The following is a 136,927-nucleotide window of genomic DNA, read 5'->3' on the forward strand; positions in this document are numbered from 1 at the left end:
TTTTCACTGAAACTGTTTTATTTTTTATTTTATTTTGGCAAACGAAATTTTCACAATAAATACAATATAAAATACAATACATTTTTTTTCATTTTATTTCATTTGATGCTGCTGCTGTTGTTGGTGTTTTTTTAGATACCCAATCGCATGTTTCACCTTCTAGATTTTTCTTCATCATTAGAGATTACATCTACAACACAAGAAGAAACAACATTTTAACGCAAACACTTTGAGCGATATATAAAACATACCTTTTTTGTTTTCCATATTGTTTATAATTTAATAAAATTGTTTATAATTAATAAACTAACATTATACAAACAACGACACGAAACACGACGCGACCAAACACTTCAACAAAAAATAACAAAATGACGCTTTGGCTCTTGTTGGCCTTGTCTTTCTTTTCCTTTTCTCATTTTTCACCACGATTCTCGTTCGACTTTGTGTTCATACACAAAAAGTTGCAAGTGTGTGTGTGCAAGCCCGATTTTCGCGGTCTGAGGTCGGAGTTTCTTTGTTGAACACAGTTTTCTTGCTTGAAGGGAACCCTTCAAGCAAACAGGTCCGACCTCGGTCCGAATCCGCTCCGCCTCAGGCGGAGCTGAGTCCGACTTCGGATCAGAAACTGGTCCGAAGGCGGCTCAAATTAGTATGGAAATTATAATCACCGCGAAGTCGATTACATATGTATTGGTGTGGTGAAAATCTCCATTCCGAGAAAACGGAGCCGAAGTCGGACCCGAGTCGGAGCAGCGAAAAAATACCAGAAAGAGGAACAAAAAAGGGATGACGTTTCGCATTTGCGACCAAAAAAAGAACCAGATTTTTTTTTTTCACTGAAACTGTTATATTTTTTTTTCTTTTCTTTATTTTATTTTCACAAACACAATTTTAATAATTATTTTCTGGTGAACTCGATGGAGAACTCGATGTTATTCGAAAAATTGTGGATGTTGAATGTATGTGGGTGCTGGTGGCGTCAGGCTGCCGAAGAAGATTTCCTAAGAAAAACACAAAATGATTAGTATATTATTTAAAAAATCACTGCGCGAGCACACTCACCCATATTTTATGGATGAATTCTTTTTTTGGCTTAAAATGATCCACCGCCATCAACTTAGCAGCACTTAGTGGGGATTTTCAAAAATTTTTATGCAAATAATTAGGTGAAAATAAGGTGAAATTTAGTGAATCAATTTTACAATTTGGTGAATCATAGTTTAAAAGTTATTAACAAATTACGTAAGGCGTAAAGTTAGCAGCACTTGGTCATGAAATTCAAAAAAAATTTCTCCATAATTCAGTGTCAATTTAGTGAATCGTATTTGATCAGTTTCATAATTTGGTGAATCATAGTTTATTAAATAATAACTAAAATAGAAAAATTAACAAACGTGACGTGACGTAACGTAAAAAAAGCATTTGTTAATCATGGACACAAACCTCACGAATGAGAATGGCAGAGTTCAACACACCAAAACTGAACCTAAATTCAGATTTTTTCACATTGAACGCACTTAATATAAATGTATACCCTTCAAGCAAACAGGACCGACCTCGGTCCGAATCCGCTCCGCCTGAGGCGGAGCTGAGTCTGACTTCGGATCAGAAACTGGTCCGAAGGCGGCTCAAATTTGTATGGAAATTATAATCACCGCGAAGTCGATTGCATATGTATTGGTGTGGTGAAAATCTCCATTCCGAGAAAACGGAGCCGAAGGCGGACCTGAGTCGGAGCAGCGAAAACCTACCAGAAAGAGGAATAAAAAAGGGATGACGTTTCGCATTTGCGACCAAAAAAAGAACAAGATTTATTTTTTTTTCACTGAAACTGTTTTATTTTTTATTTAATTTTTTCAAACGAAATTTTCACAATATATACAATATAAAATACAATACATTTTTTTCATTTTATTTTATTTGTTGTTGCTGCTGTTGTTAATGTTTCTTTAGATGCCCAATTGCATGTTTCACCTTCTGCCTTTTTTTTCATCATTAGAGATTACATCTACAACACAAACAGAAACACATCACTTTAATCCAAACACTTTGAGCGATATATACAACATACCTTTTTTTGTTTCCATATTGTTAATAGTTTGATATAATTGTTTATAATTATACTTATATTTTATTAACAACGACACGAGACACGACGCGACTAAACAAAAAATAACAAAATGACGCTTTTGCTATTGTTGGCTATGTCTGTCTACTTTTTTTTCCTTTTCTCAGTTTTCACCACGATTCTCTTAGACTTTGTGTTCATACACAAAAAGTTGCAAGTGTGTGAGTGCAACCCCGCTTTTCTCGGTCGGAGGTCGGACTGTCTTTTCTGGACTCCGTTTTCTTGCTTGAAGGGTAACCCTTCAAGCAAACAGGTCCGACCTCGGTCCGAATCCGCTCCGCCTGAGGCGGAGCTGAGTCCGACTTCGGATCAGAAACTGGTCCGAAGGCGGCTCAAATTAGTATGGAAATTATAATCACCGCGAAGTCGATTGCATATGTATTGGTGTGGTGAAAATCTCCATTCCGAGAAAACGGAGCCGAAGGCGGACCTGAGCCGGAACAGCGAAAACCTACCAGAAAGAGGAATAAGAAAGGGATGACATTTCGCATTTGCGACCAAAAAAAGAACAAGATTTATTTTTTTTTTCACTGAAACTGTTTTATTTTTTATTTTATTTTGGCAAACGAAATTTTCACAATAAATACAATACATTTTTTTTCATTTTATTTCATTTGATGCTGCTGCTGTTGTTGGTGTTTTTTTAGATACCCAATCGCATGTTTCACCTTCTAGATTTTTCTTCATCATTAGAGATTACATCTACAACACAAGAAGAAACAACATTTTAACCCAAACACTTTGAGCGATATATACAACATACCTTTTTTTGTTTCCATATTGTTTATAATTTGATATTGTTTATAATTATACTAATATTATAATAACAACGACACGAGACACGACGCGACGCGACTATACACTTCAACGAAACATAACAAAATGACGCTTTTGCTCTTGTTGGCTATGTCTGTTTCACTTTTTTTTTCCATTTCTCACTTTCCACCACGATTCTCATTCGACTTTGTGTTCATACACAAAAAGTTGCAAGTGTGTGAGTGCAACCCCGCTTTTCTCGGTCGGAGGTCGGACTGTCTTTTCTGGACTCCGTTTTCTTGCTTGAAGGGAATATGACAAAGATATATCTAAATCTATTGTCGTTTTCCAAAATTATAGGAGTGAATCACTCCCATAAATAATATTCCTATATAAAATAATATAAATAATATTCCTTTTGAAAAAAGTGTTTGCTAACATCTCTCATGTCTTGCGTTAAAAAAAATGAGATGCATTATCTATAACCCTCTTCAGAAGTAAAAAGTGCAGTTTTTCCAAGTGCGTTCCAAGAGCGGGCAACAGTCATCAGTGGAGATACTGTGGAAATGTGCCTTGTGCCAATAAATGCATCTCATGTTTCATCCAAATGATTGAGTATTAAAAAGCAGCTTTTAGGTTATTTTTTTTTTTTAATCCAATTTCTTGGTAATTCTATTAGCTGCGTTCCTTTGTCTGCTTTTACATGAAGACGCAAGGCGCAGAAATTATCTTCGAATTTCCTTTTGATTTTCCCTTCGGTAAGTCGCGCGCTTTTACACGTAGTAATTTTTATAAGACGCAAATTTGACAGCTATTTTTTTTATTTTATCTTGTTCTTGTTTTCGTATCTATTTTTATTTAAAAAAAAGCACCAAAATATACAAAAAACAACATCAGGGGGCTCTATGTGCAACAAAAACATTTAAATAAATTAATAAAAGTTAGTATACACCCAAATAATATACATCCGACGAAGCGAACTCTGCCACCGACGAAATCAATTAAAGCAAAACAGCAAAAAAAAGAACAAGATCAAAGAGAGACGTCAAAATGAGTCTCAAAATTTTCGACCGGAGACTCACAGGGTAAAAAATCTTCCATCCCTCTTTTTCGAACTTTCTTTCTCCCTTACTCTTCATTGAATCTTGACTCTTGCGTCTTCATGTAAAAGCAGACTTTGGAAATATTTATCTACTTTTTAGTACTTAAAACTACTTTGTCTGCTTTTACATGAAGACGCAAGGCGCAGAAATTATCTTCGAATTTCCTTTTGATTTTCCCTTCGGTGCGTCGCGCGCTTCTACACGTAGTAATTTTTATAAGACGCAAATTTGACAGCTATTTTTTTTAATTTTATCTTGTTCTTGTTTTCGTATCTATTTTTATTTAAAAAAAAGCACCAAAATATACAAAAAACAACATCAGGGGGCTCTATGTGCAACGAAAACATTTAAATATATTAAAAAAAGTTAGTATACACCCAAAAAATATACATCCGACGAAGCGAACTCTGCCACTGACGAAATCAATTAAAGCAAAACAGCAAAAAAAAGAACAAGATCAAAGAGAGACGTCAAAATGAGTCTCAAAATTTTCGACCGGGGACTCACAGGGTAAAAAATCTTCCATCCCTCTTTTTCGAACTTTCTTTCTCCCTTACTCTTCATTGAATCTTGACTCTTGCGTCTTCATGTAAAAGCAGACTTTGATCTACTTTGCTATACTGAAAAAGTAGTTCAAAGCAGCTTTAAGTACTAAAAAGTAGATAAATATTTCCACAGGAACGCAGCTAATATCATTTCATTTTCTCATAGTTATTATGGGGCGGTCGACAGAACTATATTTGAAACAACCGTAATAACCGTAAATGTGGCCTCCTAATAAGGACTCTGGAATTCTTGAAAAAATTTGAACAATCGATTCTAACCTCCACGATAGTCATTATTTCGTTCATTTCTGCAGTGGGCCCCAACCCTCCTCGACAGAAGGCATCCTCCTGTTATGGGCAAGAGAAATTATGCCAATAAATCGGACAATTCGAAAAATTAAGTGTGACTTTCAGGGTGGCTATCATTAATCTCTGACTTTCTTCATCATCCTCTGCCTTCAAGGAACAGCAAGAAGGGATTCCATACTTTGAATTGTTTCGTGTTTTGTGATTAGGCTCTATCAAATTACAAAAATGCATTTTTGTTTAATATGGGTCGTCGGCATTATTAATGTTGAATGTAAATAAGTCTAGAAAATTCAATGCAAATAAATATTAATTTATGATTCTTGTTTAAATTGGAATGTGTAAATTCTTTTCGCCAAATTGTATGGGTAGCCCTGGAGAATCGAATAAAAAGGGAAGCTTTCTGCCGCTTTCTGATGACATTCCAGCGAGTCTCACATGCCAGGCGTATCTGCATTCTACAATAGGGTGAAGAAAATAATGTACGTGAGGAATCATGATCTCTTCGATCATGAAGTACGTATATGTAACCTCTAGGGACTGGACTGGTACCCCAATCGCGGGAAGTTGCCCACTGAAAATTTTTGAAATTAAGTCTCCGAAATACTTAACTCTAAAAAATGTTCATATTGAACGTGTAGAAGTATTCCTTCAAGTACAGCTCACCTTTATTGAATGATTTGTACTTTTTAAGTTTTTAAATACAATTTACTAAAAAAATACATTTTTGTATTAAAATCCTTCAAATCCACAGTTGGGTATAATGCCACAAATACCAAAAGCATCCAAGGTGCACTTTTATGTTCCAATGTCTGGTCTCTAGGTAATGAGTTCTCTATCCCTTCAACACAAAGATCGTTAATCCTCCGAATAAGGAAGAAAAAAAGGCTGGAAGCTGAATATTATTTATATAGGGTAGATATAGAGAAATTACAAACCTCAGAACTTCTTTGGGTTAATTCATTTGGTTAAATGGACCAGTTATTATAACGAAGTAAATATAGAGGCATTTCATACTTTAAGTCTTCTTTATTATTTTGAAAAAATTTGATTTTATTTTATTTTTAGTGTCAAACTAATTTTTTCAATCATTTCAAAGCGTTGACACTTGACAGTCGAAATGAGATAATTTGCAGTGAAAAAACTTTTTGTGTAATTTGCGAAATCATCTCATTTGGGCTGTAGTGAAAACAGGCTATTAAATAACACTGTGCAAGTTTTTTGAAAAAAATTTTTGAGACAGGTGCGCGATTAACTGTTTCGCCCTATTTCGGACCTGAGAAATCGATTGGTGTCATTAGTTTTTCGATTTGTCGGTACGACTTCGAACAAAATTTTTTTTGAAAATTTTTTCAATTATTTTGAGAATTTTCCACTGTTTTTAGTCATTTTTCAACCAAAAACAATTTTTATATTGCTAATTATTCTGCTCAAACGTTATTTGCTACCAGTAGAAAGACATTGTAAACAATTTTGAACAATTCCATCATCAGGATCACGTATCGTGATCTTGCTTTTCATCAGGATCACGAATCGCGATCTTGCAAGATCTCATGTAGTTGTTGTAATACATTTTAATTAATGATCTATATGGATCAAGTGATAATAAAAAACGGCTATTTTTTCTATAGAAGAAATGGAGTTGTTTACAACCAAAAGTACTTAGCAGTAGATACTTAAGGCCAAAGGAACACAGCTATTTGTATACCTTTGGACACATGTATCGTGTTCCAAGACAAAATCGCATGTAACTCTTGAATTAAGATTCACCAAATTAAGAATTATGTACCAAAATGCTTGTGGTCTTTTTCTGAATAAATGTTCCAAATTTCAGAATTTGGTGAATCATACTTTTGAAGTAATCATCTGCGGAAGTTCAAAAATGTTCCAAGACGCACGCGAAAAAAAGAAAATCGCATGTAACTCTTGAATTAAGATTCACCAAATTATGAATTATGTACCAAAATGCTTGTGGTCTTTTTCTGAATAAATGTTCCAAATTTCAGAATTTGGTGAATCATACTTTTGAAGTAATCATCTGCGGAAGTTCAAAAATGTTCCAAGACAGATCAGTGTCCAAGACTCATGCGAAAAAAAAAACAAAATCTTTCTTGTGAGTAACTTCCACTGAATGTTAGTTCTGGGCTAGTGAAGATGTAAACAAACTTTTTTTGTATTATAAAATAGCATTTTTGTTGTAACTCGCATTGGAAATTTTCAAATCAAAGTGTATCTTGTAAATGAAAAACGGGCTGACCATTTCTTTCCGTTTCTACTCGTGGGACCTTCTATGAACTCTTTAAACAAAAAAACAAAACAAACAAACAAACAAAACCAAAAAAACATGGCGGGAAGCAGGACTTGCCGGCCACTTGCTCTAAAATAGCGAGTGATGCGGCAGTCATGCCAACGTCTACTACTTGCAGGACGGAGTCAAATCCTAATGCTAGTAGTGTAAACAATCTTCCGGGAACGGCGCCTCTGCTGCCACCGGTTCGCGATGAGGAAGTGAAAAACAACCAAACCGTAAACCTAGGTGGCGGAATGTCTCTCCTGGAAAGAAACAAACTTCCGGAGTTGCCAACTCTGCTGCCACCGGCTAGCGGCGAGGTAGTCAAGAACGACCAAAACGCCAACCAAGGTGACGGAACGTCTCTCCCGGAAGGAAGTATGAAAATGTGTGGAAAGGGGACGGTGTCACTGCTGCCACCGGTCTGTATCACAGACCAAGGTGACGGGGCACCCAAACCAGGAAACAACAATGTCCAAGGGGGGGGGAGGCAGGGATGCTATTAGCAACTCTGTCTCTACCTCCAATGCCCGTAATACCAGTGAGACGGGGAAGAATATCGTGGCGGGAGGAGTTAGTGATACTAAAACCGCTGGCCACGATAAGTCATCCTCGAATCCAGCTGCTCCTTCCCTTGGTGGAGCTGCAGTTCTGAACAAGAACTCCAGCTCGGCCAAGGAAGGGGGCAAAACGAGATCCAGACCCGCTAATGAGCGTCGCCGAGCGATGAAGATCATCGAACTCGATGCTGAAAAAGCCCCGGGGGAGAGAAGTCGTTCTGAACTCGGCAAGCTCAAGTGGGCGAGGAAAGTGATGGAGAGGATCAGCAAAGACACTACGTCTAAGCGAGAAAGGTCCTTTGAGGAAGAAAATCCTCAACCCAAAAAAGCAAGGGTGTTGGATGGCGTACCACCGACACTTCGAATTGGGAATACCTTTAGTGACGTGGTCAAAGAAAAGGTTACTGTTGCGGTCATCGACAGAGGCAATTTAGATGGAAACATCTCGCCTGATCATTGGGCGGACGTCAGGGCTCACCTCGGGTTCAGGTTCATCCCTGTTCTCGAGGCGAACCCAGGCCCCCTTCCAAAGGTAAGCGACGGAGGATGGCACCAAAATAGGGTCAAACTCATCGTTTGCGATGATCAGAGATCGTTACATCTCTATAAGCTTGCTGTGGGTGATTTGGGTGAGATCTGGCCAGGTGCTAAGCTGGTGGTTGTGCCAAGGGAGGAAATCCCCTGCAGGCCAAGAGCTCGTATTCTGGTCCCGGCCTTACACACCTCACCAGAGATGGTTCTCCGACTGATTCAATTCAGTAACCCTTCGATGCCCACTCACGACTGGAAAGTCCCAATCATCGAAAAAGAGCCGGTGGGGCGCTATCGTTCGGCTCTTGTTATCATTAAAAAAGAATCACTGGATCCTCTGGCTGCAACCGGGGGAGTTATATAGTATGGATTTGATAGCCTTGTGCTAAAAATCTATAAAAAAGATGAGGAGATGGCAAGGCTTGCAGGCCATACGGCGCAGTCTGAAATGGAGGAATTGGGCATATGTAAAGCACTTTCAGCAATGGAAGTGGATGCATCATGCAGCTCTTCCATTCCAGATCAGCGGTCATCTTCGAAAGTTCCCGAAGAGAGAACAAAACAAACCCCAGTGTCAGTAAATGACACGAACCAAAACCCAGCGTCCGAAAAGGACGCGAAAACAATATCTTCCGTATTGGAAGATGATGAGATGGCTGGAAGTTTGTCCGACATGGACACTGTCAGCGTTGCGCAGGAGGATCTTCTATCTGAGGATGAGCTATTAAACTCTACCTCAGAAACGGAAGACCTAAATGTCACAGTGGTGGAGGTTGATCGTACTGGTTGAGCCATGCTGCAGGTGGTACAGATTAATCTCCAACACTCCATAAAGGCTTCGGCCGCCCTTCTTCTCCGACTAAGCAAGTCCGGAGAGGATATAGTCCTGATCCAGGAACCTTGGATTGTAAAATCCTTGGTGAGAGGCCTCGGGACGAAAGATTATTCTCTGCTGTATGTGACGGATAAAGGTGAGCCTAGATCCTGCATACTAGCAAAGAAAACACTAATAGTAGGTATTTTTACTTCCTAATTACAGCGATCGTGATATCACAACCGCTACACTGCAGACCTCCAAAGGAACATATTGGATTACGTCTGCTTACCTAGGCCATGATTGTGGGCCGCCTCCGGGGGAGACACTTGGGCGAATGATCGCAGCAGCAGCGAGCCAAAAAGTAGATCTCCTCATTGGCAGTGATGCTAATGCTCATCACACAGTGTGGGGGAGTACTGACGTAAATGAAAGAGGTGAGTCACTTTTTGATTTTATTCTAAGTACTAGTCTCCTTATTTGTAATATTGGTAATGAACCTACCTTTGTTACAAAGAACCGACAAGAGGTATTGGACATTACCCTTGTATCACAAACAATTCACCACAAGATAAGGAATTGGGCTGTATCTAATGATCACTCATTCTCAGATCATAGGTATATCCAATTTAGTCTCGAAGATGAATGCACAAAACCCACCGGTTTTCGTTATTATAGGAAAACGGATTGGGTGAAATATAGGGAAACTTTTACTACCTGCTACGATAATCAGGACAATATTTTCCCTTCTAATACAGATGATCTTGACTTAAAAGTCAACGATCTCACCAAAGCTCTAAACAATTCCATGGCTAACTCTTGTCCCCTTACCATAATAAGAGGAAAGAAAAAACCGCACTGGTGGAACAAAGAGCTAGAACCGCTCAGGAAAGACTGTAGAAAGGCTTTCAATAGGGCTAAACAAACAAGGAACCCATTAGACTGGGACCTGTATAAAGTTTCTCTAAAAAGTTACAAGAAACAACTACGGAAAAGTAAAAGATCCTCCTGGAGGAACTTCTGTAGTAAAATTGAAGATTCCTCTGAGGCATCTAGACTCAGAAAAATCCTTTCAACTAATCCAACCATGCCGAGCTCCCTAAAAGACTCAAATGGCGATTGGACTAGCTCCTATGAGGAATCGCTAAACTTGCTACTAGACACTCATTTCCCTGGTAGCTCGAACTCAATAAGTGACATTGGTCACCGACCCAACCAATTTTATCAAATTAGCAAAGATCTTATTTCCAAGGATAGACTAATATGGGCAATAAATAGCTTCCATCCATACAAATCACCTGGGCCAGATGGTATCATACCCGCTGAATTACAACACGTCTCAGATATCATACTACGAAAGTTGGAAATTATAATGATAAGCTGCATAAGCTTCTTGTATATTCCAAAGGCCTGGAGAGAAGCAAAGGTGGTTTTTATACCAAAGGCGGGAAAATGCTCTCATGTCACTCCAAAAGATTTAAGACCTATTAGTCTATCATCCTTTCTGCTTAAAACTCTAGAAAGAATGATAGATATCCATCTAAGACAGGAAATTGAACCATGTCTGATCTCTAAGGCACAACATGCCTACACTAAAGGGAAATCGGTGGAAACTGCTCTCCATTCTCTGGTAAGCACCATTGAATACTCTCTACACTACAAAGAGTACACTCTTGTCGCCTTTTTAGACATAGAGGGTGCTTTCAATAATGTCAGGAACTCAGCAATCATGAATGCTCTTGACAATCTCAAAATAGAAGACCCGCTTAAGAACATGATAGAAATCATGCTTAGTAGCAGGATTATCAGTTCAGAGTTGGGAAACTTCAAAACCCGTAGAGCAGCCAACAGAGGGACCCCTCAAGGAGGGGTCTTATCGCCTCTCCTATGGAACTTAGTAGTCAACAAACTGCTGCTAGACCTAGAGGGAGAAGGTTTTAAGGTTATCGCCTACGCGGATGATGTGGCAATTGCCGTATCGGGCAAATACCCACAGACACTTGCAGAACTTCTACAAACAGCTTTAAACAAGCTACTTCACTGGGCTAGAGGATGTGGATTGGATATTAATCCCCACAAAACGGATCTTGTCCTTTTCACGAGGAAATACAAGATTCCAGACTTCAAACTCCCTACAATTAAAGAGGTAACACTTACTATATCCGATCAAGCTAAATACCTAGGACTCATTTTTGATAAAAAACTGACCTGGAAGCTCAATATTGAAGAAAGAGTTAAAAAAGCCAATGTGGCACTCTTTTCATGCAAAAAAGCCATTGGTGGCAAATGGGGATTTTCTCCTAACATTGCACACTGGCTGTACACATCGGTCATAAGACCAATACTTACATATGGCATGGTAGTTTGGTGGACCGCACTGGACAAAACGATAAACTTAAACAAGCTTATCAAAGTCCAAAGGTCAGCAAGTATGTGCATAAGCGGTGCGCTGAGGTCAACCCCTTCTGACGCCCTAGACATACTTCTAAATCTCACACCCCTAGACATCTTCAGCAAACAAGTAGCAGCTAGCTCAGCTACTCGTCTAAAAGCAACCTCTCAGTGGACCAGTAATCATATTGGCCACACAAACATTCTAAACAACTTCGGATTCCTTCCGGATCGTCTAGACTATACCACACCTCAACTGGTGTTCGATAATAATTTCCAGAACTCCATTCCCTCCAGAACTGAATGGGAAAACCTTAGTACTCTGGATAATGACTCTTTACACTTCTATACTGATGGTTCAAAAACCAATGAAGGTGTAGGAAGTGGCATATTTTCGGAAAAACTGAATCTCAGTCTCTTCTTCCGCTTACAGTCAAGCAGCCATTAAATCTCTTGCCTCTGTCTCTACAAACTCAATCACGGTCCTCGACTGTCAAACATCTCTAAGGGGGATGTCTGAGCAGTTTAACATTCACCTCGTATGGGTGCCGGGACATAGAGACATCCCAGGCAACTGCAGGGCAGACGAACTTGCCAAACTAGGAACAATTACTCCTCTTCAACCAGAAAGGAACAATATAGGAACACCTATCGCTACATGCAAACTTATGCTAAAGCAGGACGCTTTAAAGAAAACCAACCTCAGATGGACTCAGAGTAATACTTGCCTAGCTACTAAACAAATATGGCCTTGTATAGACTTGAAACGTTCAAAGGGTTTGTTAAATTTTGTTAAATTTAAACAGAATGCATATTAGCTCCACCATAGGTGTTCTTACAGGACACTGTCTAATAGGTAGACACGCAAAAAGAATGGGCGTGTTCTCTAACGATTTCTGCAGAAGTTGCATGGATGAAGAAGAAGAGGAAACTGTTCAACATCTTCTGTGCACCTGCCCTGCTCTCTCTAATAGAAGAAAACTCTATCTAGGAGAATTCTTCTACGAATACACTAGTGATCTAGTGAAAACGGACGTTAAAAGTCTATCTTCATTCATAAGACAGCCACTACTACCTAACCTAACCTAGGTAGGTAGGTAGAGATGGCGGTCATAAGCAGCCTAGCTTGATGACCCAATTACCGCAAAATGCGCCGTTTTGATGCCAAAACTTGTGAAACCTATGAGTTATAAATGGGTTAATTGGAATAAAGTGATTTCAATACATACGAGTGTTTAGGCTAGCCTAAAACCACTTCGTTGCCTTGAGGAATGAGATCAAGTCTTTGATCTTTAATTCTGAGATGTTATTTATATCGTTGAAAAATTCACTGCCCAGAGAGAGCATTCTACTTCTAGCAAGGGCAGGACATTGGCATAGGAAGTGGAATACCGTTCCTTTTTCCTGCTGATTCAAACAACTGCGACAAAAGGTGTTGTAAGGAATACCTAGCTTTGCTGCGTGTTCTCCTATCGGCCAATGTCCCGTACATACCGCAACGATCCTGCTAATTTCTTTTCTGGGTCTAGAGATTAGGTCATATGTTTTGGATTTATTATAGGTGGGCCAGATTTTTCTGGATATGACGCAGCTAGTCAAGTTGTGCCACCTATTGTTGGCTTTTGTTAGGTATTTTATGAAGATATCGCCCTTCATGACTCCCATGGGGATGTTAACTATTTCTGCTAGAGACTCATGAAGGGCCGACCCTTGCCTGGCCAGTTCATCCGCCTTTTCATTGCCTTCAAAACCACTGTGACCTGGGATCCAGATGAGAGTGATTGTGAGGCTTCCACTCAGCAATGAGAGTTCCTCTCTGCACTGCTGAACTAATTTGGAGGATGTCGTGACCGAAGCAATTGCTTTTATAGCTGCCTGACTATCTGTTAGTATAGCTATGCTTTGATTTTGATTTGGATATAGGCTAAGTAATTTGCAAGCTTCTTTAATTGCCAGCAATTCCGCTTGGAATACACTGGCAAAGTTTGGTAGTCGAAAGGATTTTAAGATATTGAGGGATTCATAGTAGACACCCGCACCGACCCAACAATCCATTTTTGAGCCATCAGTGAAAATGCAGGTGTCGAAGTCTCTCGTCACAATGCCCTCTTCCCAGTCTGATCTAGACGGGAAGCTGACCTTGCAATTCATTACAGTATTCAAAATAGGAGTGTAGTAGTCCGTGTAGTCCGTGGGTGTCAGAAGTATATCCGATGTTATTAAATTTGCTGTGTCACTGTGACCAAAAGGTTTTGCCTTCCAACAGCCTGTTTCTTTTAGCCTTAAAACGCTACAAGAAACCTGGTATTTTATATGAAGGTCTATGGGTAAAAGGTGCAGGAGAACGTTTAGAGCCTCAGTAGGGCACGACCGGAGGGCTCCAGTCGTCCCTACGCTTGCTGTTCTTTGGATTTTCTTAAGTTTGTTGATGTTATATGCTTTATTTAGTGCAGGTTAAGATTAAGTGATAAGATTTGGCCGTTAAGCTGAGGTAGAGGGAAGACAGGGATTTTGGTTTTAGTTGTAAAAAGCATCAGTTCCGTTTTACTTTGATTAACTCCTAGGCCACAGCTTGTAGCCCGAATGCTAACTTTTCTCAAAGCCGTGTCAGTGATCTCGCTGATCACGGGTAAAAATTTTCCTGATACAAGATACAAATCATCCGCATATGCCACTGCCTTCACTCCACTTCTCTCAAGCTTCACGAGGATATTGTTCATAACAAGGAGCCATAAAAGGGGGGAGAGAACGCCACCCTGAGGCGTACCCCTGTTGACGCAATTAAAACAGTTTGAATTTCCTAAGCTTGCTTGAATTCTTCTCTCTTTTAGCATTGAAATAATCCAACTTCTGATGTAGTCTTCTACTTCAAAAGTCACTAGGGCCTCGAGAATAGATTCGGGTAGGACATTGTTAAAAGCTCCCTCTACATCTAAGAAGGTAGCTAGGGTATATTCTTTAAAGTGGATCGAGTTCTCAATTGTTCTAACAACTTCATGGAGGGCTGTTTCCGTAGATTTGCCTCTCATATAAGCGTGCTGCGAACTAGCTAAGGGACATCTTTTGAAAATGTCTCTAATATGAGTTTCCAAGATTCTTTCTAAGGTTTTAAGTAAGAAAGATGTTAAACTTATTGGCCGGAAATCCTTCGCGGATTCATGTCCTCTTTTGCTCACTTTGGGTATGAAAACTACGCTAACTTGTCTCCAAGACTTGGGCACATGATTAAGAAGAAGGCAGCCTTTAAAGATTTTTTCAAGCCATGGAACTGCTATCTCTTGCTGATTTTGCAGCATAATAGGCAGAATACCATCAGGGCCTGGGGATTTATACGGAGAGAAAGTATTAATAGCCCAAGCTTTATTTTCTCTTGTTATCAAGGAGTTTACTCGCTCTGTCGTAACTGATAGCAAGGTGGGATTTATGTTCACTTCAGAGGTGCTATCCGCACACCCCGGAAAGTGAGTAGTCATTAGTAGTTCCAAGGATTCAGCTGGAGATATTGTCCACGATCCCTCAGGCTTTTTAAGAAACGAGGGGTTAGAATGTTCTTTCGATAAAACCTTGCTTAACCTGGCGGAATCCTTAATATCTTCTATGGAATGACAGTATTCCTCCCAGCTTTCTTTTTTGGCTAAAGCTATATTACGCTTATAGACTTTTAAGCAATCTTTATAGGGTTGATAAAATTTGTATTTGTGGCAGATGTTGAAGATTGTTCTGGTCATCTTCCTCAGATTAGACAAGTCTTCATTCCACCAAGGAGGAAATGTTTTGCTGCTATGTCTCACCGGACACGAGACTTTAAAGGCAGTGATCATCGATCTTTCAAAGGTTATAACCTTTGATTCAAGATCTTCAACCGTATCTGTGCTCAGATTGGGTATACTGCGTATTTTTGCACTAAAAACTTGACCGAAATTCTTCCAGTCAATTCTTTTGGGATTTCTATAAGGGGGTGGGGTTTTAGTTTCAAACTGAGTTGGAAGAGAATCCAACTATGATCTGAAAAGGATTTTAAAGGGGATACTCTCCAGTTTTCTACCTGCAGATTGGAGTAGTTGTTTATAAAGGTAATGTCTAGTACATCCTCCCGTCCTTCATAAATTCCCGAACTCGGGAAAGTGAAGGTTGGAGTAGTACCTCTATTGCAGAGAGAAAGGTTATTTTCAATGATATAATCAAATAAAGACTCACCTCGTTCATTGATCTCAGAACTACCCCACAGAGTATGACGTGCATTTGCGTCACACCCGATGAGTAGGCTTGTCTTCATTGTACTGGCTTGTGTTGTCAGTCTGCGTACTTCCTCCGGCGGTGACTGCTGGTCGTGTGCCATGTACGCAGAGGCCAAGAGTAAACCCTCAGTATTTGAACCCTCCAATTTGACAACGGTCAAATCAGAGGTGCTAAGATAAGAACACAAAAAAGCTTTTAAGTGTTTTTTAGCTAAAATACAAGTTCTTGGCTTACCTTGGTTCTAACTGACGGGCTTGTAAAAAACGTCGTATTGGCTGTCTTGGAGGCCCCTTACTTGGAGGCCATTAACCCAGGGCTCTTGAATAATGCCCACATCAAAGTTTTCCTCCCTCAGGAAAACTCTCAGGTTATCTGAAGCACATTTAGGTCCATTTTCTTCACTCGGAGTTGAACAAAACTTGAGAATTTTTATATTAAAAATTCTCAAGTTATGTTCAACTCCGAGTGCTTCAGATTAACCTAAATGACGCGCAGCATGTTTTCAATTTGGAATAGATTCTACACAGTCAGTTACCAGCTCCTTGCCGGAGGACCCTGCCTTTTTGGGGACATCGTCATCCTCGACAGGCTCTTCAGCCTTAATGACTACTCAGTCATGCATAGGAATCAGCGGGTTTATATCTGGAGACTGCGGATCAACTCCGGTCGGCTTGGCTTGACGCTCATGAGGGGCAGCCAAATGCGAGCCAGCGGTTGTCTTGGAATTTCCTTAGCTGGGATAAGCTTGAGCTTCAAGCCATCCCATTTGTTGCTGACCTCAGCTACACTTTTACTAAGGAAATCCCTAGAGAACACATCCTCGCACTTGATTACCCTGTATCCCCTAAGCATCTCACCAGAGTCGAAACTTGGGTAGGGTCTCTCAATTGCAGATATGGTATATAGAAAGACCATCTCAAAAAGCTTAGCCTCGATGGAGTTCCACACCGACATCAGAGCTCTGTTGTCAGTGGAGAGCTCATCTACAACCGCCACTTGAAGATCGTCTCTGACAATCTCACTAAAAGTTCGCGATTGCGCCGCTCCCTGAGAAGGTGCTTTCTTGTTGGTGCCGTTTGCTTAAGACTTTTTCTGAGGAGGATTAGCTTCCTCAGGTGATCTAATTCTCTTAACGGACTTTTTTGGCTCAATGAGAAGATTGTTGTACTCCTCAACAATCTTCCCATATTTGATCTTATCAGCAGCATCGTTTTCGTGCGGAGTTCCAGCTTCCTCATTTAAAGCAATCTTACTTAGAATGAAGGATGCCCTATTGAAATCCGCTCTCCGATGCGAACTTGCTGATCTTCTCTTACGCCGGGTAGCATGGCTATGGCTGGCTCTGCTACCCGAAGGATTATACGATTTATTGTGGGTCGAAGTACAGGGGTACCGCTGGTACCGCCTGCACTTCCAGTTTTTGAAGGTTGCTCAGAGATGCTAGTGCCTCCAGCATCATCTGAACAGCCTCCGATTGTCTCCTGGCTCGAGGCCAGAAGCTCATCTTCCATCCCGGAAGTCGTACAGTCTGTCTTGTCTTTTTTGTCCATTTTTAGATTTGAAATTATAAATTGAAGTCCCACGAGTAGGTCGGAAAGGAAAGGTCAACCCCGGCAGAGCCGATTACCGGGGCAAGGCAAAAATTATGACGGATCCTGCCAAGGCATCCGAAAGAGCTCGTTCTCGACTGGCTTATCCCCCAGCCTTACATTTCTTCGGCACGGATTATGACAGCGCTCACCCCACCACTGAAAATTGGGAACATTGTATCGATGGTAAAATTGCATTTCTGGTTGTTTAACTATTGAGGAGTTAAGGAACAACACAGCTATGCAATCTGACCTTAGCTGATCCCCATCTTGCAAAAAACGCACAAGATAAAAACTGTGGTGATCATTACCGCCCGGCACCCACTAGGAGGGTTTGATACAAGGATTTTTGCCGAGCATATATGAAGCTGTACCCAGCACCTCCTCGCAGGAGTGACATTGTAACCTCATCGTTATCAACATTTAAGATGCAGCCGACGTAAAATTTTATTTTTTTCTTAACTGGAAACTTGACCAGAAAATAGTCACCAGCCTTTATGGACGAATATTCGCTGGCCATCATATCTTCGTCAATCATAATTTGTTGCTCTTGCCAAGAAGCGAGGTTAACACTGTCCGAGTCATCCAAAGACAAAGACTGGAGCGAGTTTAGAGTGGCGTTTATAGTTGAGGAGTCTGATGAAACGATGACCTTTTAACATACAAACCTAGTTAATTTATTTCATCAATTAAATAATACCTAATGAAATATATTCTTACCTTGTGGCGTCTTGGCTTCCGGCTGTGACTTATTTTTGAGGGGCCGGGCTGATCCGTGGACATTTCTTCAGTGTCATCATCGGGTGCATCTACATTGGGAGAATGTGTTAAAACGCTCGATGATAATGTGAAGTCCACCATAGTGATACTAGCACCTGGTTCTGTGTTAACTTTTTTCTTTATTGGCTTCCTGGTTGAGGTATCCGGGGTCCGAAGGCTCTTCATATAGTCCAATACTGAATCGCTAAGGCTCATCATGTTGCTGGAAGGAAGTATTATCTGTTCTTGATTCAGTTTTGTTGAGTTTACTTAAAACTTGTTGCCTATCGCATGGATAAATTCCAGTTGCCCGGAAGCCAGATATCAAATTTTCCCTTGCCTTGTCCTTCTCATGTAAGCTGTCCCAGACTTATTTTAGAAGCCTAAAAAACACATCTTTCGGCACCGTTTTGTTTTTCGAGTTTGCAATCTTATACTCTGTTATACTATGTTTCCACCTACGCTAAATCCAAGATTTAGCTAAGTAGATTTAGAATAAATCTCGAGATTTATTTTAAATCTACTTCGCTAAATCTCAGATTTGGGTTCAGCTACCCTAAATCTAAGATTTTCACCTACTTTCAATCCGAGATTTAGAATAAAACTCGAGATTTGTGCTAAATCAACTTAGCTAAATCTCGGATTTAGGGTAGGTGGAAACGTAGTATTAAGGTCTACCTCCATAATATTTTAGAGGTCGAAAGAAGGCTACGTCTAGTGGTTGAGCAATATGAGTGCAATTGGGGGGAAGGCAAATTATTTAATACTTTCCCATGTTTTTTTAGACCATAAGCTCATGAGGCTTGGTTTTTCTTAATCTCCGAACATGGTTTCTTGTATTCAAGACGGGCACCGTTTCAGAATTGGTATGACTTTGCAGTCTCTGATTATGCGATACAGCGTATTTTTTAACAACTTCTGCAACCGTTTCTATTTGTAAGTCACGATGTAGATCGCTATTTCTTATGTACCAACGTGCATTATTTTCTTCAGCTAGTTTGATAACATCTTCTGAAAAATGGCTCGCAAGATTGTCACCAATGATTGCCTTTGTACCAGTTAACCTCCGGGCGTAAGGGAGGTAGATAGTTTGAAACCAATTGGAAAATACCCTGTTATCAAACCAACCATGAGATGTAGCATTATATCGAGAGCCAGGTGGACCACCATCCATCCAGTTCTTGTAAACATTTTTGGCTTTATAAACAACGTAAACAGGCAACAACTGTCCTGTTGCTGTGCCACAAAACATGAACGAAATTGAGCTTTTGCGTCATAACTTGTTCTGGATACTTAAAGCCTCTGGAGAAAATGGTTTTCTTGGATCCTGGATCATCTGTAAAATTGGTTTCGTCATAGTTGCTGATGTTTTCAGGTGGTATACCTTCCAAACTGTTTTCCAAGTTGTTGAAGTAGCTAGACATTGTTGAGACTGATATGCCACATTCGAGGAGTTATTTGGTCTTTGTGCCTTTCCAGAAATAAATTTCCCTGGGAAATTGTTACTAAACTTGGAAACACGTTTGTCCTTTCTGTCGAGAAACCCTTTGGTGATGTGGCGAAGATCGAGGGTTGCAAGTGGAAATCCCCAGTTACTCGTTGTTAGAAGAATTTTTAGGATGCAGGCTTCTTCGTCTTCCAAAAGAGCGGTTGGCCCACCAACAGATTTTGTGTGATGCTTCTTAATTTTGTTTTGGAGCCTGGATCTTGAGATGTTGAACTCTTTTGCAGCCTAGTTTAATGACATTTCCCTTTTCGAACTTGTAATAAAGCGTCTTCCAATGTTTCAGGGGTATAGTTTTTATAAGGCTTTTCTTACCCCGTCCTTTTGATGTGTTCGGCATCTTAATTCTTCTCTAAAGTGTTCATATAAGCCCTGGAAACATTTTTGTGAATGTTCACTAAATGTCCAGTTTATGTGAAAAATATTTATTCGAAAAACATTCACTTTTCTGGATCAATTATGAATTTCTAAACAAAGGTTCAATTTTCCTTCACATAATGTGAATGCGCACAAGTTAATGAACTTCCTTTTATATGTTTATGCTGGTGGTTGTTATAGCCCAGCAAACATTTTCCATTTTCCAGCAAACATTTTCCAGAACTGAATTATAATTGGTTCACATAAGTAAACAAAAACCTTCATTTATGAATTCAATTTTGAAGCTTTTTGAGTCCTTTCTCCTGGGTAACCTGGCAACACATTCGAATCATTTGTATGGTTCATAAATGATCAGGGAATTCTCCACTTAAGTGAACATAAACAGGACGTGAACACACCCAAGATATAACTTTTTTGAGGTTTTACTTGTGCACATTCACATTATGTGAAGAAAAATTGAACCTTTGTTGAGAAATTCATATTTGATCCAGAAAAGTCAATGTTTTTCGAATAAATATTCTTCACATAAACTGGACGTTTAGTGAACATTCACAAAAATCTTTGCAGTGAGCAAGCATCAGGGTAGTGATTACATTTTAATTATGTATTGGTGCTACGAAACATTGCATATGTGTATTACATTTTAACTACAATTTTGTGCTGCCAAATGTTGATATGTATGATCTGATAACATTTTTTTATTATATTGCCAAATATCAGTTTTGTCAACATATACCAATATATAAAAACAAAGTCTAGTGCAAAAATTAAGAGGATGACTTTGGCCGGGTGGCCTGGACTCTACCATATGGCATTTTTTATAAACAATTTATAATTAATTTTTATGAAATAGTTACAAGGGTAGAATGAAAGTAATTCAACTTGCATAACAATACACATAACGGAGTTAAAGTCATTTTGCAAGTGCGCTGACCCGCCCAGCAATCAGTTATGCAGCAATGGCCCAAAAAGCACGAGAAGTTAAAGCTACGGCAGTAACAACAGCACCAAAACCAACAAGCACCAAGAGCCATACCCAGCAGCAGCCACAACAACAGCAAGTAAGGACCCCAGCTAAAACTATTCCTGTCAAGCCAGGGCCAACGAAGACAACAAGATCAGGATCAACCTCAACACCACCATCGATGAACCTCAACAACGAAGTAGAGCCCCTCTTCGGGGATAATCTCCTCACAGTGATGCAGAAAGCCCGGAGTGCCGTTCCACCCAATTATCGGCAACTAATTGAGGGAGATAAGTCCGCGGCCTTAGCCACCTTCATATTCACCTTATGCCACTAAAGAAGCTCCGCATACTGACGTACAATGTCAATTCATTGTACAGCCTGGAAAAGAGGACATCATTTAACTTGTTCATGAAGAACAACAATCCAGACATCGCCCTCATCAGCGAAACCAACGTGACAAGGAAGAACAACATCGATATCCGGTGATACAACACATATTGGCAGGATAAAACGGAGAACCGCACCAGTGAAACCATCATCACAGGACTCCTCACCAGTGAAGTCACAGCTATCAACTTAAACACAGGAAAGATGAATCATTGACGATTATCAGCGTTTACTTCAAGTGCAGTTCCAACGCCAGAGGCATCCATAAAGATCTATGGACTCATCGGCGGTGATTTTAACGCTAGACATCAACTCTGGATGGATACAACTGTTAGCGCTGGAGGCAAAGCGATAGCCGACTGGCTAGATATCAACAGTTCTCAACACTCCCTAGTTCCAGTTTCCCAACCGAAACCAACCTACCCCAGAACACCATCAACACTGGACCTTTAACTAACTTCACACCGAACCCTTCCGTAGTCCCGGTCTTCTTAGAGGAAGTCGAAGCATCCATCCAAAGGACCTTATTACCTAACAACGATAAAACAACATTCAGCGAATCAAATCCTGCAAGTGAACCAACTGACAGCCCAAACCTGAGTACCCCAGAAGAGATTGCCGAAATAATTAACCTATCCAAACCGAAAAAATCAGCTGGACCGGAAAGAATTTCCAACTTCATCATAAAGAGGCTCCCGCAAACAGTGATAATCTTCTTAGCAATCATCCTGAACAAGTGCATAAGCAACTGCTACTTCCCACAGAAATGGAAAACTGCAAGAATTGTGGCGATTCCTAAGAAAGGTGCTAGGAACATCATCTCCAATTACAGGCCAATCTCTCTTCTTAACAATCTTAGTAAGCTCTTGGAAGAGCTGACACTCAGGAAGCTGAAGAAGTTCTGCAGCGATAACAACATCATCCCAGACATGCAGTTTGGTTTTCGGGAGAAGCACTCCACACTGCATCCGCTCATGAAGTTCCACCAAGACATAACCTCAGCTTTAAACAACAATCAAGTTACCGTCGCATGCTTTTTGGATGTCGAAAAAGCCTTTGACAGCGTATGGATAGATGCTCTTATCCATAAACTTCATTTACTAGGCTTTCCTTTGGCACTAATTAAATTTTTTTTTTCTTTTCTCTCTTCCAGAAACTTTTTTGTGCAAGTGGAGGATCGGAAATCACCAATGAAAGTCATTAGAGCTGGAGTTGCTCAAGGATCCAAACTTGGCCCCTTCCTTTAAAGCATCCTGATGTCAGACCAACCACCTGCAAGTGAGTGCGAGAACTTGCTTTACGCGGACGATTCACTCACTTACTGCAAGTCCATCTCGCCAACAATAGCTGCCAGGAAAGTCGAAGCTCACATTCGGAAACCGTATGAGTTCTACAATAAATGGGGTATCCGAATAAACTCATCCAAGTCGGAACTATTGTGCCTTAGACGATCAGGAGGAAGAGGCAATCGATCAACTGGAAGCTGTAGAAGCATCATATTGACACCTCCAGATAGAACTAGATTGCCAGCCAAACACAACGCCAAGTACTTAGGAATCAACTTTAACGAGCTCCTCAGATTCAACAATCACTCCCGTTTGGTCCTCAAAAAAGCCAACTTTGCCTTTCATCGCCTTCACCCTCTGATGAAAAGAAGAACAGGATTAAGTCAACCAACGAAACTCTTGGTCTACAAGCAACTTCTGCGACCAATCATTGCCTACAGCTTTCCAGTATGGTACACCATCTCCAAGACAGCCATGAAGGAACTACAAATGTTCGAGAGAAAAATACTGAGGATGTGCACTGGGCTCATCTTTGACCGACAGCGGCAGAAATACTATAACAACAAGCGACTCTACGAGGAAGCAAAAATCATACCACTGGACAAGTATCTACTGCAATCGGCTATGATACTGGTAGGAAATATCGCCAACCATCCCAATCAACTGATGAGAAGAATGACAGCCCAAAAACGACATCCGGAACTTATGTACCTTTGCGCTTTGGATATACTGGCTGAGAACATAATTTCAATGGACAACGAAGAAGTTAACTTTTACGCCGACACCCAGTCGGCTTACTACCGTGGCTAACGCCAACCAAACCAACCCAACTCAATAAAAAAAATTTAGTATAAATGAATATCTAATTTTAATTAAATAAAGCTAGTATGATCACTTTTTAATTCATCAAAGGAACTTGGAAAAAATCAAATAAGTCCTTCATATATAAACAATTTTTTAAAAAAGTGTCCATGTCAAAGCCAAAGTCACCCGCAAGGCCAAAATCACCTTGTTCTACGGTAGGATGTAGTAGTAAAAAATGTAGTTTTGTTTTCTGTTGTAGGTACAATAACGGTATTTGTTGTTTTTTTTTTATTTGTATCGAGAAAACAATAAAGGGAAAGTGTGTATTTATTTTTCATTTGCATACATGATAGGGCAGCCAAAATGGGACCAAAACGTGGCGCTTAAAGCCTTAACTACATTGGCTCAAAAAGTGAAAAAGTACAAAAGTGAAAATTTTCAAACGCATTTTTGAATGGCTGTTCGGACTAGAAATTTAAAACAAATAATGCAGAATGCTTATTTTTTCATCCATAAATCAATTTGTAAACTCTTTTTTACAAAAAAATTCCGCTACCGAGAAAAAAAAAATATTTTCACTTTTGTACTTTTTCAAAAAGTGGTGTATGTAACTTAACTCATAATAGGGGTATTCACGATCCGGTGCAACGAAAAGGTGTAAAATTGCTAAATTTTACTATCTACTACTACAACTTCAGTTTTGTTTTCTGTTGTAGGTACAATAACGGTATTTGTTGTTTTTTTTTATTTGTATCGAGAAAACAATAAAGGGAAAGTGTGTATTTATTTTTCATTTGCATACATGATAGGGCAGCCAAAATGGGACCAAAACGTGGCGCTTAAAGCCTTAACTACATTGGCTCAAAAAGTGAAAAAGTACAAAAGTGAAAATTTGCAAACGCATTTTTGAATGGCTGTTCGGACTAGAAATTTAAAACAAATAATGCAGAATGCTTATTTTTTCATCCATAAATCAATTTGTAAACTCTTTTTTACAAAAAAATTCCGCTACCGAGAAAAAAAAAATATTTTCACTTTTGTACTTTTTCAAAAAGTGGTGTATGTAACTTAACTCATAATAGGGGTATTCACGATCCGGTGCAACGAAAAGGTGTAAAATTGCTAAATTTTACTATCTACTACTACAACTTCAACAAACAAATTTTGCACCATTGTGTTACGGACGCCTGGGAAATCTCTATAACCGATGCAAGCATGACCTAGAATGCGAAAAAGAATAAATGAAAGGACAATGGTAATTTTTGTATGGGAGCTGGCCCTGGGACTAATAACGATGAGTCATATGTCATTGGCAAGGTATTTTTGCGTAGATCAATTATTTATGTGGCGCCAAGACTCAATTCGCTGTGGGAAAAAAGTTATAGCCATAAATGCAGAACAGGGTTAAAATAGTTTAATAGACGGAGAGACGACCGTCGAGCGACTTAGCTCATATGGATAGAGGGTAAAATTGGTGTCAAATGAAAGATAAGTTGATAGAGAAATTGAAAAAATAGGGTTACCGTTTTTAAAATGGGAAATTCTATGTGGCAACCCTATTTTAAAAGAAAAAATGGTATATTACATATCTTTGTAGTAGAATCAAATAAGAACATTTTTGAAATGCCATATGAAAGCTAAAATAGTGAAAAAATTAATAAAATAATATAAGGCCTACAAATATGGCAACCCTATTAAAACTAGCGAAAAAAAAACACATCAAAAGAGCTTTTTTATTTAAAAGATTAGGTACAAACCTTTGGGATATTCTCTTCTATCTTAAACCTGTCGGGTGCCACCTTTTAAATATGATAATAAGTACTCGGCAACCCTACATGAATGCTAAGAAACACAGAAAAACTATTTTTTTTTACAAAAATGTATGGAATTTGATAGAGTTAAAGGTCAAAACATAACATATGATATTACACATTTTGGCCACTAAAAATAATATTTTTAGTATTTCTAAGCAATTGCGTAGGGTTGCCGAGTACTTGCCCGTATTTTTGACAGCAAAAGATGAGAGCAGAGTTTAGCTTTTTAGTCCATATAAAAATTGTACTCTGTTCTTCCAAAAAGATTATTTTATTTGTTTTTTTTTTCAATTCAAGTAGGGTTGCCATATTTGTGGGCCAACATTCCTTACTTTATATTTTTAATTTTTTCCTTATTAAGCTTTCATTTGGCATTTCAAAAATTGTCTTACTTGATCATACTACAAATATATGTAATAAACCATTTTTTTCTTTTAAAATAGGGTTGCCACATAGAAGTTCCCATTTTAAAAGTTTCAACCCTATTTCATTTTCTCCATCAACTTATCTTCCATTTGACACCTGTTTCACCCTCTATCCGTATAAGCTAAGTCGTTCGACGGTCGCCTATACGTCTTTTAAACTATTTTTACCCTGTTCTACATTTATAGCTATAACTTTTTTCCCACAGCGAATTGAGTCTTGGCGCCATATAAACAATTGATCTCGTTATTGGTCTTAGGGCCAAAATTACCATTGTCCTTTGCAAATGTAAAAATGTAAACAAACACAAACTTAATATTCTATAGCGAAATTCGTTGTGGAAAATTGCTCCATCCAATAGTTGGCCGGCTTTGAAATACAGAAATTAATTACTGGTAGGGTAGAGTTGCCGATTTTCGGCCGTTTCGAAAAATCGTTATAACAAGTGATTTCGAAGGGGTTTATTCCCAATTTTCACTCGTATGCTGTTCTAACAAATAAGAGAACAGTATAAGAGCAACATTTTGGAATAAACCCTATTGAATCTTTAGTTATAACAATTTTCGGAAAGGTGGCCGGAAACTGGAGACGGCCGAAAATAGGCAACTCTACCCTAGATTGAAATATTAATTTGGTAATATGGATAAAATTAAATAAATAAATTAAATATTGTTGACTTAGGTTGTGTTTAGAAATTATTATGAACGAATGACAGCCACTTCAAGCAAGAAAAATGAATTCAGAAAAGACATTCCGACCTCAAAACGAGAAAAACGGGGTTGCACTCACATCACACTTGCAACTTTCTGTGTATAAACACAAAGTCGAAGGAGAAATCGTGGTGAAAAAACCAATACGTATAAAATCGGCTCCGCGGTTATTATAATTTCCATACTAATTTGAGCCGCCATCGGACCCGTTTCGTAGTCGAAGTCGGACTCAGCTCCGCCTGAGGCGGAGCGGATTCGAACCGAGGTCAGACTCGTTTGCTTGAAGGGACTGATCTTCATTACCCTTCAAGCAAGAAAACGGAGTTCAGAAAAGACACTCCGACCGAGAAAAAAGGGGTTGCACTCACACACTTGCAACTTTTTGTGTATGAATACAAAGTCGAAGGAGAATCGTGGTGAAAAAGTGAGAAAAGGAAAACGAACGTAGGAAAGACAAAGACAACAAGACAAGGTATAATGCGTCATTTTGTTATAATTTGCAGTATCTCGTCGGTGGTCGGGTCGTGCGTCTTGCCTCGTTCTAAAACTAAATACATTGTTTTATTAATATAGAAAATTTTATTTCAAAAAAGGTATGAATTGCTTAACGTGCTTCTGCGATTTTATAATTGATAATTTATCATTTTGTTGTTTTTCAAGGAGTTCAATAATGAGACGCTAGCTGAGAATTTTCACCCTAACCTAAACTTCCCACAACGCACAACAGCTATGATGCAAATTCTCCAGCAGCTGTATCAACGAATACAATAAAATAAAATTTTGTGTTAAAAAAAAAACAATAAAAAAATTTAAGAAAAGGAAAATAATTCGTGTTTTGTTTGCAAATGCTTCCAAATATCAAGCGCCATTTTTTTTCCATTCCAATGCCGGACGTCATTCATTCCGACTTCGGCTTCGTTTTCTCGGAATGGAGATTTTCACCACACCAATACATATGCAATCGACTTCGCGGTGATTATAATTTCCATACTAATTTGAGCCATTTTCGGACCCGTTTCTGAGCCGAAGTCGGACTCAGCTCCGCCTGAGGCGGAGCGCATTTGGACCGAGGTCGGACTTGTTTGCTTGAAGGGTACTCATGTCCATTGTATATATAATCTAGATCTAGATTATATATACAATGCTCATGTCTATACTATATGCAGTTGCATTAAAGAATTGAGAGATCGAGTTCAAATAAATCCTGCCAACTCGGTCGAATCGGCTCCGAAGTTAGTCCAACCTCGTTTTTCTTCGTATTTCGCGTACTGAGGTCGGAGTGTCTTTACTGAGCTCGGTTTTCTTGCTTGAAGGGCAACCTTTGGAGAACTTCATCTGAACGTCAATTTTAGCTAGATCGGAGAAAAGTTATTTCTAGTAAGAAACAGAGATGAGAAATAGTGAGAGAGGAGATAAAAATGCAGATATGCAGAGATTCCCTTCAAGCAAGAAAACGGAGTTCAGAAAAGCCATACCGACCTCCGACCGAGAAAAACCGGTTTGCACTCACACACTTGCAACTTTTTGTGTATGAACACAAAGTCGAAGGAGAAGCGTGGTGAAAAAGAGTGAAAAGGAAAACAGAACGTAGGAAAGACAAGGGCAAAAATAAAACAGCGTCGTTTTGTTATTCCATTTGTGAAGTTTCTCGTGTCATGTCTTGTTTAGTTAATTGTTTTTAAAATATATTAAATAATAATAGAAAAATATGTAAAATTTAGTATGAAAAATGAAATATGAAAAATGTTGTGTTTGCAAGTCGCGATTTTCAATGTGCAACCGGGAAGTGGAAGTTCGAAAAATGAAAAAAAAAAAATATTTTGGCGTGAGACGCGAAAGAATTCTGCACAACACCAACAACCAGCAGCAACAACAAATGACGAGTGCGCTCGCAACCGCACTCGACGGATGAAAACTTATGGAAAACAACAACAATTGACAGTAGCTTCCGACTCCATCCGCCAATTATAGTTCTGGCTTTATATCTTGTCAAATCAAATACGGTCGTGGTTTCATACATTGCAGAAGAAAAATAGAAGTGCGTTTAATAACCGAGTTAAATTAAAAAATAGTGTTAAAAGTTAATTTTTTTTTTGAAATAGCTTCAAAGCACATGAAGGATTATATGGAATGTTCCAAGAAAATAACCAAATAATCGATAATAAGGAAAAACAAAATAATTAAATAATAAATACAAATTGATAGTGGTGAGTTTGTTTTAGAAATTGTTTATTAAGGGCCAATTTTTCAATAGTCAGTTAGACAGTCAGTTAGTACTTATTCCCCTGATAGAGAAAAAATCATTTTTTCAACAGGCAGATATAGCTTATTCCTAGGAATAAAACTATCTGCTTCTTTCAGAGACGAATAAAAACTATTCTAAGGAATAATTTAAACACAAATATTGTGTCAATTCACAAAGCTGCTGTGAAAGAATTTTGACAAAAATACACAGGAACACAAGAAAACAAAATCAATTATGGATAAAAATGACGTTTAATTTTGAATATTTTTGAATTTGACAATTTTTTTTTTGTTATTCTGTAGAATAAATTATTCTTGATTGAAAAATGAGCCTAATAACTTTATTCGTCGAACAGTTAACTGACTGTATATTAGAAGATTGAAAAATCGGCTCTAAAAGAAAAATCGTTATATCCAGTGATTCTTCATAGGTGAATTCCTGGCGGCCCAGATAACAGATCGTGTACTGGGCCCCCGTTATTATATTTTATTGATGCAGTTTTTTTTATAAATGCATTCCTGACTCACGGATTACCAGCATTTATCGAAGCCTTATGAATTTCCAGCCAACCCAAAGACCTACCTACACCTCCTCCGCTCCTCTTGCCTCGCAACAATTGTATTTTATTTTTGCAAAAGGGTTACAGCCCTATTTATAAACTCATCATAGAGAGTACATGTACTCTTTATAATGTATTTAAACAAAAAATTGTGATTTTTAATATTTATGCAATGTTTAATAAAGGTTGTATAAGCTTAACGCGTTTTTAAGCTGTTTAGAGCCTGTACATTTTTTATTCCATTGGAATTATTGGAAACTGTCAAAAAAAAAAGGGAAAATATTTGTACCTTTGGCCATCAAAGGTCATATAGACATAGTTTTACAATAAATATCCCAAGGCTCGGTAGTCCGAAGGTAGAGCAGTCGAATTTTTAACCGTGTACCGAGTTCAAGTCACAGTTGTGCATGTAAATTTTTCTTTTTTTTTCTTTAATATTATTTTTTTTTATTTTAAAAATTTAATACTATGTTTCCACCTACGCTAAATCCGAGATTTAGCTAAGTAGATTTAGCATAAATCTCGAGTTTTATTCCAAATCTCGGATTGAAAGTAGGTGAAAATCTTAGATTTAGGGTAGCTGAAACCAAACCTGAGATTTAGCGAAGTAGATTTAAAATAAATCTCGAGATTTATTCTAAATCTACTTAGCTAAATCTCGGATTTAGCGTAGGTGGAAACATAGTATAAGTGATACAAAATTTAATTACCGTGAACACTTTTTCAGAAGTAAAATCTCACATTTAATGCATGATTATCAATTTTTTTTTTAAATATCTTACTTTCTCGCATCCTTTTTGCTTGTGAGTAATTTTGGCAGTTCAATCGAGAAATTATCTCGATAATTTTCTGTCAAGCATTTTGATTCAGAAATGTTTCAATCCCTTCAAGCAAACAGGTCCGACCTCGGTCCGAATCCGCTCCGCCTGAGGCGGAGCTGAGTCCGACTTCGGATCAGAAACTGGTCCGAAGGCGGCTCAAATTAGTATGGAAATTATAATCACCGCGAAGTCGATTGCATATGTATTGGTGTGGTGAAAATCTCCATTCCGAGAAAACTGAGCCGAAGGCGGACCTGAGCCGGAGCAGCGAAAACCTACCAGAAAGAGGAATAAGAAAGGGATGACATTTCGCATTTGCGACCAAAAAAAGAACAAGATTTATTTTTTTTCACTGAAACTGTTTTATATTTTATTTTATTTTGGCAAACGAAATTTTCACAATAAATACAATATAAAATACAATATTTTTTTTTTGATTTTATTTCATTTGATGCTGCTGCTGTTGGTGTTTTTTTTTTTAGGTACCCAATCGCATGTTTCACCTTCTGGATTTTTCTTGAAGATTACATCTACAACACAAGCAGAAACAACACTTTAATCCAAACACTTTTAGCGATATATACAACATACCTTTTTTGTTTTCCATATTGTTTATAATTTAATATAATTGTTTATAGTTAATAATCTAACATTATACAAACAACGACACGAGACACGACGCGACCAAACACTTCAAAAAAAATAACAAAATGACGCTTTTGCTCTTGTTGGCTATGTCTGTCTACTTTTTTTTCTTTTTCTCAGTTTTCACCACGATTCTCTTAGGCTTTGTGTTCATACACAAAAAGTTGCAAGTGTGTGAGTGCAACCCCGCTTTTCGCGGTCGGAGGTCGGACTGTCTTTTCTGAACTCCGTTTTCTTGCTTGAAGGGAATGCGAGAAAATTTTGTTTATAGAAACAAACGAATGTGAGAAAATGATTTTTGTGTCGATTCACATTATTTTTGTTCCGATTTGCGTGTTTCATGCCAGAAATTTCTCGATGCGAGAGTTACAGAACGTAGGCACTGAATAAGAATTTATTTTGCTTAAATGTCATTTGAACTTCACATAATGATTTGTACCTATATTTATTTTTTTTTTCATTGAAGAATTTATTTTTGACAGTTTGAAATCAACTAAAAAATAAGAAATTTGGAGTTTTTTTCCTGATATAATTTCCTGATTTATATATATTATGACATTGAGAACTTTCACTCACGTTTTTGTATTTTTTGTTTATTTTCGAATCAGATGGAATTATTATCGATATGTAAGTATATAATTTTCGAGAACTGCACACCTATCTTAATATCTCACGCGACGCCAGCCGCCGCCGCTGGTTTGTCTTTGTACATCTAAGGCCGTGTCTGAATTGCGTTAAATAGTTAACACCGTGTAAAATTTTTGACACTATTAACCAAAAAATTTCAGCTGTATGGCTTATTTTTTTAATATTTTTCTCTGCCTCTTTTCTGACATGAAAATCCTTTTTAATAATAAAAAAAAACAAAACCATCTGCAAAAAAATTAAACCTTATTTTACCAGGTCCCAGAGCCCATTAAATTTTTAACAGGTGAACATTTTTTATTCACCTCAATAGTGTCAAAACTTTTACATGGTGTTAACTATTTAACGCAATTCACACACGGCCTAAGAATAAAGGCCCAACTATAATAGTCGGAAGAGTGCGTACGTTGACCTAAGAAAATTCCCAAATACATGCAAATCAGATGTCACAGCCCTAATAGCGAAATGCTCGGTTTCGTTGAGTTTTTTCGGACAATTTACGTCCGCAAATTTGACATTTCTTAAAAAGAAAAAACTTTTAATGAAAGTTAAGTGAATTCATTTTTGTGTAAACTCACTTTCCTTTCTCAATTTACGTCCGCAAATTTGACATTTCTTAAAAAGAAAAAACTTTTAATGAAAGTTAAGTAAACCCTTTTGCTTACAGTGTTATGTGCGAATATATGTGAAAGCTACCACGTTGGTAAATGAAGTTAACACGCAGACATTTATAGATTCACGGCATTCACCGCACATCGAACACGCACACAACGATAGATTCACGACATTCACCACACCTGGCATCTTGTAGGCAAACGTCAATTGACCGCTCAGTTTCCAATCTTAAGCTACTCCCAGATAGCCTTTTTAATTTAAAAAAATCGACTTTTTAATTTTTTTCATGCCAGTTTGTGATTCGTTTGCGACTGATTGTGACAGCAATAAAAAGTTTTGTGACTCGCTAGTTTTTTAGTTATTAACAAATTAAAAAAAAAAACTAACTGTTATCATTTTTTTTCAAAACTGAAATAGTATGGACTTTTTTATACTCATTCGATCAGAAATAGTTTGTGACTCCCGAATATATCAATAAAATCGTTTGTGACAACTTAGTTTTCGAGAAAAATAAAAACTAATTAAATTTCACCGTACTTTCATTTTGTTAATCAATATGGGTGGAGCTATGCATAGGATTCATGATTCTGAAGTGAGTTTTTATACTATAAGGTGGCCAACATGTTGCAAATGTATACAAGTATATAAGATTGATTGTAAGCATAAACTACGGTTGTTTCTACTTCGAAGATGGGAAATAGAGTTTGAATTTTCAATTTATAAATCAAAATAAGTCTTCGACTACCATCTTTCATCTAAACTCCTATGGGTGAACCTTATCTTATGTTTAAATTCATTCGATTGAAAATTGTTAACATATTTCGAATTTACTAACAAAATTGTTTGTGGTTTAACAAATTCTTTGTGATAGCCTATTTTCCAAAATCTTGTAATGGATGGTCTGAATTTTTCCTCATTCCATTCAAAATTGTTTAAACTAATAGAATTTATTAAACAAATCGTTTGTGACAACCTAGTTTGTTTGTGATAGCCTATTTTCCAAAATCTTATAATGGCTGGTCTGAATTTTTCCTCACTCCATTCAAATTGTTTAAACTATCAGAATTTACTAAAGAAATCGTTTCTGATAATCTAGTTTGTTTGTGATATCCTATTTTCCAAAATCTTGTAATGGCTGGTCTGAATTTTGCCCTATTCCATTCAAAATTGTTCAAACTATCAGAATTTACTAAAGAAATCGTGTGTGACACCTAGCTTGTTTGTGATAGCCTATTTTCTAAAATCTTGTAATGGCTGGTCTGAATTTTTCCTCATTCTATTCGAAATTGTTTGAATTATAAGAATTTATTAAAGAAATGGTTTGTGACAACCTAGTTTGTTTGTGATAGCTTATTTTCCAAAACTGATGTTTTGGATTCTCCTAATTATTATTTTCTTTTTGTTTCATCTAAAAACACTAATAAATGGTTAAGTTATTCTAAGAAGAGTGAGTAAAAAAAACATGAAATTACAACAAATTGACAAAGCTTTTTTTCTAATAAAAAAAAAAAAAATCTGTTACACCTACTGCATGAAAATACATTTGATCATTATAAAACAAAAACAGAAAAAATAAAAAGTTTATAAAAAACGGTGCCCCAACCAAAATTCTGATTCAATCTAAATTTGCAGGAAAAAAATCAATTTCGACTCTTATACAAATCGCAAAAGATATGTTTCTAAAATTTAAATAATGCAAAATGTGCATACGTTTATTGCCTTTTCAAAAAACTACGTTGCATAAGATTATCTTATAAACTGCAAAAGTTATACAACAATTAGTCAACCATCTTCCATTAAAATGCTATGGAAACCCCCCCTTAACCACGATTTCTCCTTCGACTTTGTGTTCATACACAAAAAGTTGTAAATGTGTGAGTAAAACGGCGTGTCCAAATGAAGAAATCAAGCAGAACTTCGTTTTCTTGCTTGAAGGGTATTTATTAGAAAAGAGTAGATATACTTTGTATACTATAGATACTTTGATTTCTTTTTTTCATACCCAACGACTGAAAAGGAGGTGCATATCTAAAAGCCTTCGAATGTTTTGATCTCATTTGGATTGTTTTAGCCAAACAGATCCTTAGTAAAAATAAAACTAGAAAAACAAACAAAATTCATAAGTTTCATGTAAGAAGGAGCTTTCTAGGTATATTGACTATAAATTAAAAAATAAGAAATAAAAAGAAATGCTTAAGTCTTTAAACAAAGAACTTGTAGCAAGTTCAGACAATGTGAATCGTTATTGCAATACCCACAGAGATATCTAAAAGAAAATGTTTACAAATTACCTGACACAAGTAAGAAAAATCGTATAGGTTTTTTTATCCTTAATGCTAACTGTTATATGTATTGTCTGCATTTACATATGAGCTAGGTACCTGCCTACCTATGTAAAAAAAAGCTTCTATTCACTACTAGGATTTCTCTGTTGTGATTATCTCTGCAATAATTTGAGGGTTGAAATTATTTTTCACGCGATTTTGTTCGAGAAAAATCGCATTTAAGCTTAAATTATATTTTTAGTGGCTATTTTTGTCGTTGTCAGTTTATATGAGGTCATAATTGAGAAAAAAAACATAAATCCTAGATATTCATTCACAGAAAATATATGTTTTTTTTTTCTTTTCCTTGTTGGTATTTGGATAATTCTATATCGTTCCTCGCAATTGTTGCCAACCCAAAGATCACATGTCATAGATTAACATAACTTTAGAATTCGTAACTCTAGTTTTTCGTAACTTCGGTTTCGCGTAACTTTGACGGCCGTAACTCTGTCGCGCGTAACTCTGTTATTCGTAACTCTGTTACCATTTCGTTTTCCTCAGTATGCGTTTGTTTTTCTCAGAATTGATTTGATTTGATTGGTTGGTTTTTTCTTGTTCTTCTTTAATAAACAGTTATGATAGAAAGAAAAAAGACAAAGACAAATTGCTTAAAAGCCCAATAAGCGTTCGTTGATAAGTCTTCTTCTACACAAAAGCGCAAGGCGCAGAAATCATCTTCAAATTTCCTTTTGATTTCCGTTCCGGTGCATCTAGCGCTTCTACACGTATTATTTTTTTGAAGACGCAAATTTGACAGTTATTTTCTTTGGTTTTATTTTGTTCTTGTTGTCGTATGACGACTTCTACAGGAAGACGTAGACGCACGAGATGCACATAAGAACAAGAGAGGGAGAAAGATCGATTTCTCTTTTGCTCTTATGTGCATCTTGTGCATCTACGTCTTCGTGTAGAAGCAGACTATGTATTTTAATGCCAAAAAAACACAAAAATATACAAAAACCAACTCCAGTGCCCTACTAACAATTTTGCTTCTATAATGCTTTACAGAAGAAACAATTGCATCTGTAAAGCTTTATAGAACCAAAATTGTTTGTCGGGTGGGGTCTATGTGCAACGAAAACTTTTGAATAAATTAAAAACGTTACTATACACGCAAATAATACACAACCGACGAAATAAAATAAAGCAGAACAGCAAAAAAAAAAGAACAAGATCAAAGGGAAACGTCAAAAAGAGTCACAAAATTCTATCAGACAATTTTGCTACATAAAACCTTGTAATTGTTAAAATATCTACATTTTGGTTGTTAGAACCTTGTTTTTTTGTGTTTTACGCTTTATAGGATAAATTATAATACATGCCCATATGCTCATTCGATAGCGCTTGAAAATACGAATCCAACGATACGCATAACTCATTTTTGTTAGAAATGGCACTTAGAACCTTGTAATTCTGGGCCGACGATTTGTTAAACCACAAACGATTTTGTTAGTAAATTCGAAATATGTTAACAATTTTCAATCGAATGAAGTTAAACATAAGGTAAGGTTTACCTATGAGAGTTTAACGGCCATATTATTCACTAGTTTAAAAAATACATCTGTAAGGAAATTGAAATGTCAAAAATAAATACAAATCCATTATAAAATAGTCATATTTATTTATTTAAGCTTAGTACAAGCTATGACTTAAAACTAATTAAAAACTAACTTAAACTACCTTAGACTAATTTAACATTTTTTTTTTTTTTTTTTTTTTTTTTTTTTTTGGTTCTTGTTTTGTGTTGTTTTTATTGTATTAAGACCGGGCCCTAAGGCCCACCTTAATGTTGTTTTATGGGAAACAACAAAAACGAAACAAAAACCAAAGACTTAAACATTAAACACCAGGCTTAAAAAATAAGGGGATTTGGACGGAGGTGTTCATATCGGGGGCATAAGATGGGAATGGTTAGTGCAGCAGGATATTCCGGAGATTTTTTCTAAGTGACGATTTACTTAAATGGAAGTCAAAGGAGGGCATTGCTTCGTTCGAGTGCCTTAACATTCTGGACATAGGTTCAAAGTGGCCATAATTGGTTCGATGACGGGAAAGGTAAAATAAGGGTGGAGAGCGGAGACTTCGGGGATTTGTGTTTAGGTTGATTTCACATAGAAGAGAAGATGAGTCAATGTTTCCTGTAAGCAATTGATGGACAAAGAGTATGTCGGCTATTTGGCGACGCTGGACTAAGGGTTGCAATTCAATTAGATTCAGACGGTCATGGTATGGGGGTAAGTTGAATCTATCTTCCCATGGAAGGGCACGTAAAGCGAAACGAATAAATCTTCTTTGAACGTTTTCAATTCTATTTGAATGATATTCGTAAAAAGGTGACCAAACTTGGGAAGCATATTCAAGAGTGGGTCTTACGAATGTCATGTAAAGGGATTTTGTAACATACGGATTATTGAACTCCTTAGACCAACGTTTAATAAAACCAAGGGACCGGTTGGCTTTGTTAATTATCTGATCAATGTGAGAGTTAAAATTTAACATTCTATCACATAAGACGCCCAGATCACACATGGATTCTGCTATTTGGATGGGTTCATTTAAAAAGTAGTAAATTCTTGAGGAATTTAATGTACGTCTTCGGGAGTATGTAACTTTAAGGCATTTAAAGATGTTCAAATCTAAAAAATTATGTTTGCACCAATTGAAAAAGCGATTAAGGTCGTTTTGGAGAAGATTAGAGTCAGATGGAGTTGAAATTTCCTTGAAAATTTTCATATCATCTGCAAACATTAAAAGGGAAGAGTCTTTTAAGATAGCGGTCACATCATTCACTGTAAGAACAAAAAGAAGAGGTCCAAGGTGACTACCTTGAGGAACTCCAGATGTGGCGAAAATTGGTTTAGATATTGTGCAACGAAACAAAACTCTATATACGCGGTTCTCCAAGTATGAGGTTACCCAAGAAATAAAGTTTGGTGGAAATCCTAATGCTTCAAGTTTAAGACAAATGATTTTATGTGACACTTTATCAAAGGCTTTCGCAAAGTCCGTGTAGACTGTGTCAACTTCGTTTCCATTTTCAAGAACATTTAGTGTTTTGGAGACAAATTCAACGAGGTTTGTTGTTGTTGATCTTCCTTTAAGAAAACCGTGTTGGACGGGTGAGAATACAGACTTACAGTGGAAATAGACTGAGTCATACACTAAGCTTTCAAAGAGCTTGGGAATACACGATAGTTTAGCTATTGGTCTGTAGTTTATGACCGCGTTTTTGGGACCTTTTTTATAATTTGGGAAAATAAAGGAGTCTTTCCAAACATCAGGAAAAACACACTGCGCGAGGGATAAATGGAAAAGGTCTGTAAGTGGTTTTGATATAATACGCACACATTTTTTTAGGAGAATGGAAGGTACGCCATCGGGACCGGGACTATAATTATCAGTTAGCTTATTTATTTTATCAATAACTAAATCTCTAGTTATTTTGACAGATACAAACGATGTTTGCGGACAATCTTTTAAATAGCTAAAATAGGTGTTGTTAGGTTCAGACGGGTTTTTGCTATATGATTGTGAGAAAAATGAAGCTAAATAGTTTGATATTGTTGTGGGGTCGGAAGAAGAGGAATCGCAGAAAACAAAGCTCGAAGGGAGTCCATCAGATTTTCTTTTTGTGTTTATGAAATTAAAGAAGCATTTAGGGTCAGACACCAGATTATTTTCTACGTTGATGAGGTAGCGATTATAAAGGAGTTCATTCAATTGCGAGAAACGATCATACGCAACAATGTAATTGGAGTGATTTGTAACTGATTTGTCACTTAAGTAGATTTTCCAAAGTTTATTACGTTTATTACGTATTTGGCACAATTCTTTATTATACCAAGGTGGAGACGAAGTAAAGTTTTTCTTGCGAGACAGGGGAACGGATTCAGCAATACACCAAGAAACAAGGGAATAAAACATTTTTGTGGCTAAATCGATTTTAAGTCCCATCGAAATGAAATCAAAATCAATTTGGCTTAAAAGATCGTTTAGTTTGACAAAATTTGCTTTACGGAAGTTGTAATAGGACCCTATTGCTTCTTCATAGGTGTTAATATTTTCATAAGAAAAACAAACAGTTATTGGAGGGTGAAAACGATCTAAGGTTGAGAGAAGGTGGGAGCTTTCAGAAACAACACAATTATTGGGATCAGAAGAATAAATAAGATCAAGAAATCTTCCCATGTAATTTGGAACTCCATTTATTTGGAAAAGACCACAATCAAGCATGCAGTCCGATAACAGTTCTTCAATGTCTGAGGATACATTTTGAGGCACGAAGTATAACTCATCTTCCGATGAAGTCCAGGTTAAGTTTGGAAGATTAAAATCACCCAAAACTAATATTAAATCATTAGGATGGGCAGATTCAAAAAGAAAATCAATGGCACTAACTGCAAGTTCGTAGGAGGATATTTTTTGAGCGGGGCGAATATAACAGCAGAGGATGAAAACATTTTTCTTGGATAGGTTGATCTTAATTGAGACAAATTCAAAATCAGTTAAATTTGGTATTTCTACGCGAGTAGTTTCAAGGGTATTACGAACCGCAATAAGAACACCACGGCCTGGTGTTCCTGGGTTAACATCTTTTCTAAACACTGTGAACTCAGCTGTAAAGAGTTCAGAGTTGAGAACGTCAGAAGTGAGATTAGTTTCAGTCAGGGCGAAGATATCGTAAGGCAAGTTTTGAGAGTTTTGAAACACGGTTGTGGTTTTGGATCTTAGTCCCCTTACGTTTTGGTAATATAGACTAAGAGATATAGGCACCGAGTTACACGAAACGGGGTTAGGAACGATAATAGTTCTTAAAATCAGACCGCGATTTTTGTAAGTGAGAAACTCTTTTCGAGGCAATAAATGACGCAAATGACGATAAATCATTTGCCACTTGAGACGGTGAAATTGAAAGACCTTCGTGGAATTGAACGTAAATGTGCATTAATTCATTTCGTTCTATGGGGAGACCTTCTTGGGAAATCAAGACTTTTAAATTGGTGTTGGTTTTGCCTTCAAAGACAACAGAATCCGGTTTATCATGGAGATAGGCTAGAAAGAGACGCACATTATTATATATCCTTTGATCCCTAAGACGAGACATAACATAGCGTCCTTCTATACTAGTATCCGATAAGTGTTTTGTTAGTTTCACTACCGGTGAAATGAGGGGATTGAGAAAACCATTCGATTGGGGGATCTTGCAGTTTAGAGTATTGGGATGGGATGTGATGTCAGAAATTTGTTTACTTGGAACAGAGGTGGGAGAAGAGGGATTCAATGTGTGAGAGTGGACGAAGTGAGGTAGATATTCAGAAGAGGAAGCTGGATTGGAGGTAGAGGTAATCACAGTAGGTCTGACGTCAGGGCCAGAAGGAGAAAGATTAAAAGAAACTCTTTTTGAAGGGGGTTTTAATGGGGACGGAGGGGACTTCCGTTTAAGAGCAATAGGGCGTTAACTATTTTCATAGTTAAAATCGAGATAACTAGTTTGAATTTGGATTTATTTTTGACATTTGACAACTTTACATCCAGTTGTATCTTTTAAACTAGTGAATAATATGACTGTAAAGGCTTGGCCACACCGGAGGGTACGCGGTAGCGGTACGGGTAGCGGCAACGATATTTGTATCAAAAAAAATTCCACACCCGAACGTTGATGTGTCAGTTTGGAATTTTTTCCATACAAGTACCCGTACCGTTACCTGTACCTCTACCGCGTACCCTCCGGTGTGGCCAAGCCTTAAGAGTTTAGATGAATGGTAGTCGCAGAATTATTTTGTTTTATAAATTAAAATTTCAAACTCGTAGTTTATGCTTACAATCAATCAATCTTGTTTACTTGTATACATTTGCAACATGTTGCTCGCCTCAGCATCATGAATCCTATGCATAGCTCCGCTCATATTGATAAATAAAATGAAAGTGTGGTGAAATTTAATTAGTTTTTATTTTTCTAGAAAACTAAGTTGCCACAAACAATTTTATAGATATATTCGGGAGTCACAAACTATTTCTGATCGAATGAGCATAAAAAAGTCCATACTATTTCAGTTTAAAAAAAAAATGGCTAACTGTTACTTTTTTTTTAATTTGTCACAAAACTTTTCATTGCTGCCACAAACAGTCACAAACGAATCACAAACGATTGGCATAAAAAAATTCAAAAAGTTGATTTAAAAAAAAAAATTAAAATGGCTATCTGGGTGCAGCTCCAGTTTTGGAATAGTTTGTTTATGGGGGAGAGACGTGCGAAAGTTTCCAGTCTTGGTATTGTTTGCCGAGAAATGTCAAACTAGAAAAGGAAAAGACAAAGATAGTTTTTGGAATTTCCCTATTGGGCTTTTTAAGCAAACTGACTTTGTCTTTTTCCTTTCTATCATAACTGTTTATTAAAGAAGTTCAAGAAAAAAACCAACCAATTCCTTTCAGGCAAACGAGTCCGACCTCGGTCCGAATCGGCTTCGAAGTGAGTCCGTGCTCGACAACGAAACGGGCTCCACGGCGGCTCAAATTAGTATGGAAATTATAATAATTATGTGTGTGTGTTGAAAATCTCCACTCCGAGAAAACGGAGCCGAAGCCGTACCGGAGTCGGAGCAGCGAAAAACTACCAGAAAAAGGAACAAAAAAAGGAATGACGTTTCGCATTTGCGACCAAAAATAAGAACAAGATTTATTTTTTTGTTCACTGAAATTGTTTTATTTTATTTAACTTTCACAAGCACAAATGTTTACAGTTATTTTCAGGAGATATTCTGGCCTGTATGCCAGCGGCAGTAGTAATTGATTTTAAAAATTTATAATTGATCATACAAATTTTATTTGTTGAATGTTGTTCGTTTGTGGTGGAGAAGATGATTTTCTCATCTTCAGGGCTAAAAATATTTTTATAATAAGCGTTTTTAATATATAATAATTATAAACATATAAAAAAAATAAGTTACTAGGTATATTTGTTATAATAGGTGTGTTTTTTTGTTTATCTATATAGATTTTGTGCAAAAAAACGACATCGAGATTTTTGAAATCGAAACAATTTACGTGTTAAAAACAACAAAAACTTTATCTGTATAGATTTTTGAAAAATCCAGATAATTATCCAGATTTTACTTTCTCTCGATAAAAACAGTAGTGCCAAGTAATTTAATTGTTGTGTTCATACGGAAATATCTGAAAATATTAACAAAAAAAAAAAAGCGGAGAAAATAAGGTTTGAAAATAGCTCTCATAGAAAAAAATAATCAAAAATTTGTTTGACATAGTTGCATTGAAATGTTAATATTTCGGTATATACGCAATGCACTTTTCAGATTAAAGTCTTAAATGGATCCTGATAAGATTGTTGAACAAATATATACATAAAATTACCAAATTTTTTTCGAAAAGTTAGAAATAAAAATAACAAAGTTTTCACGTTTGATTTTTACAAAATCGAAAAATAAATCAATATGGGTACCTTCAAACGCTTATAACACAAGAACGACGCAACTAATTTTAATGGGTATGGTCTTAAAATGTAGCTAAGAATATACCAATGATATTTGGTTTTTTGTGAAAAAAAAATTTTTTGAATCCAACATGGATGCCATGGCCGTACAAATGGTTTTTGTTTTTTTGTGAAAAATTTGTTTTGCATCCAGCATGGATGTAATGGCCTTCCCAATTCGGATTTAAAATAAAAAAAACAAAAGCAACATTTTTGACAGACAGCTGCCAAAGTGTTTGTACAGTGGTGCCAAATGTTTGCATGGATTTCAAAAATCCCGATGTCGTTTTTTTGCACAAAATCTATATAGATAAACAAAAAAACACACCTAATATACAAATTATTTCTTCGACTACAACATTAATGTTTTATGATTATGATTGATTTTATTTTTAGTTTTTTATTTTTGATTTTTAATTAAGAATCAAATCAAGCAAAAGTTAATGAGTACAAACAATGTGATTATTTAACAAATTAATATTTATCTAAATTTAAGAGCCAACTATTAAATTATGATAAGTATTGCTATAGTCTTTTTTATTTGTTTTAAAATTACAAACAAATTCTTCATGTTTAATAATTTGATTGACTTCATGCACTTGTAATTTAAATTTTTGTTTTTCAGATTTTAAAATTTTAGTTTCATCAAATTTAAATGAATGACCATTTTGTTTTGTATGCTCAGCTAGAGCGGCAATATTTTTGTTGGATGAACTTTCGAGGACTTTTCCGCATTCATTTTTCGATATCGTATTTGCGAAAAAAATGAGATACTTTGTGATTTGGTTTCATAGCTGATTCGGACCGAGGTCGGACTCATTTGCTTGAAGGGCTTTGTCTTTCTTTCGTCAGTTCCATCGACAAACTATACCAAGACTGGAAACTTTCGTACGTCTTAACCCCGAAAAACCCTTTTGTGTACAGTGTTATCTGTGAATATATGTGAAAGCCACCTCGTTGGTAAATGACGTTAACACGCACACATTTATAGATTCACGACATTCACCACACATCCAACACGAACAAAACGATAGGTTCACGACATTCACCACACCTCGCAGGTGTGGTGATCAGATTCTAAAAAATGTGCGGAAGAATGAAGAGACTTCCATAAAAGAAATGCTACACCTCATTCTTCAAAGAATTGATAAACAGGATTTGAATATCAAACAGTTAAGCGAAAAAGTCGCTCTTAAAAAACAATGATGGACAGAACACTTAAAATCGCTACATGGAATGCAAACGGTCTTTTACAACACTTATCCGAATTAAAAATCTTTTTAGATCTAGAACATATAGATATTTGCTTGGTGTCCGAAACTCACTTCTCCAATGGGCAAAGTCTAGATAATAGGTGTGTTTTTTTGTTTACCTATATAGATTTTGTGCAAAAAAACGACATCGGGATTTTTGAAATCCATGCAAACATTTGGCACCACTGTACATACACTTTTGCAGCTGTCTGTCAAAAATGTTGCTTTTGTTTTTTTATTTTAACTCCGAAGGGGGAAGGCCTTTACATCCATGTTGGATGCAAAAAAAAAATTTCTATGGCTATGGCATCCATGTTGGATTAAATTTTTTTTTCACAAAAAACAAAAATTATTTGTATATTCTTAGCTACATTTTAAGACCATATCCATTAACCTAAGTTGCGTTGTTCCTGTGCTATAAGCGTTTGAATGTAGCCATATTGATTTTTTTTCGATTTTTTTTAAAATCAAACGTGGAAACTTTTTTATTTTTATTTCTAACTTTTCGAAAAAACTTTGGTAATTTTATTTATATATTTGTTCAACAATCTTGTCAGGATCCATTTGAGACTTTTATCTGAAAAGTGCATTGTGTATATCTCGAAATATTTACATTTCAATGCAACCATGTCAAACAAATTTTTGATTATTTTTTTCTATGATCTATATAACTATCTGGATTTTTCAAAAATCTATACAGATAAAGTTTTTGTTGTTTTTAACACGTAAATTGTTTTGATTTCAAATATCTCGATGTCGTTTTTTTGCACAAAATCTATATAGATAAACAAAAAAACACACCTAATGTAATAGAAAACTATTCATGTTACCACGCTCCACATCCAGCTGACAAGGCAAGAGGTGGATCGGCGATTCTTATAAAAGAAAGCTTAAAACATTATGAAGAAACCAAGCTTACTAATGAAAATATGCAAGTAACAACTATTAGTATTGGTATGAAAAAGAAAGAGTTTAAGATAGCAGCTATATACTGCCCACCAAGGCGCTCCCCGACAGAAGATGACTATACAGATCTATTAAATCTTCTTGGGCATAACTTTCTTGTTGGTGGAGACTTCAATGCGAAACACACTCATTGGGGTTCAAGACTTATATCAACAAAAGGCAAAAGACTTTTCCAAGCAGGCCGTAAATACAATTGCGAATTCTATTCCTCCAGGTCGCCTACTTACTGGCCTTCCGATACTAACAAAATACCAGACCTTATTGACTTTTTCGTAGCTAAAGGAATCAAACGAAATCACATTAGTGTCGAAGGTAATTATGATTTGTCATCAGATCATACTCCAGTGATTCTAACACTAAGTGAATCGGAAGTAATAGAAAAAAGTAATCAAAAGCTTGTAAATAAGAAAACAAACTGGAGTGATTTTAGAGAAAGGCTTTTAAATTTTATAAATTTAAGATCTCCCATGGATACAATCGAGCAAATTGACCATGAAGTGGAACAATTTATTGCTGATGTGCAACAGGCCGCTGAAGAAAGTACTCCAACATTTTCTAAGAGAAGACAAAATGAAATAAAATATCCTTTAGAGATAAGAGAGTTGATAATAGAGAAAAGAAGAGCTCGAAGAAAATGGCAAAATACTAGATTTCCAGATGATAAAACAACGTTTAACCGTATAAGCAACAATCTTAAATACAAATTTATAAATTCAAAAATGATTCACTCAGTACATTCCTAAAGAATTTAACGACTGATGCTTCAACAGATTTTTCGCTATGGAAAGCAGCCAAGCGCCTGAAAAGACCGCAGTTACTAAACTCTCCCTTGAAATCTCAAGATGGGAAATGGATCGGTAACCCAAAAGAAAAAGCTAACCTTTTCGCGGAGCATCTTGCGAATGTTTTTAAGCCATACCCAACAAACGCGGCTGAAAATAGCTTACAGCTTGTTGATAAGATAGATGAAAGTGAAATACCAATTGTAAGATTAAAAGAAATAAAAAGTATGTGTTTACATCAACTATCAAATAAAAAATCACCAGGTTACGATCTTATTACTGCTCAGGTTATGAAAGAAATGCCTTTGAAAGCCTTCATAAAACTCCAATATATAATAAATGCATGCCCACACCATGGTATGTCCCACACCATTGGAAAATTGCTGAAGTTATTGGCATACCCAAGCAAGGTAAGCCACCTACAGAAGTGACGTCTTACAGACCAATATCACTTATACCAATTATGGCAAAAGTTTTTGAAAAACTGCTTCTGAAGAGACTTAGCAAAATTATAGAAGAAAGAAGGTTAATCCCACCACATCAGTTTGGCTTTAGAAATAAACATTCCACGATAGACCAAGTTCATAGAATAACGGATGTAATAGAAAAAGTATTAGAAGAAAAACAAGTCTGTTCAGCTATTTTCTTAGATGTTGCTCAAGCCTTTGACAAGGTTTGGCATGAGGGACTTGAGTACAAACTGCAAAGGGATCTTCCCAGACAGTACTATGAAATATTAAAATCGTACATCTCAGACCGATTGTTTAGAGTAAGGTACGATCAAGAATATTCGGAATTGAAGAAAATAGAAGCCGGTGTACCACAAGGACGTGTCCTAGGTCCTACCCTGTATTTACTATACACAAGGGATATCCCAGTTGGGAATCACACCATAATGGCTACTTTTGCAGATGATACCGCAATTTTGGTACCCGACAAATGTGTCTCTAGGGGAGCAGTAAAGCTGCAATATGCCGTCGACACAGTCAGAGATTGGACCGAAAAATGGCGTATCAAACTCAATGAAACAAAATGTTCACATATAAACTTTACAAATAAAAAGATAAACAATATTCATCACCGCGAAGTCGATTGCATATGTATTGGTGTGGTGAAAATCTCCATTCCGAGAAAACGGAGCCGAAGGCGGACCTGAGCCGGAGCAGCGAAAACCTACCAGAAAGAGGAATAAGAAAGGGATGACATTTCGCATTTGCGACCAAAAAAAGAACAAGACTTATTTTTTTTTTCACTGAAACTGTTTTATTTTTTATTTTATTTTGGCAAACGAAATTTTCACAATAAATACAATATAAAATACAATATATTTTTTTCATTTTATTTCATTTGATGCTGCTGCTGTTGTTGGTGTTTTTTTAGATACCCAATCGCATGTTTAACCTTCTAGATTTTTCTTCATCATTAGAGATTACATCTACAACACAAGAAGAAACAACATTTTAACCCAAACACTTTGAGCGATATATAAAACATACCTTTTTTGTTTTCCATATTGTTTATAATTAAATAAAATTGTTTATAATTAATAAACTAACATTATACAAACAACGACACGAGACACGACGCGACCAAACACTTCAACAAAAAATAACAAAATGACGCTTTGGCTCTTCCCTTCAAGCAAGAAAACTGAGTTCAACGAAGAAACTCCGCCCTCAGACCGCGAAAATCGGGGTTGCACTCACACACTTGCAACTTTTTGTGTATGAACACAAAGCCTAAGAGAATCGTGGTGAAAACTGAGAAAGGGAAAAAAAAGTAGATAGACATAGCCAACCAGAGCAAAAGCGTCATTTTGTTATTTTTTGTTGAAGTGTTTGGTCGCTTCGTGTCTCGTGTCGTTGTTTGTATAATGTTAGATTATTAATTATAAACAATTATATTAAATTATAAACAATATGGAAAACAAAAAAGGTATGTTGTATATATCGCTCAAAGTGTTTGGATTAAAATGTTGTTTCTGCTTGTGTTGAAGATGTAATCTCTAATGATGAAGAAAAATCCAGAAGATGAAACATGCGATTGGGTATCTAAAAAAAAACACCAACAACAGCAGCAGCATCAAATGAAATAAAATGTATTGTATTTTATATTGTATTTATTGTGAAAATTTCGTTTGCCAAAATAAAATAAAAAATAAAACAGTTTCAGTGAAAAAAAAAATAAATCTTGTTCTTTTTTTGGTCGCAAATGCGAAATGTCATCCCTTTCTTATTCCTCTTTCTGGTAGGTTTTCGCTGCTCCGGCTCAGGTCCGCCTTCGGCTCCGTTTTCTCGGAATGGAGATTTTCACCACACCAATACATATGCAATCGACTTCGCGGTGATTATAATTTCCATACTAATTTGAGCCGCCTTCGGACCAGTTTCTGATCCGAAGTCGGACTCAGCTCCGCCTCAGGCGGAGCGGATTCGGACCGAGGTCGGACCTGTTTGCTTGAAGGGTTGTTGGCCTTGTCTTTCTTTTCCTTTTCTCATTTTTCACCACGATTCTCGTTCGACTTTGTGTTCATACACAAAAAGTTGCAAGTGTGTGAGTGCAAGCCCGATTTTCGCGGTCTGAGGTCGGTGTTTCTTTGTTGAACTCAGTTTTCTTGCTTGATGGGAAAGGGTTTTGGGGGTAAGACGTACGAAAGTTTCCAGTCTTGGTATAGTTTCTCGATGGACGCACCCCTCTTCAGGCGTCATGTAATAGCTGACCGTCATAAACAAACTATAGTTTGTCGATGTGCCAGGATTCCTTGTTAAATGGCGTCTAGTTGTGTGGCCAAAGTTGAAAGTATTGACTTTGTAAGTTTTATTAATCAAATATGCACGATCCATTTTAAACACTTTTTATTATAGCCTGAAGAAGATATTCCTTTTGAAGAGGAAATCCTTCGAAATGCATATTCTGTAAAACATTGGTTGCGCTATTTGGAGCATAAGGCAAAGTCTTCAAACTTGGAAATAAATACTATTTATGAAAGAGCTTTGAAAGAACTCCCTGGTTCGTATAAAATATGGTATAATTATTTGAGAACCAGAAGAAATCAGGTGCGAGGCAGTTCCGCTTTAGACATAAGATATGAAGAAGTTAACAATTGTTTTGAGAGAGCCTTGGTCTTCATGCACAAAATGCCTAGAATTTGGATAGATTATTGTATTTTTATGACAAACCAGTTAAAGATAACAAGGGCTCGTCATGTATTCGATAGAGCTTTGAGAGCATTGCCCATAACACAACATCATAGAATATGGCCTATATATTTAAAGTTCGCTAAGGGGACTAATGTTCCGGAAACAGCTGTAAAAATTTATAGGCGTTATCTTAAACTGTTTCCTGATGATATTGAAGAATTTATAGAATACTTAATTGCTCAAGAGAAACTTGATGATGCAGCTCAACTGCTAGCCACATTAGTTGATAATGAAAATTTTGTTTCAAAACACGGAAAATCGAATCATCAGTTATGGAACGAACTCTGTGAACTAATATCGAAGCATCCCAACAAAGTGCACTCTCTAAATGTCGATGCTATTATTCGAGGGGGGTTAACAAGGTACGTGTAGTAAGTTGTTTTCTGATTTATTTTTATTTCATTAAAGTAAGCAGGGGGTCAATTCCCGATCTGTGAAGCTGTAAAGTGATAAAAATAATAATATTATTTCAATTTTCACAGCAGCGTTTTTTCATTTTATCACTTCACAGGCACCCCTTATGCGATTCTTAAACTCAATGTGATAAGATGTGTACTAAAAAGTACTAAATGAAAAAACTTTCATTGTTGCTTATATGAACAAAAGTTTTCATAATAAACAAATTCGAATTAGCCTAGTAAGTAAGGCAGTTGCCTTTTACTCTACCGGCCTAGGTTCGAAGTAGTTGAAATTTTTAATTGTATTTTTTATTTGTATATTATTTTTCACAAGAATATTGGGTTGTGATAAATAATTTATCATGTGAAAAGATTTAGACATTTGTTTTAATTCTTTCACAAATCAAGAATCGAATTTATTATAAAAACGTGATAAAACTTATCACTTCACATTTTCACAGATCGGGAATTGACCCCCAGATCGAGATAAATTTGGAAGGTATTCCATAAAAAATTATATCAAAAATTTAGCTGAGCTAAAATTTATTTAAGAATTAAGGCCGAGTTGTGCGCATATTCACAAAAATCACAAGACTGTTGTAGCTCAATTTTTTTGTTGCTTGAGGTGACATTTTTTATTTATTTATTAGCTTATTACAAGCGGAGCTTAAAAATAAACTTATAAAAGTAAAGTAAATCTATAACTTAAGTCTAAGGCATGGCAAGGGTAGTTGAAGTGCATTAGAGAGAGTGAGGTTTAACAGGGAGAGTCCAGAAGAGCGTCCTAACCAAGTCCGCGTAGAGCGAAACGTAACAATCTACGCTGAACAGCTTCAATACGTTCAATGTAAACTTGGTGGTACGGTGCCCAGACTTGGGAGGCGTATTCGAGGAGTGGCCTTACGAATGTCACATAAAGGGATTTGGTCTAACGAAGCCAAGAGCTAAGTTAGCTTTACTTACGATACTGTCGAAGTGCGTACGGAAATTGAGTTGTGAATCGAGAATAATACCAAGGTCACGAACAGATGTTACAACAGGAACAGGTTGGTCTTTATCTTGTATTGCCTAAGCGAAGCAATTGAACGTTTTCGAGAAAAAGTTATAGCTTGACACTTTTTAATGTTAAGCTCCAAAAAATTGTTTTGGCACCAGGTAAAGAAAGTATTCAACTCGCTTTGAAGAATAAGTTCATCTTCAGGTGAGGAAATTATTTTTGAAATTCTCATATCGTCGGCGTAAATTTCTAAGTCACATCGAGAAATAATCATATCGTTAATGGCTAAAACAAAAAAAAGTGGGCCTAAAAGACTACCTTGAGGTACGCCGGAAATAGCGGGAAAAGGCTTAGATAGACAGTCTCTAAAAAGAATTCGGTATTGACGGTCAATTAAATAGGACCTAGTCCATGATATGAAAGAATGAAAAAACCCGAGCTTTTTTAATTTGAACAAAATAATTTTATTAGAAATTTTGTCAAAGGCCTTGCTGAAATCAGTTGCGATAACGTCAATCTCTTTACCTTGTTCTAAAGCACATAATGACTTGGAGACAAATTGAATAAGGTTAGTAGTTGTGGACCTTCCTTTTAAAAAACCATGTTGCTTAGGGGAACAGAAAGATTGACAATGATGAAGTAGTGACTCATAAATAATACTTTCAAAAAGTTTAGGTATACAAGAGAGTTTGGCAATGGGTCTATAATTTGAGATGTCATTTTTGCAGCCTTTTTTGTGGATAGGGATGATAAAAGAGTCTTTCCAGAGTTTAGGAAAGACACAACTGGAGTTCAAAAGCTGAAAAAGGGATGTTAACGGTTGAGCTAAATTGGCAATGCATTTCTTTAAAACAATTGCTGGAATGCCATCTGGGCCAGGCGAGAAATCATCCTTGAGGTTATTAATTTTGTTGGTCACTACTGAAAAAGAGATATTGATGCTGTTGAATGACGTCTGTGGGCAGTTTTCCATATAGTTAAAATAGTCGAAATCAGTATCAGAGTTATTATACGAGAAACCTTCGCTAAAAAAATCGGCAAAGAGGTTGGATATAAAGTTAGGGTCAGAAGACAGAGAGTCACGGAGTTTTAAAGTTGAGGGAGATCCATCCGACTTTTTTTTGCAGTTTATAAATTGGTAAAACTTTTTAGGATTGATAGTGAGATCAACCTGCATTTTATGTAAATAACTTAATTAAAGGTGATCACAAAGTTTTGAGAAATTATTGTAAGCTATTACGTAATTCGAATAGTCGGAGCAGGACCTAGATTGAAGGAACTTGTGCCAAAGTTTATTACGGTGGTTGCGAATTGAACGGAGTTCCTTGTTGTACCAGGGTGGAAAAGACGTAAAGTTTTTGTTAAACACAAAAGGAACAGAAGTAGGGAAACAGTCATAGATTTTGGAGTAAAAAGTGTCACCTCATCAATTTGCAAATTTTGGTCTAAGGTGAAACTAAAATCGATCCTACTGATAAGATCGTTTAATTTGTCAAAGTTGGCTTTGCGAAAATTATACTTTCGATGCAGTAGTATATCAGTATTGGGATGTTCACTAACGTGTGCAAAATTTAAAGAAATTGGAGGGTGATAATTGTCAAGTTTAGATAGAAGATGAGTGCTTTCGGTAACAACGGTATTCAAAGCGTCTGATGTAAAGATGAGATCCAGTTGCCATTGAAGATTATTTTTAATATTGCTCACCTTGACGAGACCACAGGCTTGAAGTCGGTTAGTAAACAAAACTTCTTTCTCGAAGATAGCATTTACAGCTTCAAAGTGAATTTCAGTATCCGATGAAGAACAAGTTAAGTTGGGTAAATTAAAGTCACCTACAAGAATGACGTCGTCTTCAGGGCTCATGCAGTCTACAATGTAGTCCACAGTGTCAGCAAGAAGCTGATATTGAGAAGGTGGTTGAGCCGGAGGTATATAAAAGCACAAAATATAAAGACTCCGTCTATTAAGGTTAATTTTAGCGCATATAAGCTCGAGACTAGAAATATTTGGGATATTAAACAAGGACGAGTCAAGGTCAGTATTCAATGCCAGCAGAAACCCACGACCAGAATGGCGGATGTTATTGTGGTCACTAACTAGGACATCTTTACGAAATGTATTGAAGTCGGAGGAAAAGAGTTCACTGCTCGAAATGTTTTCTGAAAGGTTTGTTTCAGTTAAGGCGAATACATCAAATGGAAGTTTTTAGGAATATAAGTAAACATCAGAAGTTTTTGTTCGAAGTCCTCTGACATTTTGGTAATAGATTGAGAGGCATTTAAGGGACGCTTTTTGACTAGCGGTTTTTTTGGAGTTAGCGGCGAAAAAAACTAGAATGCGCGGCTTGAGATCTTTGCAGGTGTGAAATTCTTCGAGAATTGAGGTAACTAGCGTAAGCTGAAAGATCTTTAGAAACTCGTAGAGGAGAGAGGTTAAAGGTTTCATGGTATTGAATGAAGATTTTTTTCGAAGCAAGGAAGTCGCAAGGGAGTCCATCTTTGGAAATCAGTAGCTCAAGGTTCGTTTTGGTTTTACCATCAACACATATATCTTCAGGTTTGTCGTGTAGATAAGCTAGGTACAACCGGACATTTTCGTAGGTTTTAACCTCACGAAGACGTGCAACTATATAACGTCCATCGTCACTGGCTGAAAATTGTTGAGCAAGTTTAATAGCTGGGGGAAGCAAAGGATCAATAAATGAAGGGACTGAAACCGTGGAGTTTGGAGGGGGAGTAATTACGGTTGATTCATGAGATTTAAAGTCAGAGAGAGGGGATAGGGATGACGAAAAGGAAACCGGGGTTAAATCAAATGAAACTCTATTCTGGGTGTGACGTTTAGAGGACTCAGCGAAGGAGGTAGTAGTAGGGGAAGAGGGTACACTAAGCGATGAAGAAGTTGGAATGGAAGCGGTTACCAATTTTAAAATTCGTTTAATAAATTTTTTGTTATTTAAATGGAAAAAAACAATTAAAAATTAAATCAAATTTGTGAAAATAAATTTTTTTTCTTTTTTGCCGTTGCCAATACAAGAGTGTTGGTGATCATGGAGTGTCTTGTGTGTACAAAAGCAACCAGACAAACGGAGATCGTTATGTGTCAAGGTGGTTGTATGAGTGCATTTCATACAAAGTGTATTGGACTTGCGGGATATGATACCGGAACAATTAAAAAATCGAACTATTTAATAATAATGTGCGAACAATGTCGTGAAAAAATAATATCTAAGAATATATCTTTTGATAGTGATATTAAAGAAATAAAAAGAAACATAAGTGAATTAAGTGAAAAAATGAATAACATAATAGAAAAAAGAGAAAATAGTGTTGTCACTAATAAAAAAAAAGTTATCTCCGAAATCAAGAAAGCTATTGGTAGTAGTATGAGTGAGAAAAATACATTTGCAAATGTTCTAAAAAAAAGTGCATCAGTTATAATATAGCCAAAATCAAATCAAAGTGCAGAATTAACAAAAAGTGAAATTAAAGCAAAAGTAAACCCTTCAAATTGTGGTGCACAGGTATCAGGAATGAAAAAACTAAGCAGTGGATCTGTAATTGTAGCTTGTAGTGACAAAAAAACAGTGGAGAAATTAAAAGATAATATAAAAGAAAATATGAGAAATAACTACAATGTGAATGTGTTAGAAAACCGAAAGCCTAGAATAAAAATAATAAACATGTCAGAACAGATGGAAAGCAGTGTTGTTATACGTTGTCTCAAAAACCAAAATGAAATTTTACAGTGTTCACAGATGGAAGTAAAAGCTATGTGGAAAAATAAATTTAGTAGGCTGGACTCTTTCACTGCGATTATTAAACTGGATGTTGAAAGTTATAACAAAGTGATGGAAATCGGTAAACTTAGTGTCGGATGGGATCAGTGTTTGGTAAAAGAAGGTTTTCGTGTAAAAAGATGTTATAAATGTTTAGGCTTTAATCACATGAGTGAAAAGTGCACCATAGCAAACAGAGTGTGTTTTAAATGCGGTGGTTCACACATGGGATCGGAGTGCCAAGCTGAAACAATGAAATGTGTAAACTGTGTAAAAATTAATCATGATCTTAAATTAAATTTTAAATGTTAATCATCATGCTTTTGACAATGATTGTGAGGTATATAAAAGAAAAATAAGTGTAGAGAGAAAAAAACAGTGGTAGCAATTAGGTCAAGAAAAAAATTCGAAAACCGTTATATATTACCTAAATGTACAAAGCCTATTAGCAAATAAAAGTGAAGTGGAATTACTTATTAATACTAGAGCCCCTGATATCTTAATCCTTTCTGAAACTCGCGTTACATTGGATATAGAAGACTCTGAAACTAAAATTAACAACTATGCACATGTGATTTGCACATCAATTTCAAGGTATACTGGTGGAGTGAGTATGTATATTAAAAACGGTATAGAATACTCTATCAAGAATGTAAGTAAACTTGATTATGTTGCATGATTTTTAAAAGTTAATATTGTTATACAAAAAGAAAAATGGTCAATCGGGGTAGTATATAGATCACCAAGTTCTACTGTGAATGAATTTTTGGAAGTTTATACAAACTGGTATTTGCAGTGTTTTGAAAACGATAGAAACGTTATTATAACGGGAGATTTCAATATAGACTACTTAAATGAAGATAACAATAAATCAAAAATAGAAGAAATCATAACAAATGAAGGGCTGTTACAACTCATGAAGGAACCAACAAGAATAACTAATTACTCTAGAACGCTTATCGATTACGTGCTTACGGAAATTAACTTGTGCAATAGAATAGATGTGAAAATCGACTGTGATAATAAAATATCTGACCATGAAACAATAAAAATTGAAATAAATAACATTAAAAGCTTAAAAATCAAAAATAAAAAATGTCGAATATTCAAATACTCGAAGGTTACATTTGACAGTGCATTAGAAGAAGTAGGATTTGATAACTTGTTTTTAATTGAAAATAGCATCGAACTCTTTCAAATGTTTGACAGTAAAATAAAGTGTTGTGTTGACGCAATGACAGTTGAAAAAAAATTTTAAAATTGATAGGGAATGTAAGTGGTATACAATAGAACTGCAAGATTTGAAAATAGAAAAAATTAGAGCATACAGGACTGCAACTTTGAGTAATAATGAGAACAATTGGGCTACATACAAAAATATATGCAAACTATATAAGGAGAAAATCAAAGCTGCCAAAAAAAATTACATTTCCGACCAGATTCAAAACAGAGCAGGTGATCAAAAAGGGATTTGGAAAATGCTTAAAACATTTGTATTGAAGGATGATGAGCAGAAAACTTACCCGAGTATAGAATTTGGACAAGAAAAAGTCAGAGATCAACTTCAAATAGCAAATAAGTTTAATAAATACTTTATAGAAAGTGTCTGTGATATAAATCAATCTATTCCATTTGTGCAATATGAACCTACTAGATTTAAGTTTAAATTCTGTGATGAACAATCGATCTGTGATATTATAAAAAAGTGCAATAATAAAAAAGATATATACGGCTTAAATAGAGACATTATTTATAATTCAATCGAAATTATAGGACCAGTGCTTATGAAGATAATTAACATATCCTTATTACATGGAATTTTTCCTAACGGATGGAAGGAATCTACAGTCGTACTCGTGGAAAAGGTGAAAGGCACTACAAATAGTGAAAACTTTCGTCCCATTAATATGTTACCAATGTTTGAAAAAGTGTTAGAGCGTGTAGTTAGTGAACAGCTTACAGAGTACATTGAAAATAATAAATTATTAGTTGATGAACAGTCTGGTTTTCGAAGTAAACACTCTTGTGAAACAGCGTTAAACTACTTAACTTATGATTGGAGGAAACAAATTGATAAAGGCGAGGGGATAATTGCTGTGTTTCTTGACTTCAAACGAGCTTTCGAAACGATTGACCGAAAAATATTATTATTAAAGCTAGAATCCTATGGAATAAAAGAGACTGAATTAAAGTGGTTTCAATCATATTTGAGTGGAAGAAGCCAAAAGACAAGGTTTGGTGAAACGATGTCGGACTCCATTAGTGTTGAATTAGGGGTCCCACAAGGCGCTTTATTAGGTGTAGTTTTGCTCTTATTATATATAAACGATGTTAAAATTTAACATTTAATGTACTCTGAAATACTGTAAAGTTGTGTTATTTGCTGATGATACGTTAATATACATTACCGGTAATGATGTAAATGATATGTGTTCAAAAATAAATGAAGACTTAGACAATGTTAACCTGTGGCTAAGAGCAAATAAACTGAGTCTTAATGTAAATAAAACTAAATGTATGAAGTTAAAAATTTGTGACCCCATCTCAGTGTACATAAACAATTGTCAAATTGAGTGTGTTAAGAACATTAAGTACTTAGGAGTTATAATAGACAGTGAACTAAACTTCAAAGATCATGCCAAGTATATTTGTTCAAAAATTGCTAAAAAAGTTGGTTTTCTTAAACGTATAAGACCTGTTTTAACTATGGGCAATGCAATAATGCTTTACAATGCCATAGTACTTCCACACTTCTTGTATTGCTCGACAATCTTATATGGATGCCAAAATCAAACAAAACAACGTATGCAGCTTCTGCAAAACAAGTCAATGCGATCGATTCTCAAGTGCAGCCGATATACACCAATACAACAAATGTTAGAGGCATTAAGATGGATGAATGTTGACCAGCTAATAACTTTCAATACGATGATATTTATATACAAAATGAAAAACGAAATGATGCCTTCATACTTAGAAGAAAACATTATTATGGTTTCTGAAGTACAGCCATATAATCTAAGAAACAATCAAAACATCAGACCAATCCGATGCAATAGAAGCAGTACCATGAACTCTTTGATGTATGCAGGACTCAATCTCTTCAACAGCTTGCCCAATGATTTGAAAAATGAATCAAGATTTAAAATTTTTAAAAATAAACTTAAAATATTTTTGCAAAACAGTTAAAACCTAATTAAAGTTAAAAACTAATTAAAATTAATATTAAATTGCACAAATATAGATTTAAAAATGTTGTAAAATATAGATTTTAAAATGTTGTAAATTTCCAAGAACGTTAAAACACGTAACAGAAAAATTGTTAAAAATTTGTAAATTGTATTTGTTAAAAAGTTCAACGAACTAATAAACTTTATTATTATATAGAAGCTTGGGGAGGGTTCAAAACATGAGAGTAAATGAAGTTTGGGTATTTATGGTTGGGAGACACAGAACATGAGTTGGAGGAAGAGGAGGAAGTATTAGTTGTGTGAGCTAGTGAACTGATAATGTTAGAGGGGGGAGTGAATATTGTTAAAATTGGGATACCTGCCAATTTTTAGTTGCCAGTTAGGATCATTTACAGGAGGACTATTTCTTAACCTAGACTTAGATCTATTTTGATTATTATTGTTAAGGCGATAAAACTCTACGTCATTGAAGGAGGCGACGTCAGATCCAGGGTTTAAAAACATCCAGTCGTATTTTCCAGGCATATGTATGTACCAAGAATGTGCAAGTATTAGAGTCTCCATGCCTTGAAATTTTTTTGATTCGGGTAATACAGATTTTATAGTTCACCAAGAACCAGTTGGAAAGCCATCTTACAGTAATGACCCAAGGAAGAACCTTTATTAAGTATTTGATAGAAGAGTTGTGGGTCGACGGTGAAGTTAGAGAAGGAGCAGGAGGCTTATTAGATGATACAGGAGGTTTAACGGTCGTAGTAGAGACAGGATTTTCATCTGATTGGCTACTCATGGGAGGAACATTTGTAGACTGATTTGAAATACACGGTTCTTCAAGGAATGTTTGAGTAGATTGAGATGTTGTAATCTTACGATGAAACGATGTGGATGCGCCTATTTCGCACAGCTCATCATATAGTACAACATGGGACATTTTTGTCGTTGTTGTTGTCCGAGGATTTTAGAAGTTCCATGATTTCGTTGAGCCTATTTCGGGTTGCTGCAACCTCACTACAGTAGCTATTAATGGATTTTACTGTATCGCTTATAGGCGAAAAATTTGAAAAGTCAATTGTTGTTTTAGTCTGAGTATTAGAAGTCATAATTCGATTCGCGGATCGGGTGATTTCGTCGCGGAACCTGTCGATGGGCTCGGAAAAATTAAATTTTCTTAAAATCTGTTTAATTAAATGGAGCTCTTTTTTTTGAGTTACAACAGTCTTGTAATACTAGTGCGAAATCTAAGAATAAGAAGTATTGATTTATGTATTTTTTATGAAAATTTATAAAACTTAATAACCAAACATTTCAATGATAAGAACAACAAATATTTTTAAAGTAAACATGTTTAGAGTTTGAGTTTTTAAATTTATGGTCGGCTGTACCATAAGTTTTCAGCAGCTATACGTTTTTTATGTCACAATTTGCCGAACAAAAAATAAGTCAAGTGTGTTCTTTAATTAACCAATGTTAACTGTTGTTAAGGTCTAAAAACCAGTTTTGGAGGTATTAGACGAAAAAAAAAAATACTGTAAAAGTTACAGCCCTCAATATTAATATTAAGTACTGCCGCATCGCAAATTGCTATTTCCCATGTATATCAATATATGGGAAAGAATTTGATAAAAATAAAAGATACATATCAGTTCAGGTGGTCAGAAAAGTTAAAGAAAATATTTGTCAAAGGGTTTTGAAAACATTGTATTTTCGAAATAAAACCTTCAATAATGATGGTTATTTTCTGTAGGTATTATTGTATAATATTATTTATAAAAATGTATATCTTTTTTATTTGAGATTAGCAATAAGCAGATTACCGACATCAAATTCAAAGTTTTTAGAATATGAAATTTTTCCGACCAAATGCCTTAAATTTTGCTTAGATTAACATCTGAGCTTAATTTAATTATTTTTAGGAAGCTTGTAGTTGACTTATAGCTGTATCTAATATGTCAAATTAAGCGTATATTTGTCTTAAAAAATAATACATTTGTATTATTATGCTTGCATGAGAAACGTTATCATAACGGTAAAAAATGTAATATTTAATCTGTTTTTGCTGTTTATGCATTTCTTGCTTAATTTTTTTTTTAAGAATTTAAAATGTAAGGTACATTACCTTTCTATTGATAACTCAATCTAAAAATCAAATAAATTACAGAAACTGTGAGCTCGTAAACATCGTAAAGCAATAATTTCTTTTGGAATATATTTATGAACATTCTGAGAACTATACATATTTAATAAAATGCAGGTGGTCAGAAAAAGTGAGTACCTACAATTATTTGTAAAAGCAACTTGTAAAGATTGTATTTTTTAAATTAAACCTTCAAAAAATATGATAGTTTTTAGTTTTTTATTTTATAAAAATAAATACAGTGAGTCTAAACATCATTTCATATTGATTTAAAAACAAATACCGAAGTAATAAACTAATTTCTGAAATCGAATTCATACTCATAGTTCTTAGAATATGAAATACATATATCCGACCAAATACCTTGAATTTTGCTTAAAATCGTGTATAAGCATAATTCAATTATTATTTTTCATGAAGCTTGTATTTGACGTACAATAATGTTTGATATGTAAAATAAAGTAAATATTTGTCTAAAAAAATAATACCAACATTTAATTTATTATGTTTGGATAGGAAATGGATTCATGACAGTAAAAAATATAATATTTTGTCTGTTTTTTGCTGTTTAAACTATTTTTGCTTTATTTTTGATAAAATTTTAATTTTATATGTCAAATTACCTTTTTATTGATACCTCAATCTTAAAAATCAAGCAAGTATCAAAGAAACTGTGACAAATCATGTACAGGTGGATTGCAATGTTTTAAATTTTTCATACATTTTTTGAATCCATACGTATTTCTTGAAAAAAAGCGAAAAAATATTACTATTTTGTATTGTTTAATTTTTGTTACAACTTCGTTGCATAGAAATTTATTAAAATTAAAACACCATGTCATAGGTAAATACTTAAGCTAATAAATGAGACTTAATTTTTATCTGTAGGTTTTGTAGAAAAAGAAATAATTTTTTGAAGTCAATCGAATTTTACAAAAAAAGCCGAGATTTTTTAAATGAAAAGCTTAGAAAAAATTACACCATTGAAAAGCTTATAAATTTTCCTAAAGAATAAAGTCATACTTAAATTTTTAGAATGCGCAAAAAGTATAAAAATAATTTATTGAAAACAATCATTTTCACAAAAAAAAAAAGCAAAAAAAACATGCATTTTTATTTTCTCACGCTATTAAATCCATTTTTTTGCACGACAACCTATAAAAAATTGTATACCATCTGAAAGCTTATTGTTTCAAAAAAATAATTTTTAAATAAAAAATTAATTTAAATGAATTAAAAACTTTTTCTGAGCTATTGTGGTTAAGAAAAGAACAAATAGACAAAGCTCAGAAAAAGTTTTAATTCATTTAAATTAATTTTTTATTTAAAAATTATTTTTTTTTTTTATTCACTCAGTTTGTTTATTTTTTTTTTAATTATTTTCAGTAGCCTTTTTTATGAAATGAAACTTATTTTTTTTTATGAAAATAAACTGGGCTTTAATAAAAAGCACACAAAATTAATACTCATTAACGTGTTTTTTGACTTAAATGATATGAAAGTGTAAAAAACAACTTAAAAAACGAAGAAAATTGTGTTTGATGCAAAATTGTGGAAAAACGGTTGTCCGCAGAAAAAAAAAGTTTTGAGACAAACTTAAACTGTAATAAATTCTTTATTGGTTGTAACAAAAACCTTTCATATCAAACTAAGTTTGGCAAGAATAAGACCAGTTAAAGGACAAGAGAGCAAAAATCATAAAAACCGTGGTAACTCGAAAACGGGACGAAAACGAGAAAATTACCTCTTAAGTTTTTCGACTTAAAATTACCTCAGGAATCCATGGTTTTCATTTGGGGCGGTGACTGTGGGACACCCTGTATACAGGGTGTCCTGAGGTCATTTGAAGTTGAGAAACTTAAGAGGTAATTTTCTCGTTTTCGTCCCGTTTTCGAGTTACCACGGTTTTTATGATTTTTGCTCTCTTGTCTTTTAACTGGCCTTATCTTTGCCAAACTAAGTTTGATTTGAAAGATTTTTTTTACAACCAATCAAGAATTTATTACAGTTTAAGTTTGTCTCAAAACTTTTTTTTCTGCGGACAACCGTTTTTCCACAATTTTGCATCAAACACAATTTTCTTCGTTTTTTAAGTTGTTTTTTACACTTTCATATCATTTAAGTCAAAAAACACGTTAATGAGTATTAATTTTTTGTCCTTTTTCTTAAAGCCCAGTTTATTTTCATAAAAAAAATAAGTTTTATTTCATAAAAAAGGCTACTGAAAGTAATTAAAAAAAAATAAACAAACTGAGTGAATTAAAAAAAAATAATTTTTAAATAAAAAATTGATTTAAATAAATTAAATTTTTTTCTGAGCTTTATCTATTTGTTCTTTTCTTAATCACAATAGCTCAGAAAAAGTTTTTAATTCATTTAAATCAATTTTTTATTTAAAAATTATTTTTTTTTTAATTCACTCAGTTCGTTTATTTTTTTTTAATTACTTTCAGTAGCCTTTTTTATGAAATAAAACTTATTTTTTTTATGAAAATAAACTGGGCTTTAAGAAAAAGGACAAAAAACTAATACTCATTAACGTGTTTTTTTGACTTAAATGATATGAAAGTGTAAAAAACAACTTAAAAACGAAGAAAATTGTGTTTGATGCAAAATTGTGGAAAAACGGTTGTCCGCAGAAAAAAAAATTTGAGACAAACTTAAACTGTAATAAATTCTTGATTGGTTGTAAAAAAAATCTTTCAAATCAAACTTAGTTTGGCAAAGATAAGGCCAGTTAAAGGACAAGAGAGCAAAAATCATAAAAACCGTGGTAACTCGAAAACGGGACGAAAACGACAAAATTACCTCTTAAGTTTTTCGACTTCAAATAACCTCAGGAATCCATGGTTTTCATTTGGGGCGGTGACTGTGGGACACCCTGTATAATAGATTCATAAACGTTAATATGAGATCAAAATGTTCATGTTCATGTATACGTTGGAAGTGACAAAGAATTTGATTTCTCTCTAAGTTGCCTTCTTATGCGTATCTTAAGTAATTTTTGAAAATTTTCATTTTCCAAAATAAGTGCGTCAAAACATTTTGCTATAGCTGAACGGATATGAATTTTTTTAATGACCCAAAAGTCAAAACTTACTTATATTGAATACAATTTTTGTGGAGTTTGCAATTTGATCGGTGATTGGAATAAACTCCTAACTCTTTTATAAAGTCCAATATTGCACAAAAAACGAATAAATTCTCCGAAAACGAGACCTTTTTAGCTATCGTCAATTTATTGACGATTATTGACTTACAGAAAAAAAAAGAAAAACAATTTCATTTTCGGGGGTGAACCCCGGCCACCCGATTCAGAGGCAACTACTTTTTCAATTTTAAATTCATTTTTATTTTTCATCATCTTAAAATCATCTTAAAGCTAGACAAAAATTCATAAAAACTAGCCTACTTATCAATTACTTACAACTAACATACGGGCACTCTAAGTTATACTTCATTTTTCTTAATTCTAACGCCTTTCGGCCTTATAACTATTTTAATAATAATATTTCAATGGTTGTTATTTTTCACCAAGAAATAATTTTAAAAAAACTAAGAATCATATCATTTTTTTCTTATTTTTAAAACTTACACACTAATTAAAACTACTTAAAACTACTTAAACACTGGAACAGCCACAACAAGCATTTTTTTTATATTTGTTTTTTGTATTTTTTTTGTAGATATTTGTTTGTATTTTTGTTTGTATTTTTTTTTTTTGTATTTTTTGTATTTTTATGTATATTTTTTTGTGCCAACCCGACTTCGGTCCCGATCGGACACAGTCCTACTGAACCGAAGACGGCCTTCTCCGCCTAGTGCGAGGATGTCCCGGTCATACAGCAGTCGCCTGTCCACCACGGTTCTTCGCCCGACGCACGTAGAGGTATTTCAACAACCTAAGAGACCAAAATTATTACTAAAATCAGTTGTTTTTGTTAAGAACTAAAATTTTTTCGGAAAAAAAAAATTTTTTAAGAAATAAATTTAAAAAAAAATGTTTTTCGTATAAAAAATAAAATTTTTTTTTATACGAAAAACAAATTTTTTTTAAATTTATTTTTTCTAAAAAAAATTTTTTTTTATACGAAAAACAAATTTTTTTTTTAATTTATTTCTTAAAAAATTTTTTTTTTCCGAAAAATTTTTAGCTTAGTAACTTATAGTTTGAATGGATATATAAAGTGATCTTTGTTTTGTATGCCTTGGCCGGCTTACATAGTTTTAAGTGTTTAGTTTTAAGTAGGGACAGTCGGGGTGGCACAAAAAAATATACATAAAAATACAAAAAATACAAAAAAAAAAAAATATATACAAAAATACAAACAAATATCTACAAAAAAAATACAAAAAACAAAAGCAAATATAAAAAAAATGCTTGTTGTGGCTGTTCCAGTGTTTAAGTAGTTTAAGTAGTTTTAATTAGTGTGTAAGTTTTAAAAATAAGAAAAAAATGATATGATTCCAAGTTTTTTTTTTAAATTATTTTTTGGTGAAAAATAACAACCATTGAAATATTATTATTAAAATAGTTATAAGGCCGAAAGGCGTTAGAATTAAGAAAAATGAAGTAAAACTTAGAGTGCCCGTATGTTAGTTGTAAGTAATTGATAAGTAGGCTAGTTTTTATGAATTTTTGTCTAGCTTTAAGATAGTTTTAAGATGATGAAAAATAAAAATGAATTTAAAATTGAAAAAGTAGTTGCCTCTTAATCGGGTGGCCGGGGTTCGCCCCCGTAAATGAAATTGTTTTTCTTTTTTTCTGTAAGTCAATAATCGTCAATAAATTAATGATAGCTAAAAAGGTCTCGTTTTCGGAGAATTTATTCGTTTTTTGTGCAATATTGACTTTATAAAAGAGTAAGAAGTTTATTCCAATCACCGATCAAATTGCAAACTCCACAAAAATTGTATTCAATATAATTAAGTTTTGACTTTTGGGTCATTAAAAAAATTCATATCCGTTCAGCTATAGCAAAATGTTTTGACGCACTTATTTTGGAAAACGAAAATTTTTAAAAATTACTTAAGATACGCATAAGAAGGCAACTTAGAGAGAAATCAAATTCTTTGTCACTTCCAACGTATACATATGTATGTAAGTGCACATGAACATTTTGATCTCATATTAACGTTTATGAATCTATTATATTTATTAAAGTTTCGTTTTGTGTATTTGCGCTAACCGGCCACACCGGCTGACTTATTTTCTTATTTTTTTTTTTAAATCAAGGAGACATAAGAGGAGAAGGTTTAAGGCAAAAAAAAAATTAAGATTTTATAGGGTAAATAGCGGTAACACGACATTGAAAAAAGAGGCTAAGAGGTAAAGAGTAGACTTTTTTTTAATGACAGACAAATTTATTGTATAGTTAAAAAAGGTATTGAAAAAATTCAAAAAAATTTCAAAACCAAGTTGTGAAGGTTTTTTTGCAGTCATAGACCTTCCACAAAAGGCTAATTACAGGTACGCAAAATTTTGCACAGAAATTTGAGTTACACCATTAGAAAGATATTTTTAAAAAATTACGGGTCTAATACGGATTTTTTTCATAGGCCCTGTATTTTGAAATACAAATTTTTGAAAAACAACTACCCCCTTATTTATAAACTTTGTATAACTTTATACAACTGTTAAAATTTGGAAAATGTGAAAGAAAAATTTCAGAAAAACCTCAAAACACCTGTGGGAATCTGTTGCCCATGACAAGTCACCAGTGCATTGCAGTGAGGGAAGTACCGTAATCTCAGTGTGGAATTTCGACATGGTTGGCTTTAAAAAATTCTTACTTCTTTTGTCAGAAATTAGATTGAAACGTCATTTGAAAGGTGAAATAATAACACTGTGCTAATTAAAAAAACCGACAGATGGCGCTCCTATCTACTAAAGATAATTCGAGTGTGCTGAACACGGTGGCTTCATTAGTTTTTCAAAGTTGGCTCAGTTAAGAAAGATTTTGGCCCTTGAAATTTTCTGTTTTAAGCCCAAAATCATCGAAAAGCTTCGTAATTGGCATTTACTGGTTTTTTATCGACGTTTATAGATCAAACATATGGTCTTTTAGTAGGATTACAGTTTGTAGAAGACATTTAATCAGTAAAATTACTATTTTGAAACTTTTAAACATACATGTTTGACATAAAACTCTTTTCTCTTTGAAAAAAAAACTCCATATTTTACTCAGTTTTTCTTCAAAAAATAAAAAAAAATGTTTTTAAATGCCCAATGTACAAAACTATTTGATTTCGGGAGAAAAAATTCAGATTATAATTTTTTTAATATTAACTATGCAAATATTAAAATTTTCTGTGCTGAAAATTCGCGCAACTAATTTTTTTTTTTTTGGTTTTTCGCAATTCGAGAAGAGTGGGGTTTCAGCCTGTTGTTTGTTGGAGTGTCCCCTACTTGTGGACTGCAATAATAATGAATTTGTGTTAACTTTGATATTTTGACTTTTGTTGGCCGCGTAGATCATGAAAATACCTCTATGTGCGACGTGGTAGATTAGCGGAACTGCCAATTTATCCTGTACAACGTACAAGCCCCCGACTCTCTAGATAGAGGAATGCCTCAGGCGGAATGTAGCCGCTTAAACACACACTCTTGAAGTATTCTTCGTTAGGGTAGTAAGCCCCAAAAATGTAGCTATTTGAAGAATCCATCGCTCTTGAAACGTGGCCACGAACAAGCTTCAGCATAAAGTTATCAATTCTATTTATGTTGGCCCTATTGTATAAAACCTCATTGGAATAGTAATGGGTGTAATCAGATTCGGGTGTTTTGTGCAGACCAAGGCAGCGTCTAAGACACTGCCACTCAAACACCCGAAACTTTTCCATTTGAGATGGAGCAACGTTGAACCACACAGGGCATCCATAGACAATCATCGGCCGGATGAGGGCCATGTAGCAAATCACCTTAACCCTGGTGTTAAGCCGACTGCTATAAAACGCGATCGCCAGCTTCCGCCAGTTCCTTCGCGTATCTCCTGAGGCCCTAGCCAAAGGAGTCCTAAATAGAATCGTTTCTGATTTGGGAAAGTTGATTTTCAATTCCAGTCATCACAATATCGCTGAATTTTGTCAAAGTCACGTTGCAAGAGTATTCTGAAATGCCCCATACGGAAATTCCCCGCGTGGGGCAGTTGAAATGTGACCCGCAGTATAAAATATAGACTGTTAAGGATGTTGGGGATAGTATTCTTGTTTGGGGATGTTTTTCTTGGCATGGTGTGGGGCCATTTCATCGGATAGAAACCACCTTAAGTACAAGGAGATCCTAAGGGACAATAAGGGACCTTTTACTGTGAAGGAAATGCCTTTAAAGTGGACATTTCTACAGGATAAAGATCCAAAACATAAGACTAAGTCTGTGAAACAATTGCTATCCGTCCAAAAAATCGGTGTTATGGAATTGCCAAGCCAGTCCCCAGATCTGAATCCTTTTGAGGACTTGTAGAGTGACGTGGGAAAAGCGATTAACAGGTCTGATACCTCAAATTTGGATGAACTTTGGCAGGAATTTCGACGAGCTTGGTACTCAGTACATTTTGAACGATTTCGGAGTCTTATTACGCCTATTAACCGCTGGTTTTATGCTGTGATAAATAATAAGGGTTACCCAACCAAACACTAGTTATTTTCTTTTAACTGTGTTAAAATTTTTGTTAATTTGTTTTTGTTTTTAGGAAGTGTGCTATTTATTTTGTCCTAAAAAACTTGAGCTGTATTAATGATTTTGTTGTTATTTTTTGTTAAAGAATTCAATGCACTTAATTTCTTTTTTAATAAATCAAATATATCTGTGTTCTTACTTCCTCATTAATAAAACAGCTCTTTTAAGTTAAAAAAAGTGCGAAAAACTTTCATTTTAGAAATTTTAGGGTACATGTGCTATTTATTTTGTCGCCACTGTATATGTATTTTATTTTGCCTTTTCTTTCGTTATTGCCTTTTTTTGCCTTTTCTCTTATTATTGCCTTTTTTTGCCTTTCCCTATGTTTTTTTTATCTTTTTAGAGTCTTTAAAGTAATGCCTATACACAAAACACTCAAATATACCAACAAAAAGCTAACTTATATATATAACTTATACATTAAGGATTCATACCCCGTTTGTATGACCGATTTAAAGATCGAATTGAAACTGAATCGAAATTTCGATCCAGGTATATGGAAGTACCAGATCGAGGAATCGAATTGAAATAGAATCGAAAACACAATTTTTCTTTTAAATATATTTGCAGTAAAATAGAAAAATCTAACCAAAAACAAGGTGCAAGTAAAACAAGATATCATAATACATACATACAGTAAAATTTGCAAATAAGAAGACAATCACACACAATTTCCACCATAAATTATATCTCGAGTATTCAATTCGTTTGGTATATATGCATATTTTCGATTCGATTCAGCTCCCCGAGTCGGATCGGATCGACAAATCCGAATTCAATTCGATTCAGGTATATATAGACCTAAATCCTGATTCAATTCGGATTCAAATCGCCATACAAACGGGGTATCAATAATTACCCCACACAAACAAAATTCGAGTGAAAAAATCTACCTATGAATCTTGTTTGTCTGCTATTGCTACCATTTATTTCCTTCTACGTTCTATTGCGCGGCTAACTTACTCAAGCTAACTTACTCAATTTACAATATTCATGTATGCATATCGTCACCCTAGTATTGAAGTGCCGTATACGCCATTTTTACATTTTTGGGAAATCGCCTTTAAATGTTCGGAAGATTAATGCGAAAGAACAACACGGCAACGCTGCCCTTTAAGTGCCTGGTTGTGTTATTGTTTCGCTCTGCTTTCTTTTATTTATTTTAATGTAAAAAAATTTTGATTTTAAATAAATCTGTGCTATGTTATTAATCTAACTTCTAGACATCTGATTGATACCAAGTTTTTCATAGATAATAAGTGTTTCAGTTGTTTATTTAAAATTTATTAAAATAATCATCATCAAAAAAGTTTATAATTCTCTCTCAACGGATATTTTTTTTCAACATATTTCTTGTCTCCCCTCCCGGTGAGTACAATTTTAGTGTATGTTCTGCCGTTCTTCAATACAGAGACTATACAAACGACACCTACTTGTTTCTTTTTTGTTTACAACTACATTAATACGATCATCTGTGGAAAGCTGCACTACTCTACCGACGTTTCATCACATAACGAATTTCACCTTTACCAAATACACAAACCAATTTAACTTTTGTTATTTCAACTTCACCACATTAACGAATAACACAACCAACTTGTAAACGTACAGTCCGGATCAAAAATACCTGTACAGAAACATTTTTAAAAAATTTCAAGAAATTATTTTTATAATCCAAAAACATAAACTTTCAATATGGAAATTTTGAGAGTAGATATTAATTCCTTGGAAATAAAAATTGATAAACTTATTGACGCGGTTGCTTTTATTAAAGAGCACCTATCGCTTTATCATCCATCTACAACTAAGGATATTCCACCCAAATCCAAAAATGACAACATTAGGAAAACTGGGTCATTATCATCTCCAAAGATAAATGTATCCCCTGCTCCTGTTCGCGTTACTAGAATTTTTTTAAAAAGAGCATATGGTGCTCTCACACCTTTACATAAACAGACAAAGAAACCAACATTACCTTCAGAATCGCCCATTAAAACATCAACTTCTGCTATTAATCCACCATCAAAATCTTCAGCTATTGCAACATCAACAACACCAACATCATCAACATCAACAACTTCATCGTCATCTTCGTCATCTATAATACCCTCAAGTACTTATTCCTACACATCCTCCACATCTATTACACTATCGTCGTCCACACCACCATCACCTAAATCTTCACCCTCCGTATCAACTTCACTACCAACTCTAATCTCTACGTTACCTACGATATCTATGTCATCTACCACATCTACTTCTTCAATTCAATCTCCAATTTCTTGTGTGTCTGAATCATCTGCACCTCTACCTTCTTTTACTTCAACAATAACATTGCCAACACCAACACCAGCATTTTCAATTTCAACGAATTCACTGCCAACCAATGCTCCTGGTAATAACATAAATAAAGATTCCTACAATAAAGTACAACTCAAAGCTGCCGAACGATTTAAATGTATCTTCTTATCCAATTTTGATCCCAACACAAGCTGTGACGACATATCGAGATTTATTACTTCACGTTTCAACAATGCGAAACTTAAACTTGAGCAATTGCCTACTAAAAGTATGGATTATGCTTCATTTAAGCTATACGTTACACCGGAAATGTTTAATCACCTGGTTAATAAGAATTACTGGCCCGAAGAAAAGAAATACTCTTCGTAACCGTAACCCTTTCAGAAAACATCGACAAGACAAACAATTCGTCGCTATTGATTGACATATTTTATCAAAATGTAAGAGGCCTCAGGACTAAGACCAACAAGGTCTACTATTCATCTTCTGTTTGCTCGTATGATATTATTTGCCTCACAGAAACTTGGCTACATAGCGGCATCAATGACTCCGAAATTTTTGATGAAACATTTAACGTATATAGACGAGACAGATACTCTGATCCAAACATCGATACTGTCGGAGGTGGGATTCTTATAGCTGTAAAATCTTCCTTAATAACTTCACCCATCAATGTTCCTATTGCACTTGACAAAGAATTTCACTGCGTAAAAGTATCATTTAAAGACAAAAACCTTTATGTTATAGCATTATACATTGTTCCTGGTAGCTCACGAGAGGTTTATTGTAAAGCTTTTGAATTTCTCAATTTTATATATGAGTTATTGGATTATCACGATGAAATCTTATGTCTTGGAGATTTTAACCTTCCAAATATCGCTTGGTTACGCTCTCAAGACACAAACTTTATGCTACCAACTGGAAATCTTCGATCTGATGACGCCAAACTAATTGACGATATTACTTCACTTGGACTTTTTCAATTGAACGATGTTCTAAATTCAAATGGAAAAATGCTTGATCTCGTTTTTACTACTATTGAAGAAGATATTACGCTAAGAAAGTCAACTGAGCCTTTGGTTCCTGAAGATGACCATCACCCATCATTAATCTGTTCACTTCATAACTTTCAATGTTTAAATAATGAAATATCTGACAATAATTATTACTCCTTCAATTTTAAAAAGACTGATTTTATAAAACTAAATTCATTGTTGTCACAAATTGACTGGTCTCGTTTAAATAATTGTCTTAATGTTAACTTAATGGTATTTGAATTTAACAACATTTTATTTGATTGCTTTCTTAATTCAGTTCCTATAACGATAATAAAAGCAAAATCTTTTGTTCCAGATTGGTACGACAGTGAAATCAAAAGTCTCAAAAATCGCAGAAACAAATTATGGTCTACTTATAAACTATCTCCAACTGAATTAAACTTTAAACTTTACTGTGAATCAAGAGATAATTTTAATAGAAAATCAAGTTGCAAGTATCTGAATTACATTCAGAAGGTGCAAAGAGATCTGAAAATGAATCCTAAGTGTTTTTGGAACTTTATTAATTCCAAAAGAAAATCATGTTCATATCCGTCTGTTCTCAAACTCAATGACATTACAAGTCACGACCCACGGGTTATAACACAACTTTTTTCTGATTTCTTTCAAAGTGCTTTCAACTGTCCAGTCTCTCTACATTTTCGTATTTAAATACACACACTTCTACGACAGCATCAACACAAACTATTACATCTACGCTAATGGACTATCAGACTAATAGTTTGCCTGCTCCTCCAGCTCCTGACACTGACACATCCCATCTTGCAGCGTCCTTAAATGACAGAAACTTTACATCGCCTTTAGAATCTGGACTGAGAATTGTTGATGGTCAAAGAACTATATTCATCTCAAAACTTGAACCCTCAACGAATGCTCTTGATGTAAAAAATTTTATAATGTCTAAAACCGGTACCTTGCGATCAACTACGGTGGATAAAATGCTCCATCGTAACTACTCAAAGTACTCTTCATTTAAGATTAAAGTACCAGATTCTATGTTCCATCTTCTCAACTCAAAATCTTTTTGGCCAAACGGAATCATTGTTCATGAGTTTCAAAATAGGAAACAAATAAAACATTCTCACCCTTTTCCACAACATATGACAATGCCCTTCCTGAATCAAAGCAGCTACACCAACTATTGATCTATTATCAAAATGTAAACGGCCTAAGGACAAAAACCAACAAGGTTTATAAGAACATAAATAACGTGCCTCATGATGTACTTATCCTCACGGAAACATGGCTAAATTCTTCTTTTGTGGATACAGAGATGTTTGATTCCAACTTTCAAATTTACCGCCGAGATCGCCATAATGACACCTACACTACAACTGTTGGCGGTGGTTTATTGATAGCAGTACGTAACTGCCTCTTTTGCAATCTTGTCGACGATTTTTTGGAATCAACATTGGAAATAATGTGCGTGAAAATTACTATTTCATCTGGTGATTTATATATCGTTGCTTGCTATATTCCACCCTCTTCAAACTGTGAACTATATGAGAAGCTCTATGACTGTCTTGAAACTATTCATAGCAAAATTGATCATAATGATGAAATTATCGTCATCGGAGACTTTAATCTGTCCAACCTTGAATGGGTCAAGTCAGATGAATTTGATTACTTTGTCCCTATAAATGCGAAGAATAGCAATGAATTTCAACTAATCGATGGGATGGCATCTTTCGGACTAAATCAATTAAGTGGGATCAAAAATCAATTTGGCAAATCCTTGGACTTAATTTTCTTTTCTGACGACATCTACTCTGACGGAGCTGTCCTAATAAGCGAAACAAAACTAGTAGAGGAAGATCGCCACCATCCAGCTTTATCTATTTCGTTGAATTTAAATATCAGTTCCTTATCTTCTCATTGTAAGAATCAGCATGAATTCAATTTTAAAAAATGTAATTTTTCTCAACTTTTTAATTTACTAAATAACATTAACTGGTTTGCTTTATTTTCCAATGTCAATATTGATGAAATGATTTTACGATTTTATAATACATTATTTGATTGCTTTATAGAAACTATTCCTTTACGCAAAACAAATCTTTCTAGTACTAGCCCACCATGGTTTGATCTTCATATTAAAACTCTTAAAAATAAAAGAAATAAGGCTTGGGTGAAGTTTAATCGATTAAGGACTGATGAAGCTTTAAAGAACTATAATGAACTAAAAAATGAATTCATAAACTACTCAAATCTTCTTTACACGAATTTTATATCAAAAACTGAAAATGAATTAAAATCTAATCCGCGTAGTTTTTGGAAATACGTAAATTGTAAGAGGAAATCCGACGGTTACCCAAGTAATATGAGCTATCTTGACTCTACAAGTCAATACCCTGAGGAAATATCCAATATGTTTAGTGAATACTTTAAATGCGCTTTTGAAAATAATTCTTCTTGTGATACAAATAATATTTTCACTATTGATGAGTTTTCACACCTTAACTCTATTGATTTTTCAATTTCTGAGACAACTATCCTTCAGTACATATCAAAGTTAGATGAATGTTTTAGTCCTGGTCCTGATGGCTTGCCTTCATTTATGTTAAAACAATGTGCAATATATTTGTCGTATCCTTTGTCTCTACTCTTTAATCAATCATTAAATAGTGCAATATTTCCAGCTCTTTGGAAAAACTCATTTCTAATCCCAGTTCACAAGAAAGGTAACAAAAACTTAGTAACTAACTATAGACCTATAGCTAAACTATCTGTCATTCCTAAGTTGTTTGAATCAATTGTTTGTGATGTTTTGTCTTTTCATTGTACTTCTGTTCTATGTGATAATCAACATGGTTTTGTTAAGAAAAAGTCTACAACAACGAATCTATTAGAATTTACGACGTTCTGCATTGATGCATTTGAGAAGAATCAACAAGTTGACTGCATTTTTACAGACTTTAGCAAAGCCTTTGATAAGCTTAATCATCAAATACTTCTCAATAAATTAAATAGAATTGGTCTTAACGATCAATTTCTTAAGTGGTTGGATTCATATCTCAAAAATAGATTAAATAGTGTTATTTTTAAAGGTGAACGTTCTAAATGTTTTATTGTCAACTCTGGTGTACCACAAGGTAGCCATCTTGGTCCTTTACTGTTTGTTTTATTTATTAATGATCTTCCGTCTGTCTTAAAAAACTCTATGTCTCTTATTTATGCTGATGACGTGAAAATTTTTCGAAAAATTAACTCAATATTAGACTGTGAACTTTTACAAGATGACTTGAAAAGATTTTGGGAATGGTGCAATAATAATCGTCTTTTTTTAAATGTTGAGAAGTGCAAGTCAATGTGTTTTACGCGTAAGAATAACTGGTTTGTCCATAAATATAACTTTAATTCCTCTGATTTATGTATTTTGTCTAGCTTTACCGATCTTGGAGTAGTATTAGACTCAAAGCTTTCATTTATCGATCATTTTAATTATATAATAAAAAGGGCTAATAAGGCACTTGGCTTTATTAAGCGTTTTACTCGTGAATTTCATGACCCTTATGTCCTTAAAACCCTCTATGTTTCGTTTGTGAGATCAATTCTTGAATATGCGTGTGTTGTATGGGCACCTTATTACGCGACTCATATCAACAGATTAGAATCCGTTCAAAGAAGGTTTATGAGATTTTGTCTACGTTTCCTTCCCTGGTCAGATAGGATTGTAATACCACCTTACTCTCATAGATTACAACTTATAAATCTGCCATCTCTTTTTGCTCATAGAGAGTATTTACAGTTCTGTTTTATCATAGGAATAATTAATGGTTCGATTTCAACACCATCGGTCCTTTCCCGATTGAATTTTACAGTAAGTCGTTATAGTGTAAGAAGACAAATGTCACTTTGTAACATCTTTAGTAGATCAAACTATGGCGCTTATAGTCCTCTCAATCTGTTAATTAATGTATTTAATAAAAACTATGTTCTTATTAATTCCTGTAATGATATTGTTAAATCACAGAGTATAAGGAATATGTTTTTCAATCAATATCGTTAAAAATTAATTTTTTATCCAATGTTAAATGTCAATCTTAAATCTGTATAATCTGTACCGTTAGTATTTAACGAAATAAATAAATAAATAAACTGTGATACTCCAATCTGTGATACTTCAAACTGTGATACCTTAATCTGTGATAAATCTGACGAAATGGGTCAAAATTTTGACCAACTGAAATCTTTTACTTACTTGACTGATATGAACTTTAACATTAATACTGACAACATTGTAAAGTTCATATCTAACCTTGACGATAGTTGTATACCAGGCCCTGATGGTATACCTTCTACTATTTTGAAAAACTGTGTAAGTCACTTGTCATTACCTTTGTCTATTCTTTTCAACTTTTCAATTACTTCTTGTGTGTTTCCGTCTATTTGGAAAAATTTATTATAATCCCTCTGCATAAAAAAGGAAAAAAAAACGAAATTAAAAATTATAGGCCTATTGCCAGATTATCTATGATACCTAAGCTTTTTGAGGCTATTATTTGTGAATCTTTATGTTTTTATGTTATTGTTCCTAATCAGCATGGTTTCACAAAAGGTCGCTCCACAGTAACTTTTTTAATAAAATTGGCTGAAAACTGTATTGATTCCTTTAAAAATAAAAAACAAGTAGACTGCGTATTTACTGACTTCAGTAAAGCCTTTGACGAGTTGTCACATAAAGTTCTGCTTTTTAAATTGAGAAAATTGGGATTTAGCGATTACTTTGTAAGATGGATTAAATCTTATTTACTTGACAGATCTTACTCTGTACTTTTCAATGGTTGCGAATCAAACAAGTTTAAAATCAATTCTGGAATTCCACAGGGCAGCCATTTGGGTCCTATTCTTTTTATTCTGTTTATTAATGACTTACCATCCGTTTTAAAACACTCAAAGTGTCTCATTTATGCCGACGATGTGACTATCTTTAAATCTATTTCAAATACTCGTGATTGTGAAGAACTCCAATGTGACCTTAATTCGTTTTTCCACTGGTGTACTCGTAACTGTTTGAGTCTTAAAATCGATAAATGTGAAACTATGTGTTTTACTAGAAAACTTACTTTTAATTCGTTTAATTATCTGTTTAATGGTGTGTCAATTTCTCGTGAAAATGATGTTTCTGTGCTCGGTGTCACATTTGATCGCAAACTCGAATTTTTTCAACATATTAACTCCATTACTAATAAAGCTAATTCAATTCTTGGATGGATAAAGAGAGAGTCGAAACAATTTTCCGATCCCTTCGTTATAAAACAACTTTTTATATCTTTCATTCGGCCTATTCTAGAATATGCTTGCCAGGTTTGGTCGCCTCATTATGACTGCCATAAAAATAGACTGGAACAAGTGCAAAAAAGATTCCTAAGGTTTGCGCTCAGAGGACTTGGGTGGACTAACCCTTATGATCTCCCACCCTATAACAATATACTGAAACTCATTGATCTACCCAGTCTTGAGAACAGACGTTCATATTTATGTTTTGTATTCATTGTTAAATTAATCAATGGTAATATAGACTCTTTGCACCTTCTGTCTCGTATCAACTTCAATATTCCACAAAGAAACTTGAGAAACATACCAGATAGTATACTTATTTCAAACTGTCGTACTAATTATGAACAATTTTCACCTCTAAATAAAATGTTTGAACTTTTTAACTTACATAACAACAGTTATTATAATTTGTTTGACAAAAGAATAGCAAATTCTAGTAAGTTTAAATTAACATTTTTCTCTATAGTCAATTAAAATCATATATCCTAGATTAAATATAATTATTGTAAACTAGTAAATTAGTTATGTTAAATAAATAAAAGAACTAACCACTGCTGGCATTTTTTTGATTTTTAGTATGATATATAGTTTAAATCTATCTTTTATATACATGTTATTGGACATCTGAAATTCGTTTAGTTTTCAAAATATTTAAATTTTTGTCCAAAATGAGTTTGCCGGCATGAAAATCAGAAGTTTCTTTTTTTCATACACGTACGTAAAAAAAAAACATGACCGCATTAATAAGACGTACATACGTCAAAACAATTCTCAAAATTTTCATAAATTGCATTAAAAATTTGACGTAAATGCCAAATGCTATTTACGTCAAACAATTGTACGTAAATATCAGCAACGAAAAAAGATAGAAAAAAAAAGGATAACAGATTTGAAAAGAGCACCTTCAAAAATATAAGACTGCATGCTTAGTTAAAAAAAATGCAATTTTGTGTATACGGCACTCCAATACCAGGGCGACGCACAGTGTGCAATTTTGCGAATCTAGCGGAACTAAATTCGTGGTTCCAAGTAAACTTAATTTTGGCTATGAAAACAAGTTTAATTATATTAAATATGTATTTCTACAAGTGCCTTATTGATTTTCAGATATATATATCTAATTATAAGTCCGATATGAGTACATATGTACAAAATAGATGGGGAAGAGCCGACATCGAGCAAACGATTTTGGGAGTTGTTTATCAAAACTATCTTTATCTCGAAAACGAAGCAAGATATCGAAAAATTGTATTTAATCTTTTCTATTATGAGGAGTCTAAAAATTTGCGATTCACAAAATCTGATTTACGATTTTTGAAAATATCGAAAATACGTTTTTGGCCTATAAATCTGAACAAAAAAAAAAAAATTGTGTGGGGCTGCAGCTATTCACAAAAACCCTTTACGGATTCTGGTAAATAGAATATTGAGCGAGGTCCTAAGCACCATTTCACGAAAGATACATGCGGATACATTTTTAAAACGCTGGACGAAGTCAGAACAAATAATTGATATAGACTTATGTAACAACACATTTTTGTTGTGGTAACATCATAATAGAATACCAAAAAATAATAAAAAAAAATGTTTGTCGAGCTAGCTTTGATAAATAATAAAATACACAACTATTAGTTTTACTCAAAAAAAATCAACTAACTTTAAATATATTTTTGCTTATTTTAAACTTAAGTTCATGACACTGCAGTACGCCGCATGCAGTTTTAATTTTTGGTTCCTTGTTAACATTTCATTGTATGGAATTTAACATTTCATTATACATCAAAATATTTATATTCGGAAAACTTCGAATTTTAATACAGTTCCTCTAGATATGTAAAATTGCACGCTGTGCGACGCTTCACTAAGTTCGGCGGTTGGAAGATCGTCCGCCGCCTCATCTTAGTTTGCCAACCCATGTCGGCTGTTGTTGCCGTTGGCTTCGTTTCTTCTGTAGCTGGGGTGCCTTTCGATGGCCCCGCTATATCCGATTGCATACGCTTTAAGACAAGCAAATTTTATTTGCAATTTCTTAGTTAAAAAAAAAAAACCTTCAAATAAACTTTCCCCGAACGCCGTTCCTTCAGCTCTCTGGTCTGATGTCACTACGACTGAGCTACCGATGACTTAATAGTCTTACTTGCTAACTAGATACTTCTTCAATCCGACACCGATTTTAAATTTTACTATGAAAGTCGATTACGTCTACACTCTTTCACAGTACACTATCGACTGGGGGTCCGACATCACTACCACCGAGCTATCGATGACTTGGCCTTACTGGCTATTTTACTCGTTGTTTACAAACACACTTTCCGCATGCGAATTAAAACGCTGTGAAAGGCGATTTGCGCGTGCACACTCTTTCACAGTACAAGATCGACTGGAAGAGGCAACTACTAGCTCACCTAGACTAATACGTCTTCTAAGGATATGAAAACTTTTATATAAACTGTTTTGGAAATATTTAATCAGGCATGATTTTAAATAACTTTGAAGATTCTCAAACGATTATCGTCTATTCGATTATCATTTTAAAAATTACCCAGCTATACAGGGTGTCCCGGGATGAGATAAGAAGACTTTGAGGGATGATTCTTGGGTATATTCTTAGAAAAAAATTGTTCTACAGTAACTCTCTATCTGCAAAGTTGATACCCTTTAGCGATGATTTAAGAAAACGCTTACTTTGGTATGCCTTTACTCGTTTTAATGTTAATAACTCCGTTAATACTAATGATAAAAACCTCATTAATGCCTTGATTTTTAGAAGAAATGATATTCTTTGTACTTGATTTTAGAAAATGTTAAAATCTTTTTTAGTTGCTCAGATATTAATTTTTAAATGGAATTATTTTTTCTTACCCATGATAATTTTTGACTTTGGGGCCGATTTTCTTAGATAAATGTATTATAAACATAGTGTTTTATAAATTTATTCTTATGAAGAAAACAATAATGAACAAAAATGTTGTTGACAAGTTTGCCAGAAAACTCATAGATTTTATGATATTTAGGAAAACCTGCATCAGGTAAACCCTCTAAAAAATGTGTGTTTTTGCTTTAGTCAAAAATGGGTACGAATTAAAAATTTATTTTTTTAGTTTAAGTTTATTTCTTTTTAAGACCTAGTAACACCAAAGCAAGCGTTTTCTTAAATCATCGCTAAAGGGTATCAACTTTGCAGATAGAGTGTTACTGTAGAACAATTTTTTTCTAAGAATATACCCAAGAATCATCCCTCAAAGTCTTCTTATCTCATCCCGGGACACCCTGTATAAACGATTATATAATACTTTAGTAAGAATTTTCATTGATACATTAAGAAGTGAAATTCCTCTGTAATTTGGGGAATCGGTAACATCTCTCTGCTTATGGGTTTTAAGATTGCCTTGTTGAAGAAGTTGGAACTGATCCTGAATCTAAGATACAGTTGAATGAAACTGCAAGTTGTTCAATGAACTCAGAGGTGCTTAAAATTGTAAAATTCCATTGGAATACCATCCGTTTTTGTTGTTTTTCGATGCTTGTAATGCCAATTTGATATCTGAAGCTGTAAATCGAGAGTTAAGCATTTCATTTTGATATAATTTTGATTAAATCTTAATAAATTAAATTCTGTCTCTACCAATTCAATAACTGTCTTTAACTGCCTAAAAATGATTTTTAAGATCGATTTTTCCGTAAATTACAGTAATACTGGTGAGAAATATTTATTTCTAGAAACCAAATTATTCTTTTCTAATGACCTTTGATGTTATAAATTTGAATCTACCATTTGAATTGCTCTAATGTGTCAAGTGTCTTTTGACATATCGAATTTTGAACTCTGAAAAACACTCTTTTTGTGATGTTTTGGCACGGGGTGTTTGAACTCGAAACTGCTCGAAGTTTCTTGGAATCAGATTTTTTGATGCATAAATGTTTCTTGGGATTTTAATAGTAAATTTAATACTTTTTTAAAATCGTTATCTAGATATGTATTCGCCTTTGCGTGCTTTATAAATTAAGAAAGGTTACTTTTACGTACCCTCACTCGTGTTGACGCAAATGGCTCTGTTAATAATAACGGTAGAAACTTAAATAATTGAATAAAATTGAAATCGTTTTTAAATATTTTCATATTCAATTCTGACCGTTCTATTTTTCTGCCCTATTCGATAACATTGGTCAACAGATTTTTTCTTAAAAAAAAACAAAACTAATTTTTTTAAAAATATTTTTATGTGGTGAGCTCGAATCGAAAGTCAGAACAATTCTATCAAATTATAATTTTGAGATATTAACATGCTTAAAAATGCGATATCTAAAAACTTGGCACGTTAGAGCCATTCTAATGCTAGATTCAAATTCTTGAGATTAAAGGCTATTAGAAAAGATATCAATCACGACACAAAATAAATAGACTAGCATTTGAATGGTCCAGGGGAAAAATGGAAATTGTCCACTTTTAGTCAAAAGTAAACTTATATTGAGGTCTTGTAGTATTTACTGAACACTATGTAATCTCATCGTTGAAAACAAATTTTAGAACTTTTACACTTCAGAAATTTCGGATGTAGTGAGCTTAGAGTAAGCTACGATCTACAATCAGAGGCTCATCATAAGTGCATGTGTTAGTGGTTAGTAAATAACACATGCACAAAAAATATACATTACGATACAATACTAACAATAAACATATATTACATTAAAAATTACTACAGACATCAAAAAACAATCACGAAAGTGGTGCAATGCTCCGAAAACTTGCTTTCAATCCCCCCTTACTTATGTTAAAGTCCATATAAGACGTGTTTAAGTTAAAAAGTTTACACATACGATTAAGAGGTTCATGTATGCCTATGGTGACCATATTTCTGGGAGCGAAACCTGAGACAAATAAAAAATTTGTTGGATCGTTTTGAACACATTGTTTTTTCAAAAAAAAAAAAATTATAATGAAATGAGTTTTCATGAGTCAGAAATCAAGAAAACTGTTTTATAATAGGTACTGTTAACAACTTCTAAAAAAATATTTTTTTAATCAAAATTGTGAGAACTGTTTTTCTAGCATTTTAATTTTATTTTTCAATTTTTAATATGTCCTTAAAAGTTTTAGCTGGGTTCTTTCCTCGAAATTTTTTTTTTCTTGTGTTGCATTTTAACCTGACAAACAGAAGCTGGAACTAAATAATTGACGAAATTTTTTTTAAACTAATGCTTTTCTTCGAAACATTGGAAAAACAATTATTTTCCAACCACTGTTTTCCCGTACAAAGTATTTAAAATTTTGAATACAAAACCATTGAATGTGGAAATACGGGACAGTCACGGGACAAATTACAAAATACGGGACACTTATACGTCCCGGTATGTGCATAAGCGGTGCGCTAAGGTCAACCCCTTCTGACGCCCTCGACATACTACTAAATCTCACACCCCTAGACATTTTCAGCAAACAAGTAGCAGCAAGCTCAGCTACTCGTCTAAAAGCGACCCTTCAGTGGACCAGTAATCATATTGGCCACACTAACATTATAAACAACTTCGGATTCATTCCGGATCGTTTAGACTATACCACACCTCAATTGGTGTTCGATAATAATTTCCAGAACTCTATTCCCTCCAGAACTGAATGGGAGGACCTTAGCACTCTGGACAATGACTCTTTACACTTCTATACTGACGGTTCAAAAACCAGCGAAGGTGTAGGAAGTGATGTATTCTCGGAAAAACTGAATCTCAGTCTTTTCTTCCGCCTACCAGACCAACGTAGCGTGTTCCAAGCAGGAATTCTGGCGATTAAGGAAACTCAGAAAAAACTCAGAGAAAACGTAATATCCAACACGGGTATTCGGATCTTCTCGGACAGTCAAGCACCTATTAAATCTCTTGCCTCTGTCACTACAAATTCAATCACGGTCCTCGACTGTCAAACATCTCTAAGGGAGATGTCTGAGCAGTTAAACATTCACCTCGTATGGGTGCCGGGACATAGTGACATTCCAGGCAATTGCAGGGTAGACGAACTTGCCAAACAAGGAACAATCACTCCTCTACAACCAGAAAGGAACAATCTAGGAATACCTATCGCTACTTATGCTAAAGCAGGACGCTTTATAGAAAACCAACCTCAGATGGACTCAGAGTAATACTTGCCTAGCTACTAAACAAATATGGCCTTGTATAGACTTGAAACGTTCAAAGGGTTTGTTGAATTTAAACAGAATGCATATTAGCTCCACCATAGGTGTTCTTACAGGACACTGTTTAATAGGTAGACACGCAAAAAGAATGGGCGTGTTCTCTAACGATTTCTGCAGAAGTTGCATGGATGAAGAAGAAGAGGAAACTGTTCAACATCTTATGTGCACCTGCCCTGCTCTCTCTAGTAGAAGAAAACTCCATCTAGGAGAATTTTTCTATGAATACACTAGCGATCTAGTGAAAACGGACGTTAAAAGTCTATCTTCATTCATAAGAAGCTGCGAGTGGTTTGGCTAGTGAGTTCCAACTTACTTTTGTGGTATCACAATGGATCCATAAGGGTCTAAGTGTCGGGTAGCTTGCCTGACAACCACTGCTACCTAACCTAACCTATACGTCCCGGGTTTCCTTAATAAAAACCCGGGACAAGCTATAGAAATACGGGACAGTCCCAGGTAAACCGGGACGGATGGTCACGGTATGTAGTTCTATGAAAGTCAACGTGTAAAAGTTCAAATCTTCGAAGGTGGTGAGACCCTCCGCTATAATTAATCCCGATACAGGGTAACAAGATTGGAGCATCAATGTGTACATTAAGAAGATATGGAGAAATATTAGATCATTATTAACTCGCCTTTGATATAGAGTTTGAATCTGAAGAAGTTGGATCTTTTGTTCATATGGAGGCAGGTTATAAGGATCAGACCAAGGAAGTCCCTTTAGTGCGAATCGTATGAAATTATGTTGAATTGATTCAATACGACTTTTATGAATTTCATAAAATAGAGTCCATACTTGGGAAGCATATTCGAGATGAGGTCGAACGTAACAATTATGTAAGAAAAGTGAAACAAAGGGGTCGTTAAATTCCTTTCCCCAAAGTTTTATAAAACGTTCGCTTTATTTATAATGTAGTTGATGTGTTCAGTGAATTCTAAACCGACAAAGTTGCTGTTGCAAAATGCAGTAATCAAAAACATTCGGTATTCGTTTCCTAGAAAAAGTAATTAACTGGCATTTAACTGGGTTAAGTGATAGACCACTTTTTCCACACTAAACACTAAAACTATTAATATCGTTCTGTAAAAGAACGTGATCATGGTTAGATTTAATTATTTTGAATATTTTCATGTCGTCAGCAAATATTAAAATTTCACTCGAACGCATGCATGATGTTACATCATTTATATGAATGAATAGAAAAGGGCCCAGGTGGCTTCCTTGAGGAACACCTGAGTGAGCAGTGAAAGAATCTGATAGACAATTTCCAAAATTTTACCTGATAGGACCTATTAACAAGGTATGATTCTACCCACGCTATGGAAAATGGCGGAAACACAAAAGCCTTAAGTTTAAAAATGAGGACTTTATGACTAAGCTGATCAAATGCCTTTGAAAAGTCTGTGTATACGCAGTCTACTTCCCTTCCCTGCTCTAATGCATTTGAACATTTATGAAGAAAGGTGAGCAGGTTTGTTACAGTTGATCTTTTTCTTACAAACCCGTGCTGCTGCTCACATATAAGATTTTTACTGAAAAAGCGATACTCTCACAAACAATTTGTTCAAACACTTTTGGAATGCAAGATAGTTTGGAAATAGGTCTATAGTTGGTTATCAATGTCTTATCACCTTTTTAAAAATTGGAGTAAGAAATGATTTCTTCCATAGACACGGAAATTTCCGAACAAAAAGAGAAGGGGCTGAACTAATGTATTCCTACATTTTTTTAAAAGAATTGGGGGAATCCCAACAAACAATATCCCTTCTATATAGCTTTACAGGAGCTACATTAACACCTGTAAGGCTTTATAGAAGCAAAATTGTTAGTCGGGAATGGCATCTGGACCAGATGAAAGAAGATCTAAAACTGTGTCATGATGCACAGGAATATTGTTACAACTCGTTTGGGCATAGGTATGTAGACATTTAAAATAATTTTCATCAACATCAAAAGGTGCTTCAATAAAAGAGTTACAAAAGTTTTTAGCGAAGGCATTGCAAATGTTAGATGGTGTTTGCAACAACAAGTTTTCATGGATAAAATTTGCAGGATAGCCATCAGAGTTTTTCTTCTTGTTCACAAATTTCCAAAACGATTTAGGATCTCCTTTCAAAGAAGAAGCCATTTCGTGTGCTAAAAAAAAATAATAATAAGCCTTTAATATTGTTTTGAAATTTCAATAATGTGAAACGTCTTTTTCAAGATATTCTATTATTGAATTTTTTGAAATATCACTGATATAAAAAAAGCTAAGCAGTTTTTGACAAACCACTTTTTTGAGAAACCTTAAGAGGTTAAAAGTTTTTAATATTAGTCCTGAAGAAGGGTATATCCATACCCGAAACGTCGACTGGTACGAACTTTAATCATTAGAAAATACAAGCAAGACCTATAGCCCACGAAACAATAAAATTTACTTTACTTTCAAAAAGGTCACGAAATAAGGAATAATTCCTTTAATATACATTCATAGATGTAAGATGCACCATAATAATTTGTTAATATTTCAACCCTAATCAAACAAATTACCCATTACTAAAAAAATACCTGTTTTAAAAAATTGCGGATCGTATACCAAACTTGTATGTAATACCCACTTATTTTCATTTTATGATGAAAAAAAGAAATATTTTTACTGTTAAGAAAACCAAGTGAAAAGATAAAAAAAAATTACCTGTGTAATTATGCATTATACATTATGTTTAAATAGTTTCAAAAATGAATAAAAAACGTTAAATTCTCCTTTTCCAAAATAACAAGAACCAAACATCTAAAGCTATTGTGTTTTATAAAAGCTCAAAATATCTTCATATTTCATTATATTTTCCAAATAAACATCAATGCAACCACTCACCCAGCTCAGCTCACTTTAGCCAGGCTCACCCAACAGCTCAGCTCAGTATCCAGCAGCAGCTTACCGCTCACCTCACCTAACAGCTCAGCTCACCGACAGCTCAGCTCAACCATCAGTTCAGCTAACTTTCAGAGCGCAGCTCAAGTGAGCTGAGATATTGTACCCAGCTCAAAAGTGAGCTAGCTCAAAATTTATTCTGAGCTCAGCTCAATTTTGAGCTGTTTAGCTACCCTGGCCTTTAGTTCTAAGTTGTATGGAGAACAAAATTTTAAATTGAGTTTTTCTCGAAATGAGTTGGAATGGACTCCTGCTGTTTTTCCCCTAGATCCTTCATTTTTAATAGTTCGTCCATGTATAGTATTGTTATTCCTCTATTTCCATACTTTATTGAAACCCAAAATTTCGATCCGTATACTTATAAAAAAAAATAACAAAAAAATAACAAAAAAATTGAATTCGCAACATTTTTTTTACAAAATCTAACTGACCTTGGCTCAGTTCGTATAAAATATTCACCATACGATTCAATGGGAACGTATAATTATTTTGACTCATTATATCTCCGAATACACTTTGTGATTTGGTTCACTTCAGCTCTAAGCCCTCCATATAATGAGTAATCCTTCATTATAATGGGTGAAGTTATTCCAATATTATCAATACCTTCATAAAACATAACACAGACAAAATTAAACAAAAAATGATATACAAGTCTGTTCTGAGTTATTCTCAGTTATTTTTAAGGGTCGCGGTAGCGGGTGGAAACCAACTATGTATATATCTAGAAAAAAAAATTGAAAAAAATCAACTACTATCGTAAAACGTATAAGTCTTAATATAAAAACAAATTACAGAAATTAAGCTTTTATGCATATGCATACGCATAAATAATGTAGACAAAATTTTCAGATCAATTAAAATTAAAACTTAAAAAAAAAGTATTAAAAATATAATTTTTAATAATTTCTTATGTACACAGTAACTCTGTCAAATCGCCACTGGCGAGCTGAATTGTCATCCTTGAAAATTTTATCCAAATCGATCAATTGGTTCAGTTTTTATTGAGTTTTTTCCGCACTTCCATACAAATTTTAACAATGTGCGGCATGCATGGACGTATTATATATGGACTGCCAGTTGCTCTTAATTTTCATACAAAAGTTGCGAAAAAAATGGTTCAACGCATTTCTAGTTACACTAGCGACAAATACCCCCCTGCGACAATTACAAGAAAAGTTTTTAGAGCCATCTGTTGCGAATCTGGTTCAGAGTCAAACTCAACTCAAAGAAAGTGGTGACATCTACATGTATTTCGTTGAAGTGAAAGCGCCACCTGTTGTTATATGAAGAGGAGCAGTTTGATGCAGTGTTGAGGTAGAAAGAAATTTTATTCTAGTTGAAAATTTGTTTTGATCTCATATTAGCCATTTTTTATTATCACACTTGATCCACATAGATCATTAATTAACACGTATAACAACAACTACATGAGATCATGCTTTTCATCAGGATCATAAATCGTGATCTTGCTTTTCATCAGGATCACGAATCATGATCTTGCTTTTCATCCGAATCACGAATCGTGATTCTGATGAAAAGCAAGATCTCATGTAGTTGTTGTAATACGTGTTAATTAATGATCTATATGGATCAAGTGGGATTATAAAAACCGGATAATGTATGCAGATTTTGGTTTAAACAACAATTTGAATTCTTTTTGCCACAAACCAACTACACATTACTTTTTGCAAAAAGTAACTGCATTGCTCAAAAAGTGAAAAAGTACCTACAGAAGTAAAATTTTTCAAACGTACTTTTTTTTATAGTTTTTCCGAATGGAAAACTTAAAAAAATATGCAGTAAGATTAGTATTTTGTCTAAAAAACAATTTGTATACTCTTTTTCACAAAAAATTGAATTAGTGAGAAAAAAATTATTATTATTATTATTTTAAGGCTTAAATACTTGTTTGAAAAATTGTATTTGTGATCAAAATAGCTTAGCTAGAGCCGAAATAATTTCGCAAATTATCTTATTTTTGAATAACAAATCGTGTAGAAAAAAAATTTTAATTTGAAATGACCTAACTTGCAAAATTATATAATTTGGGCTTTAGTGAATGGGATACTACCATCAAATGTCATTTCTGGGCTGGTGAAGATGTAAACAAACATTTTTGTGTACTGAAAATAGCTTTTTTGTTGTAATTTAGCCGAGCTAAAATTTATGAATTTAATAATTTCAACAAAGTTGTGTAGAATTTCTGCTAAAAAATCATAAGGGGTATTGACGATTCGATGAAAATGGTCTTGTATCGTTGTAAAAGTGCAAAAGTGTAACATTTTCTTAAAATAAACAACCAAATATACAGACTACAATTTTTTTTACACTTTTACACTTTTGCTATACACTAACCCTATTGCAAAAATAAAATACAATGGTGCAAAATTTGTCTGTTGTAGTTGTAATAGTAGAAAAACAAAATTTTGCAATTTTACACCTTTTTGTTGCGCCGGATCGTGAATACCCCTATAATTTTTTTTCCTTCACATTTTCTATGTCGCAATAAAGAGAGTCAAAAATAGATTTTAGAAATTCCTAATTAGTTAAAACAAAACTAAAAAGGAAATTTTCGTTTTTATATTGGGAATTTTTGAAAATCATCCCTAGAACACTACTTGACAAAATTTCCCCGAAAGAAACGTCAAAAATATTTTCCGAAGTTCCGAAGTCGTTTTGTATTTGGTTGAACCATTTTTATAACGCAACTAGCAGTCCATACGTAATACGTCCATGGCGGCATGTGTATACTTATATAATTTTTTTTTAAATTTGTATTAATAAGTTTGTATTTTTGTCATTCACATAAAATAAAATCGATATGATATCATCACAAATTCAAATTTGTGCCCAAGTGAAACAAGACAATTTCTTCAAAAAGAATGTTGTTTTCGGGATCCAACCTTATCTCAACTTTAATTTTATATGCTTTTCTGATTTGTATTATTTTATTGCAGATACACAGACCAATTGAGTCGTTTATGGAATTCCTTAGCTGATTACTATGTGCGAAGTGGACTGTTTGACCGTGCTAGAGATATTTATGAGGAAGCAATTCAAACTATTACAACGGTAAGAGACTTTACTCAGGTTTTTGACGAATACGCACAGTTTGAAGAGGTAAGTCTTAGTAAGCGTATGGAAAATATGACACAAAAAAAAAACGTTACTGAGGAAGATGACATTGAAATAGAGCTACGTTTAGAGCGTTTCGAACATCTTATGGATCGTCGCTTATTGCTTCTGAATAGTGTTCTGCTTCGGCAAAACCCACATAATGTCCCCGAATGGCACAAAAGAATAAAGCTTTATGACTCAAAACCACACGAAATTATTAATACCTACACTGAGGCAGTTCAAACAGTACAACCGAAACTAGCGGTTGGCAAAATAAATACTCTTTGGATAGAATTTGCTAAGTTCTATGAAAAAAATGGACAAATTGAAGATGCTCGTGTTGTTTTCGAGAAGGCGTCTCAAGTAGACTATGTAAAAGTTGATGAACTTGCATCTGTTTGGTGTGAATGGGCAGAAATGGAAATTCGCCAAAAAAATTTTAATTTTGCTTTGAAATTAATGCAAAGAGCAACATTAGTGCCAAAGAAGAGAGTAGATTATAATGACGAAACAGAATCTGTACAAGAACGTCTTTATAAATCCCTAAAAATTTGGTCAATGTATGCTGATCTGGAAGAAAGTTTTGGAACTTTCAAAACGTGTAAATCGGTTTATGATCGAATTATTGACTTGAAGATTTGCACTCCACAAATAATTATTAACTACGGTCTGTTCTTGGAGGAGCACAGTTACTTCGAAGAGGCGTTTCGTGCGTACGAAAAAGGAATCGCTCTTTTTAGATGGCCAAATGTATTTGATATTTGGAACACTTATCTTACTAAGTTCTTAAAACGATATGGAGGATCAAAGCTTGAAAGAATACGGGATCTTTTTGAACAGTGCCTTGAAAATTGTCCATCGGACATGGCCAAATACTTTTATCTTTTGTATGCTAAATTAGAAGAAGAACATGGCTTGGCTCGCCACGCAATGGCAGTTTATAACCGTGCGACAACTGCTGTTAAACCTGAAGAAATGTTCGATATGTTCAATATTTTCATTAAAAAAGCCGCAGATATTTATGGTTTACCAAAAACTAGAGAAATTTACGAAAGGGCCATTGAAGTTCTTCCTGAAGAACGGATGCGAGATATGTGTGTTAGATTCGCCGAAATGGAAACAAAACTTGGTGAAATTGATCGTGCCAGAACAATTTATGCCCATTGTAGCCAAGTTTGCGATCCTCGAACTACAGCTGAATTCTGGCAAACTTGGAAAGAGTTTGAAGTAAGGCACGGGAATGAAGATACTATGCGTGAAATGTTGCGAATTAAACGTGCTGTACAAGCTACATATAACACTCAGGTTAACATGATGGCTGCTCAATTATCTAATAGTAATGTAGAACACACCAGAGATGGTATGCGTTTGTTGGATACCCACACGTCTGAGACAAAAATAAAACTAAACGAAAAAAATATAAACATCACATTTATCCATGGAGGGACCCAAGGTATAAGCGACAAAGATCAAGAAATGAATCCAGATGAAATAGATATCAGCGATACCGATGAGGAAGATAATGATGAAAGCTGTGAAAATCTATATAAAACTTGTTCAACTGAAGCAGCAGCAATGAAAAAAATGCACATAGAAAAGCAATTAATACCCAAAAATGTTTTCAAGGGATTGAAAATGTCGAATAAAGATGGAAACAAAAATAATGAAAATTGATCAATTATGTATATTCTATTCAGTCATATAAAATTCATGACATAAAATCTGAATACTAATAAATCATCAGTCTCAAAGTTTTATGTTTTGCGAACTTCAGAATTTGTCAGATTTGATTAAAGAATAAAAATGTTTTCATAAATGAGCACAATTTGTCATTTTAATGAGCTGTTTAAAATGTTTTATTTTCGGAAACTATAAAGATATTTCAGAAAATAAATACTAATTTGCTGCTTAAGCCTGGTACGCTGCTGATGCGACACTAAAAATTTTCAAGTCTCCAAAGTAGACAACGAAAATGCTAACGAAAAAATATCATCGAGTATTAGGTCAAAGTCAAAATAAAAAATTCAAAATTAATTTAAAACCAAGAAAAATCAGCAGAAAATAATTTTTAAAGCAAGAAATAAATAAATTAAAAGTGAAAAAACCGTCAACACTGCTCTTGGAGTCAAGAAAAATGCACAGGACAGTAAAAAGTAAGTGAGTGAAAACTCTCCAATTTTTCGCGTACTGAAAAACGAAAAGCAGAACGAAATTTTTCGTTTAATATTTCGCTAGCGAAATTTTGTATAGAAAATTTTGTTTCGCTTTAGCTGCGTACCAGGCTTTATATGAGAATGATTTCAAAAGAAAGAATAAAGTTTTTTGACAGTAGGTATTAGTCATGTTATGTTGAGGTACCATCTTATTCATGCCTATTCCTGATGCCGCACAGTGGGACGAATGTATGGAAAAATCGGCATTTCTAATATCTTGTGTTTTAGTGACTGAAACTACGCAAAGTTGCATTAAGACGTCTATTTGCATCTCTCCATTATTAAATTCATTTTTTACCGCACAAAAAATTTTGGGAGTAAGACCAATTACAACCTTATTTTTCACCACCAAAAAAAATTAAACTAGACAATGTTTAGCACTCTATAACTTTTGCACTAATTGGACAACGCAAATAATTTTGATGCAGTTAGAACCTAAATATATTTGGGATGCCATACTAATCACTCAAAAGTACCGCAATAATATTCGATTTTTTTATTTATTGCTATGGGTCGTCCCACTGTGTGCCGTGCCGTTTTTTCGACAGCTCCCGTTTCCTTTGTCGTGTACTTTTTCAAACGGCATTCCATAACTTTTTCGACGCGACAAATCTGTAGTAGATTTTTAAACAACAAAAAAAGGAATAGAATATGTCAAACTCTAATGAAAATGAAAAAAAAAAATTAAGAATATTTGCCAACAACAAAGACCAGGTTAATTAGGAAATGTTTTATTGCACAATAATGATTATGACGAAATAAGTAGAGGAAAAAGATCGCGTATATTAAGTGTTTCAAAATAGGGAAGTGAAGTGCTTAAATTTGAAGGTAAGCTCAGCAAATTTATTTATCTTCCAGAGTAGATTTGTGCCTCCTTTAGTTGCATTTTTTTCCATATATTCAGGATTTTTTTTTATTTTAAATTTTTTATCGGTCCAAAGAAAAAATTAATGTTTGTATATTTATTAAAATATAAGAGATTCACAATTTTTGCCAGAATCTCATTCCATTTTTTCGCGTAAATTTAGTTATCCACTTGAACAATTTACTCCATCAGCTCGACTAGCGTCTGCGACTTTGATTTCTGAATTTCAGAAAATGTAACTAACAATGAAATGAAATAACATCAAAATATTAGACAAGGAAAACCACATCTCCACCCGCTACACATTGGAAAGTCTGCGCATCCAGCAGAAAATGAACCGAACGATGAACCATCAAGAAGACATCGATAATATCAGCTGCGTATATAGTGTTGCCATAAATTAAAGTCTATGATAAGAAATTGTGATAAAAGCTCTTAGTTTTTGTTGTAGTGTTTTGTTTAGTTTTTCATGTTAATTTATTAAATTATTTATTTAAAATTTTAAATTCAAACAACAATAATACTAAAATTTAATTTTTCACCACTAAAAGTAAGTTCCTATACAAAAATTTAAATAGTATGAATCTAATTTGTAATTGTATTTTTGGTTATATTAGTCAAATAAAAAATCCCCTGAGGAAGCTGGAAAGAAACCGGCAAAACGTAGGGTAACAAAAAGATGAATTAGTGTTTCATTAATTGCATCCAAAAATAAAGATCATTAAAGCCCAAATAAAACCTAAAAATAGAAATAACAATAAATTGCATACAAAAACAAAATTTTACACGAAAACTTAGTGGCTACAGACGCCTTTCATTTCGCTGCCGTGAGCAAAATTTTGAACGATTGATTGGTAATGTCATTTTTTTACATTCGTCATTTATTTACGACTTACAGAATGCAGAATAAATAAAAATGATGTTTGTTCAAGACAGAAAACGGGTGACAAAACTTGAAAACGACAAATGGAATGCAGATTGAGTCGTGCCGTATATTTTGACGTCGTAAACGACATCGGTAATAGGGGGATTATACGTAATAACATCATGTTCATATATCTATGTATATCTATATGTTTAGTGAACGTCCAGTAAAAAATGATATTATGTTCTAGGTAATTCACTATATCGATAGCGTTCATTATATTGATCGGCTTTTCATTTAAAATGTTGAATAGGTAACTGATTTATAAATTTATTTATTGATATATTTTTATACTGTTAATACTTAATTCAATAGTCCTACTGTTATTACACTCAAAATTCAAAAATATTTGAAGAAAAGAAATCACCTAACAACATTATCTCACTTCGTCAAGTTGAGATTGCAATTGTTAAGCTTTTTCTTAAAATTAAATGGGTTGGGGTTGAAAAAATGTATGGGTCATAATACTTTATTCAAAATACTGTTAGCCAAAATACATATATTTCAAAATTCTGTTTGCACAAAATACTGTAGGTATGACCAAAATACTGTAGTGCAAAATTCTGGTTGGTAAAAATACTGCATTTCAAAATACCGTATTTCAAAATACAGAAGATTAAAAAGAAATTTTTTTCAGGAACATTAATTTTACTACGACTAAATGATACTAAATCCGAAATCGTTCTTATAAACTTCACTCCAGACAAATTAGACATTCAACCCAGAAATAATTCGCATAGGGCTGAAAATTGGTACAGAGCACTTAAATGTGGATTAAAGTAAGATGTAAAAAGTCCACAAAAGTCTCATGTGTGCATAAAAAGTTATTCAAGTTTTAATCTCGAAAATTTAGGTTTTTCATAACAGTATAACATTGAAACGGGAGAAGCTATCAAAAAAGGTATATGGATGATTCAGTGGAGGCTTTGAATGATGACTTGCAGCTTTTGTAATTCCCTAAAAAAAATGTTATGATACTTTTTTTCTACGAGATATCGTTTAGAAGATATCGTGGTTTTATGAAAATATGAGTTTTTTGACATATATTTTTAACTCGTATCATATACTTTAACGCTTTCCACAAAAAAAAAACTGAAGAAATGCTTTATTAACACTTATCGTTTTAAAGGTAGTGCGCTCAAAAGAGTGGTATATATAGAAATATCGTTTTTTGTCTATTTTCGTCAAATGGTCAGGGTTACCTAAACAAATTTTCATAGCATGTATAGATTATGTGTTTTTTTTACATATTTCGATTCAGTTTTTATCTCTTCAGAGCTGTAATTAAAAAACAAAAATCTTTTTTTTTTGACAAAAGTCAAAAATATCAGTTTTTTATACTTAACTCTTCTTAAATGCAGGTTTTGAAAAATATTCTAAAATTATTTTATAGCCCATGATGTTTTCCATAAAAAAGAATGAGATGTATCATTCAAAGCCTCCACGAATATTTAGCAAACTTCTTAAGCTTCTTTGACATTTTGCGAAGTCACAGTATTTTTTGTTTGGACAGATTTATAAAAAAACAGAATTTTGTAATACAACATTTTAATTTTTGTAATACAATATTTCAATCATACAGTATTCAGTTACAGGATTCTAAACTTAGTATTTTGAAATATAGAAATTTAATCATACAGTATTATGATCATACAGTATTATACAGAATTTTGATCATACAGAATTTTGAAATACAGTAATACGACCCGCTCCCAAATTTAACTTGTCAGCCACATTGATGTATCCATCGCAAAATATAATATACAATTTTTAGGTTCATGTTGCTGAATTTTTAACGTTTTTGGCGAAATATCTTAAATTTTTTTGTCTCATTTACATACACTTATCATGTGGATACGAATTGACTTAAAAAATCTAATGAATTCATAAAATTTGATAAAAAATAACGTGCCAAAGCGATTAAGACCGGAGAGTTTCCAGACCCGTCCAATACTTAAATTTTTGTATCGAGGAATAACGTGACATTCTCAACTTTATGGCAAAAGCCCCATCTCTAATAAATATAGAAGCTCTGATCGTCTAGTCATTACGTAATGTTCTTAGATTTGGGCTAGTTTTTTCTTTTGTAAAAGACCAGACGAGCAAAACTTATGAATTCAGTGCCCATGTTCTGTAACTTTATCACTGGCGATAAAATATTTTAATGACCTTAAAATCCATTAAACCTCATCAAATTAAAATAAATTTTGTTCCAGATCATAATTTCTTAATTCATAAATTCTGAATTTGAAACAAATTTTGCTTTATTTATGGAAGAAAGTGGATTTTAGAGACGTTGAAAAACGTTTATCGCCAGTGATAAAGTTACAGAACAGGGGCCCAGGTACGTTTACTTTTTAATAATATAATATATAATATCATACGAAAGAAAGATTACACTGCACCCTAAATTTAGTAAGAAAAGATAAACAACGGTCTGGGAAATTTTTGTGTGTTGGGCAGTGTTATCAAGTAGGTATCATAACGATTCTTGCTTACAGTTTACAGAATCACGAGATGACGACGAATTTGAAGAGGTGCAAACCAACCTGAAAGACGAATCCAGTGATGATAAATGTATATATATATATTAGGGTGGGTCAAAAAAATCGAAATTCTTTTTTTTGAATTGGTACTCCGAAAAATCGATTGCTAGACCCCTCTAGAATATACACACCAAATATGAGCTCTTTATATTAATGGGAAGGTCCTCCGCTTTGCAATTTTCCATTTTTACATCAAGCTTCTACTAAAAAAAAATAATTTTTTTATTAATTGACTTTTTAGCAAATTTCTTTTCAAATTCTTGTAGGAAATTGAACGCTCTACAAAAAAGGCCTTATACACTTTTTTCGTTTATCTAACCGTTGAATAGATATTTGAGGTCCAAAAATCGAGAAAATCTTTAAAAATTCGTTTTTTGTTCTTAATTTTGTAACAAATTGAAAAATTATAATGATCAAACCCGCAAGACATATTCTTGTTGGAAATTGATTGCTCCACAAAAAAGGTCTTATTAACTTTTTTCATTAATCTAACCATTCTAAAGATATTCGAGGTCAAAGTTAAAAAAAAATATAAAAACATTTTATATTTTTAAAAAATTTCTAATTCACTGAAACTTCATTTATTTCAAATTAGCAAGATATATTCTTGTAGGGGCTTAAACGTTCTACAAAAAATTCTCTGGAATGAAATTGATTGCTTTAACCGTTTAGAAGATATTCGTATCCAAATCGCAATGCATACGGTTCATAAGAAAACTATTGAAATCAGTGAGCATTGGTTTGGATACGAATATCTTCTAAACGGATAAAGCAATCAATTTCATTCCAGAGGATTTTTTGTAGAACGTTTAAGCCCCTACAAGAATATATCTTGCTAATTTGAAAATAATGAAGTTTCAGTGAATTAGAAATTTTTTAAAAATATAAAATGTTTTTATATTTTTTTTTAACTTTGACCTCGAATATCTTTAGAATGGTTAGATTAATGAAAAAAGTTAATAAGACCTTTTTTGTGGAGCAATCAATTTCCAACAAGAATATGTCTTGCGCGTTTGATCATTATAATTTTTCAATTTGTTACAAAATTAAGAACAAAAAACGAATTTTTAAAGATTTTCTCGATTTTTGGACCTCAAATATCTATTCAACGGTTAGATAAACGAAAAAAGTGTATAAGGCCTTTTTTGTAGAGCGTTCAATTTCCTACAAGAATTTGAAAAGAAATTTGCTAAAAAGTCAATTAATAAAAAAATTATTTTTTTTTAGTAGAAGCTTGATGTAAAAATGGAAAATTGCAAAGCGGAGGACCTTCCCATTAATATAAAGAGCTCATATTTGGTGTGTATATTCTAGAGGGGTCTAGCAATCGATTTTTCGGAGTACCAAATCAAAAAAAAAATTTTCGATTTTTTTGACCCACCCTAATATATATGTATATATGTATATTTTTTATTACATCCAGTAATAACCAGCAGAAACGAAAAAGATTGTTTTATTGGCGATTGGTAAAGCTGAAATGCGCTACCGGTGGTTGAAACAAAAACTAAAATTAATAGGACGGAAGGAGCTAGCATCCGACATTTTACTTTTTTTTTGTTAGGACTTTTGACATGGACGCCATTTTTAGAAATACAAAATGTAAACACCCGTCCTGTTAAAATTAGTTCAAAAGTTGAAACTACGGCGCTAGTAGTATGTGCTCCAATCGCCAATTCAAAAACTGTCTCATAATTTTTTTTTTATTGTCAGATTAGCAATACTCCTTAACATAATTGTCAGATTATCATTTAGGGTGGCTCTGGCATAGAGTTGAACACACACGCGCTCGAGTTACTTAAGTAAACAATTTTTTTTACATTTTCAAAAATGATTCATAAGTGAAGCCACGTCCAAATCGTCAGTTATTCAAAATGGACACTATTTTGAGTTCACTGAACGTGCGCTCTTAAAATCTGACACACTCGAATAACTTTTTTTTATTTTTTCTACCTCTTTTTTTTATCCACACAACACTGTGTAATCGTCAGATTAATATTTATCGGTAATCACAAAGTCAATACCCTATTAATATCTGACGTCCTCGAGTATTTCTATGTGACAGTTTTTTTTACATTATCTTTGTGTTTATACGCTCTTTTCCCCACTTATATGGAAATCTTCTATGTATATACTTTTTTTCGTTTTATAACCCAATCTTCACAATCCAATAGGTCCTCATTACACTCGAGTAACTGCAAATATAGCATCACGGGCTCCCCTACTATAATGTGTAAAATCATTGAATAATTATATATATAGAAGTGACACCGGAAAAAACATCCAATATGCATTGTATATTTATTCCTATAGTACTCTCATGAAGTAAATTTTTCTGTTTTGCGTGGCCACCACCGCACAGTGTGGCCAATCACGAATCTAGCTGGACAAAATTAATAACTCGCTTTAAATCGACTTTTTTTCTAAACAGTTTTAAACAAATGAGTGTGAATAGATAAAATTCTATAAAAAAGAAAGATTTTTTAAAAAGAAATCTATAATTTCTGCAAAAAGTGGGTCAAAATAGTGATGAAGAAAATGCATTTTTATAGTAGGTATTTCTGTTTCCGTTAACATATTCTATGATTGGATATACTTAATTATTTTAAAAAACGCTTGAAAAATCTCAATAAATAAAAACTCTATTGCTATTCACGAAAAAAGAGGGGCAGAATAATTAGTTTTTATTAAGAAATAGAACTTTTACACACGTTTTTGACAGGTGACATACATGATTTATTTTCTCAATATCATGCTTTAAATTAAAATTTTAGCAATGATTTTAATTAAATATGCTTCACAATCATAAAAAATGGCATCACCTTTAAAAATATCTGCAGATAATTTAAAAAAGTAACTCCTTTTTGTGCGATGCAAACTTGAAACATAAGAGCCTATTAAAAACAGCTGTGTTTATATTACCTTCTATGTTTTTCAAGATAATAATTCTCTTAATTTCTTCGTGACCCTATTTCTGGCCTTTTACACTTGCTTGCTTTTTGCATTTAACTTGTTTTATGTGTTCCGACAGAAAAGCATCATTCATCAATGATAATGCCTCATTAGTTGAAAATTCCAGTGGTTTAGTGGTTCCAGAGGATCAGAACTTAATCTTTTATACATTTTGATCCTTCACTCAAAGAAAATTTCAATAAATCCTTTACGGTTTTATTGGAATATGCTTTTTCAATTTTGCGGAGAGCGGTTCTACTGATTTTAACTATTTCTAATGGATAGGTGCACTTTTAACCTTCCGTTTGTTATATTTTTCCCGTTTTTTTTATTTTTAAAAATTCTTTTCTTCTTTGTTTCACTATCTACTGTTTTTGTTTAATTAGTTACCACCTAATATTGGTCAAGCAAAATGAAATTCATGTTTAAAGAGCGGTCCAAAGTGTCTTCCACCTTTTTTTTCGCTTAACTTGAAGCACAAAACTTTTATATATGTTTTTAATACTTCTTTATTGTCAAAAATGTTCCAAAGATGATACCTGCTCAGTAAAAGATAAAAAAAAACTGTCTTTTCGATCTTATTTGGCAGTGCACCGGTGGGATCGCTAGTTTATTTTATATTTGAACCTTATGCAGGAAATTGAAATGCAGATCTACCAAAAGATGTCGTTAAAGTATTTTCTTCGATTGATAGTACTAAAGAAAAATATATACAGTAGGTGGCCACATGATTATGACCGATGAAAATTTTCAAAAATTTGTCACTAATTCTTTAACTGCTAAAAACTAATTTAATTTTATTTCATCAAAAAAATTGATGACGATAGAGGAGACCACCATTTTTCAATATTTCGTGTTTTCCTTTGGTTGCAAAAATGCCTTTATTCTCTCTTTGTTTTTACCTGAATGAGTTGTTTCGTGCTTGTAATGATTCAGCCACTCACCACTAAACTTTTCCACCAGTTGGTATAAGGTTATCTGCAGGATTTTGCTAAGAATCCCCAAAGAGCGTTATTTGTGCAATTCATCCCCGGAAAATTACCAAGCCTGTTTATTCTTTAATTTTTCTTAATTATAATAGAATGCCGTAATAACAATTACTGTACAGAAAAAATAAAATAAAATAAAATTGGTTTTTAGCGTAGCAAATTTGTGAAAATTTTCATCGGTCATAATCATCTGGCCACCTACTGTAAAATGCGCTATGTTTGAGGTCTGGCGCCATTGTGTTATGTGTATTCGATGGCCGAAAATTCCTGAAAAGGACTTTTCGTTACTAAGTAAACACATTTGCAATATTATTTATACTAGCCGACCCCGCCCTCGAAATTCGAGCGCCAATTTCTTTATATTTTTTTATTTTCAACAACTTTAAACACAATTATACCAACAAAATTACATTATTTTGTATAGTATTTGTTGTTGCGATTAGCTACACTTTTTGAAGGCAAAATACACAGGTATATATAATATACCTACTTTTTGATATTTTTTAAACCTGATTTAGATATTGTTGAACTACGTTTTAACTGCACTCAACTACGTAAAAAAAGTATCGAAAAAGAAAATGCAAAGTGTAATCGCCTTAATGCATTTTGTTTGCACCTTGCATTTTGCGATTCAATTCAACCTGTTTCATGTTCCATTCATTCAAATTCCATCATTCAACTTCCACCAACTTCACTCAAATTTGTCATTCACATCATTGTATACTTTGTAGGTTCTCGTCTTAGCTTAGCTTGTAGAAGTTTAAATTTCCGGAAGGGAGTGGGCGTTATTTATCGCACTTCCAGTTTGGAATGATATTTGTGGTAAGGTTTCCATTAAAATTTTAATGAATGCGTTCAGATACTTATTAGTGATTAAAGATAAGTTCACATTTATTAAAGGTGCGTTCACAACAACGTCGCACAACAACGTTTTTTTCATGTTAAAGCCATAATTACAATGACCTAAAAAGTGAAAAAGTGGGAAATTTACAAAATAAAATTTTTTTATTTCTTTCTAGCAATATTTGTTTTTGTAAAAATTTTTGGAAAAAACTACCAAAAATTTTTTTGGAAACCAAAAAATAAGCTTTTTGCATCATTATTTTTTATTTTGTCGTCGTAAAAACTGTCATGAAATGAGTTTGAAATCTATCACTTTTTGACTTTTCGCAAAAAGTTGCCTTTGTAGTTATACTTTTAAAGCCTTAAGGTATAACTACATTGGCTCAAAAAGTGAAAAAGTACAAAAGTGAAAATTTTCAAATGCATTTTTGTGTAGTTTTTCGGGCTGGAAAATTAAAACTAATGATGCAGAAAGCTTATTTTTTGGTCTAAAAAACAATTTGTATACTCTTTTTCACAAAACAATTGCGCTAGCCAGAAAAAAAATATTTTCACTTTTGTACTTTTTCAAAAAGTGGTGTATGTAGTTAAGCCTTTAAGGCTTAACTAAAATGACCTAAAAAGTGAAAAAGTGGGAGATTTACAAAAGTTAAAAAAAAATTATTTCTTTCAAGCTCCATTTGTTTTTGAAAAAAACTACAAAAATTGTTTTTCAAACCAAAAAATAAGCTTTCTGCATCATTATTTTTAATTTTTTTGTCGAAAAAACTATCACAAAATGAGTTTGAAAATGTTGACTTATTGACTTTTTGCATAAAGTGGCTTTTAACTATATTGGCTCAAAAAGTGAAAAAGTACAAAAGTGAAAATTTTCAAACGCATTTTTGTATGGTTTTTCGGGCTAGACAATTAAAACAAAAAATGCGGAAACTATATTTTTTTTTTGTATAAAAACAATTTGTTAAAGGTATAACCACAATGGCCTAAAAAGTGAAAAAGTGGGAAATTTACAAAAGTAAAAAATTTTTTATTTCTTTCTAGCGCTATTTTTTTTGGAAAAACTACAAAAATTGTTTTTTAAACCAAAAAATAAGGATTCTGCTGGAAGGTGTAAGGAAGAAAAAAGACGTTTTTGTTAGTTTTCTCTGAACCTCATAAGAAAAACGCTTTGCCATGCGGCGATAAAATAATAGTGACTTTTATTCAAAAATGTAAACGTCTAAAAGTAGGTAGGTAGGTAGAGATGGCGGTCATAAGCAGCCTAGCTTGATGACCCAAGTAGCGCAAAATGCGCCGTTTTGATACCAAAACTTGTGAAACCTATGAGTTATAAATGGGTTAATTGGAATAAAGTGATTTCAATACATACGAGTGTTTAGGCTAGCCTAAAACCACTTCGTTGCATTGAGGAATGAGATCAAGTCTTTGATCTTTAATTCTGAGATGTTATTTATATCGTTGAAAAATTCACTACCCAGAGAGAGCATTCTGCTTCTAGCAAGGGCAGGACATTGGCAAAGGAAGTGGAATACCGTTTCTTTTTCTTGCTGATTCAAACAACTGCGACAAAAGGTGTTGTAAGGAATACCTAGCTTTGCTGCGTGTTCTCCTATCGGCCAATGTCCCGTGCATACCGCAACGATCCTGCTAATTTCTTTTCTGGGTCTAGAGATTAGGTCATATGATTTGGATTTATTATAGGTGGGCCAGATTTTTCTGGATATGACGCAGCTAGTCAAGTTGTGCCACCTATTGTTGGCTTTTGTTAGGTATTTTAAGAAGATATCGCCCTTCATGACTCCCATGGGGATGTTAACTATTTCTGCTAGAGACTCATGAAGGGCCGATCCTTGCCTGGCCAGTTCATCCGCCTTTTCATTGCCTTCAAAACCACTGTGACCTGGGATCCAGATGAGAGTGATTGTGAGGCTTCCACTCAGCAATGAGAGTTCCTCTCTGCACTGCTGAACTAATTTGGAGGATGTCGTGACCGAAGCAATTGCTTTTATAGCTGCCTGGCTATCTGTTAATATAGCTATGCTTTGGTTTTGGTTTGGATATAGGCTAAGTAATTTGCAAGCTTCTTTAATTGCCAGCAATTCCGCTTGGAATACACTGGCAAAGTTTGGTAGTCGAAAGGATTTTGATATATTGAGGGATTCATAGTAGACACCCGCACCGACCCCACAATCCATTTTTGAGCCATCAGTGAAAATGCAGGTGTCGAAGTCTCTCGTCACAATGCCCTCTTCCCAGTCTGATCTAGACGGGAAGCTGACCTTGCAATTCATTACAGTATTCAAAATAGGAGTGCAGTAGTCCGTGGGTGTCAGAAGCATATCCGATGGTATTAAATTTGCTGTGTCACTGTGACCAAAAGGTTTTGCCTTCCAACAGCCCGTTTCTTTTAGCCTTAAAACGCTACAAGAAACCTGGTATTTTATATGAAGGTCTATGGGTAAAAGGTGCAAGAGAACGTTTAGAGCCTCAGTAGGGCACGACCGGAGGGCTCCAGTTGTCCCTACGCTTGCTGTTCTTTGAATTTTCTTAAGTTTGTTGATGCTATATGCTTTATTTAGTGCAGGCCACCAAACAATGGCGCCGTAAGTAAGAATGGGTCGTACCACCGCTGTGTAAGTCCATAGAATCATTTTTGATTTAAGACCCCATTTTTTCCCAAAGGTTTTACTACAGGCATAGAAAGCAATGCTCGCCTTCTTAACCCGCTCTTCTATATTTAGCTTCCAGCTTAGTTTAGTGTCCAAAATTACACCTAAATATTTTGCGCTAGAAGAAAGTGATAAGATTTGGCCGTTGAGCTGAGGTAGAGGGAAGACAGGGATTTTGGTTTTAGTTGTAAAAAGCATCAGTTCCGTTTTACTTTGATTAACTCCTAGGCCACAGCTTGTAGCCCAGTTGCTAACTTTTCTCAAAGCCGTGTCAGTGATCTCGCTGATCACGGGTAAAAATTTTCCTGATACAAGTACAACCAGATCATCCGCATATGCCACTGCCTTCACTCCACTTCTCTCAAGCTTCACGAGGATATTATTCATAACAAGGAGCCATAAAAGGGGGGAGAGAACGCCACCCTGAGGCGTACCCCTGTTGACACATTTAAAACAGTTTGAATTTCCTAAACTTGCTTGAATTCTTCTCTCTTTTAGCATTGAAATAATCCAACTTCTGATGTAGTCTTCTACTTCAAAAGTCACTAGGGCCTCGAGAATAGATTCGGTTAGGACATTGCTAAAAGCTCCCTCTACATCTAAGAAGGTAGCTAGGGTATATTCTTTAAAGTGGATCGAGTTCTCAATTGTTCTAACAACTTCATGGAGGGCTGTTTCCGTAGATTTGCCCCTCATATAAGCGTGCTGCGAACTAGCTAAGGGACATCTTTTGAAAATGTCTCTAATATGAGTTTCCAAGATTCTTTCTAAGGTTTTAAGTAAAAAAGATGTTAAACTTATTGGCCGGAAATCCTTCGCGGATTCATGTCCTCTTTTGCCCACTTTTGGTATGAAAACCACGCTAACTTGTCTCCAAGACTTTGGCACATGATTAAGAAGAAGGCAGCCTTTAAAGATTTTTTCAAGCCATGGAACTGCTATCTCTTGCTGATTTTGCAGCATAATACGCAGAATACCATCAGGGCCTGGGGATTTATACGGAGAGAAAGTATTAATAGCCCAAGCTATATTTTCTCTTGTTATCAAGGAGTTTACTCGCTCTGTCGTAACTGATAGCAAGGTGGGATTTATGTTCACTTCAGAGGTGTTATCTACACACCCCGGAAAGTGAGTAGTCATTAGTAATTCCAAGGATTCAGCTGGAGTTATTGTCCAGGATCCGTCAGGCTTTTTAAGAAACGAGGGGTTAGAATGTTCTTTCGATAAAACCTTGCTTAACCTGGCGGAATCCTTAATATCTTCTATGGAATGACAGTATTCCTCCCAGCTTTCTTTTTTGGCTAAAGCTATAGTGCGCTTATAGACTTTTAAGCAATCTTTATAGGGTTGATAAAATTTGTATTTGTGGCAGATGTTGAAGATTGTTCTAGTCATCTTCCGCAGATAAGACAAGTCTTCATTCCACCAAGGAGGAAATGTTTTGCTGCTATGTCTCACCGGACACGAGACTTTAAAGGCAGTGATCATCGATCTTTCAAAGGTTATAACCTTTGATTCAAGATCTTCAACCGTATCTGTGCTCAGATTGGGTATACTGCGTATTTTTGCACTAAAAACTTGACCGAAATTCTTCCAGTCAATTCTTTTGGGATTTCTGTAAGGGGGTGGGGTTTTAGTTTCAAATTTGAGTTGGAAGAGAATCCAACTATGATCTGAAAAGGATTTTAAAGGGGATACTCTCCAGTTTTCTACCTGCAGATTGGAGTAGTTGTTTATAAAGGTGATGTCTAGTACATCCTCCCATCCTTCATAATTTCCCGAACTCGGAAAAATGAAGGTTGGAGTAGTACCTCTATTGCAGAGAGAAAGGTTATTTTCAATGATATAATCAAATAAAGACTCACCTCGTTCATTGATCTCAGAACTACCCCACAGAGTATGACGTGCATTTGCGTCACACCCGATGAGTAGGCTTGTCTTCATGGTATTGGCTTGTATTGTCAGCCTGCGTACTTCCTCCGGCGGTGACTGCTGGTCGTGTGCCATGTACGCAGAGGCCAAGAGTAAACCCTCAGTATTTGAACCCTCCAATTTGACAACGGTCAAATCAGAGGTGCTAAGATTGGGACACAAAAAAGCTTTTAAGTGTTTTTTAGCTAAAATACAAGTTCTTGGCTTACCTTGGTTCGAACTGACGGGCTTGAAAAAAAGGTCGTATTGGCTGTCTTGAAGGCCCCTCACTCGGAGGCCATTAACCCAGGGCTCTTGAATAATGCCCACATCATAGTTTTCCTCCCTCAGGAAAACTCTCAGGTTATCTGAAGCACATTTAGAGTGCTTCAGATTAACCTGAATGACGCGCAGCATGTTTTCAATTCGGAATAGATTCTACACAGTCAGTTACCAGCTCCTTGCCGGAGGACCCTGCCTCTTTGGGGACACCGTCATCCTCGACAGTATCCTCAACTAGGTTAGGGTCCGTTTCCTGACTCTGCAGAATCTTTATCTTGGCATTCCTAATGCCAAAACGTAGCTTGAAATCGGCTTTTTCGAGAGCCCCACGACTGACCTCGCAGATCCTCAGAAGGTAAGACGCGCTGTTCTTCTGCGGCTCTTCAGCCTTAATGACTACCCAGTCATGCATAGGAATCAGCGGGTTTAACTTCTGGAGACTGCGGATCAGCTCCGGTCCGCTTGGCTTGATGCTCATGAGGGGCAGCCAAATGCGAGCCAGTGGTTGTCTTGGAATTTCCTTAGCTGGGATAAGCTTGAGCTACAAGCCATCCCATTTGTTGCTGACCTCAGCTACACTTTTACTAATGAAATCCCTAGAGAACACATCCTCGCACTTGATTACCCTGTATCCCCTAAGCATCTCACCAGAGTCGAAACTCGGGTAGGGTCCCTCAGTTGCAGATAGGGTATATAGAAAGACCATCTCAGAAAGCTTAGCCTCGATGGAGTTCCACACCGACATCAGAGCTCTGTTGTCAGTGGAGAGCTCATCTACAACCGCCACTTGAAGATCGTCTCTGACAATCTCACTAAAAGTGCGCGATTGCGCCGCTCCCTGAGATGGTGCTTTCTTGTTGGTGCCGTTTGCTTTAGATTTTTTCTGAGGAGGATTAGCTTCCTCAGGTGATCTAATTCTCTTAACGGACTTTTTTGGTTCAATGAGAAGATTATTGTACTCCTCAACAATCTTCCCATATTTGATCTTATCAGCAGCATCGTTTTCGTGCGGAGTTCCAGCTTCCTCATTTAAAGCAATCTTGCTTAGAATGAAGGATGCCCTATGGAAATCCGCTCTCCGATGCGAACTTGCTGATCTTCTCTTACGCCGGGTAGCATGGCTTTGGCTGGCTCTGCTACCCGAAGGATTTATTTGGTTTATTGCGGGTCGAAGTACAGGGGTACCGCTGGTTCCGCCCGTACTTCCAGTTTTTGAAGGTTGCTCAGAGATACTAGTGCCTCTAACATCATCTGAACACCCTCCGATTGTTTCCTGGCTCGAGGCCAGAAGCTCATCTTCCATCTCGGAAGTCGTATAGTCTGTCTTGTCTTTTTTGTCCATTTTTAAATTTGAAATAATAAATTAAAGTCCCACGAGTAGGTCGGAAAGGAAAGGTCAACCCCGGCAGAGCCGATTACCGGGGCAAGGCAAAAATTATTACGGATCCTGCCAAGGCATCCGAAAGAGCTCGTTCACGACTGGTTTATCCCCCAGCCTTCCATTTCCTGGGCACGGATTATGTGCACGCTCACCCCACCACTGAAAATTAGGAACCTTGTATCGATGGTAAAATTGCATTTCTGATTATTTAACTATTGAGGAGTTAAGAACAATACAGCTATGCAACCTGACCTTAGCTGATCACCATCTTGCCAAAAACGCACAAGATAAAACTGTGGTGATCATTACCGCCCGGCACCCACTAGGAGGGTTTGATACACGGATTTTTGCCGAGCTAAAAGTCTAAAAGTGAAAACTTGGTAAAATGGTAAAGGAACTGTCAAAGTCAGCTATTACATGAAGCCTCAAGAGGCTTGACTCTTTTTTCGAATTTTCTTTTTATACACAGCCACAAAAAAAAAAAAAATAAAAGTTCTGACCTGGGGTTGGGACTAAGTTTTTCATATAGTTTTTCAGTTTTTGGGTCGCTGAAACCGAATCCGGAGTCCGTTTTGCCCCATCACCTCAGGTTTTCGAGATAACCTCAAAAAATGTCACGAAAACAAAAAAAAATTTTCTCTGATCTGGATGTGCGAATATGTTAATCATATAATTTTTGGATCGCTGAATCCAGATTCGAAGTCAATTTTGCCCTATCACGTCAGGTTTCTGAGATATCCTCAAAAAAATGTCAAAAAATTATATTTTCTAGACCTAGAATAGATATAGAATATGAATTTGTTACCATCATACGGTTATACCTAACAGAAAAGAAGTAATTAGGGTTTTTATTAGAAAAATGCACTTCAAAATGCTTTAAAGCGGTCTGGCGGGGCGAAAGCTGAAAAAGAAACTTGCGGTACCCACAGTTTCGAAATCAGGGGATTTTTTATGATTTTTTGGTGTATCATTTATTCGGTTATACCAAAGCGCCAAAAGTTGATTTTTACTGCACTTTGGATGCGTCTGGCAAGGGAAAGCTGAAAAAGATCACTGCCAGACTTTTTCCGTTGACATACTGTGGTGCATATCTAGATATGTGCACACTCGAATTTCGGTTATATTAAATGCTTTAAAGCGGTCTGGCGGGGCGAAAGCTGAAAAAGAAACTTGCGGATATCCTCAAAAAATGTCAGATAAGAACTTTTTTTTGAGTTTAGACATTTTTTGAGGATATTTCAAAAACCTGACGTGATATGGCAAAATAGACTTCGGATTCGGTTTAAGCAACCCAAAAACTATATGAAAAACCTAGTCGCAACTCCAGATAAGAAATTTTGTTTTGTTGGTTTTGACATTTTTTTGAGGATATCTCAGAAACCTGACGTGATAGGGCAAAATTGACTTCGAATCTGGATTCAGCGATCCAAAAACTATATGATTAACATATTCGCACATCCAGATCAGAGAAAAAAAATTTTTGTTTTCGTGACATTTTTTGAGGTTATCTCGAAAACCTGACGTGATGGAGCAAAACGGACTTCGGATTCGATTTCAGTGACCCCAAAACTATAAGAAAAACCTGGTCGCAACCCCAGTTCAGAAGTTTTATATTTTTTTGTGTGGCTGTGTTATCGTTGAAACTACTTCGTTCTTGTTCAAATGCTATTAGGTACTACGATAATCGTTTGATTTCATCGATAGTCGTTAATGCTTACGACTGTCATTTCCCTATCGTTTGACTTTCGTTCTCGTTTGTCTTGCTTAGAAAAAAAAAAATTTGCCAAACTTCGAAGCCAATTTTATTTCCACTGATTGCAACGAAATAACAAAAAATAAACATACTCAAATATTAAAACGAAGAAGCAATTTTTTTTATTATTATTAAAGCACCACTATACAACAAAACAATAAAACAAAAAATTGATCTCAATCTTCATGGCAGAGATAAAGTTCTCGGAAAGATGATTTTCTTCTTTAAATTTATAAAATAAATAGTGGAAATCACAAAATATGTCCATAAAGTCAATTTTATTAAGTTTTTGAATAGAAAACATTATTAAATAGCACAAGAAAAGTAAAAGAAATTTTTTTGCCACTGAAGATTTTGTTTACCTACTTATTTTTTGACAGCTTTTCATTGGCGTGAAGTTGGTACGCTTGAAAAAAAAATTTTTTTTTTCATTTTTATCTGGCAATATTTTCAACCATGCATTATCGTTGTACTAAATCGCTCTATGTCGTGACTATCGTTGTCCTGGGAATCGTTGTTTTGCCTTTCGTTTCGTAATACGAAATAGGGCCCCAGGGGCCCTATTTTGTAAAACGATTATCGTTGAAACTACTTCGTTCTTGTTCAAATGCGATTAGGTACTACGATAATCGTTTGATTTCAATGATACTCGTTAATGCTTACGACTCTCATTTGCCTATCGTTTGACTTGTCTTGCGTAGAAAAAAAAAATTTGCAAAACTTCGAAGCCAATTTTATTTCCACTAATTGCAAAGAACGTACAAAAATATAAACATACCCAAATATTAAAACGAAAAAGCAAATTTCTTAAAGCACCACAAAACGATAAAATAAACAATTGATCTCAATCTTCATCGCCAATTAACAATGGCAGAGATAAAGTTCTCGGATCGGAAAGAAGATTTTCTTCTTTAAATTCATTAAATAAATAGTCGAAATCACAAAATATGTCCATAATTTCAATTTTATTATGTTTTTGAATAGAAAACATTATTACCCTTCAAGCAAGAAAACTGAGTTCAACAAAGAAACTCCGACCTCAGACCGCAAAAATCGGGCTTGCACTCACACACTTGCAACTTTTTGTGTATGAACACAAAGTCGAACGAGAATCGTGGTGAAAAATGAGAAAAGGAAAAGAAAGACAAGGCCAACAAGAGCCAAAGTGTCATTTTGTTATTTTTTGTTGAAGTGTTTGGTCGCGTGCGTCGGTCGTGTCTCGTGTCGTTGTTTGTATAATGTTAGTTTATTTATTATAAACAATTTTATTAAATTATAAACAATATGGAAAACAAAAAAGGTATGTTTTATATATCGCTCAAAGTGTTTGGGTTAAAATGTTGTTTCTTCTTGTGTTGTAGATGTAATCTCTAATGATGAAGAAAAATCTAGAAGTTGAAACATGCGATTCGGTATCTAAAAAAACACCAACAACAGCAGCAGCATCAAATGAAAAAAAATTTATTGTATTTTATATTGTATTTATTGTGAAAATTTCGTTTGCCAAAATAAAATAAAAAATAAAACAGTTTCAGTGAAAAAAAAAAAATAAATCTTGTTCTTTTTTTGGTCGCAAATGCGAAATGTCATCCCTTTCTTATTCCTCTTTCTGGTAGGTTTTCGCTGCTCCGGCTCAGGTCCGCCTTCGGCTCCGTTTTCTCGGAATGGAGATTTTTACCACACCAATACATATGCAATCGACTTCGCGGTGATTATAATTTCCATACTAATTTGAGCCGCCTTCGGACCAGTTTCTGATCCGAAGTCGGACTCAGCTCCGCCTCAGGCGGAGCGGATTCGGACCGAGGTCGGACCTGTTTGCTTGAAGGGTAGACAGCACAAGAAAAGTCAAAAAAATGTTTTCACACAAAAGGTTTTATTGGTCTACTTATTTTTTGACAGCTTTTCATAGGCGCCCTTCAAGCAAACAGGTCCGACCTCGGTCCGAATCCGCTCCGCCTGAGGCGGAGCTGAGTCCGACTTCGGATCAGAAACTGGTCCGAAGGCGGCTCAAATTAGTATGGAAATTATAATCACCGCGAAGTCGATTGCATATGTATTGGTGTGGTGAAAATCTCCATTCCGAGAAAACGGAGCCGAAGGCGGACCTGAGCCGGAGCAGCGAAAACCTACCAGAAAGAGGAATAAGAAAGGGATGACATTTCGCATTTGCGACCAAAAAAAGAACAAGATTTATTTTTTTTTTCACTGAAACTGTTTTATTTTTTATTTTATTTTGGCAAACGAAATTTTCACAATAAATACAATATAAAATACAATACATTTTTTTTTCATTTTATTTGATGCTGCTGCTGTTGTTGGTGTTTTTTTAGATACCCAATCGCATGTTTCACCTTCTAGATTTTTCTTCATCATTAGAGATTACATCTACAACACAAGAAGAAACAACATTTTAACCCAAACACTTTGAGCGATATATAAAACATACCTTTTTTGTTTTCCATATTGTTTATAATTTAATAAAATTGTTTATAATTAATAAACTAACATTATACAAACAACGACACGAGACACGACCGACGCACGCGACCAAACACTTCAACAAAAAATAACAAAATGACACTTTGGCTCTTGTTGGCCTTGTCTTCCTTTTCCTTTTCTCATTTTTCACCACGATTCTCGTTCGACTTTGTGTTCATACACAAAAAGTTGCAAGTGTGTGAGTGCAAGCCCGATTTTCGCGGTCTGAGGTCGGAGTTTCTTTGTTGAACTCAGTTTTCTTGCTTGAAGGGCGTGAAGTTGGTACACTTGAAAAAATAAAATGCACGACTGGGTCGCAGGAACTTGCTCTTAGAGTTCCAGTTGCTTAAATTTTAAAGACTATATAGAAATTTGGTAATCGTAGGTACCGACTATATAGATACAAACAAAAATAAATAAAAAAAAACAAAATTCGTTTTTTAAAAAAATAAAATAAAATCTGAAATCAAATTGCCCTCCAAAACAAGTATGCAGATTTGATTTATATATTAAGATAGGTTAGGTTACCCTTCAAGCAAGAAAACTGAGTTCAACAAAGACACTGCGACCTCAGAACGCGAAAATCGGGGTTGCACTCACACACTTGCAACTTTTTGTGTATGAACACAAAGTCGAACGAGAATCGTGGTGAAAAGTGAGCAATGGAAAAAAAGTACAGACAGACATAGCCAACAAGAGCAAAAGCGTCATTTTGTTATTTTTTTGTTGAAATGTATAGTCGCGTCGTGTCTCGTGTCGTTGTAGCATAATACATATTAGTATAATTATAAACAATTATATCAAATTATACACAATATGGAAACAAAAAAAGGTATGTTGTATATATTGCTCAAAGTGTTTGGATTAAAATGATGTGTTTCTGCTTGTGTTGTAGATGTAATCTCTAATGATGAAGGAAAAGGCAGAAGGTGAAACATGCGATTGGGCATCTAAAGAAACACCAACAACAGCAGCAGCAACAAATAAAATAAAAAGAAAAAAATGTATTGTATCTTATATTGTATTTATTGTGAAAGTTTCGTTTGCCAAAATAAAATTAAAAAAAAAAACAGTTTCAGTGAAAAAAAAATAAATCTTGTTTATTCCTCTTTCTGGTAGGTTTTCGCTGCTCCGCCTCGGGTCCGACTTCGGCTCCGTTTTCTCGGAATGGAGATTTTCACCACACTAATACATATGCAATCGACTTCGCGGTGATTATAATTTCCATACTAATTTGAGCCGCCTTCGGACCAGTTTCTGATCCGAAGTCGGACTCAGCTCCTCCTCAGGCGGAGCGGATTCGGACCGAGGTCGGACCTGTTTGCTTGAAGGGTAGGTAGAAATGGCTGTCACACTTAGACCATTTATTGGTCCGTTGTGATACCATGATTTTGTAAGGAAATTCCTCACTAATTAAAACAGTTGGAGCTTTTAATGAAACGGGCTTAGTTGTTTAGCCCGGAGTTTTCTCTGGGCTTAACTTTTTGAAGAGTTTTAAATCTGTGCTACCAAACTAATTTTTTCATAAATTGTTTAGAATTTGTTTCAAAACGTGAAAACTCACGTTTGGAAGGACAAAATGTATTAAAATAGTTTTGCTAGCATACATTTTTGTATCTCTTTGTAAAACATACATGAAAAATACAAGAAAATGACGAAAACGAAAAATATGACAGCTTTAAATTTTTGTTGTGTCGGCTGTTTTCGGAACATTCAATATACAGTGCTGCCAAGATTTCAGGTTAAGCCCCGAGGCGTTTTTTTTGTCCAGTTAAGACCTGTGGTAATAAAAAACACACCTAGTATCTTCTAAGAAATATTTTTCCAAGTATTTTTTACGTCTACTGGAAAGGGCAGTACATGAGCAGAGAAGATGTTGGATTGTTTCTTCTTCTTCCTCATCAAGGCAACTTCTACAGAAGTCGTTAGAGATTACGCCAAGTCTTATGGCGTGTCTACCTATGAGACAGTGTCCTGTTAAAACACCTATTACAGAGCTGATATGCAATCTGCTTAGAGACAATAAATTTTTTGAACGTTTTGGATCTAGCCTAGGCCAGATCTGCTTGGTCGTTTGGCAAGTTATAATGTTTGACCATCGTATGTTTGTTGCCTCTATAGCTTCTTGCTTCAGCATGAGTTTGCACGTTGCGATTGGTATACCAATATTTGCCTTATTGGGTGAAATTGGTATTAGAGTTTCATTTCTGGCGAGTTCGTCTGTTTACAGTTTCCCAGAATATCTCTGTGAACCGGCACCCAAAAGAGGTGAATGTTAAACTGTTCTGACATCTCCATGAGAGATGATCGACAGTCGCGGGCAGTTACGGAGTTTGTGGAAACCGAAGCTAACGATTTAAGGGCGGCCTGGCTATCAGAGAAGATGCGGATATCCGATGTAGATATCACATTTTCTTTGAGCCAAGTCAATACTTCTTTAATCGCCATTATTTCCGCTTGGAACACGCTGCAGTGATTAGGGAGACGGAAGGAGAGACTAACATTAAGTCTATCTGACTAAACCCCGCCACCCACACCGTCATTGGTTTTAGAACCATTTGTGTAGAAATGAATTGAGTCATCTCTCAGAAACTCGGCATTGTCCCATTCTGATCTATTTGGGATGGTGACTTCATAATTATTGCCAAAAACCAATTGTGGGGTGGTGTAGTCGGAGTGACTGTGGATTGATCCGAATGAATTCAGAATATTTGTGTGACCAATAGAGTTATTGGTCCATTGAGAGATGGCTTGGAGTCTTATAGCAGTGCTCGCGGCCACCTGCTTGCTGAATATATCTATAAGTGGAAGAAGATTGAGTAATATATCAAGAGCGGCGGAAGGAGTCGAACGGAGAGCTCCGCTGATGCACATGCAGGCTGAACGTTGGACTTTGCTTAACTTGTCGCGATATGTTACTTTTTCCAGAGCAGTCCACCAAACTGCTATCCCGTAAGTGAGAATAGGTCTGATGACTGCAGTGTATAGCCAATGAGTTATTTTAGGGGATAGTCGCCATTTATTCCCTATAGCTTTTTTGCAAGAAAAGAGTGCCACTGTGGCTTTTCTTATTCTTTCTTGTATGTTGGTTTTCCAGTTTAATTTTCTATCCAAAATAAGACCCAGGTATTTGGCTTCGCTGGTAAAAAAAAGTGGAACACCATTAATAGAGGGGGGGTCTAGTTGTGGAATTTTATATTTCTTTGTAAAGAGGACCAGTTCTGTTTTTTGAGGATTTACCCCCAATCCACAGTTTGTTGCCCATTTTAGTAGCTTATTGAGAGCAGTTTGCATTAGTTCTATTATAGTATGGAGATGTTTTCCTGATACAGCAATGGCGACGTCGTCAGCGTATGCAGTTACTTTGAATCCATCTACTTCTAGATTGACTAGTAGTTCGTTAACCACTAAGTTCCACAGGAGTGGGGAGAGTACCCCTCCTTGTGGTGTACCTCTACTAACAGATCTTCTTGCTGAGAAATCTCCTAGAGTTGAGTTAATAATTCTGCTTTTCAGCATAAGGTCTATTAGTAGCTCAGTGAGCTATCTACTTTAAGGCTCTTCATCTTCAGTGCATTTGTGATTGCTATGTTGCTGACGTTGTTGAACGCGCCTTCAATATCAAGAAATGCAACTAATGTGAACTCTTTGTGATGGAGGGAATATTCAATAGTGCGCACTGCAATATGTAGTGCTGTTTCAACCGATTTCCCTTACAATAAGCGTGTTGTGCTGTAGATATAAGATTGGGATCTATGACATTACGAAAGTGGATATCAATCATTCGTTCTAGAGTTTTAAGAATAAATGATGATAAGCTGATAGGTCGGAGGTCTTTCAGATTGACATGAGAAAATTTGCCTGCTTTGGGTATGAATACAACTTTAACTTCTCTCCATAGGGCAGGGATGTGTTTCAAGTTTACACATCCATTCAGAATTATCTCTAAGATGGGAATTAGAATATCTGATGCCATTTGGAGTTCGGCTGGTATTATACCATCCGGTCCAGCGGATTTGTATGGTTTGAAGGCGTTGATGGCCCACTTTAGCTTCTCTCTTGTAATCAGACCGAGATTGTTTTTTGAATTTGTGTCTGGCCCTGATGGGTCGACTCTGTTTATGATGTTTGAGCTACTTGGAAAATGAGTATCTAGTAGCAAATTGAGTGATTCTTCACAGGAGTTGGTCCAGGCCCCGTTATTTGTTTTCAAGGCACTGGGCATTAAAGGGTTTGTTGAGAGAATTTTTCTTAATCTAGAGGCTTCTGAAGAGTCTTCTATTTTTTCACAGAAATTTCTCCAAGAAGATGTTTTACATTTTCTTAGCTGTTTTTTGTAGACTTTCAGGGATTCTTTGTATAGGTCCCAGTCTGAAACATCTCTAGTGGATTTGGCGAGATTGAACAGTTTTCTACAAGCTTTTCTGTGCGGTTCTAGCCCTGAGTTCCACCAGTGTGGCTTCTGCTTTCCTCTTACTTGTATGAGTGGGCAGGAGTTATTCATTGATAGGTTAAGGGCAGAAGTGAGATCATTGACTTTGTTGTCGAGATCGATTGTATTTGAGGGATAACTTAGAAGTTCGGGTTTAAGTAAGCTTTTCAGAGTTTCCCTGTATTTTTGCCAGTTAGTTTTGCGATAGTTTCGGAATGCTAACTGTTTAGTAGTTACATCGTTAAGACTAAATTGGATGTATCTATGATCAGAGAACGAGTGTTCTTCAGATACTTTCCAATTTAAGATCCTTTGACGAATCGAATCGGAGAAAAGAGTAATGTCTAGTACCTCTTGTCGGTTTCTGGTAACGAATGTTGGTTCATTGCCAGTATTACTTACTATCAGGTTAGTACTCAAAATAAAATCAAAAAGTGACTCACCTCTATCATTTATGTTGGTACTTCCCCAGACCGTGTGATGGGCGTTTGTATCGCAACCAATTATGAGGCAGATCTTTTGCCTTTCAGCATCGGCTACAAGTCTCCGTAGTTTTTCGCCAGGGAGAAGGCCGAGTTGGTCATGGCCGAGATATGCCGACGCAATCCAGAATGTTCCTTGGTCAGTTTGCAATCTGACCGCGGTAACATCTCGATCGCTGTAATTAGGGAGTAAATATACATTTGTGTTACTTCTTGCTAATATGCATGATCTGGGGTCACCTTTGTCCGATGCATATAGCAAGTTGTACCCAGGAGTCCTGAGTCCCTGAACCATGGACTTGCAGATCCATGGTTCCTGGACCAGCACCACGTCTTCCCCATTCTTGTGGATTCGGAGAAAAAGGGAGGCCGAAGCCTGCTTGGAGTGGTGAAGGTTAATCTGAACTAACTGGAGCATGAATGCTACTGTTAGTTAGATCAGCCCCCACCACCGTAAGGTCGAGGTCTTCTTCGGATTCTGACTCAGAAGATGAACGTAGGAGTTCATCTTCACTGAGTAGAATCCTGTTGAGATAGTCCTCTGTTTCCATCTCAACATCGGAACTATCTGGTATTGGAGCCATTATAGCTGGCGTTTTAGAGCCCGAGGGGACCTCCTCAGTTGGGGAGATTACCGGCGTATCAACCTCCATTGATGGAGGGTTGATATTAAAGGCAATATCTTCTTCTAAGGAGGGAACCTCAGGTGCCGGAAGTGCTGGAGGTGGAGCTTTTGCAGTCTCCTCATCTTTTTTGTAGATCCTTAAGGTTGTGGAAGTCCATCCAAAACTTATCTGACTTTGGTTCGCGGCTAGGGGAGTCACCGACTCCTTATTGATGACAATTATTGCCGATCTATAAGGGCCCGTTGGCTCCTCCAGCTTTGCGACTTTCCAGTCGTGAGTGGGTAGGGATGGATTTCCAAACTGGATCATTTTAAGCACAGTATCTTTGCAGGCTAGATCAGCTGGGATACTGATGCGAGCTCTAGTTCTGCAAGGAATGTCTTCCTTTGCCACAACCTCTAGCTTGGCATCAGGCCATAGCCCCTCTAGTCTGCTGATAGCAAGCTGATAGATCGCATGATCTCTTGTCACCGAATGCGACGAGCTTGACGCGGCCTTGGTACCATCCCGCCTCCTCAACAACTGCAGGCTCACCCGGATTCTCCATCATGAGAGTCCAGTAGGAGATCTGCAGTTTGTTTGAGACCATCGTCCAACGGTCAAAAGAGATCATGCCATCGACATTACTTCTATCGATAACTGCGAGGATAGACTTGTCCTTAAGAACGTCACTAAAGGACAGGTATTAATAGTGTGAGTGCTGGAATTATGCACTTTTTGTCTTTTAGATTCCGAGACGGAATCTTCAACAGACCTTTGTCGCTTTGACGTTAAGTCGCTGCTGGTCAATCTTTTACTGAGAATAGCTTTTGCCCATTCTAACTTGCTGGATTGCTCTGGGGAACGTTCGGCTATAGGTATCAAACTTAATGCTCTATAGATCCCCTTTGCGTTCCTTATGTCATTACGGGACGCTCTTTTGCTTTCCTCTCCAGCGGAGGTGGAACTATAAGAGATAGCTACACTGTCGCTGGGGATTTGAGCACTTTTAGGGTCAGGAAGAGGTCTGCCTTGACTAAAGGTGAGACTGTAAGAGACAGACGTTTTACTGGTCAAAACAGCCCCTTCCGGACCCACAGAGTTAACTATTCCTGAATTTGGAGTAGCAATTCTGTCACTGTGTTCCTCAGCGGAAGCATGACTATAAGAGACAGCCTTACTTCCGTCAGAGAGTGGAGTAACCAACGTGTTCTGAAGGGGTTTGCTTTGACTGAGGGTGGATTCGTAAGAGACGGTCCGTTTTTCAGTCATAGCATCCCCTTCAGGGCCCGTAGAATTATCTACATTAGTGCTTGGGGTGTCAGTAGTACTGTAAGAGACAGCCGTACTTTCACTGGTGGGAGCTACCAAGGTAGCAGGGTTTGGATTGGTGGTTGTTCGCCGGCTTCCAGTTTTGCACTTTGCAGTCTTTCTGGAGGCTGAGGTCGTTAGCTTTTTTCCATGTTTTTTATTTTTCAAGTTTTCTAACATTGAGGTTATTTTTGAGTTATGTTTGTGGTGAGATCCTGCAACTGGATTGCTGGAGGATCCCACGATAAGCACCCCCACCACGACAAGGTCAACTCATAGGGGGGTGAATATATTAGTATACATTTATATTAAGTGCGTTCAATGTGAAAAAATCTGAATTTAGGTTCAGTTTTGGTGTGTTGAACTCTGCCATTCTCATTCGTGAGGTTTGTGTCCATGATTAACAAATGCTTTTTTTACGTTACGTCACGTTTGTTAATTTTTCTATTTTAGTTATTATTTAATAAACTATGATTCACCAAATTATGAAACTGATCAAATACGATTCACTAAATTGACACTGAATTATGGAGAAATTTTTTTTGAATTTCATGACCAAGTGCTGCTAACTTTACGCCTTACGTAATTTGTTAATAACTTTTAAACTATGATTCACCAAATTGTAAAATTGATTGAGCACAAAAAAAGGTCAAAAGTGCGGTTTACTATTTTGACTCTTTTTGAACTTTGTTTCAACAATGTTTGAATTTTTTTTCATTGAATATGAACAGTTGTACCTAATTCAAAAGTCGAACATCTGTTTTTCATCAATTAGCTAAATTTTTAGCTTATAAACAGTTTCGCAAAAGAAGATTCTATAAATGCTTATTCTGATCGCCATTTTGGGACCACCATTTTGAGTAAAAAAAAAGTTAGTAGCTTTTTCGTATATCTTATACTTATATATTTCAGTGTTCTAAATTTCATGACTTTTCATCAAGAAATGGCCGTGAAAATGATTTTTGAAGCCAAAAAAGCACCAAAGGCACCACTGTGCGGCAAAGAGAATAATAAATAGCCAAAGCGTACTTGACCGAAAGATTTTTATATATTCAGCGACTTCACGGCTTTCACTGATTGTGTCAACTTCATTTTTAATTCTTATTTGGTAAAAATAATAATTTTAAAAATAGTTTATAAAAAGGAAAAAAATATCGCAAAAATAGGATTTTTGCCATTTTTGACAAATTTTGAAACACATGTGCCACCGAAGTCCTTAACCAATTTGAGCCAATTTTTTTTTCTGCTTAATATTTAGCTCACATGAAAGTTTTCTAAAGCTATTATGTTCAAAAAATAATATGTTAGGGTGGTAAATTTTTTTTTGTAGAAATACCATTTTTTAAAAAATTTTTCATACTTCAGAGCCGATGCGCGACCGGAAGATATGAACTGATTTTGATTATTTTTTAAACCCTTATTAGTCATCACCATTCGCAACTTTTCAGCGCTATTGCGATTTGAAATTCGAAAAAAAGTGTTTTTCGGCCCACTCTACTGTATACATATATATTAAGTGCGTTCAATGTGAAAAAAATTCTATTTTGGTGTGTTGAACTCTGCCATTCTCATTCGTGAGGTAAATAATAAATAAATTTTTGTTTTGTCATATCTTTTCATATTTAATGTGGATATAATGTATAAATTCTATTTACAAACAATATTTTTAATGATAATTATATAATTAATTACTCGACAGACGACTCTTACTCTTAAGGTCATTGTCGTAAGTTTGAAATTTTAACAATATTTAAAAACAAGGCAAATGAAAATCTTATGTACAAAGAAATTTTAGTTAAAATAAAAACAATTTACATACATACATACATCATTCGTGAGGTTTGTGTCCATGGTTAACAAATCCTTTTTTTACGTTACGTTACGTTTGTTAATTTTTCCATTTTAGTTATTATTTAATAAACTATGATTCACCAAATTATAAAACTGATCAAATACGATCACTAAATTGACACTGAATTATGAAAATATTTTTTTTTTAAATTCATGACCAAGTGCTGCTAACTTTACGCCTTACGTAATTTGTTAATAACTTTTAAACTATGATTCATCAAATTGTAAAATTGATTCACTAAATTTCACCGTATTCTCACCTAATTATTTGCATAGAAATTTTTGAAATTCCCCACTAAGTGCTGCTAAGTTGATGGCGGTATCAAACGCGCAAGACATATTCTTGTTGGAAATTGATTGCTCCACAAAAAAGGTCTTAATAACTTTTTTCATTAATCTAACCATTCTAAAGATATTCGAGGTCAAAGTTAAAAAAAATATAAAAACATTTTATATTTTTAAAAAAATTTCTAATTCACTGAAACTTCATTATTTTCAAATTAGCAAGATATATTCTTGTAGGGGCTTAAACGTTTTACAAAAAATTCCTTGCAATGAAATTGATTGCTTTAACCGTTTAGAAGATATTCGTATCCAAATCGCAATGCATACGGGTTATAAGAAAACTATTGAAATCAGAGAGCATTGGTTTGGTTACGAATATCTTCTAAACGGTTAAAGCAATCAATTTGTATCCAAGGAATTTTTTGTAGAACGTTTAAGCCCCTACAAGAATATGTCTTGAAAATTTGAAAATAATGAAGTTTCAGTAAATTAGAAATTTTTTTAAAAATATAAAATTATTTTATATTTTTTTTTTAACTTTGACCTCGAATATCTTTATATCTCTTTTTTGTGGAGCATTCAATTTCCAACAAGAATATGTCTTGCGCGTTTGATAATTATAATTTTTCAATTTGTTACAAAATTAAGAACAAAAAACGAATTTTTAAAGATTTTCTCGATTTTTGGACCTCAAATATCTATTCAACGGTTAGGTAAACGAAAAAAGTGTATAAGGCCTTTTTTGTAGAGCGTTCAATTTCCTACAAGAATATGAAAAGAAATTTGCTAAAAAGTCAATTAATAAAAACATTATTTTTTTTTAGTAGAAGCTTGATGTAAAAATGGAAAATTGCAAAGCGGAGGACCTTCCCATTAATATAAAGAGCTCATATTTGGTGTGTACATTCTAGAGGGGTCTAGCAATCGATTTTTCGGAGTACCAAATCAAAAAAAAAATTTCGATTTTTTTGACCCACCCTAATATATATATATAATATAAAGAGCTCATATTTGGTGTGTACATTCTAGAGGGGTCTAGCAATCGATTTTTCGGAGTACCAAATCAAAAAAAAAAATTTCGATTTTCTTGACCCACCCTAATATATATATATGAACGCGTGACGTTTTTCATTTACAAGGTAGACTTTGATTTGAAAATTTCCAATGCGAATTTTAACAAAAATGCTATTTTATAATACCAAACGATATACTTTGACCACCATGAGATTCACTATAACATACTTAATAAATAACCATTAACTTTACCTATATAAAGTTTAACCGTAAGAAATTATTCTTATCAGATCGAGAATTGAAAATTAGTCAAAATAATTATGCCGACGACTTAAGTTATTATTTAATAAACTATGATTCACCAAATTATAAAACTGATCAAATACGATTCACTAAATTGACACTGAATTATGAAAATATTTTTTTTTTGAAATTCATGACCAAGTGCTGCTAACTTTACGCCTTACGTAATTTGTTAAACTATGATTCACCAAATTGTAAAATTGATTCACTAAATTTCACCTAATTCTCACCTAATTATTTGCATAGAAATTTTTGAAATTCCCCACTAAGTGCTGCTAAGCTGATGGCGGTCAGTTTTGCAAACTTCAAACGAAATTATTATTTAAGGAAAAAAGTAAATTTTACTGTTTCGTGGGCTAATAGGTTTTTGACAAACCACTTTTTGGGAAACCTTAAGAGGTTAAAAGTTTTTAATATTGTAAGTATAGATATTTTAGTTTGGTTTTATATATTTAAGATTTTTTATTTATATTAATTAAATAGAATCCTGAAGAAGGGTATATCCATACCTGAAACGTCGACTGGTACGAACTTTAACCATTAGAAAATACAAGCAAGACCTATTAGCCCACGAAACAGTAAAATTTACTTTACTTTCAAAAAGGTCACGAAATAAGGAATAATTATTTAAGGAAAAAGATAATGGGAGAGAATTCGTTGTTTTTATTAATAAATAATAAATAATCTTACCTACTACCTACCTACCTACCTCTTTTGAAAATATTATTGGCTTTTTTTTGAAAATTGAATTTGGGTTTGGTCGTTTGGATTTAAAATTTTGTCCGCATACATCGCCACATTATTTGTTTTCATATTGAAAACATATATTTTCCGAGTAGGTGTAGAAAAAACTTTTTTTGATTGTTTGGTTGCCATATAAAAACTAAAATTTTTTGGTAGATGGTCTGTCCGACAAAAATGTGGTGAATCATACTTTTCAATTAATCATCTGCGGAAGTTCTAAAATGTTTCGAAAAAAAAACGAAATCGCATGTAACTCTTGAATTAAGATTCACCAAACTAAGAATTATGTACCAAAATACGTGTGTCTCTTTGAATAAATGTTCCAAATTTCAGAATTTGATGAATCATACTTTTCAAGTAATCATCTGCGGAAGTTCAAAAATGTTCCAAGACGCACGCGAAAAAAACAAAATCGCATGTAACTCTTGAATAAAGATTCACCAAATTAAGAATTATAAACCAAAATGCTTGTGATCTTTTTCTGAATAAATGTTCCAAATTTCAGAATTGAATTAAGATTCACCAAATTAAGAATTATAAACCAAAATGCTTGTGATCTTTTTCTGAATAAATGTTCCAAATTTCAGCATTTGGTGAATCATACTTTTCAAGTAATCAAGTAACCCAACGAAGGAATGTTCCCACCGAGGCACTCCCAACAATTGACGGTAGGTAGCGAAAGAATTCATTTACAGAATCAACGGTAGCGTCACCAGTTCCAGTTAGACCGAACTACTTGGTGAACCCCTTATATGAGCTACTCCGACATATTCAGAGCACAGGTCTATAAGGAGCAAATCACATCTAGGCAAAATAACATCAAGGTGAGCCTAGCGTCACACACCAACATCTAAGAGCTTTCCATTAAGCGTGCATGCAATTCCTTGGGTTAGGCGACTGGAGATCACCGGCGTAGTAAAAGACGATCACATTACAAAAACAGGAGCATGTCAGTGTCTACAATTTGCGAAAAACGTTTCGCGAAATTTTCATCAAAAATTTCGAGCATTATGGAAGTACTTGCTATCACGAACAACACTACCCCGCCAGGCAGTACCGCTGCTACACACAGTACTGATCCTGGACCGATAAGAAATAATCGGGTCAGAGCTATACGGATTCCGGGGGCTAGCAAAGTAATGCACGAGGTTAAGAGAAAATTGAGAGTCGCGAGTTGGAACGTAAAAGCATGAACGGCCGAAGCTGTGAACTAGAAGAGATGATGAAGAGAAGGCGAACGGAGATCTTGTGCATCCAAGAAACCAAATGGCGAATCACTGGAAACAGAGCCTGTTTCTAAGACGTCAAAACAAGACAATACAAGATGTTCTACCACGGAACAGAGCAAGGTAGAAACGGAATCGGTGTCATCCTCGCCGAAAAGCTTCTTGGAAACGTTTTGGCTATTTCGAAGTCCAGTGACCGATTGTGGTCTCTAAAACTGGTGATGGAAGGAAACGTTTGGAATATAGTCAGTGCATATGCTCCCCAAATTGGATGTGAGCAGGTGGAAAAAGATGCATTCTGGCTAGAATTCCATTACCTCATTAAAGATATCCCAAAGGAACAGCTTTTGTCTGTGGGTGGAGATTTAAATGGACATGTAGGGAACGGCAACGAAGACTACGAGGACTGCCATGGTGGCCTTGGATTCGGAGCTAGAAACCCTCCTGGTGAAGAAATTCTAAGCATGTGCAGGTCACATGGTCTTATAGTGTTGAATACCATGTTCATTAAACAAAGCCGACACCTTATCACTTATAGCAGCGGTGGAAATGAAACACAGATCGACTACCATCTTGTATCTAGTTTTATATGAAGCCGCTAGTGAAAGACTGCAAAGTGATATTAGGAGAATCGATCGCCCAGCAACATCGTCTCTTAATGACAGAATTATTTATGGAGACGAAGGCGGCAAACAAACAAAGAGAGGCTATCGGGGAAATCAAGTGGTACAACCTGGACAAAGAAAAAGGCGATGCATTCATCGAAGAGTTTGGTGTGGGACTCTCTGCAAAGAACTTGCTTGGTGAAGGCGAGGCTACTGCTAGGAACATCCAAAGGAAACTACCAACGGGAAAAAGAAACATGGTGGTGGAGCGATGAAGTAAAAGCAGTGATATGAAGGAAAAAGACCGCTTTCCAAGCTTGGTCCAAATACCCCTCTCATATTAGAGATGAAAAAGCGGGACTCGAAGTGGACTACAAGCGCTACAAGCAGGAAGCAAAGAAGAAATGCGCCCAGCATTAGGCAGAGAGTACGGAAAGCGTGTATCGCGAGCTTGGTGAAATATCTTATCCAGCTGCTGATGCAAACCAGGCTCTCCAGGAACTGCGACATGCTAAGCTGAACAATGGTGCAGCCATCTTAAAAATTGCCGCTCAAAGGAGAAGGAATGCTCAGGAAATTCGCTCACCAAAGTTCATTAACGATGCTCAAGGCCTACTACTTGTGCATGACGCCAAAATTCTTCACAGGTGGCGACAGTATTGGGACGAACTACTAAATGAGCAATTTCCCAGGATATACTTTCCAACAGCCGAACCTAATTTAGAAGAAGTACCCGACCTTACAGTCGTAGAAGTAAGCGTGGCGGTGAAAAACTCCAAGAAAGGAAAAGCGATTGGTCCAGACGAAATACCCTCTGAGTTCTGGAAGAAGATGGGAGATTGGGTGTAAATGGCTCACGATTCTCATCTCCAAACTCGTTAGCGATGACCAAATGCCAAATCAGTGGAGAGAAAGTTACCTTCTCCCAATCTACAAAGGAAAGGGGGACACACGAAACTGTGATAACTACCGATCGATTAAGCTGATCTCACACACCATGAAAATCGTTGAGCGGATTTTGGATGGCCGACTGCGAAAAATAATACGGCTGTCTGATGACTAGTGCGGGTTTGTCTCTGCTAAAGCAACCACAGATGCCATACAGAGTTTAAGAATCCGAATCGAAAAACACCGTGATTCCTCAAGGGATTTGCATATTGTGCTGGTGGATTTCGAAAAGGCATTCGTAAGACAACCACTAGATTTGATATTGGTGTCCCTGAGACAGCGAGGGGTTCCGGAAATCTATGTGCGGATGATCAAGGATATGAACGAGGAAGTAAAAACGAAGGTAAAATGCCCCGCAGGAGTCACCGAAGAGTTCCCAATCAAAGTCGGTGTGCACCAGGGAAGCGTCCTGAGTCCTTTGACAGTTCTAGACTTTCTGGTTGAAAGAAAAGTGAGGGATCTGAAAGTGAATCAGTTATTCTTTGCTGATGACGGAGCCATCATAAGTGAAGATCCAACATCCTTGCAACGAGCACTTGATGTGTGGGTGGATGTTCTGGAGGAAAGTGGGTACCGGATAAGCGCGAAAAAGACAGAATATCTCTGCTGTCCATTTTCTGACCCAGACGGCCCTATTCCGGACATTTACCTGAATGGAACAACACTTCCCAAGTGCGAAAAGTTCAAATATCTTAGATCTATGATCAACAACCAAGCTTCTTGTGATGAAGACATCAACCACCGAATAAGTGTAGGGTGGATGAAGTGCGGCGAAAACTCTGCCATCTTCTGTGACCGAAAAATGCCCCCTAAACTGAAAGGAAAGCTCTATACTGCAGTTGTTCGCCCAGCACTTCCCAACTAACAATTTTACTTCCACAAGGGTCTAACGAAGCTGTTTCGATTTTAGAAATATTGCTTGTATACGACCATAGAGAAGCCCATCTGGCCCACCCGAGAAGCTTGATAGGCCTTAGAAGAGTCATATGTAAGTTGATTGGAGAGACTCATAACATGTCTTTAATGCCTTATAGAAACAACCAACATTTGAAATTTGAAAATGTGTATTATTGTTGCAGGCTTTTATTTTTATTTAGAAGCTCTGAGTAGACTTGTCGAAGGATTGTGAAAGTCTAAACGAGGTATATCCCAAATAGAATAAAGAAAAAAAAATATTTTTTCTCATTTTTTTTTTGTGTACCTATATTACATTTTATTTTTTCATTTTCTTCTTTGTTTTCGATCCAGACAAGTTTTGCTTCTGAAATTAAATTTCCAAACACAATTATATTGAGAAAAAAACTTCTTACTTACTTGACGCATTTTGCTGGATTTGAACCTCGTACATCCTGATTGATAGTCCGGTACCTTACCCATCGAGCTACTCAGGTATATAATAAAAGAGTTTCAAATTTGGACTAGTTGAAACCAGAGCTTCCTAAGGGCTTCGATTTAACTTCCTGATGAGTTGCACTATCTTAAAGAATATGGTGACCATTTGTGTTTTTTTTTTTCAAAGTTATTATTTTTGGTTATTTTCTGTTTTTTTTTTTTATCTTGTAAAAAATTATAAATAATATTATATACTGATTGTCAAACCATGTCATTATTGAGAATATGAAAGAGAATAACTTGTTACTCAAGAACAATTTTTTCTGGAATATCTGAAAAATTTGTTTTTTTTTTTAGACTTTAGAGGTTTTACCCGGTTGCCGTCAAACCCCATTTTTCCGAAGCAGAAAAAAAATCTTTAATTTTTTTGGGCTTTTGGCTTTTTCTTAAAAATTAGAGAATTAACTTTGTTTTGAACTTAGATAAAAAATCTAAAATGTCCATCACTAATTTATATTTAAATAAGTGGAGAAGATTAAAATCTTGTTTTCCTTTCTTCTCCACTTACTTGAATATGAACTCCGAATTGGTCAGTAAACCATTTTTAATATCACTATTTTAAACTATATACCGATATGAAAAGATTCACTTTTTCATTTATTTCTTTATAACAATGAATAAAAAACCAAAAATGGTCACCATAATGGCACTTATCCAAATATTTCTTATTCTCATGAGTTTGCCTGACAGTTTAAAAAATTTAGCTTGTACTCACTTTCACATGGCTTCTAGAAATAAAATTAGGGAGCCTAACTTCGCTTAGGCAAACTTATAAAATTAAATGCTTTTTACAATGTTTTGCTTGTACTTAAAGGACTTCTACAAATATAAATAAATATCCCCTAGCTTCGCTAAGGCAAACATTGAACTTCTTTTTTTCTCACACAGAGATGCAAAACATACAATTATGTAAGTCGTTATATTTGAAAGTGATATTAAACATAATTTTCAATCAAAAACAATGATTCAACAATTTTTTAATTCAAATATTAGAATGGAGTAACTATAACACATTTATTTTGTGGAATATTTGTTTAAAAAGGCAAAACCGTATAACTGCGGTTTATTTGAAATTCAACGTAATTTTTTTTTTTAAATGAATATCACGACTCATATACTATTGACATAATTTTGGTAATATAGAACTATAATATTAAATGCATTTAAGACAATTGTATAAGTTGTAGGTACTTCAACCATACTAAAAAACCTACCTATAAGTCATTTTTTAGTCTAATAATTTTCGAATTGGATAAAAAAAATACATAGCATTCATAAAGATTTTGTAAGCAGTTCTAATACAATTTCTTTTGCAAAGCCATTTAAAAGAAGTCAGTTATTGGCTTTTATTTCTTGTGCTTCTACAATGGAATTTCATGTGGCCATATTGAAATTTAAACGAAATGTTTTCATTAATGCTTGTAGAAATTTTTAAATTCCACTTGCACTAGGTTTCTAGGAAGCGGTTAACGAAAGTTAAGCCTCGGAAGTTTGAATTTTCGATTCACAAACTAAATACAAGCCCTGTAGAGATAATAGCTGCAAGAAATTAAAGATCCTAACCTTCTGGAAGTAAAATTGTTAGTTGTGTTACATACAGTTCACAACGTTGGACAATATACAGAACGTATGAGAGTAAACTGACAGCAGCTGAGATTAAGATGCTTCGTATGACAGCAGGAGTAACATAGCTTGATCGAATCAGAAGCAAGAAAATCCGAGGAAGCCTTCACGTCAAAAACACCATCTTGGATAAAATACAGCATGACCTTTTAAGCTGGTACTGTCATGTACAAAGACGAAACCCTGAGAACCAAGTTAAAAAAGCGATCGCTTACGACGTTCCAACGCAATCGCGAAGAAGAGGCAGGCCTAAGAACTCATGGAGAAGACAAATGCAACGACAACTGCTTTCAGTTGGCCTTAGACATGAAACAATTCAAAATCGAGAAGCCTGCTGACGTTTCCTGAGGTCAACCCGGCGAACCCCACATGCGGAGCCGTAGTGTGAAGCAGTAGAGTGGGAGAGTTGTGACCCCATCCGAGATCATGACTATAGTCGATAATGGAGAAGAATATACTTTTCAAGTAATCATCTGCGGAAGTACAAAAATGTTCCAAGACGCACGCGAAAAAAAACAAAATCACATGTAACTCTTGAATTAAGATTTACCAAATTAAGAATTATAAACCAAAATGCTGGTGATCTTTTTCTGAAAAAATGTTCCAAATTTCAGAATTTGGTGAATCATACTTTGCAAACTATTTTTCAAATTATCATCATCGAAAATTGAAAAATGTCCCAAGACGCATGCGAAAAAAAAACAAAATCTTTCTTAAGCCTTTTAATTACAATGACCTTAAAAGTGAAAAAGTGGAAAATTTACATTTTATTTCTTTCTAGCGCTATTTGTTTTCGGAAAAAAAACTACAAAAATTGTTTTTAAACCAAAAAACAACCTTTTTGCATGATTATTTTTAATATTGTGGTGGGAAAAACTGTCAAAAAATGAGTGAAAATTTTTACTTTTTGAATTTTTGCAAAAGTGGCCGTTGTAGTTATACCTTTATGGGGAATTCCACTGAATGGCAGTTCTGGGCTGGTGAAGATGTAAACAAACGTTTTTTGTATTATAGAATAGCATTTTGTTGTAATTCGCATTGGAAATTTTCAAATCTTTATTTAAAAAAAAAATAAATTTTTTTAAATCCAAAAATAATTTTTAAAAAGTTTTCTTAATTTTAATATCAATATAAACCTTTTTATATCAAAATTTTCATTAAAAGCGGTTGTGTTGTTTACATTAAGAAATCGGTTCTATGGCATGTAGGTACCGTTAATAACGATCCAAAAATAATTTTCTTATTTCAAAAGTGCGCCCTTATTTGCAGCATTACATGTTTTTTTTTTTAATCCATTTTTGAGAAAATTGCAATGTCTCGAAAACCTTATATTGGAGATATCCGTTGAAAAGGAGACATTAAAATAAAATAAAAAAACGGCTCTTGAAAATCACGTACAAATCGTCTGTACCGATTTTTTAGCAAGTCTATCAATTACTTTGAGCTCTTTTTTTCCAATTCTTCAAACTGAAACTTATAACGGATACAGGTTATAATTATTGGTAGTATAAAAGTAGGTACAATTATTGGCAGTGGCAAGATTGATGTCTCAATGCACGTATGATTAGCACCCCCTGCCAATAATAGACACTAGGTACTTTATATGGAACGATATATTGGCACGCCTTTTTAACCAACCATTGCCTTTTAGCCAACCATTGTACTTATTTTACTTTCCAAAATGGCCCCAAATTTTTGTGTGCCCAAGGGCCCCAGGATAGTTAAAGACGGCCTGACTAGTGGGTATTCTAAAAAACATCCTAATAAAATAGCGAAGGAACTTCTCTACTGTTTCGTATGGTCGGCATCCCCAAGATTGAATTCCATAAAGAAGAATGGCAGTTGCAGTTGAACGAAATAAAGTTTGTTTAAGTTTCGTATGTTTCCATACTTGCAGTTTGGCTGCTATTTTATACCGTCAATTTCATTATAATCTTTGAACAACAACAACATCTTCAAGGTGCTACCACCAAGTGTTTATGGCTAGAATTACAGTACTGTTTCACGGATGCCAATCCGATCATCAGACTCCTTAATTCCATATGTGTGTGGTGCTTAGTCTAGTACTTTTTCATTTAATTTGAAAGTTTGTTTTGATGTATGGTTAGGTTAGGTTAGGTAGCAGTGGTTGTCAGGCAAATTACCCTACACACTTAGACCCTTATGGATCCATTGTGATACCTCAAAAGTAAGTTGGAACTCACTAGCCGAACCACTCGGAACTTCTTATGAATGAAGATATACTTTTAACGTCCGTTTTCACTAGATCGCTAGTGTAATCATAGAAGAATTCTCCTAGATGGAGTTTTCTTCTCCTAGAGAGAGCAGGGCAGGTGCACAGAAGATGTTGAACAGTTTCCTCTTTTTCTTCATCCATGCAACTTCTGCAGAAATCGTTAGAGAACACGCCCATTCGTTTTGCGTGTCTAACTACACTGTGCAAGTCGAAATTCCTGACAGGCGCGCGAATAACTGTTTCGCCCTATTTCGGACCCTAGAAATCCACTGGCACCATTCGTTTTTCGATTTATCGGTACGACTTCGAACAAATTTTTTTTTAAAGTTTTTTTCAATTATCTTGAGAGCTTCCCACTGTTTTTAGTCATTTTTCAACCAAAAACAATATTAATATTGCTAATAATTCTGCTCAAACGTTATTTGCTACCAGTTGAAAGACATTATAAACAATTGAACAATTTATTTGAAATTTTAGTGATTTTTTCTTTAAATTGAAAAAAAATTGAAATTTTTTACATTGTTTATCGTTTTTTTCGCTGTTTTTGTTCTCTTTGCACAAATACATTGCATGTTATCCATTAAAAATTAATTTAACTTTTAATTTAGTGTTGGTTAAACTTCGACAGTCTATCGATAACAAAAAACATCGATACTTCACAAAACTATCGATAGTTTAATACTTCCAAATTATTTTACCACAAGGCTACCGATATTATCGATAGTTTTTTCTTAAAACTATCGATAATGGAAACTATCGATATTTATCAAACACTATGCTAATTCGTTGTTTACATCCAATGTCAAACTTAAAACTTAACTTAATAATGCTTGGTGCCCATTCGACGTCTCTTATAACTTTTAAATTGAAATATTTTTCATACTTACCAAAGAGTTTTAAAACCACTCGTAGAATTTCTCAGAAAAAAAAATAGCTTTGAAATTAATTAAGCACAATTTGAACTAAAAGTTAAGTTTTCGTTTGACATTGGATGTAAACAACGAATTAACATAGTGTTTGGTAGATATCGATAGTTTCCTTTATCGATAGTTTTAAGAAAAAACTATCGATAATATCGGTAGCCTTGTGGTAAAATAATTTGAAAGTATTGAAACTATCGATAGTTTTGTGAAGTATCGATATAAACGATAAACAATGTTAGCAATTTCGATTTTTTTCAATTTCAAAAAAAATCACTAAACTTTCAAATAAATTGTTCAAAATTGTTTATAATGTCTTTCTACTAATAGCAAATAACGTTTGAGCAGAATTATTAGCAATATAAAAATTGTTTTTGGTTGAAAAATGACTAAAAACAGTGGAAAATTCTCAAAATTATTGAAAAATCTTTCAAAAAAAATTTTGTTCGAAGTCGTACCGACAAATCGAAAAACTAATGACGCCAATCGATTTCTCGGGTCCGAAATAGGGCGAAACAGTTAATCGCGCACCTGTCTCAATAATTTTTTTTCAAAAAACTTGCACAGTGCTATTAGACAGTGTCCTGTAAGAACACCTATGGTGGAGCTAACATGCATTCTGTTTAAATTCAACAAAACCTTTGAACGTTTCAAGTCTATACAAGGCCATATTTGTTTAGTAGCTAGGCAAGTATTACTCTGAGTCCATTTTCTTTAAAGCGTCCTGCTTTAGCAAAAGTTTGCATGTAGCGATAGGTGTTCCTATATTGTTCCTTTCTGGTTGTAGAGGAGTGATTGTTCCTTGTTTCGTAAATTCGTCTGCCCTGCAATTGCCTGGAATGTCTCTATGTCCCGGCACCCATACGAGGTGAATGTTAAACTGTTCAGACATCTCCCTTAGAGATGTTTGACAGTCGTGGACCGTGATAGAATTTGTAGTCACAGAGGCTTGGCTGTCCGAGAAGATCCGAATTTCCGTGTTGGATATTACGTTTTCTCTGAGCCAAGAGAGAACCTCCTTAGTATGTCGAGGGCGTCAAAAGGGGTTGACCTTAGCGCACATCTTATGCACAAACTAGCTGACCTTTGGACTTTGATAAGCTTGTTTAAGTTTATCGCTTTGTCCAGTGCGGTCCACCAAACTACCATCCCGTATGTAAGTATTGGTCTTATGACCGATATGTATAGCCAGTGTGCAATGTTTGGAGAAAAGCCCCATTTGCCACCAATGGCTTTTTGCATGAAAAGAGTGCTACACTGGGTTTCTTAACCCTTTCATCAATATTGAGCTTCCAGGTCATTTTTTTATCAAAAATGAGTCCTAGATATTTAGCTTGATCGGATAGAGTAAATGTTACATCTTTAATTGTAGGGACTTTGAAGTCTGGAATCTTGTATTTCCTCGTGAAGAGGACAGGTTCCGTTTTGTGGGGATTAATATCCAATCCACATTAGGGTGGTTCAAAAAAATCGAAATTCTTTTTTTTTATTTGGTACTCCGATCGATTGCTAGACACCTCTAGAATATAAATACCAAATATGAGCTCTTTATATTAATGGGAAGGTCCTCCGCTTTGCAAATTTTCCATTTTTACATCAAGCTTCTACTAAAAAAAAATAATTTTTTTATTCATTTTGTAGAAAATTAAGTTTCCTATAACAATAATGTTTTTTAAAAATTGATAAAAAAAATTTCCTTACCAAAACAGTCAAAACAAACATAAAAAAATCAAAAAAATTCGATTTTTTGAGTTTGTTTACTTTTTTGGTTGTGTCTCTTATTTGGGCTGAGATAAAAAGAGAACGAATTTTTACACATTTACATAAGAGGCAGATTATAGCGATCAGGAAAATGTTTAAATAGATATTTTGTGATGTTTTTATTCGATTTGAAACCTAAATTCCGTACCAATTTTTAATGCATTTGTTTTCCATTACGAATTAAAAAAAAATTATTCATTACAAATAAAAAAAATTTACATTAAAAAAAAATTATTGCAACTGAAAAATATTTGCCTTAAAAAAATATTTATTGAAAATAAAAAAAGTTTGCAAAAAAAATTATTGGAACTGAAAAATATTTACATTTAAAATAAAATTTTTATTGCAAATTTAAATATTTTGCATTAAAAAAAACTATAGAAAATAAAAAAAAATTACCAATGAAAAAAAAAATCAATGCCAAATATGTAGGGGAGAAGGGGGTACATTTGACAAACAGTTTTTTAAAGTCTGTATTTTCGAAAACTGTGGATGTATTCCAATGTTTTGTTTTGTATTTGATTTATTGAATACCTATTCAAGATTATACTAACAGTAATTTTTTTGTTTTACAACATTTCAACATCTAAAAAAATAATGTTTACTAAAAAAAGTACTTGTGTCAAAAGGGGTTCGCGGACCGGGCACATTTGACTTAAAAAGAGGTACATTTGACAATGGTGGATTAAGCCCAACATCGTGTGCATTATATTTTTAAGCAATATAATGAAAAAAAATAAATGAATAAATTCATTTTCTAAAAAAAAAGAACGAAAAAAAAATAAATTACTCTAAAAAATCCGTCCATTTAAATCAAAATTAATCGATGTTGATATATTTTTAAATAATTTATTTAATATATAATTCCCCAATATTAACGTAAAATTGTGCCCCCATTGCCAAAGTCAAAGGTGCCCGGAAGGAGCTTCATAAGTTTTTCTTTTTTTTCAATAACTAATACTTTTTTCACAAAGCTGGCTTTAATTTACTAAACTTTAAGCATAGTGCTAACAAAGTATTGATTCACCATAAAAAAAAACTTTTTATTTTAGGTTCAGAAATCGCTTACATACCGATGGTCAAAAATTTGATCAGAAATACAGAAAACACGAAAACACGTGGTACTCCGCGAAGAGTTGAAGAAAAACTGCGAAATTTCATAACGTTACTTTAAATCAAACTAAGCTTCTTTTTGCATCAAAACTTTTCTTTATTAAGGGCACGATCATACCAAAAACACAGAGTCAAGCTTACCCTACATCAAATATTTTTTCTTCACATTCGTCGAATTCCTTACAATGTTGGCTATTTGACCAAACATTAGTTATTTCAACAATACTATTGAACCTTATGTAGGGCCAAATGTCAAAACTGTAAGGAATTCGACGAATATTTAAAAAAAATATGTAATGCAGACATTTTGCATTATTTTTTTTTAATGCATTTTTTTATTTGCAATACAATTTTTTTTAATGCAAAATACTTACATTTGTAATAAAAATTTAAGTTTTTTCAGTTGCAGAACATTTTTTTTAAGCAAATTTTTTTCAGTTGCAATAAAAATTTTTTTAATGCAATTTTTTTCAGTTGCAAAAAATGATTTTTTTTAAATTTCAAATGCATTTTTTTTTAATTGATGTTTTTACAACCCTGAATAATAATAACATAGCTTTTCATGAAACATTAATAATGGCCTTTTAAACACTTAAATCACTCAACATACGGTTTTTACAAATTTGTATCAAATATGACATATACATACGTCTTGACTCTTGTAGAAAATTTTCACAAATAACTTGTAACTTTTTTGTTTGGTGAAACAGAAACCCACAAGAAACTTGAAAGTTCACAAAGGACCCCGAACATTTTGTATGAGAAGTGGCCCTCAGTGATATTGTCTGAAATGTGTAGTATGTTGTTGTCTTGAAGTCCCTGATCAAAAGTCGATATGGGCAGAAAGGGGAAAAATGGACAGTTTTTAAGATAACGGATTTTTTCGTTGACTATCTCAAACCTTTTATAAGGGATAGTAACTCCCTTTATTGTTTTTTGCGCTATATTTTAGTGGAATCCAAAGGTTTTAAGGGTCGCTGAAACCGAATCCGAAGTCCATTTTGCCCTATCAAGTATGGTTTTCAAAAGAACCTCAAAAAATGTCACAGCCTAAAAAAAAAATGTTTTTTATCTGGCAATGCGACTATGTTAATTATATGTTTTTCGGGTCGCTGAAACCGGATTCGAAGTCTATTTTGCCCTATTACGTCAGGTTTTTGAAATTACCTCAAAAAAGAAACGAATATTTTTTTTTCAGGTTATCTTGAAAACCTAACGTGATGGGGCAAAATGGACCTTTGGATTCCACTTAAAAATAGCGCAAAACACAATAAAGAGAGTTACTTTCCCTTTTAAAAGGTTTATGATAGTCATCGAAAAAAATCCGTTATCTTAAAAACCATTTTTCGAATTTCTGCCCATATCGGCTTTTGATCAGAGGCTTCAAGAGAACAACACACTAACATTTCAGGCAATTTCACCGAGGGCCACTTCCCATACAAAATGTGCGGGGTCTTTTTATTAATAACCTCCTTCCGCCTGTCGACATCTAAGTTTGTTTTCTATCTACCTTAACTTTATTTAAGATCAACCAACATAAAATACACTAATGACATCAGTAAATTTAATTTAAAAATACAAAATATAGCATAAAGTACGGAGTATTTTCTATCAGAAAGTGAAAAACTTATTGACCTTCAATTCTCTAAAGAGCACATAAAAGCACTCAATTTTTGTTGCATTGGTTTAAGGAATACACAAACTTAAGCCTTAAGCCTTAAGCTGGCGCTAAATTTTATCTGAGCTAAGATGGATCCCATACAAATTATCGATAACTTTTATTTCAGCTAAAATTTAGCGCGAGCAGCGTACCAGGTTTTACTCATAAGTTTCAATATAATACAATACTAAAAAAAAATCATTAAAGTTCAAATAATAACTTAACAAAAATTTCAAGTTTTTAGATACTAGTTTTAAGCCCGAATTGAAATAGAAAACACCATCTTATATTTCCAAAACTTTATTAAAATCGTTAATTAATAACTGAAGAACAATTCTCCATTTAATTTTATTTTTTTAGATTTCTATCACAACACTTCGATATCGCATATTGAATAACACTTTCCAAAGTACCTCGTATTGAAATAAAAATGAGGTTGATGTAACAGTTGACTTTGAACATTTTTTAAAAAGACACGATCTAAAAACTAAAACAAGTGCAGCATACTGACCCATGTATATTTTGCACCCACTTTGCCAAACTTTTTGATGTCAATTTTGATTTTCAGAAAATCGACTTTTGACGAGGTTGACTATTATCTTTGATTTTTGTCTAAATTTAAAAAAAAATTGTTTTTTAATTACTGCTCTGAGAAAAAAAAACTGAATTGAAATATGTAAAAAAAAACACATAATCTACACATGCTATGAAAATTTGTTTAGATAACACAGACCATTTGACGAAAATATACATTTGAACACTTTTCTTTGTTTGATACCTTAAAACTTAATATAATATTTTTTCTTGAAAAAAATCAAGGTGGTAATATTTGAGTTGAGCTTTTTAATACACCTGTTCAAACATTGCAGGGTCCAAAAAAATTGCATAAGTTCCGATTAATTTTTTTCTATAAAAAACATATTTTTAGTTTTTCAAGATAGGTTTAATCCGTAGTTTGATTCAATCTCAATCAATTTCTGCTTTTTTTCCAAATTATTTTCTGGTAGGGGGAAGGGGCTACATTTGACATTTAGTTTTTAAAGGTCTGTATTTTCGAAAACTGTTCATGTATTTCAATGTTTTGTTTTGTATTTGATTTATTGACTATTCAAGATTATACTTACAGTAACTTTTTTTGTTTTACAACATTTAAAAAATAATGTTTTCTAAATAAAGTCATTTTGTCAAGAGTTCCCCGGGACCGGGGTACATTTGACTTTGAAAGGGGTACATTTGACAATGGTGGATTAAACCCCACATCATGTGCATTATATTTTTAAAACTATCAGCGGATCTTGCTTCTTGCTAATCTATTGTTTGATTAGAAAAAAAAAAATAAATATTCGGTTTAAAACAATCTACTAAACAATATAACGAAAAAAATAAATCAAAAAATTCATTTTCTAAAAAGAAGAAAAAACAAAAAACCATAAAATATTTCAAAAAACTCCATCCATTTAAATCTTAATCAAACAATGTCGATTTATTTTTAAATAATTTATTTAATATACAGGGTTTCCCGGGATGAAATAAGAAGACTTTGAGGGATGATTCTTTGGTATATTCTAAGAAAAAAATTGTTCAACAGTAAGTCTCTATCTGCAAAGTTGATACCCTTTAGCGATGATTTAAGAAAACGCTTACTTTGGTATGCCTTTACTCATGTTAATGTTTATAACTCCGTTAATACTTATGATAAAAACTTCATTAATGTCTTGATTTTTAGAAGAAGGTTCAGAGAATACATTCTTCTTGTTCCACAAGAAGTGCTATTGATGTCAAATAAGTAACGCTTTTTACTCCTATTCATAAAAAGCCAATATTTTGCAGTTTGGAGAACTTGCAAATCATTGAACAGATCCATTTCTTCCCATCCAATGATAACCGTAATCTTCATCACCCAATCTTAAAATTCGTGTCCTTAGTGGGCTGGAGCGTCATCTTGTTCGTAATATGAAGCAGCTAATTGAATAAGTGAAATATCCTGGATTGTATCTGGTAAATCATATTGGAGAACCTCCATGAATTAATATTAGCAGTAAAATCAAAAAAAAAAACGGGCTCTATCAAGCACACAAAATTAAACAGAACTTTTTAAATAATTGTTGTTACTAGGTCTCAAACAGAAATAAACTTAAACTAAAAAAATAAATTTTTAATTTTTTTAAATGCAGGTACATAGAATAGCATTTCTTCTAAAAATCAAGACATTAATGAAGTTATCATAAGTATTAACGGAGTTATTAACATTAACATGAGTAAAGGCATACCAAAGTAAGCGTTTTCTTAAATCATCGCTAAAGGGTATCAACTTTGCAGATAGAGAGTTACTGTAGAACAATTTTTTTTTTAGAATATACCCAAGAATCATCCTTGGACACCCTGTATATGTAATTTGTCAAAATCAATGTAAAACTGTGCCCCCATTGCAAAAGTCAAAGGTGCCCGAAGGAGCATCATACATAAGTGTTTTTTCTTTTTTTTTTCAATAACTAATACTATTTTTTACAAAGCTGGCTTTAATTTACTAAACTTGTGAGGATAGTGCTATCAAAATATTGATTCACCTTTTTATAAGGTTCAGAAATCGCTTACATACCGGTGGTCAAAAATTAGATAAGAAATACAGAAAACACGAAAACAAGTGGTACTGCGCGAAAAATTAATGAAAGACTGCGAAATTTCACAAAATTTCTTTAACTCAAACTCGGCTTCTTTCTTCATCTAAACTATTCTTTATTTAGGGCACGATCATACCGATAAACCCAAAGTCAAATGTGCCCCGGTGTCAAATGGCCCCCGCTTACCCTATTCTTGCCAATTTTGACTAAATGAAATATTCTGGTTCTGGCGTTTTTTTACAAAAAAAAAAATCCGGCGAGATTTCCTATGGCGTAGTTTCCGTGAGCCGTAAATTGTTCTAAAAAAAATAATTTTTTTTTTATAATTTGGTTTCAATTTGATGTTGTTTTGTCCCGATTCACAGTGTGTCGAACCCATAAAAAAGTTTATCATAACAGCAGCTAAATTTTTGGAGTTTTAATATTTTTTCTTTTGTGTGTTTATGGCAGGAAAAGAAAAAAATAGTTACAAATTAACAAATTGAACAAACTATAACTTTTTTTTAGCATAATTTATGAAATTAACATTTATTGAAGAAGACACTGGCGAGCAAAATTAATTTTTTTTATATAAACCAAAATATACTTTTCAGGTAAGTAAGATTTTTGGTGTGTTGAACTAGAATCCGAAGTCAGAAAAATTCTGTCATATCACGTTCTTGAAATATTCCCGTTAAAAAATCTGAAATGTCTTTTTTTAACAGTTTTTGAGGTTATGTTCTTGAACGTGGTGATTTATTTTAAATACATTTAAGACAGTTTCTAAAAGAACTAAATGTTGTCTTTTAAAGCCCGTTTAAATCTTTTCAATATCTTTTTTGTACTTTGAGAAATCTTAAGTTGAAGTCAACTTGATTTGTTTATCTTCTCTATACAAAAAAATCGTGTGTTTATTTGCGTTTCATAGCAAATCTCGAATAGTTTTTTGTCAATCGCTTTCAAAATATAAAATAACGTTTTATTTGCATTTTCGTAACTTCTCTCGTCGAGGTTGTTGAATACGCTACAATACACAGCAGAGCGTGGCCGGGCCAAGTAATTATATTAAAAATTTAGTATGCAGAAAAAATATAATTTTTTTCTAGTTAAAAACAATATGTAATATATTCTTAATTACAT

At 34.6% G+C, this 136,927-nt stretch overlaps 3 protein-coding genes and 3 long non-coding RNA genes across 6 annotated transcripts; 2 read left to right on the forward strand and 4 right to left on the reverse strand.

The window, feature by feature from the left end:
* Positions 1 to 845: 845 nt before the first annotated feature.
* Positions 846 to 2,171, reverse strand: LOC129921355 (uncharacterized). Its single transcript, XR_008773505.1, has 3 exons — positions 2,075 to 2,171; positions 1,066 to 2,011; positions 846 to 1,004 (listed from the first exon to the last, which is right to left on the reverse strand). It is a non-coding gene; the product is annotated as an uncharacterized LOC129921355 (long non-coding RNA).
* Positions 2,172 to 3,227: 1,056 nt separating this feature from the next.
* LOC129921354 (uncharacterized) lies at positions 3,228 to 5,173 on the forward strand. The gene is made up of 2 exons (XR_008773504.1): positions 3,228 to 3,523; positions 4,702 to 5,173. It is a non-coding gene; the product is annotated as an uncharacterized LOC129921354 (long non-coding RNA).
* Positions 4,701 to 7,085, reverse strand: LOC129921356 (uncharacterized). The gene is made up of 2 exons (XR_008773506.1): positions 5,508 to 7,085; positions 4,701 to 5,415 (listed from the first exon to the last, which is right to left on the reverse strand). It is a non-coding gene; the product is annotated as an uncharacterized LOC129921356 (long non-coding RNA).
* A 40,225-nt stretch (positions 7,086 to 47,310) lies between these two features.
* LOC129907567 (pre-mRNA-splicing factor syf1 homolog) lies at positions 47,311 to 88,707 on the forward strand. Its single transcript, XM_055983846.1, has 3 exons — positions 47,311 to 47,444; positions 47,499 to 48,196; positions 86,710 to 88,707. Exons 1-3 carry the CDS (start codon positions 47,403 to 47,405, stop codon positions 88,541 to 88,543), a joined length of 2,574 nt encoding a protein of 857 aa, XP_055839821.1. The 5' UTR covers positions 47,311 to 47,402; the 3' UTR covers positions 88,544 to 88,707.
* Positions 88,708 to 103,602: 14,895 nt separating this feature from the next.
* On the reverse strand, positions 103,603 to 104,403 carry LOC129909580 (uncharacterized). The gene has a single exon (XM_055986657.1). The coding sequence runs from the start codon at positions 104,401 to 104,403 to the stop codon at positions 103,603 to 103,605; it is 801 nt and encodes a 266-aa protein (XP_055842632.1).
* Positions 104,404 to 112,560: 8,157 nt separating this feature from the next.
* Positions 112,561 to 113,901, reverse strand: LOC129909589 (uncharacterized). Its single transcript, XM_055986666.1, has 4 exons — positions 113,831 to 113,901; positions 113,552 to 113,766; positions 113,154 to 113,509; positions 112,561 to 112,809 (listed from the first exon to the last, which is right to left on the reverse strand). The coding sequence occupies exons 1-4, from the start codon at positions 113,899 to 113,901 to the stop codon at positions 112,561 to 112,563; spliced, it is 891 nt and encodes a 296-aa protein (XP_055842641.1).
* Positions 113,902 to 136,927: the final 23,026 nt, after the last annotated feature.

The sequence above is a fragment of the Episyrphus balteatus genome, chromosome 1 (assembly GCF_945859705.1).
Source record: "Episyrphus balteatus chromosome 1, idEpiBalt1.1, whole genome shotgun sequence".
NCBI classification, from domain to species: Eukaryota; Metazoa; Arthropoda; class Insecta; order Diptera; family Syrphidae; genus Episyrphus; species Episyrphus balteatus.

Excerpts from the sequence above, each read along its gene's own strand:
- LOC129907567 (XM_055983846.1), top strand. The coding sequence starts at position 47,403 with ATGGCGTCTAGTTGTGTGGCCAAAGTTGAAAGTATTGACTTT. Across the intron at positions 47,445-47,498 it reads AAGTTGAAAGTATTGACTTT|CCTGAAGAAGATATTCCTTT; the intron begins GTAAGTTTTATT and ends TTTTTATTATAG. Across the intron at positions 48,197-86,709 it reads ATTCGAGGGGGGTTAACAAG|ATACACAGACCAATTGAGTC; the intron begins GTACGTGTAGTA and ends ATTTTATTGCAG.
- LOC129909589 (XM_055986666.1), bottom strand. The coding sequence starts at position 113,901 with ATGGATCTGCAAGTCCATGGTTCAGGGACTCAGGACTCCTGGGTACAA. Across the intron at positions 113,767-113,830 it reads GCTATATGCATCGGACAAAG|CGATCGAGATGTTACCGCGG; the intron begins GTGACCCCAGAT and ends CCCTAATTACAG. Across the intron at positions 113,510-113,551 it reads TACCAACATAAATGATAGAG|TAAGTAATACTGGCAATGAA; the intron begins GTGAGTCACTTT and ends CTAACCTGATAG.
- LOC129909580 (XM_055986657.1), bottom strand. The coding sequence starts at position 104,403 with ATGGACAAAAAAGACAAGACAGACTATACGACTTCCGAGATGGAAGAT.